Source organism: Panthera tigris, chromosome C1 (genome assembly GCF_018350195.1).
Source record: "Panthera tigris isolate Pti1 chromosome C1, P.tigris_Pti1_mat1.1, whole genome shotgun sequence".
Taxonomy (NCBI): Eukaryota; Metazoa; Chordata; class Mammalia; order Carnivora; family Felidae; genus Panthera; species Panthera tigris.
The window spans coordinates 186,993,306-187,137,484 of NC_056667.1; the positions used below are offsets into that span (position 1 = coordinate 186,993,306).

At 37.1% G+C, this 144,179-nt stretch overlaps 3 protein-coding genes across 30 annotated transcripts in view; 1 reads left to right on the top strand and 2 right to left on the bottom strand.

Moving 5' to 3' along the window:
- Positions 1–12,323: 12,323 nt before the first annotated feature.
- Positions 12,324–101,223, bottom strand: ICA1L (islet cell autoantigen 1 like). 4 transcript variants are annotated; one of them, XM_015541005.2, is made up of 14 exons: positions 100,127–100,542; positions 89,424–89,591; positions 73,982–74,150; positions 70,968–71,040; positions 69,553–69,676; positions 68,805–69,003; positions 66,284–66,409; positions 64,821–64,919; positions 63,472–63,557; positions 61,217–61,260; positions 50,909–50,983; positions 42,064–42,318; positions 34,655–34,744; positions 12,324–15,511 (listed from the first exon to the last, which is right to left on the bottom strand). In XM_015541005.2, the coding sequence occupies exons 2-14, from the start codon at positions 89,447–89,449 to the stop codon at positions 15,396–15,398; spliced, it is 1,482 nt and encodes a 493-aa protein (XP_015396491.2). In that variant the 5' UTR covers positions 89,450–89,591; positions 100,127–100,542; the 3' UTR covers positions 12,324–15,395. The 4 variants fall into 4 exon arrangements, with proteins under 4 accessions (XP_015396491.2, XP_042851024.1, XP_015396490.1 ...); XM_042995090.1 differs by lacking the exons at positions 50,909–50,983; positions 100,127–100,542 and adding an exon at positions 101,151–101,223; XM_015541004.2 differs by lacking the exon at positions 50,909–50,983 and having other exon boundaries at positions 73,982–74,164; positions 100,127–100,540.
- Positions 101,224–110,843: 9,620 nt separating this feature from the next.
- Positions 110,844–135,980, bottom strand: WDR12 (WD repeat domain 12). Of its 4 annotated transcripts, none has more exons than XM_007089975.3 (14): positions 135,763–135,980; positions 135,093–135,209; positions 131,654–131,748; positions 128,264–128,358; positions 127,069–127,175; positions 125,848–125,963; positions 125,255–125,409; positions 123,488–123,533; positions 121,197–121,282; positions 115,304–115,444; positions 115,097–115,202; positions 114,800–114,932; positions 112,408–112,480; positions 110,844–111,430 (listed from the first exon to the last, which is right to left on the bottom strand). In XM_007089975.3, the coding sequence occupies exons 2-14, from the start codon at positions 135,131–135,133 to the stop codon at positions 111,353–111,355; spliced, it is 1,272 nt and encodes a 423-aa protein (XP_007090037.1). In that variant the 5' UTR covers positions 135,134–135,209; positions 135,763–135,980; the 3' UTR covers positions 110,844–111,352. The 4 variants fall into 4 exon arrangements, with proteins under 4 accessions (XP_007090037.1, XP_007090039.1, XP_007090038.1 ...); XM_007089977.3 differs by having other exon boundaries at positions 135,742–135,980; XM_007089976.2 differs by having other exon boundaries at positions 135,700–135,980.
- Positions 135,903–144,179, top strand: part of CARF (calcium responsive transcription factor) — a 101,640-nt gene continuing 93,363 nt past the window's right edge. For 20 of the 22 annotated variants that reach the window (XM_042995093.1, XM_042995100.1, XM_042995114.1 and 17 more), the window contains exons 1-2: positions 135,903–135,968; positions 140,056–140,216. The gene's annotated coding sequence lies outside the window, so the exon portion shown is untranslated. Of the gene's footprint in view, positions 135,969–136,346; positions 136,419–136,581; positions 136,813–140,055; positions 140,217–144,179 lie in introns of those variants that run through there. The other 2 variants (XM_042995095.1, XM_042995094.1) reach the window with 2 other exon arrangements.

The following is a 144,179-nucleotide window of genomic DNA, read 5'->3' on the forward strand; positions in this document are numbered from 1 at the left end:
AAGTTACCACAGCAGTCGGTCATGAAAAGTCATCTAATTACATTGTAAAAAATTTTTTTAATTATTTCTGGGGGATAAAGTTTATGAGAATTTGGAGATAACTAATGAATATACATTTACATTATAATGTAATATAGCATCAAATGCAAAGAGAATCTCAAATTGGTTCCAAATTTTCCTCCCATTCTTTTCTCTTAAAGAGGTTGACAGGAGAAAATTTAGATCTCAAGTTGGGTATACCCCTCTTCCCCTATTTATTTGATTTTTTTTTCCTTTGCTTCGCTAAATATACCACACACAAAAAAAACTTTTTAGGTCTGTAATGCCTTTTCCCCTTTAACTGCTCTTAAGTGTTTGGCTGTGAAATACAGTATCCTCTTATTTATGTATTTATTTAAATGTTTATTTTTAAGAGAGAGAGCACGAGTGGAGGAGGGGCAAAGAGAGAGGGAGACACAGAATCCAAAGCAAGCTCCAGGCCTGAAGCAGCGCTCAAACCCACGAGCCATGAGATCATGACCTGAGCCAAAGTCGGACACTCAACTGACTGAGCCACTCAAGTCACTGAGCCATTCAGTCTTTAAGACATTGTTTCTACTTCCCTTTAATAAAGTATCTCCAAATTGCTGGTTTGGTAAAAATAAAATACTCGTCTTCTCTGCAATTTGCATCTTCCTCAAACTGAGAATTTACCTCATTTGATTTTGTATGCTAGTATGGATTAGTCTTCCTAAATCATTAGGTTTTATAGAAGATTATCATGGAGGCTCTCTTGGTTCAAAGCCAGGAATATAAACATTCATCTCAATTCTGTGCCTTAGCACAGTTATTTTTGAGATCATTGGGATAATTCAGAGGAGATGCAGAAAAAGACCTGGGTTTAAGGCCACAGTTTGGGTACAGTTCTGGCTCAGCAGCTTAATGGTCATGGGACCTTGAGCAAAGAAGTGAGCTCTTTGAGCCTCAGTTTTCTTATTTATGAGATGAAGGAAATGCTGATAGTGCTCTCCATTAAATGGCTACTAGAATGTGAAAATAATTTAACTTATAAAATTGGAAGCAAACATTTGTTCTCATCTCCTTTATATTTTGTTAGGTAAGTTTATTCATTCCCTAAGAAAGCCAAAACTTTTCAGTCATAGAAAATGGTCCCATATAATTCATTTTAGCTTATAAAGTGATAATACAGTTAACCCCTGAAAAACAGGTTTTTTTCCCAATAAATATGTTGGAAAACTTTTTAAAGGTTTTTGACAATTTGAAAAAACTCACAGATGAACTGCATAGCTTAGAATCACCAAAAAATTTTGAGAAAAAACGTATCTCATGAATGCATAAAATATTTGTAGATAGTAGTCTATTTGATCATTTACTACCATAAAATACACACAAATTTCTCCTAAGTTAAAACTTATCAAAACTTAGGTGCACGCACAACTATATATGGTGCCATTTGCTGTGAAGAGAAAGGTAAACAAATAGGAAGATGCAGTAGCAAATCGTAACTGCATAAAATTATAGTACATGCTGTATTACTGTAATAATTTCATTTACACGTATTGCTATTGTGGTGAGTGCAAGTGTTGCAAGTATCCTCTTAACACATTGTGTGACTAACATGAGCAGTTTGTCTCTCCAGTAAATTGCATGTGGCAGTTAAAAGTGATCTTGCAGTTCCCATGTATTTTTCATCATGTTTAGTGCAGTACCATAAACCTTGAATAACACCCTGGGACCCATACAGAGTGCCACTAGAGATGCTGGAAGTTCTCCCAAGAAGCAAAGTGGAATTGATTGATAATGTACCACAGATTGAGGTTTGAAGCTGCAGTGGTAACCTTTTCAAGATAAATTAATCCAGTATAAGGACCATTATAAAAAAAGATGTGAAGCCATTGTAGTTATACCAGCAGACATGAAAACCTTTCAAAACACCTTTTTTGTCTCATATTGAAAATGAAGCTTTTCTGTGGATGCAGGATTGGTATAAGAAGGGCATATCTGTAAACTAATATGATATGTGAAAACCCAAAGTCATTTTATGAAGGTAAATGCAGGCTCTAAAGTTGGAGAATTTAATGCCGGTAAAGGATGGTTCAATAATTTTAGAAAGTGGTTTGGGTTGGGGCACCTGGGTGGCTCGGTTGAGCTTTCGACTTTGGCTCAGGTCATGATCTCAGGTCACGGTATGTGAGTTTGAGCCCCATGTTGGTGACACTGCTATCAGCGTGGAGCCTGCTTCAGATCCTCTGTGCCCCTCTCTCGGCCCCTCCCCTGCTCACGCTCTCTCTCTCTCTTCCAAAAATAAACATTTAGAAAGTGGTTCGACTTAAAAAATGTAAAGATAACAGAACAACTTTTGATGACCTAGAGGCAGCAGATTAATTCCCAGACATCAAGAAAATAATTGAGGAAAAAGGATATCTGCCTGAACAGGTCTCTAATGCAGATGAAAGTGGCTTATTCGGGGACAGGGGGGAATGCCACAAATGACATTTAATGGTAAGGAAGTGAGCACCAGGATTTAAGGCAGAAAGGGATAAGCTAACCCCACTGTTTTGTGCAAATGCAGTTGGATTTATGATCAGGACTGCCCTTATGTATAAAGCTGCTAATCCCCAAGCCTTGAAGGGAAAAGAAAAATACCAGCAGCCAGTCTTTTGGTTGTACAAGAAGGTCTGGACAATGAAAACCCTTTTTCCATTGGTTCCAATGGTTCCATTGATGCTTTGTCCCTGAAGTCAGGAAGTAACTTGCCTTTGAGGGACTGCCTTTTAAAATTCTTCTGATACTGGACAATGCCCCTAGAACCCTATGAGTTCAACACCAAAGACATCAAAGTGGTTTACTTGCCCCTCAACACAGTGTCTCTAATTCAGCCTGTAGATAAGGGTCATAAGGACTTTCAAGGCTCGTTATACACTGTACTTAATAGAAAGCACTGTCAACACTATGGAAGAGAACCCCAATAGAACCTCATGAAAGTCTTGAAGGATTATGCCACTGAAGATGTCTGGCATCACTGTTACAGAAAAAGTGGTGAAAGCCATGAAACCCAATAGGATAAATAACTACTGGAGAAAATTGTGTCCAGATGTTGTGCATGACTTCACAGGATTTATGACGGTCGAGGAAATAATGAGATTTTGGATGTTGTAAAAACGATTGTGTGCGTGTGTGTGTATAAACAGTTTCAATATTTGGATCTTGGAGAAATTCAAGACCTAATGGACACAACACCAGAGGAATTAAAAGATTTGATGGAGATGAGTGCTACCAAACCAGTGCTAGATGATGAGGAAGAAGCAGTGCCAGAAAACATTGACATTAGACCATCTGGCAGAAGGGTTCTGGTTATTCACAACTACTTTTGACTAATTTCATAACCTGGATCCTTCTGTGATACAGGCACTGAAACTAAAGCAAATGGTGGAAGGAGGATTGATACCATATAGAAATATTTTTAGAGAAATGAAAAGGCATGTCAGAAATTACAATATATTTCCATGAAGTTAACACTGAGTGTGCCTAACTTTCTGGCCTTGTTCCACCTCCTCTGCCTCTGCCATCCCAAAGGCCATGAGATCAACCCTCCTCATCTTCCTCCTCAGCCAGTATACTACTCAATGTGAGATGAGACTTTTATGATGCTTTCACTTAATAGTAACTAATCATGCCATTACTGTTAATAAACTTATCTGTTGTGTATGTTGGGTCTTCGTGAAAATCTTGTATGGCAAGAACTGCACGAGATATTTTTGTCATCATTATATTGCCTAAGTATTGTGTAGAACATTGTGTACAAGACTTGAAATGGATAACCTATCCTTACATAGGCATTAAGGTAAGTGATATTTAGTATAAGATTAATGTGTTAGTTTTGTTTTATATCATTGCTTTCAAAGAATTCCATTATAGTATGCCTCTCATAACTGAAGCAACTATATCAGCCTATCATCACAGGTTAAGTGGTTTTTAAAAATGTACTCTTTTCCAATACTGTATTATGAATGACACTACTACTTAATATATGCCATAAAAATATAAGAATCCATTCATTATAGGCTAGGCTACTGTGAAGCAATCATATGGATTATACTAGGCTACTGTAAAGCTATCATACTGATGCTGTGTCATTATCAATGCGTGAACTGTTATGAATATGAATTTTTTTTACACTATCTTCATTTTTGATGTCTAGTGTTAGTATTACATTGCATCTATGGTGTTTTGTGTAAGACTGCTGATGTAGGTACTGACAGATGATTAAACTTGTAAACACATGACTTATGGTATCAATAAGTTATAGTACTCTACTGTACAGTACTGTAAATGTATTGTCTCATGAGTTCTTAATATTTTCTGTAGCTTACGTTAAAGAGTACAACAGATAATATAACCTATATGACGTGTTATTGGCAAGCCTTCTGGTCAATAGTAGGCTATTTGTAGTTCAGTTCTGGGGGACTCAAAAATTACACACGGACTTTTAACTCTATGTAGGGGTGGGGGTAGCTAACCACCCCTCATTGTTCAAGGGATAACTATATAGTCAAGGATATTGAACTTAAATCAATAAATAGGTAACACTATCAGTAGCTTACCAAGTACCAGCCACTTTATATGTTAACTGTTTACCCTAATCTTTACAATAATCCTATAAAGCCAAACAAACACTGCTATTTTTACTATCTTGTGGATGACCAAATTGGAATTAGACAAACTCTTCCATGGTCATCTGGGAAATGTCAAAGTCTGGCATTGAACCGAGTCTGACTATAGAACTCAAACACAAAGCCTCACTGCTACTTCCAGAACAGTAGCATTAATAAAATACAGGCATTCAGTATCATTGCAGATTATGTGCTATTGGGTCATTGCCTCATTTTCCTTTCTCATCCTTTTTGTTACTTTAGCTGCTGTGTAGCTTGGTTCAGAGGGTGAAGAGAAAGTACCCAAGTTAGACACCAATTCCTTACCAAAGAAGTTACTGACATGAATTTGCAAGCTCTGTTAGTTTTAATGTTGCACAGGTGCAGAAATTTCAAGAAGTATTTTAATTTGGAAGCACAACTTTTAGAGAGGCAGAGCTGACTTCAATCAGTTTTGGTGTTTTTTTTACCTGACATTTTGAGGAAAAGACTTACAAAGTATTTAATTTTTTTTATCATTATAAGCATACTCTTTAATCCCCATGCCCTGTTCCGCCCCCCCCCCCAACTCCCTTCTCATAACCATCAGTCTATAGTTAAGGCTGTTTCTTGGTTTGTCTCTCTTCCACCACCCCACCCCCTTTTTTTTCTTAAAGTCCACATGTGAGAGAGAGCATATGGTATTTGTCTTTCTCTGGCTTATTTTACTTAGCATTATATTCTCTGGATCCATCCATGTTGTTGCAAATGGCAAGATTTTATTCTTTTTTATGGCTGAATAATTTTCCATAATAAATATTTTATACACACACACACACCACGTTTTCTTTATCCATTCATCTATCAATGGACACTGGCTGCTTCCATAGTTCAGCTATTGTAAATAATGCTGCAGTGAACAGGGGCGTATATATCCCTTTCAATTAGTGTTTTTATATTTTGGGGGTAAATACACAGTGTGATTATCACATCATAAGATAGTTCTATTTTAAATTTTTTGAGAAACATCTATACTGTTTTTCACAGTGGCTGCACCAGTTTGCATTCCCACCAATGGTGCACAAGGGTTCCTTTTCTCCACATCCTCGCCAAAACTTGTTTCTTGTACTTTTGATTTTAGCCATCCTGACAGGTGTGAGGTGGTATCTAATTGTGGTTTTGACTTGCATTTCTCTGATGATGACTGATGTTGAGCATCTTGTCATGTGTCTGTTGGCCATCTGGATGTCTTTGGAGAAATGTCTATTCATGTCTTCTGCCCATTTTTTAATTGGGTTACTTGTTTTTTGGGTGTTGATTTGTGTAAGTTCTTTGTATGTTTTAGATACCATACATTTATTGTATATGACATTTGCAAATATCTATTCCCATTCAGTAGGCTGCCTTTTAATTTTGTTGACTGTCCTTTGCTGTGTACAAACTTTGTATTTTGATGTAGTCCCAATAGTTTGTTTTTATTTCCCTTGCCTCAGGAGACATATCTAGAAAAATGTTGCTATGGACGAGGTCATTGAGATTACTGCCTGTGTTCTCTTCAAGGACTTTTATGGCTTTGAGTCTCACATTTAGGTCTTTAATCCATTTTGAGTTTATTTTTGTGTATGGTGTAAGAAAGTGGTCCCATTTCTTTCTTTTGCATGTTGCTGTCCAATTTTCCCAATACAATTCGTTAAAGAGAATTTTTCCCATTGGATATTTCATTCCTCCTTTGTTGAAGATTGATCATATAACTATGGGTTTGTTTATAGGTTTTCTGTTCTATTCCACTGGTCTTTTTTTTTTTTTTTTTTTTTTTTTTTTTTTTTTTTACAATTGGGGTTCTGATGTGATGCCTTTCTTTTATTTTTAAGGTCCAAACAATAATATAAAATACATATCTTCATTTTCTAATTTATATTGTTGTATAAGAGCAATTGTATGTATAAAGGTATATATGATATTCAGATATTTAGAGAGAGCTAAGAGTCTTCCATTTTTGGGTGCCCACTATGGCAAGGACTGTGTTCCACCTCTTTTTTTTTTTTTTTTTTTTTTTATTTTATTTTTTTTAATTTTTTATTTATTTATTTTTTTTATTTTTTAATATATGAAATTTACTGTCAAATTGGTTTCCATACAACACCCAGTGCTCATCCCAAAAGGTGCCCTCCTCAATACCCATCACCCACCCTGCCCTCCCTCCCACCCCCCATCAACCCTCAGTTTGTTCTCAGTTTTTAACAGTCTCTAATGCTTTGGCTCTCTCCCACTCTAACCTCTTTTTTTTTTTTTTTCCTTCCCCTCCCCCATGGGTTTCTGTTATGTTTCTCAGGATCCACATAAGAGTGAAACCATATGGTATCTGTCTTTCTCTGTATGGCTTATTTCACTTAGCATCACACTCTCCAGTTCCATCCATGTTGCTACAAAAGGCCATATTTCATTTTTTCTCATTGCCACGTAGTATTCCATTGTGTATATAAACCACAATTTCTTTATCCATTCATCAGTTGATGGACATTTAGGCTCTTTCCACAATTTGGCTATTGTTGAGAGTGCCGCTATAAACATTGGGGTACAGGTGCCCCTATGCATCAGTACTCCTGTATCCCTTGGATAAATTCCTAGCAGTGCTATTGCTGGGTCATAGGGTAGGTCTATTTTTAATTTTCTGAGGAACCTCCATACTGTTTTCCAGAGCGGCTGCACCAATTTGCATTCCCACCAACAGTGCAAGAGGGTTCCTGTTTCTCCACATCCTCTCCAGCATCTATAGTCTCCTGATTTCTTCATTTTGGCCACTCTGACTGGCGTGAGGTGGTATCTGAGTGTGGTTTTGATTTGTATTTCCCTGATAAGGAGCGACGTTGAACATCTTTTCATGTGCCTGTTGGCCATCCGGATGTCTTCTTTAGAGAAGTGTCTATTCATGTTTTCTGCCCATTTCTTCACTGGGTTATTTGTTTTTCTGGTGTGGAGTTTGATGAGCTCTTTATAGATTTTGGATACTAGCCCTTTGTCCGATGTGTCATTTGCAAATATCTTTTCCCATTCCGTTGGTTGCCTTTTAGTTTTGTTGGTTGTTTCCTTTGCTGTGCAGAAGCTTTTTATCTTCATAAGGTCCCAGTAATTCACTTTTGCTTTTAATTCCCTTGCCTTTGGGGATGTGCCGAGTAAGAGATTGCTACGGCTGAGGTCAGAGAGGTCTTTTCCTGCTTTCTCCTCTAAGGTTTTGATGGTTTCCTGTCTCACATTCAGGTCCTTTATCCATTTTGAGTTTATTTTTGTGAATGGTGTGAGAAAGTGGTCTAGTTTCAGCCTTCTGCATGTTGCTGTCCTCCACTGGTCTTTTTTAATGCCAGTACTATACCGTTTTAATTACAACTTTGTAATGTAACTTGAAATTTGGAATTGTGATACCTCTAGTTTTTTCTTTTTCAAGATTGCTTAGGTATTCGGGGTCTTTGGTGATTCCATACAAATTTTAGGATTGTTCGTTCTTTGAAAAATACTGTTGGCATTTTGATAGGGATTGCATTAAATCTGTAGATTGCTTTGGGTAGTTTAGACATTTTAGCAGTATTTTTTTATCAGTGTTTTTATAATTTTCAGAGTCCTTCACCTCTTAAGTTTATTCCTAAATACTTTATTGTTTTTGATATAGTTGTAAATGGGATTGTTTTCTTAATTTCACTTTCTGCTGCTTCATTAGTGTATAGAAATGCAACCGATTTTTGTACACTGATTTTTGTATCCTTTGATTTTACTGAATTCATTGATCAGTTCTGGTAGTTTTTGGTGGAGTCTTTAGAATTTTTTGTATTTAGTATCATGTTATCTGCAAATAGTGAAAGTTTGACCTCTTCCTTACCAATTTGGATGCCTTTTATTTCTATGTTTCTAATTGCTGTGGCTATGGCTTCCAGTACTATTGAATAAAAGTGTTGAATAAAAGTGGTGAGAGTGGACATCTTTGTCTTGTTCCTGACCTTAGGAGGAAAGCTCTCAGTTTTTCACCACTGAGGATGATGTTGGCTGTGGCTTTTTCACGTATGGCCTTTATTATGTTGTGGTATGTTCCCTCTAAACCTACTTTGTTGAGGGCTTTTATCATGAATGGATGTTTTACTTTGTCAAATGTTTTTTCTGCATCTATTGAAATGACCATATGGTTTTTATCTTTTCTCTTGTTGATGTGATAGATCATGTTGATTGTTTTTGCAAATATTGAACCACTCTTATATCCCAGGAATAAATCCCACTTGATCATGTGGGATCATTTTTTAATGTATTGTTGGATTTGGTTTGTTACTATTGAGGATTTTTCCATCCTTTATTCATGAAAGATATTGGCCTGTAGTTCTCTTGTTTTTGTTTTTTTGTTTTTTCTGTGTGTGTGTGTGTGTGTGTGTGTGTGTGTGTATGTGTGTGTGTGATGTCTATCTGGTTTTGGTATTAGGGTGATACTGTCCTTATAGAATGAATTTAAATCGCTTCTTGGCCTTTTGGCTAAGATCAATTGTAGAATGAATTTAGAAGTTTCCTTCCTCTTGTATTTTCTGCAGTATTTTGAGAAAAACAGATGTTATCTTTTTTTTTTTTTTGCAAGTTTATTTTGGGAGAAAGTGTGTACAAGTGGAGGAGGAAAAGAGAGAGAGAGAGAGAATGCCAAGCAGGCTCTTCACTGTCAGAGCAGAGCCTGATGTGGGACTTGAGTTCAAAAACTGTGAGATCATGACCTGAACCGAAGTCAGCCACTTAACCAATTGAGCCACCCAGGCGTCCCTATTAACTCTTCTTTAAATATTTGGTAGAATTTGCCAGTGAAGGCATCTGGTCCTGGACTTTTGTTTTTTGGGGAGATTTTTGATTACTGATTCAATTTCATTGCTGATAATTGCTCTGCTCAAAATTTCTTTCTTTCTGCTTTAGTTTTGCTAAGTATATGTTTCTAGAATTTATCCATGTCTTCTAGGTTGTCCGATTTGTTGGCATATGGGTTTTCATAATACTGTTATAATTGCTTATATTTCTGTGGTGTTAGTTGTTATTTCTCCTCTTTCATTAGTGATTTTGTTTATCTGGGTCCTCCCTCTCTCTTTTTAATGAGTCCTGCTAGAGGTTTATCAATGTTATGATCTTTTCAAAGAAACAGCTTCTGGTTTCAGTGATCTGTTCTATTTTTTTTTTTTTTAAGTTTTCTATTTTGTTTATTTCTGCTCTAATCTTTATTTATTTCCTTCATTTTGCTGGGTTTGGGTTTCATTCTTATTTTTCTAGCTCCTTTAGGTGTAAGGTTAGGTTGTTTTGAGATTTTTCTTCCTTCTTGATGTAGGCCTATATAGCTCTAAACTTCTCTTTTAGAATCAGTTTAGCAGCTATAAATTTCTTTTAGAATCAGTTTAGCTGCATCCCAAAGAATTTGGACCATTGTGTTTATTTTCATTTTTTTCCATGTAATTTTGATGTCTTTGATTTCTTGGTTGACCCGTTCATTATTTAGTAGCATGTGATTTAACTTCCAAGTATTTGTGCTCTTTCCAGATGTTTCTTGTGGTTGATTTCTGGTTTCCTAGCATGTGGTCAGAAAAGATACATGCTATGACTTGGACTTTTAAAAATTTGTTGAGACTTGTTTTGTGGTCTAATATGTGATCTACTCTGGAGAATGTTCCATGTGCATTTTGCTATTTAGGATGGAATGTTCTGAATATGTTAAATCTATCTGGTCCAATGTATCATTTAAAACCATGGTTTCCTTGTTGATTTTCTGTTTGGATGATCTGTCCATCAATGTGAGTGGGGTGTTAAAGTCCCCTACTATTGTATTATTGTCGATTATTTCCTTCATGTCTGTTATTAACAGTTTTATGTATTTGTACACTCCCACGTTGGGTGCATAGGTATTTACAGTTGTTATATCTTCTTGTTGGATTGTTCCAACACTTTATTATATAAAGTACTTCTTTGATTACTATTTTTGTTTTAAAGTTTAGTTTGTCAGGGCAGGGGCTGGCTGGCTCAGTTGGAAGAGAAAGTGACTCTTGATCCTCAGGCTCATGAGTTTGAGACCCATGTTGGGTGTAGAGATTGCTTAAATAAACTTTAGAAAGAATAATATAGTTGGTCTGAGACAAGTACTGCTACTCTGGCTTTCTTTTGACATTCATTTGCATGATAAATGTTTCTCCATTCCCTCACTTTAAAAATGCAGGTCTTTTGGTCTGAAATGAGTCTCTTGTAGGCAAGTATATAGATGAGTCTGGTCAAAATTAATTTTTTTAATGTTTATTTTTGAGAGAGACAGAACATGAATGGAGGGGCGGGGGAGAACACAGAATCTGAAGCAGGCTCCGGGCTCTGGGGTTGAACCCATGAACTGTGAGATCATGACTTGAGCTGAAGTTGGATGCTTAACCAACTGAGCCCCCCAGGCACCCCCAAAATTATTTTTTTAATCTTAATTTGGTATGGCCATTTCAGACAGAGGACAAAATGAAATCACCTGGGTCATAATTTAATGATGCACCTGGGTGGCTCAGTTGGTTGAGAGTCTGACTTCTATCCAGGTCATGATCTCACAGTTTGTGAGTTCAAGCCCTGCACTGAGCTGTATGCTGACAGTGCAGAGGCCTGCTTGGGCTTCTCTCTCTCTCTCTCTCTCTCTCTGCCCCTCCCCCCCCCCCACACACTCTCTCTCAAAATAAATAAACCTAAAAAAATATGTGAGCCCAAATGCACTATAAAATAGTATATAATGTCCATAGTTGTTATTTCTGGATGGTAGGGCTGTAGATGATTTTTCTTGAATGGATATTACTTTGATGTGAGGAAAAAGCAAACTTTTTTTCTTTAATGTAAAAACACTTCAAAATCTTACCTATTACCACCACCAGGATCTCCTTTTGGTATTTACTTTTTGGACTTTGATCATTTATTTACACCATTGAGTGAAGAACCATGTTTTGACTTTAAATGCCAAGAACAGTTTTTGGTTTTCTTTACTTATTTTGAGAGAGAGTAGGGTAGGGACAGAGACAATCCCAAGCAGGCTCCACACTGCCAGCATGGAGCCAGATGTGGGGCTCAAACCCATGAACCATGAGATCATGACCTGAGCTGAAATCAAGAGTCAGACGCTTAACTGACTGAGCCACCCAGATGCCCCACCAAGGATAGTTTTTAATTCAACTTTTTAGTCTTTTTAAATGGCACATAAAAATGAGATATTTTATTAAAGCTTGGCATATTGATGTGACTCATCCTGTTCCATAGGTTTTCATTGCCATATTTAAACAATTTACCATTGTATGTTTTAAGTGCATTACTTTCAGTACTGCTGAATTAATATTTAAAATTTGTTTTTCCTTCATAATTTAATTTCAGTATCCCAAGATTCTTGGGCTGGCTTCATTGCTCAAAGAAAACACAGGGCCCTGCCAATACTGTGGAAGACTGAAATAAACTAGATCAGTACTGCCTTTCTTCTTTTTATTCCTGCCTTCAGCAAGTCAGGTTAAATACTTTGCTTATATTTCATTGGTTGTTTCTAGGCTCAAAATTTTGATATATTTATGGTTTGTATTTTGTTACTGAGTGTATTTACACACAAAAAATACACATTCTGTTATTTCCCATATCTTACAAAGTCCCTTCTGTATGAAGTTAAAAAGAATCAGTCTCACAAAGATATTAATTGCCTTGGTTTTATTTTCATTTTGTGTTATCTATAGCAATTCAAACTACCTTTTTCTACTATGGTCCTGAGGTAAAACCTAAATTTTTGAATAGGTTAACAATAATTGCGTTTGTGTTGAATATTTCAGGAAATAAACTTTTTTGTTTTATGCCATCTTGTAATCTCTATTAAAAGAGGCTCAGTAAAATAGAGCATAAACTTCCTTTTGTTCTTAAGCTGTAAAGATCTCTACATTTCCAGATGGTCTATAAAGATAGTTACGTGAAATAAATATCTATAGGTGAAATGCAAACACTTTTCATTGTGCAAATACTGAAACCTATTTTTTACAATACAGTTTGTTTCTAACCATATCAGAGCTATGTTTTACAATTAATGAAAGATTTCAAAAAAATACAAAGTTACATCAATCTGATCTTAATATGCCCTGGTATTCCTGTCTAATTTGTAAAGTGGTTGTAAGAAAGATTAGACAAGTTTTAGTTCTTCAGGGCTTTTCAAAGGTTAAAGGCATTCTTATTTGGAATTAAAAAGTAGGAGATATTATTTTCCCCCATTTAATATAAAAACGATACATTTACTCTGAGAGAGTTCTCAGCTTACCTTTGGTTAAGGTTAATTTACTTCTTATTGAATGTTTGATCTAGATTTAGGCAAATAGCAACTGATCACCCTTTGTGTTCTATGTCTATCCTGTCCTTCCTTTCACTCCCTACTAAATATGTGGTTTGTTTCCTTTATTAGCAATGTAGGTGTAATATAGCCAGATTTCTGCTTCTGGCCTGTAATGACTGAACTTCAAATAATTAATACTGAAAAAAATATGGTTACCTTCATTTTAATAACAAAGTTTTCAATGTGCTCTTCAAAAATGGAGTTGTTAGATTTGTTGAAATTATAACTGAACTTGCTAAGCCAGTTAATGTTACTTTTGGGTTAAAGGAACAACCACACACTGTGTATTGAGAGAAGAAATTTTAAGAGAATCTCAGAACTGAATAAGATCTATTGTGTGTGAGGGTTTGTTTTGTTTGTTTTTTTTTTTTTGAGGACTTTTGTTCTTTCTTTGAAAATTGAAGTCCTTATCTGTACACATTTATAGTCTGGAATTCAGGGTTCTGGCTTGGCGAAACCAGTGGTTTTCCTCTTTGGTGAGGTGTCTTTGTTTATACAAGATAACGTGCATGTGAAGGAAATACATAAATTATTTCTGAACTAATGCATTAGTGAAAGGAAATTAGTTAAAGAAAAATGGCACAAACTCATGATATAAAGTTAGCAATTTCTGGAAGTTGAGAGCACAGAGTCACCATAGGCATAGAATTTAAATTATGATTATGAATCACGACCCTTGGTGATTGAATTTGGCAGAACACTAACAGTACTAGTGCATTCTGGAGAATTTTACTGAATAAAAAAATCCTTCTGAAAGGGTAACCAAATAAAAAAATGGAAATAAGCATGAAAAGATTACATAATCTTTTCCTGAGTCCATGTTTCTGATCCTCAGGTAAGGTCTTTCCAGCCTCTGCAGTATTGCAACATAGTAGCGATTTTCTGGAGAGCTCCTGGGTGGTTCAGATTGTAGCTAGCTAGGCCAGAATGCTATGCATGGAGGTGGATGGCACTTTACCCACCCTGGTCTGTTTCTTCTATATACAGTGACTCAGACATTACAATCCATTCTTTGGTAAACAATCAATAAGCTTGTTTAAAACTAGGAGCACATGGAAACTGCTGTGAACAACTTAGTTAAAATGTTTCCTTATGGAGATGCAATGAACTGGATGTCAAAAATAAGAATTTCTTATTCTGAAGAAATTGTCTCAAAACAGAGGGTGGGCAAGAAAAAAGAACAGGATATTGACTGACACATTTATACAGTGGCTATGTGTTCATTAGCTTACACTAACTTCCCTCCAGTAAGGATAACAGTTTTTCCATAGTAATCAAGCAGAGCCTCAGATGATGTCACTCACAAAAAGGAAAAAAGTGGAAAAATAAGACCGGTTCTTACTGATCATGTAGAGCCTTCTATGATGGCCAGAAAATCTTGGTTAAATCATGTCAAGAAAAAGGTTGTAAGTGAATGCGTAAGGATAGGTGTACCCTTACATGTATAAGGATAAGTTGTTTAGCATTTTTCCCTCATTCAGAAAGAAGTTTCTGGGTAATTTCAGGAATACTATTGCCACTTGCTTAGGGATTGTCCTCCCCTTGTTTTCTTTTCAGAAAGAATATGAATACTGTATATTACGGTAGCAATGTGTAAAAAAAAAAAAAAAAAAAAAAAAACAAAAAACTAGGCCCGGAGACACCTGTACAATGTCTTGAATGTTACTAGACATTCTTGTGGCTTAGGAGATGGGTTATGTTTCTGCAGAGGATGGATTTAGCAAACAAATCATCCTGCTACTTCCCTATGAAAATTCAATCATGGAATTGAGGGGTGTCCACGATTCTGTATGAAGGAAAAAAACTAATACTACATTTTAGCCTCCAGGTGGAGAAAAGCACCAAGTTCTCTGTGATTTCATGAAAGCAAATTGAGTTCTCAAATCTTAATCTATTTTTCTAGCTAAAAACAAAACTAGTCTGGTTCTAGTGCTATTTTCCACAACAGAAAACTCCCCCTGCTACGGTTTTATTTAAAAACCAACCCCAAATCACAACCCAATTTACATGCTGTCTTTATCCACATATAGAGTCTCACAGCCAGCAAGGCAACTTGAACATAAAAGGCTTTCCAAAGAAAAAAGCCCAACTCCTTATTTACAGAATTATTCCTTCCTGTTATCTTGAAACAAATTTTGATATCCATTTCACACTCAATAGTTTGTAATATTTTCAACATATTATCAAGATAGCTGCAGATCCAAGATACTAAAGAGATACTTAATCTATTCAGATGTGGTCCTTACCATCTGTTTAAAGTTGGCTAAAAAGTGTTATATCCATGAACACGATGCTTTTGTATATGTGTTACAATATAAACTCCTTTCCACAAAGGCAGTATGTTGTAAAACTGGTGTCTCAAGGCCACTGAAGTGACGACATAATTTCAATCAAGCATTAAGAAGTTCATCATCTGAGTGTCCAATAGCATCTGGGTTTGAAAGTGGATCCAAGTCTGCAAATAGACTGAACCAGGCTGACATGTCTTGGTTACCACTGCTGGGAGCTATTAAAGAAGAAAAAACACAATGAAGAGTCTCATATTTTTTAAATCACATCACCATTTACATGATTTTAAAGTAGATGCTTCTTCTGAATACAAAAATTTAAGACGACTGACAAGAATGAACTATCAATTACATCTCCTTGGTAATTCTGAGACGTGAATGCAGGTACCTTGTGCTTTGCTGAGGACCTTATATGTAAGTATTTTCATGTTGCTCTGAGAAATGATTAAAAGTGAAAAGGCAAATGAGGCACCTGGGTGGCTCAGTCGGTTGAGCGTCTGACTTCAGCTCAGGTCATGATCCCATGGTTCATGGGTTCGAGCCCCATGTTCAGGTTCTGTACTGACAACTCAGAGCCTGGAGCTTGCTTTGGAGTCTGTGTCTCCCTCTCTCTGCCCCTCCCCTGCTCATTCTCTCTCTCTCTCCCTCCCTCCCTCTCTCTCTCTCAAAAAATAAAAACATTAAAAAGATTTTTTTTCAATTAAAAAAAAAGTAAAAAAGGCAGGTGGTAGTAAAGGCTTCTTAGAAACACTGAGATGGGCACCTGGGTGACTTAGTTGGTTAGGTGTCCAACTTCAGCTCAGGTCATGATCTCACAGTTCATGAGTTTGAGCTCCATGTCAGGCTCTGTGCTGACAGCTCAGAACCTGGAGCCTGCTTGGGATTCTGTGTCTCCCTCTCTCTCTGCCCCTCCCTCACTCACATTCTGTCTTTCTCAAAAATAAAAAAGAAACACTGAGATAGTTTATAGAAGTCTCTCAGGTAAGGTTCAAAAGTAAAAGTAACGTTTGTTCCTACAAAGTAGGAACATTACATTTGTAAATGTGTTTAAAAATCTACATGATAAAATACTGAAATATTAAACATAAGGGGAAGAAAATCCTTCCGATCCTATTACATTAACATACCCAACAGTTCCTATTTTGGTTTACAGCAGTTTCCTTTGTCTTTTCCATGTGCACTTTACAAATTCTTGATGAACATCTTATAGAGTGGATTGTGTTCAGGTACAACTTTCTGTTAACCAATTCCCTCTTACCTCTCTGTGGAGACTAGAAAACCATATATATCAATAGTCTACAGGTTGTACTGGGGCAAATATTTCAAGGATATACATTTAGACTCAAGGCTGAGACTAGTAAAAGAATGCACAATGGCACACAGGTGAGTCATCTCAGAAGGCTACGCTCTTGAGGGTCAAGGGATCCAGTAGCAGAGCTAAGACCCAGGGGACAATATAAAAACCTAGATATGAAATGAGTGACTCAGTGAGAAGAGAATGGAAAGCAATCATATGCAGAAGAGTCTAGGGCAACCCTCTTTTACAAACATGGTTCCCACTTTCCACAAACCAGTGGACTGTAGTTTGGACTGTGGAGGATCCCATTCCTCAAAGATAAGGACAGAGTGAAAGGCTTCTGTTTATATCCACTTCTATTTCTAGAAAACTCCCAAGTTAGTGTCAGTTCTGGCCTTGAGTCCTCAGCACACTACCTACTAATAAGTAATTATGGCAAGTCATTTACCTCAAGGGCTCTTATTTACCCATCTGTAAAGTAGTAATAATTTGTCATTAAACTAGGATACCTGAGAGTGAACAAGGGGACCATTAATAAGTATCCTGGAAAAGAGCAATACAGACCTACCTCAAGAAGCAAGAAAATTTTCAAACAACCTAATCTTACATGTAAAGGAGCTAGAAAATGAAGAAGAAACAAAACCCAAAACCAATGGAAGGAAATAAAGATTAGAGTGGAAATAAAAGAGAAACTAAAAAATCCCAATAAAACAGATCAATCAAACTGGGAGCTGGTTCTTTGAAAAGATCATAAAATTGACAAACCTTTAGCCAGACTCATTAAAAAAAAAAAAAAAAGGGACTCAAAATTAGAACTGAAAGAGGAGAAATAACACCACAGAAAGGATAAGAGAATATTATGAAAAGTTATATGCCAAAAAATGGATAAATTCACAGAAACATATCTCCCAAAACTGAATCAGAGGAAATAGAAAATTTGAACAGACCAATTAACAGCAATGAAATTGAATCAGTAATAAAAAAAAAATCCCCAGACTGGACACCTTCACTGGCAAATTCTACCAAACATTTAAAAAAGTGTTAATACCTATCCTTCCCAAACTATTCCAAAAAGTACAAGAGGAAGGAAAACTTCTAAATTCATTATGTGCATTTGTAAATTCATGTATATGTGATATACATGATAAAGAAAACACAAAAAAAGAGACCTACAGGCCAATATCTCTCAATATAGACGCAAAAATCCTCAACAAAACACTAGCAAACTGAATCCAACCATACATTAAAAAAAAAAATCATTCACCATGATCAAGTGGGATTTATTCCTGGAATGCAAGGTGGTTCATTATTTGCAAATCAATCAATGAGATACATCAATCACATCAATAAGAAAAAGGATAAACACCAGATGGTCATTTCAACAGATGCAGAAAAAGCATGTGACAAAGTAAGTACAATATCCATTCAGGATAAAAACCCTCAACAAAGCAGGTCTAGAGGAAATATAACTCAACATAATAAAGCCCTTATATAAAAAAACCCATAGCTAACCTCATACTCAATTGTGAAAACTGAGAACTTTTCCTTTAAGGTCAAGAACAAGATAAGGATGCCTACTCTTACCACTTTTATTCAACATAGTACTGGAAGTCCTAGCCACAGCAATTAGTCAACATAAAGAGATAAAAGGCATCCAAACTGGTAAGGAAGAAGTCGAACTTCCACTATTTGTAGATGACATGATTATATATAGAAAAAACCCATAAGACTCCACCAAAAAAGTACTAGAACTGACAAATGTATTAAAGTTGCAGGACACAAAATCAATGTATAGAAATCCATTTCATTCCTATCACTAATAATGAAGCAGCAAAAAGTGAAATTAAGAAAATAATCCCATTTACAATTACACCAAAAATAATAAAATTCTCAGGAATAAACTTAACCAAGGATGTCAAAGAGCTGTACTCTGGAAATTATAACACACTGATGAAAGAAATTGAAGATGACACAAATAAATGGACAGATGCTCATGGACTGGGAGAACAAACACTGTTAAATGTCCATACTACACAAAGAAACCTACAGATTTAATGCAATCTCTATCAAAATACCAACAGCAGTTTTAACTGAACTGAGAACAAATAATCCTAAATTTGCACGGAACCACCAAAGATCCTGAAAAGCCAAAGCAATTTTGAAAAAGAAGAACAAAACTGGAGACATCACAATCTCAGATTTCAAGATATATTACAAAACTGTAGTAATCAAAACAATATGGTACAAAAAAAAAGAAAAAACAGTATGGTAGTGGCACACCAATAAACACATAGATCAATGGAACATAACAGAGAACCCAGAAATAAATCCACAGTTATATGGTTCATTAGTCTATGATAAAGGGGCAAGAATATGCAATGGGAAAAAAGTCTCTTCAACAAATGGGCTGGGAAAACCGTACCACCTTCTTACCATACACAAAAATAAACTCAAATGGATTAAAGACCTAAATGTGAGACTTAAAGCAATAAAAATCCTAGAAGAGAGCATGGGCAGTCATTTCTCTGACATTGGTCATTCTAGCTATGTCTCCTGAGGAAAGGGAAACAAAAGCAAATATAAACAATTAAGACAATATCAAAGTTAAAAAGCTTCTGAACAACAAAGGAAACAATCAACAAAAGAGAAAGACAACCTACTGAATAGGAAAAGATAAATGAAGGGCTAGTATCCAAAATATGAAAAGAACTTATACAAATCAACACCCAAAGAATAAATAATCCAATTAAAACTGGGCAGAAGAGGGGTGCCTGAGTGGCTGGGTCGGTTAAGCGGCTGCCTTCAGCTCAGGTCATGATCTCATGGTTCGTGCATTTGAGCCCCACATTAGGCTCTCTGTTGTCTGTGCAGAGCCCACTTCAGATCCTCTATCCCCATTTCTCTCTACACCTCCCTCCCCCACTGGTCCCCCCCTTCTCTCTCTCAAAAATAAATATATTTTTTTAAATAGGCAGAAGGCATGAACAGATATTGTTCCAAAGACATCCAGATGGTCAACAGACACATGAAGAGATGCTCAACATCAGTCATCATCATGGAAATGCAAATCAAAACCACAATGAGATATCACCTCATAGCTGTCAGGATGGCTAAAATCAAAAACACATGAAACAACAAGGGTTGGTGAAGATGTAGAGAAAAAGGAACTCTTGTACACTGTTGGTGGGAATGCATATTGGTGCAGCCACTGTGGAAAACAGTATGGAGGTTCCTCAAAAAATTAATCAGATGATCCCACTAATGGGTATTTACCCAAATAATGAAAAAACTAAGCCAAAAAGATGTATGTATCTCTATGTTTACTGTAGCATTATTTATAATAGCCAAATTATGGAAGCACTCCATGTGTTCATCAATAGATAAATGGATAAAGAAGATGTGGTATACAGGAAAAGCATGGAAGTTTTTTGTGTGTCTTGTGTCCGTGAAATGCGCCAGACCAATACGAAACCATCCTACACACCTAGAAAACTGATTGGAGGATTAACACAATAATCTGCACAACCTGAACCACAGAATTCAGCAGGTATGTGGCATGTAGAGGTGAACTTGGGAAGAGAGAAGCTGGTGATGGGCAGGGAGCCGCCTTTGCAGGTGTAGAGAGGACAGAGACTGGGGTGGGGGAGAATATGGGAAAAGCACCCCTCCCCAAAAGCAGCTGGAGACAAAGTGGAAAATTGAAACAGCCACAGGGACTAAACTAAAAAGGGAGAAAAGAGAAAGGAGAGGGTTTAAATCCCATTAAGACGGTAAACAAGGGGGAGTGCAAAGGCTGAAATTCTGCAGCTTGATACCTGGCGGTGCTCTGGTGGGAAGGGGGGAATCCCTAGGAACAGAGTGGGGTCCAGGAGGTTCTCGGGCCACATGGAGAAAAGCAGTTCCACTGCTGGAAGGACAATTGGTAGAGACTGTTGAAGCCACCTAGTCCCAACAGACCCCAGAAAACAGCCACATTCGCTGGTGCTGGAACAAGGTCATTAAGTGTGAAGCCTGGTGTCAGATGTGTGTTGTGATTTTCCATAATCCCTGAAAAGCTGCTGCTACACTATCTCACGAACTTTTTCTGGGGCGGGCTGGCACCTGGCCACAGTCTCGGGGCACTGGTAGGAGCAGGGTCCAGCAGGCGTTCCTGGGTGGAGCTGGCATTCAGCCATTGTTCAGTGAGACCCTCCCGCAGAGGGACAGAACGGGTCAAAGCCACAGTCCTTCAGAAATAAGGGACCAGGGAAAAGAGCTGCATCTGAGACAAGACGTGGGAGAGGGGTACTGCTTGGTCATGGACAGTGAAGCAGCAGCGAGTGGACGAAAGCTGAAGACAGAGGACAGTGCACGATTGCTGATCGGAGAGAATGGAGTTCCCATACTAGAGACTAGGTAGCTGGGTGATGCCATTTTCACTGCTCCTGTGCATGCACATATGGCCTACGAGCGCTGCAGCAGTCCGCCCCAGTGTACTAGAGGCGCCATCTAGTGGGGAACGGAGCTGTTACACTGAGCCCTGCCCAACTGGGCCAACCTCACCCTTCAAGAACACAAGTCTCACAGCCTACTTAGTTTATGACTATTAAGTGCTACATAGTCTGACTTCTAGGGGAAAACGAAGTAATTTAAGTCCTATTTCAATATGTTAGGAGGTCCATCTATTCAATTTTCTTTCGTTTTCTTTTTTTTCTCTTTTACACTATTCTTTTCCTTGAATACAGAAAGAAGAAATTCATTTTTATTTTCACTTATTAAAAAAATTTTTTTACTATATTTTTTACTTTTGGGTAAATTTTTTCAAATTCTATCTTACTTCCATCATTCTATTTTAGTCTACTTCAGTGTATTCACCTTTTCAAATTTTCAAACGATTTGCTTGTTTTTTTTTTCTTTTTTTTCTTTTTCTTGAATGCAGAAAGTGAAAAACTTCATTTTTACTTTCAATTTCTATTAAAAATATTTTTCTTTAATTTTTTACTACATTTTTCTCTTTATGTAAATTTTTTTCAAATTCTATTTCCATCACTTTATTTTAGTCTACTACAGTACACTAAAAGTATTCACTTTTTCAAATTTTCAAACGATTTCTTTTTTTTTCTCTTTTTTGTTTTTTTAGTTTCTTTTTCTTGAATATAGAAAGAGAAAAACATTCATTTTTATTTTTACTTTTTATTAAAAATATTTTTTTCCGAGGGGGCTTCTGGGAAGATGGCAAAGTAGGAGGATGCTAGGCTCACCGCATCCTGCAGATCACTTAGATTCCACCCACACCTGCTTAAATAACCCAGAAAATCGCCAGAAGACTAACAGAACGGATTCTCCGGAGCCAAGTGTAGACAAGAGGTCCACAGAAGAGGGTAGGAAGGGCAGAGAGGCGGTGTGCACTACACGGACTGGCGGGAGGGAGCCGGGGCGGAGAGGTGGCCTGCCAGCAAAGCAGAGACCCCGAGTCTGGCTTGCAAAAACGGAGGGGCCGGACGGAGTGTGTTCTGACAGCAAGTGGGACTTAACATCTGGAAGGTTATAACTTAACAGATCTACTTGGAGAGCGGGAGGGATGGAGGACAACGGGAGGGAGAGTTGTTGAGCCCTGGACAACAGAGCGAAGCTTGGCGGGGAACAAAGACGCTCGCCAGCGCCATCTCCCTCACCCATCCCCCAGCCAAAACCACAAAGGGAACTAGTTCCTGTCAGGGAACTTGCTTGCACCGCACAAACACCCAACGCTGTGCTTCTGCAGATCCATCCCTCTGGTACCAGGTCTGACTCCCTCCCGGTGCTGCAGGGCCCCTCCCTAAGTGGATCTCCGAAGGAAAAGTGAGCTGAGCCTGCGCCTCCTGCCCCTGTGCACCTTGCCGATCCACCCCAGCTAATACGCCAGATCCCCAGCACCACAAGCCTGGCAGTGTGCAAGTAGCCCAGACAGGCCATGCAACCCCACCCCACAGTGAATCTCGCCCCTAGGAGAGGGGAAGAGAAGGTACACACGAGTCTGACGGTGGCTCCAGCGGTGGGCTGGGGGCAGACATCAGGTCTGACTACAGCACCGCCCACCAACGCAAGTTATTCAAGACAGCATAGGAGAAGTGCCCTGCAGTTCTGCACCACTCCAGGGACTATCCAAAAAGACGAAACGGAAGAATTCCCCTCAAAAAAACTTCCAGGAAATACCAACAGCTAATGAACTGATCAAAAAGGATTTAAACAATATAACAGAAAGTGAATTTAGAATAATAGTCATAAAATTAATCGCTGGGCTTGAAAACAGTATAGAGGACAGCAGAGAATCTATTGCTACAGAGATCAAAGGACTAAGGAACAGCCAGGAGGAGCTAAAAAATGATATAAATGAGTGGCAAAAGAAAATGGACACAACCACGGCTCGGATTAAAGAGGCAGAGAAGAGAATAGGGGAACTAGAAGATAAAATTATGGAAAAAGAAGCTGAGAAAAAGAGAGATAAAAAAATCCAGGAGTATGAGGGGAAAATCAGAGAACTAAGTGAGGCCTAAAGAGAAATAATCTACGCATAATTGGTATTCCAGAGGAGGAAGAGAGAGGCAAATGTGCTGAAGGTGTACTTGAAGAAATAATAGCTGAGAACTTCCCTGATCTGGGGAAGGAAAAAGGCATTGAAATCCAAGAGGCACAGAGAACCCTTCAGACGTACCTTGAATCGATCTTCTGCACGACATATCATAGTGAAACTGGCAAAATATAAGGATAAAGAGAAAATTCTGAAAGCAGCTAGGGATAAACATGCTCTAACATATAAAGGGAGACCAATAAGACTCGTGACAGATCTCTCTACTGAAACTTGACAGGCCAGAAAGGAATGGCAGGAAATCTTCAATGTGATGAACAGAAAAAATATGCAGCCGAGAATCCTCTATCCAGCAAATCTGTCATTTAGAATAGAAGGAGAGATAAAGGTCTTACCAAACAAACAAAAACTAAGGAATTTATCACCACTAAACCAGCCCTACAAGAAATCCTAAGGGGATCCTGTGAGACAAAGTACCAGAGACATCGCTACAAGCATGAAACCTACAGACATCACAATGACTCTAAACCCGTATCTGTCTATAATAATACTGAATGTAAATGGACTAAATGCGCCAACCAAAAGACACAGGGTATCAGAATGGATAAAAAATAAGACCCATCTATTTGCTGTCTGCAAGAGACTCATTTTAGACCTGAGGACACTTTCACATTGAAAGTGAGGGGATGGAGAACTATCTATCATGCTCCTGGAAGTCAAAAGAAAGCTGGAGTAGCCATACTTATATCAGACAAAGTAGACTTTAAATTAGAGGCTGTAACAAGAGATGAAGAAGGGCATTATATAATAATTACAGGGTCTATCCATCAAGAAGAACTAACAATTATAAATGTCTATGCGCCGAATATGGGAGCCCCCAAATATATAAAACAATTACTCACAGACATAAGCAATCTTATTGACCAGAATGTGGTAATTGCAGGGACTTTAATACCCCACTTACAACAATGGATAGATCTTCTATACACAGGATCAATAAAGAAACAAGGGCCCTGAATGATACATTGGATCAGATAGACTTGACAGATATAATTAGAACTCTGCATCCCAAAGCAACAGAATATACTTTCTTCTCGAGTGCACATGGAACATTCTCCAAGACAGATCACATACTGGGTCACAAAACAGCCCTTCATAAGTACACAAGAATTGAGATCATACCATGCATACTTTCAGACCACAATGCTATGAAGCTTGAAATCAACCACAGGAAAAAATCTGGAAAACCTCCAAAAGCATGGAGGTTAAAGAACACCATACTAAAGAATGAATGGGAAAAAAAAAAAAAAGAATGGGTCAACCAGGCAATTAGAGAAGAAATTTAAAAATATATGGAAACAAACAAAAATGAAAATACAACAATCCAAACGCTTTGGGATGCAGCAAAGGCAGTCCTGAGAGGAAAATACATTGCAATCCAGGCCTATCTCAAGAAACAAGAAAAATCCCAAATACAAAATCTAACAGCACACCTAAAGGAAATAGAAGCAGAGCAGCAAAGACACCCCAAACCCAGCAAGAGAAATAATAAAGATTAGAGCATAAATAAACAATATAGAATCTAAAAACTGTAGAGCAGATCAGTGAAACCAAGAGTTGGTTTTTTGAAAAAATAAACAAAATAGATAAACCTCTAGCCAGGCTTCTCAAAAAGAAAAGAGAGATGACCCAAATAGATAAAGTCATGAATGAAAATGGAATTATTACAACCAATCCCTCAGAAATACAAGCAATTACCAGGGAATACTATGAAAAATTATATGCCAACAAATTGGACAACCTGGAAGAAATGGACAAATTCCTAAGCACCCATGCACTTCCAAAACTCAAACAGGAAGAAATAGAAAGCTTGAACAGACCCATAACCAGCGAAGAAATTCAATCAGTTATCAAAAATCTCCCAACAAATAAGAGTCCAGGACCAGATGGCTTCCCAGGGGAATTCTACCAGACATTTAAAGCAGAGATAATACCTACCCTTCTCAAGCTATTCCAAAAAACAGAAAGGGAAGGAAAACTTCCAGACTCATTCTATGAAACCAGTATTTGATTCCTAAACCAGACAGAGACCCAGCAGAAAAAGAAAACTACAGGCCAATATCCCTGATGAATATGGATGCAAAAATTCTCAATAAGATACTAGCAAATCGAATTCAACAGCTTATAAAAAGAATTATTCACCATGATCAAGTGGGATTCATTCCTGGGATGCAGGGCTGGTTCAACATTCGCAATCAATCAACGTGATACATCACATTAATAAAAGAAAAGATAAGAACCATATGATCCTGTCAACCGATGCAGAAAAAGCATTTGACAAAATTCAGCATCCTTTCTTAATAAAAACCCTCGAGAAAGTCGGGATAGAAGGAACATACTTAAACATCATAAAAGCCATTTATGAAAAGCCCACAGCTAATATCATCCTCAATGGGGAAAAACTGAGAGCTTTTTCCCTGAGATCAGGAACACGACAGGGATGTTCACTCTCACCACTGTTGTTTAACATAGTGTTGGAAGTTCTAGCATCAGCAATCAGACAACAAAAGGAAATCAAAGGCATCAAAATTGGCAATGATGATGTCAAGCTTTCACTTTTTGCAGATGACATATTATACATGGAAAATCCGATAGACTCCACCAAAAGTCTGCTAGAACTGATATATGAATTCAGCAAAGTTGCAAGATAAAAATCAATGTACAGAAATCAGTTGCATTCTTATACACTAAAAATGAAGCAACAGAAAGACAAATAAAGAAACTGATCCCATTCACAATTGCACCAAGAAGCATAAAATACCTAGGAATAAATCTAACCAAAGATGTACAAGATCTGTATGCTGAAAATTATAGAAAGCTTATGAAGGAAGTTGAAGAAAATATAAAGAAATGGAAAAACATTCCGTGCTTATGGGTTCGAAGAATAAATATTGTTAAAATGTCAATACTACCCAAAGCAATCTACACCTTCAATGCAATCCCAATCAACATTGCACCAGCATTCTTCTTGAAGCTAGAACAAACAGTCCTAAAATTTGTACAGAACCACAAAAGACCCCAAATAGCCAAAGTAATTTTGAAGAAGAAGACCAAAGCAGGAGGCATCACAATCCCAGATTTTAGCCTCTACTACAAAGCTGTAATCATCAAGACAGCATGGTATTGGCATAAAAACAGACACATAGACCAATGGAAGAGAATAAATACTTCAGAATTGGACCCACAAATGTATGGCCAACTAATCTTTGACAAGGCAGGAAAGAAGAGCCAATGGAAAAAAGACAGTCTCTTTAACAAATGGTGCTGGGAGAACTGGACAGTAACATGCAGAAGAATGAAACTAGACCACTTTCTTACACCATTCACAAAAATATACTCAAAATGGATAAAGGACCTGAATGTGAGACAGGAAACCATCAAAACCTTAGAGGAGAAAGCAGGAAAAGACCTCTCCAACCTCAGCTGCAGCACTTTCTTACTTGACACATCCCCAAAGGCAAGGGAATTAAAAGCAAAAATGAACTATTGGGGCCTCATCAAGATAAAAAGCTTCTGCACAGCAAAGGAAACAATCAACAAAACTAAAAGGCAACCAATGGAATGGGAAAAGATATTTGCAAATGACATATCGGACAAAGGGCTAGTATCCAAAATCTATAAAGAGCTCACCAAACTCCACATCCGAAAAACAAATAACCCAGTGAAGAAATGGGCAGAAAACATGAATAGACACTCTAAAGAAGACACCCAGATGGCCAACAGGCACATGAAAAGATGCTCAACATCGCTCATCAGGGAAATACAAATCAAAACCACACTCAGATATCACCTCACGCCAGTCAGGGTGGCTAAAAGGAACAAATTGGGAGACTATAGATGCTGGCGAGGATGTGGAGAAACGGGAACCCTCTTGCATTGTTGGTGGGAATGCAAATTGGTGCAGCCGCTCTGGAAAGCAGTGTGGAGGTTCCGCAAAAAATTAAAAATAGACCTACTCTGTGACCCAGCAGTAGCACTGCTAGGAATTTACCCAAGGGATACAGGAGTACTGATGCATAGGGGCACTTGTACCCCAATGTTTATAGCAGCACTCAACAATAGCCAAATTGTGGAAAAAGCCTAAATGTCCATGAACTGATGAATGGATAAAGAAATTGTGGTTTATATACACAATGGAGTACTACGTGACAATGAGAAAGAATGAAATATGGCCCTTTGTAGCAATGTGGATGGAACTGGAAAGTGTGATGCTAAGTGAAATAAGCCATACAGAGAAAGACAGATACCATATGTTTTCAGTCTTATGTGGATCCTGAGAAACTTAACAGAAACCCATGGTGGAGGGGAAGGAAAAAAAAAAGAGGTTAGAGTGGGAGAGAGCCAAAGCATAAGAGACTGTTAAAAACTGAGAACAAACTTAGGGCTGATGGGGGGTGGGAGGTAAGGGAGGGTGGGTGATGGGTAATGAAGAGGGCATCTTTTGGGATGAGCACTGGGTGTTGTATGGAAACTAATTTGACAATAAATTTCATCTATTAAAAAAATAAAAAAATAAAAGTTTTTAAAAGCAAAAAAAATTTTTTTCCTACTATATTCTTTACTTTGTGTAATTTTTTTTCAAATTCTATTTTACTCCCATCATCTTAGCGTACTTCGGTGTATTACTTTTTTCAAATTCTCAATTTCCTTTTTTTCCCTCCCTTTGTTTTTTCTCTAATCAGTCAAACCACTTTCAACACTCAGACCAAAACATGCCTAGGATCTAGCATCATTTATTAGATTTTGTGTGTGTATGTGTGTGTTTAATTTTTTAATTTTAATATATTTTTAATTTTAATTTTTCTACTTTATTAATTCCTTTTCTCCTTTCAAAATGACAAAACGAAAGAATTCACCCCAAAATAAAGAGCACGAGGAAATGACAGCCAGGGATTTAACCAACACAGATACAAGCAACATGTCTGAACCAGAATTTAGAATCACAATAATAAGAATACTAGCTGGAGTCGAAAATAGACTAGAATTCCTTTCTGCAGAGATAAAAGAAGTAAAAACTAGTCAGAACGAAATAAAAAAAGCTATAACTGAGCTGCAATCACGGATGGATGCTGCGGCAGCAAGGATGGATGAGGTAGAACAGAGACAGCAATATAGAGGACAAACTTACAGAGAATAATAAAGCAGAAAAAAAGAGGAAGATTAAGGCAAAAGAGCACGATTTAAAAATTAGAGAAATCAGTGACTCATTAAAAAGGAACAATATCAAAATCATAAGGGTCCCAGAAGAGGAAGAGAGAAAAATGGGGGTAGAAGGGTTATGTGAGCAAATCATAGAAGAAAACTTTCCTAACCTGGGGAAAGACACAGATATCAAAATCCAGGAAGCACAGAGGACTCCTATTAGATTCTACAGAAACCGACCACCAACAAGGCATATCATAGTCAAATTCACAAAATACTCAGGCAAGGAGAAAATCATAAAAGCACTAAGGGAAAAAAAGTCCCTAACCTATAAGGGAAGACAGATCAGGTTTGCAACAGACCTATCCACAGTGACTTGGCAGGCCAGAAACGAGTGGCAGGATATATTCATTCAATGTGCTGAGTCAGAAAAATATGCAGCCAAGAATTCTTTATCCAGCAAGGCTGTTATTCAAAATAGAAGAGATAAAAAGTTGCCTGAACAAAAATTAAAGGAGTTTGTGACCACTAAACCAGCCCTGCAAGAAATTTTAAGGGGGACTCTGAGGGGAGAAAAGATGAAAAGATAAATACATACACACATACATACATACATACATACCAAAAGCAACAAAGATTAGAAAGGACCAGAAAACACCACCAGAAACTCCAACTCTACAAGCATCATAATGGCAATAAATTCATATCTTTCAGTAGTCACTGTAAACATCAATGGACTCAATGCTCCAACCAAAAGACACAGGGTAACAGAACTGATAAGAAAACAAGATCTATTTGCAGTTTACAAGAGACCCACTTTAGACCTAAAGGCACCTTCAGATTAAAAATAAGGGGATGGAGAAGCATCTATCATGCTAATGGTCAACAAAAGAAAGCCGGAGTAGCCATATTTACATCAGACAATCTAGACTTTAAAGACTGTATCAAGATGCAGAAGGGCATTATATCATAATCAAGGGGTCTATCACCAAGAAGACCTAACAATTGTAAACATTTATGCGCCAAATATGGAGCACCCAAACATATAAATCAATTAATCACAAACATAAAGAAACCCATCAATACTAATACCATAAAAGTAGGAGACTTCAACACCCCACTCACAGCAAAGGACAGATCATCTAATTAAAAAATCAACAAGGAAACAATGGCTTTGAATGATACACTGGACCAGATGGACTCAACAGGTATATTCAGAGCATTTCATCCTAAAGCAGCAGAATACACATTCTTCTCCAGTGCACATGGAATATTCTCCATAATAGACCATATACTGGGACACAAATCAGCCCTCAGCAAGTACAAAAAGATCAAGATCATACCATACATATCTTCAGACCACAACACTGTAAAATTGAAATCAACCACAAGAAAAAATTTGGAAAGATAACAAATACTTGGAGACTGAAGAACATCCTACTAAAGAATGAATGGGCTAACCAAGAAGTTAAAGAGGAAATTAAAAAGGTCATGGAAGCCAATGAAAATTATAACACCACAACCCAAAAACTCTGGGATGGTCATAGGCAAAGGTGGTCATAAGAGGAAAGTATATAGCAATCCAGGCCTTCCTAAAGAAGGAAGAAAGATCTCAGATACACAACCTAACCTTAAGCCTTAAGGAGCTGGAAAAAGAACAGCAAACAAAACCCAAAACCAGCAGAAGACAGGAAATAATAAAGATTAGAGCAGAAATTAATGCTATCGAAACAAAAAACAAAAAAAAACCACAGTAGAACAGATCAATGAAACCAGAAGCTGGTTCTTTGAAAGAATCAACAAAATTGATAAACGACTAGCCAGTTTGATCAAAAAGAAAAATGAAAGGACCCAAGTAAATAAACTGAAGAATGAAAGAGGAGAGAGCACAACCAACACAGCAGAAATAAAAACAATAATAAGAGAATATTATGAGCAATTATATGCCAATAAAATGGGCAATCTGGAAAAAATGGACAAATTTCTAGAAACATATACCCTACCAAAACTGAAACAGGAAGAAATCGCAAATTTGAACAGACCCATAACCAGTAAGGAAATCAAATTAGTAATCAAAAATCTGCCAAAACACAAGAGTCCAGGGCCAAATGGCTTTCCAGGGGAATTCTACCAACTATTTAAGGAAGAGTTAACACCTATTCTCTTGAAGGTGTTCCAAAAACAGAAATGGAAGGAAAACTTCCAAACTCTTTCTATGAAGCCGGCATTACCTTGATTCCAAAACCAGACAGAGACCCCACTAAAAAGGAGAACTACAGACCAATTTTCCTGATGAACATGGATGTAAAAATTCTTAACAAGATATTAGCCAACTGGATCCAACAATACATTAAAAAAATTATTCACCACAACCAAGGATTTATACCTGGGATGAAGGGCTGGTTCAATATCCGCCAAACAACATGATTCATCACATCAATAAAAGAAAGGACAAGACCCATATGATCCTCTCAATAGATGCAGAGAAAGCATTTGACAAAATACAGCATCCTTTCTTGATAAAAACCTTCAAGAAAGGAGGGATAGAAGGAGCATACCTCGAGATCATAAAAGTCATATATGAAAGACCCAACACTAATATCATCCTCAAGGGGGAAAAACTGAGAGCTTTCCCCCTAAGGTCAGGAACAAGACAGGGATGTCCACTCTTGCCACTGTTATTAAACATACTATTGGAAGTCTTAGCCTCTATAATCAGACAACACAAAGAAATAAAAGGCATCCACATCGGCCAGGAGGAGGTTCAAACTTTCACTCTTCACAGATGACATGGCACTCTATGAAAAGCCCAAAATATTCCACCAAAAACCTGCTAGAACAGATCCATGAATTCAGCAAAGTGGCAGGATATAAAATCAATGCACAGAAATCGGTTGCATTCCTATACACAAACAATGAAGCAACAGAAAGAGAAATCAAGGAGTCAATCCCATTTACAATTGCACAAAAGCCATAAAATACCTAGGAATAAATCTATCCAAAGAGGTGAAAACTCTATACACTGAAAACTATACAAAGCTTATGAAAGAAATTGAAGAAGACACAAAAAAATGGAAAAAGATTCCATGCTCCTGGATAGGAAGAACAAATATTGTTAAAATGTTGATACTACCCAAAGAAATCTACATATTCAATGCAATCCCTATCAAAATAACACCAGCATTCTTCACAGAGCCAGAACAAATAATCCTAAAATTTGTATGGAACCAGAAAGGACCCTGAATAGCCAAAGCAATCTTGAAAAAGAAAACCAAAGCAGGAGGCATCACAATCCCGGACTTCAAGCTATACTACAAAGCTGTAATCATCAAGACAGTATGGTACGGCACAAGAACAGACACTTGTTCAGATCAATGGAACAGATCAATGGAACAGAATAGAGAACCCAGAAATGGACCCACAAACGTATGGGCAACTAATCTCTGACAAAGCAGGAAAGAATATCCAATGGAATAAAGACAGTCTCTTCAGCAAGTGGTGCTGGGAAAACTGGACAGTGACATGCAGAAGAATGAACCTGGACCACTTTCTTACACCATACACAAAAATAAACTCAAAATGGATGAAAGACCTAAATGTAAGACAGGAAGCCATCAAAATCCTTGAGGAGAAAGCAGGCAAAAACCTCTTTGACCTTGGCCGTAGCAACTTCTTACTCAATACGTCTCCAGAGGCAAGGAAAACCAAAGCAAAAATGAACTGCTGGGACCTCATCAAAATAAAAAGCTTCTACACAGCAAAGGAAACAATCAGCAAAACTAAAAGGCAACCTACAGAATGGGAGAAAATATTTGCACACGACGTATCAGATAAAGGGTGAGTATCAAAAATCTATAAAGAACTTATCAAACTCAACACCCAAAAAACAAATAATCCAGTGAAGAAATGGGCAAAAGACATGAATAGCCACTTCTCCAAAGAAAACATCCAGATGGCCGACTGACATATGAAAACATGGTCAACATCACCATCATCAGGGAAACACAAATTAAAACCTCAATAAGATACCACCTCACACCTGTCAGAATGGCTAACATTAACAACTCAGGCAACAACAGATGTTGGTGAGGATGCAGAGAGAGAGGTTCTCTTTTGCACTCCTGGTGAGAATGCAAGCTGGTGCCGCCACTCTGGAAAACAGTATGGAGGTTCCACAAAAATCTAAAAATAGAATTACCGTATGACCCAGCAATTGCACTCTAGGTATTTATCTAAGCGATACAGGTATTCTGTTTTGAAGGGGCACATGCACCCTAATGTTTATGGCAGCACTGTCAACAATAGCCAAAGTATGGAAAGAGCCAAATGTCCATTGATGGATGAATGGATAAAGAAGATGTGGTGTGTGTATGTATGTATGTATGTGTGTGTGTGTGTATATATACATATATATATATATGTATATATACACACACACATATGCAATGGAGTATTACTAAGCAATCAAAAAGAATGAAATCTTGCCATTTGTAACTACGTGGATGGAACTAGAGGGTATTATGCTAAGCTAAATTAGTCAGAGAAAGACAAATATCATATGCCTTCACTCCTATGAGGATTTTAAGACACATAACAAATGAAGGGAAGCAAGGGAAGGGAAGCAAAAATAATATAAAAACAGGGAGAGGGACAAAACATAAGGGACTCTTAAATATGGAGAACAGAGGGTTACTGGCGGGGTTGTCGGAGGGGGTACGGGCTAAATGGGTAAGCTGCATTAAGTAATCTACTCCTGAAATCATTGTTGCACTATATGCTAGCTTGGATGTAAATTTATAAATAAACAAACAAATAAATAAATAAATGGAGGGTAAATTCTGTTTTGTATTTTCTACTACAACAAAAATGTGGAGGGAGTGCTGTGGTGAGAAAATCTTATCTTTTTTTTTTTATACCACTCATCATTGTAAAGACTGAATCACACAAAAAGCAACAACAATGGATGCTACATCTAAGTAGAAATTCTGATTAAGACCTGGACTTGTGCGCTGTCGCAAAGTGTCTCCTCAGAGACTGCTTAATAACTGCATGAGAGGATAAAATAACATAAAACGGTAATTATTTAAGAGAAAAAGTACACAACACTTTGAATGGGTGGCCAAAATTAACATTATCAATGAAGGAGAAACAGACTGCATAAACCTTACATCTGGAACCCTGAGACAGGAGGGTCACCTGTGTAGTATTCCAGTCAAGAATGAAGAACCTGAATTTAATCACAATAAAATTCAGATAAAACTGAGATAAGAAATATTCTACTAAAGATAAAAAGCAGTGGAGCAGAGGGACTATATTGTATTAAAATTCCCATGTTCAAAAGTCAAAGAAAAACCGTGGAAATGTTTCAGAATAAAAGGGACTAAAGAGACATGGCAACTGAATACATCATGACCCTAGACTCTCTCGGTCCAGAGGGGGAATGTGCTACAGGGGACATTATTGGGTCAACTCACAAAACTGGAATACAAATACATGGTTTGCTTTGTACAAAATACATTAACATTAAATTTCCTGAAGTTTACAAACCATACAGTGGTTATGAAAGAAAATATATCTGTTCTTAGGAAATACAAACTTAAGTATTTTGGGGTAAATGGTCATGATGTATGTAACTCACCCTCAAGTGGTTGAGAATAAAATAACACATGAATCTCACACACACACACACACACACACACACCCTACATAAAGCAAAGTACTAACAGTAGATGAATCCGGATAAAGGGTATACAGGTGTTCTTTGAGCTATTTTCACTTATGTAACACTTGTACATTTGAAATGCTTTCCAATCAAAGTTTTTAAAAATCAACATTAGTGACTAAGATTATCATGTATCTAAAATCCTGACAGAGTATCTGTTTTCTATGCATACCCTACATAGTAACTACAACATGGACCAGTTCTGCAGACAATAATATGGTAAGTACTCAACAAATGTTAGCAATTACTATGTACCAGGTCCTATGCTAAAGGCCTGAATGCACTCTTTGTCAATGGGCATCTTGTAATCAAAGAACACCTTCTATCTTAATGGTATTATCCATTACCAACAAACCTTAGTACAAAATATTTAAAAAATTAAAGTATAGAATTTACTATGACAAGTTCACAATTTCTATTCAATTTTTTCTATTCTGAGGGATAGCCTGGTATAACTTTCATTTTAATTCATTATGAACAAAATATTTTCCTGGACAATATGAGGCAAAGACTATAAAGTAATTCTTTTCTAAATTTATGTGACTGAAACTAATTGTTAATATGATAATAAAGAATAGAAATAAATAACTTACACTTTGTTAATTTCCTTGGACTCTGTGAAGGCACTGGCTGGTTATCAGTGTGTGAAAGAGGAACTTCTAATCCCCCTTCAGAGGCCCAGCCTAGCAGGGAGGGAAGTAAGGAATTATCCACTGTTAGTCAAATAGGAAGTAGCATCAGAAAAGACAAGAAAACGTAAAAATATCTAATGAGTACTTTAATCCTTCTACTAGGGTGTGATTCTACAATATAAGAGGCAGAAAATACTTAAAATGTATCTGCAATTATGTAGTCAAATCATCAAGTTTATTTCCAGGTAGAATTAGATCAGACTTCCTAACAGTTTTCAAAGTGGTTTTGATATAAATATACAAGTGTTCTTTTTAAATAATTGCAGATATATAAGGCATAGAAAGAGAATTTCTAAGGAGTTGGGAGAGAGGAAACACACCTGACAATTAGAATCTTGAAAACTTTAACTATGTTTATACCCTTGGACTCAGTAATCTTACTCCAGAAATTTACTTAAAGGAAGTTATTTAACTGAAGGAAAAAAAGTACATGTATGATGAAGTTTTTTGCAGCATTATCTATATAATGAAAAAGTCAAAAAAGCAAGGAAGGAATTTAGCAGATTATAGAAGATAAATGTGACAAAATGCTATGCAGTTATTAAAAAGTATCATTATGAACAAGCTCAACACCCAAAAAACAAATAATCCAGTGAAGAAATGGGCAAAAGATATGAACAGACACTTTTCTAATAAAGACATTCAGATGGCTAAAAGACACATGAAATGATGCTCAACATCATTCATCATAAGAAAAATACAAATCAAAACCACAATGAGATATCACTTTACACCTATTCAGGAAACAGCAGATATTGGTGAGGATGCGGAGAAAAGGGAATGCTTTTGAAATAGTGGTGGGAATGCAAACTGGTACAGCTGCTCTGCAAAACAGTATGGAAGTTTCTCAAAAAATTAAAAATAGAGCGGTGCCTGGGTGGCTCAGTTGGTTACACCTCCAACTTCAGCTCAGATCATGATGTCACAGCTCGTGGGTTCGAGCCCCATATCAGGCTCTATGCTGACAGCTCAGAACCTGGAGCCTGCTTTGGATTCTGCAACTCTGTCTCTCTCTGCCCCTGCCTGCTCACACTCTGTCTCTCTCTCTCCCTCTCTCAAAAATAAACATTAAAAAAATTAAAAATAGAAACACCCTAAGGCCCAGCAATTGCACTACTATGTATCTACCCAAAGAATACAAAAATGCTGATTTCAAGGGGCACATGTACCCCAATGTTTATAGCAGCACCATCAATAATAGCTAAGTTATGGAAAGGGCCCAAATGTCCATCGACTAATGAATGGCTAAAGATGTGATATATACACATACATACAATGAAATACTACTCGCAATCAAAAAGAATGAAATCTTGCCATTTGCAACAATGTGGATGGAACGAGAGTGTATTATGCTAAGTAAAATAAGTCAGAGAAAGACAAATATACAATTTCACTCATATGTGGAATTAAGAAACAGATGAACATAGGGGAAGGGAAGGGAAAATAAGACAAAAATAGAGAGGGAGCCAAACCATATGAAACTCTTAAATACAGAGAACAAATTGAGGGTTGCTGGAGGGGAGGGAGGTGGGAGGATGGGCTAAATGGGTGATGGGCATTAAGAAGGGCACTTGTTGGGATGAGCACTGGGTGTTATATGTGAGTGACTATTCACTGGGTTCTGCTCCTGAAACCAATACTACACCATATGTTAACTAAATGAAATTTAAATAAATTTTTTTTAAAGTATCATTATGAGGGGCACCTGGCTGGCTCAGTCAGTGGAGCGTGAGACTCTTGGTCTTGGGGTTGTGAGTTTGAGCCTCATGGTGGATGTAGAAATTACTTAAAAATAAAATCTTAAAAGTAAAAAGTATTATGAATATGGTGAAATATTTTCTGTAACATGAAAAATTATTTAGTTTATAATTAAAACACAGCAGTAGAAAGGAATATAAATTATCCTGTCTACTACCTTCCTTGTACAGAAGAGATCATTTGAAGCCCATGTTCTTACTCAGGGTTCCTAGAACACAGATCTTCTAACTCAGGGCAGCTCACTTTCCTGGTTTACATTACAGGAGAGAAAGAAGTAGACATAAAGAAAAGGTGAATCAAGTAGAAAGAGTCCTGTACTAGGAGGCAGAAGACCAGATTTTGGTTCCCTCTTAATTGTTTAAACTGCCTAGTTATCTTGAACAAGACACTCATTAAACACTGAGTATCAACTGCCTCAGTCATTGCATGGGAACGTCTGTCAGCCTGCAGGCAGGGACCAGAACAGATGTTCTAAGTGATAAAGAAATATTGTGGATAATGTATTGCCAGAAAATAAGAAAAGAATTCAGTGCTGCTAGAGATGTGGCAAGTTAAGGAGAAAGAGCAAAAGGTATTCACGTGCAAAATGAATCTGTTTGTAAATCTTTATTAGGTCAGTTAGATATGTATGCAAGAATAATTGTTTTCTAAAATTTTATAGCAAAACATCTGAATTATCCTAGATAGAGTGCCTCTTTATCAAATAATACTGTCCTTTCTTCTAGGTTAAATTCTTACTGAGTGATTTAACTGATTTTTATTTTATCTTAGCTTAGTTTTTTTATTTTTTATTTATTTTTAAATATGAAATTTATTGTTAAATTGGTTTCCATACAACACCCAGTGCTCATTCCAACAGGTGCCCTCCTCAATACCCATCATCCACCCTCCCCTCTCTCCCACCTCCCATCAACCCTCAGTTTGTTCTCAGTTTTTAAGAGTCTCTTATGTTTTGGCTCCCTCCCACTCTAACCTCTTTTTTTTTTCCCCCTTCCCCTCCCCCATGGTCTTCCATTAAGTTTCTCAGGATCCACATAGGAGTGAAAACATATGGTATCTGTCTTTCTCTGACTGACTTATTTCACTTAGCATAACACTCTCCAGTTCCATCCATGTCGCTACACAAGGCCCTATTTCATTCTTTCTCATTGCCACATAGTATTCCATTGTGTATATAAACCACAATTTCTTTATCCATTCATCAGTTCATGGACATTTAGGCTTTTTCCACAATTTGGCTATTGTTGAGTGCTGCTATAAACATTGGGGTACAAGTGCCCCTTATGCATCAGCACTCCTGTACCGCTTGGGTAAATTCCTAGCAGTGCTATTGCTGGCTCATAGGGTAGATCTATCTTTTAATTTTTTGAGGAACCTCCACACTGTTTTCCAGAGTGGCTGCACCAGTTTGCATTCCCACCAACAGTGCAAGAGGGTTCCCGTTTCTCCACATCCTCGCCAGCATCTATGGTCTCCTCATTGTTCATTTTAGCCACTCTGACTGGCATGAGATGGTATCTGAGTGTGGTTATGATTTGTATTTCCCTGATGAGGAGCGACATTGAGCATCTTTTCATGTGCCTGTTGGCCATCTGGATGTCTTCTTTAGAGAAGTGTCTATCCATGTTTTCTGCCCATTTCTTCCCTGGATTATTTGTTTTTCGGATGTGGAGTTTGGTGAGCTCTTTATAGATTTTGGATACTAGCCCTTTGTCTGATATGTCATTTGCAAATATCTTTTCCCATTCCATTGGTTGCCTTTTAGCTTTGTTGATTGTTTCCTTTGCTGTGCAGAAGCTTTTTATCTTGATGAGGCCCCAATAGTTCATTTTTGCTTTTAATTCCCTTGCCTTTGGGGATGTGTCAAGTAAGAAAGTGCTGCAGCTGAGGTTGGAGAGGTCTTTTCCTGCTTTCTCCTCTAGGGTTTTGATGGTTTCCTGTCTCACATTCAGGTCCTTTATCCATTTTGAGTTTATTTTTGTGAATGGTGTGAGAAAGTGGTCTAGTTTCAACCTTCTGCATGTTGCTGTCCAGTTCTCCCAGCACCATTTGTTAAAGAGACTTTTTTCCATTGGATAGTCTTTCCTGCTTTGTCAAAGATTAGTTGCCCATACTTTTGTGGGTCTAATTCTGGAGTTTCTATTCTATTCCATTGGTCTATGTGTCTGTTTTTGTGCCAATACCATGCTGTCTTGATGATTACAGCTTTGTAGTAGAGGCTAAAGTCTGGGATTGTGATGCTTCCCGCTTTGGTCTTCTTCTTCAAAATTACTTTGGCTATTTGGGGTCTTTTGTGGTTCTATACAAATTTTAGGACTGTTTGTTCTAGCTTCAAGAAGAATGCTGGTGCAATGTTGATTGGGATTGCATTGAATGTGTAGATTGTTTTGGGTAGTACTGACATTTTAACAATATTATTCTTCCAATCCATGAGCATGGAATGTTCTTCCATTTCTTTATGTCTTCTTCAATTTTCTTCATAAGCTTTCTATAGTTTATAGAAACTATAAACTAGCCCCTTGATCTCTGTAGCAAGAGATCCTCTATGTCCTCTACACTTTTTTAAATCCCAGCGATTAATTTTATGACTATTATTCTAAATTCATGGTCTGTTATATTACTTAAACCGTTTTTGATCAATTCGTTAGCTGCCGCTACTTCCTGGAGTTTCTTTTGAGGAGTATTCTTCTGTTTCGTCATTTTGGATAGTCCCTCGGGTGGCGCCAAACTGCAGGGCACTTCCCCTGTGCTGTCTGGAGTAACTTGTGTTGGTGGGCGGGGCCACAGTCAGACCCAATGTCTGTCCCCAGCCCACTGCTGGGGCCACAGTCAGACCACTGTGTACCTTATCTTCCCCTCTCCCAGGGGCAGGACTCACTGTGGAGTGGTGTGGCCCCTGTCTGGGCTACTTGCACATTGCCAGGCTTGTGGTGCTGCTTTGATGGGATCTGGCGTATTAGCCAGGGTGGATCCACAAGGTGCACAGGGGCAGGAGGGGCCCTGCAGCACCAGGAGGGAGGCAGACCCTCAGAGGGATGGATGACAGAAGCACGGCACTGAGTGTTCGTGAGGTGCAAGGAACTTTGGTGACGGGAACTGGTTCCTTTGGGATTTCGGCTGGGGGATGGGAGAGGGATATGACGCTGGCCAGTGCCTTTGTTCCCCACCACCGAGCTGATCTCTGTCTTCCAGGGCTCAACACCTCTCCCTCCTGGTGTCCTCTTGCCCTCCCAATCTCCAAGCAGTCCAATGTTGACTTATAACATTCCAGATGTTAAGTCCTGCTGGCTGTCAGAACTCATGCAGTCCAGCCCCTCCACTTTTGGAAGCCAGAGGGGGCTTTGCCTTGCTGGGTAGGCTGCCCCTCCACACACACACCCCCCCACCCCCGGCTCCCTCCCACCAGTCTGTGTAGTGCGCACCGCTTCTCAGCCCTTCCTACCCTCTTCTGTCAGCCTCTTGTCTACACTTGGCTCCGGAGAGTCTGTCCTGCTAGTCTTCTGGCGGTTTTCTGGGTTATTTAGGCAGATGTGGGTGGAGTCTAAGTGATCAGCAGGACATGGTGAGCCCAGCGTCCTCCTACACCGCCATCTTCTCCCCTATTCTCCTTAGTTTAGTTTTTTCATGTTTATTTTTGAGAGAGAGAGAGAGAGAGACAATGTGAGTGTGTATGCATGCACAAGCAGGGGAAGGGCAAAGAAAGAGAGGGACAGAGGATCTAAAGTGGGGTCTGTGCTGACAACCAAGAGATTGTAACCTGAGCCAAAGTCCAACACTTAGCCTACTGAGCCACCCAGGCACCTCTATTTTAAGTAGGCTCTATGCCCAATGTGGGGCTTCAACTTATGACCCTGAGACCAAGAGTCAAATGCTCTAGCAATTGAGGCAGCCAGGCTTCCCTAACTGATATTTATTTTATTTATTGAGCTAACTTTATGCTGTTGTCATAGAAAGGACAAAGATAAATCACCATACAGATTGTGTCCTTGAAATACTTGCAGGCTGGACAAAGTATGATGGTGTTGCAGACACGGTATGAACAAAGTATTTTAATACAAAGTACAATGCATTAAGACACTGTTAGGTGCTGTGAACCATTTTCTCAAGGATAAAATCTACTAGGGGGTGAAAGATAGGGACAGAAGGCAAGATGAACTATGATCACAGCCATGAAAACATATAAAGCACTATGCGAGGCCAGAGGTGGCAGAAACCACTCCACTGGGCAGTACTGAAGAAGTATTCAAGGGTTGGTTGGCCACCATGGAGAAAATGCTGGACTGGGAACCTAAAACACAGGCTCAAGCCTATGTTTTATTACTGAACATCATAAGTCAAAGCAGCAACACATGCAGTGATGTCTCAGAGGGATCTAAAAATAGTCAATACATTTACAGAAAATGGAAAGGATTGTGGGTGCCTGGGTGACTCAGTTAAGTGTCTAACTCTTGGTTTTGGCTCAGGTCATGATCTCACGGTTTCGTGAGTTTGAGCCCCATGTTGGGCTCTGTACTGACAGTGTGGAGCCTGCTTGGGATTCTCTGTTTCCCTCTCTCTCAGCCCCTCCCCAACTCATGTTCTCTCTTAAATGAATGAATGAATCAATGAATGAATGAATGAATGAATGAATAAATAAATAAATAAATAAATAAATTTAGAAAAGAACATATAAGTATTTTGAAGTAAGGTAAGAGATAAGAGTGGAAATGCAGGCACAGGTTTTACCCTAGAGCCCATGGTCCTTCACTGTAATGTAAGCAGGGTGCTGACATCAGAATCTGCTTCTTGGAGAAAGAACTCTTCCATGAAAGCATGGAAGATGACCTGGGGTTTGGGAGGTCTGGTAGGAGGACTCTTACAGCAGCCCAGGAAACCAAACAAGGCTCTAAATGCCTCTGATAATAGAGGAAGAAAGGAGAAGCATGAAATTGGAGACATATTTTAGAAATAGAATTGACAGCACTTAGCAACAAATATGGAAGTGGGGAGCAAAATGACTCCCAAGGTGCTAGGTTGATTACACGTTGCTGGGACAGCAGGTCAGTAGAGGGAGTCCCTGACATAAACACAAAGCAGAGGGCCCTTTCCTCAGGAAAACAACCTTCCCCGGCTTTCTACCACAACCCTCCAGTCCTGCTGCCTTGCCCAGGAGTTGCCAGGATCTACTCCAAACCCACAGGAAGAGAACACACCAAGCTTTGCTAGATGGAAGAAACAATATGACCTGCCATAAGTAGGGATAACTTAGCAGGTCAAGAGTTTAAAATAAGACACTGATTTTCTATGTTGAGAAGACATCTGGGAAAGTCAATGCAGAAAATGTGGGGTTTGGTGGAGGTGGGAGGAAAGCAGCCCTTTTTTCAGTCTTACTGATATACTCCAGTAGTAATATTTGTTATTTTTTTCAGTTGATGCGTGTGACTGCAGATTTTATCTAGTAGTACTAAAGTTAAAATCAATATCCTTGTTGATTTTAGCATCCACATGCACATAGTTTTGCTTCACAAGGATAAAATAAGTCACGGGTGTCCAAATGTTTCATAGACACTTACTGTTGAAAGCTCCAACAGCATGAAGGCCAAGATCAAAGAGCTGTGAAGGAAGGAATCGTGAAGAATGAGCAAGAGGCTCAGACCCCACAGAAGGCTCCTGGAATGTGAGGCTGGTGCCGGGGCTCCCAAAGGCAGTCTGGCATTCTTGGGTAAATTCACTAGTACTTGAAGAACCAGGACTTAGCAGGTTGTTCAGAAATGAGAATTCCTTCTCAAAATCATCTTCCAGTGAATCAACAGGTAAATCTTTTGCAACTGTTGAATGAAAATAAAAACAGAATGGCTCTTTTCTTTTCGAGGAAAGGAGAGTAAAATGTAGGGCAAATCAAATTTGGTTCACTGTTCTTATACATTAACATAATTTTTTAACAAAATTTTAGTGAAAAATTAAACTGACTGGAAGTTTACATGAAATTATTTCTAATTGGGTAGGCTATAGATCAAAATGACCACATTTCACAATGAAGATACAATAGTCATGAATATCTAAGTGTGAAATAATGAAGCAGCCACTATTTAGGGCAGAAACTACAGGGGATGCAAGAAGTAGAAACAAATTAATGATCATAGAATTTAATTATTTAATTAATTACTCTCAGTAAAAAACAGTAGACTTTAATATACCACTCTCAGTAAAAAATATGCCCAAAAGGTAAAAGTAAAGATATAAAAAATCTAAACAGAGTAATCACTAAGATAAGTTTTGTAAATAAACCTAACAGAAAATACACTTGGACTGCCTGGCTGGCTCAGTCAGTAGAGCGTGTGACTCTTGATCTCAGGGTTGTGGGTCTGAGCCCCACAGTGAGTGTGGAGATTACTTAAAATAAAATCTTAAAAAAAAAAAGAAAAAGAAAATATATTTTCCTCTCAAGCACACATTGAAAATTCACCAAAATTATACTAAAGCAAACACATAAAAATCAATGAGTTTCTTAAAGTGGAAATACTACAAACAACATCCAAGAAAGTGAAGTAATTTAAAAAATGAAACTGAAAAACTAAAAGGCTCTTCCACTTGTAAATTTAAATACATTCTATTAAACAACTATTGGTTGAAAGGGCAATGGAATTTCTGAAAAATAATAATAAAAAAGACATTTCATGTTATAATCCATGGATACTTAAATAGCAATTAATAGAGAAAAAATAATCCTGAACACCTTTACTGATAAAAATGAAAAAGGCTTCCAGCATGATAGAGTGGGGAAGTCTATGGACAGGCATACCAGTTTTTAAATAACTGGTGAAAAATGTTTAAAAAACAATCATTAAAGTCTCTAGAAATTGTTCCAAGGACACACATCAAATGAGGAAACACCTACTCAAGAAAATCTATTAAAATTCAGACTATGGTAAGTGAACTAAGAACCATTCCCTTCCCAGTTAAGCAAGATGGAAATTCCACTCTCACCCTGTGTAGCCAAGAACATAGGGCTCCTGCTCACACAAGTCTCAGTCAAGAGTTATGTTCCCAGGAGGGGCAGGGTATCAGCATTTCATATCCTGTCCTCACTTACCTATTGGCTAAGTCTGGACAGTACAATCAAGAGGTGCAAGCTCCCATTTCCCACCCAGATAACAAGACCCCAGTCATAAGATTGAGACTATGATTTGGGTGTGGCATGCTGAGAATACAGGAGCCCTGGGTCATGTGACCCTGCTCATAATGTGGTAGTTTCATTCAGGAAAAGGCAGGCCAAAAAGACTTGAGATTACCATCACCCTCCTCACTTAGCACTCAGCTCCCAGAGCAAGGATCTTATACAGAAACATGTCATTGTTTTCATTCCCAGATAAAGCCCTAATTTAGAGATTTTGCCTGGAGAGAGAAGCAGACTATGAAATAGCTCCAAATCTTGTCCCAAAGAACTGACTTCCTTTGCAACAAAGTACAGAGAAATTCAAGCCTAAGGATACTCCCCAGAACAGTGAAGGCTGTGGTGAAAAGCAATTGGGAAGAGATTGGAAGACTCATTGGACATACAGGCTAAAATGTAGGCCAACTAGTTTGCCTGAAAGAATCGGGGAAAAAGCCAATGGGGACGAGCCTACCTAGGTAGGGTAAGAATAAATCTCAGTGACCTTGGAAAATATCCTCTCACAGGAGTCCAAATTTTACTGGTTTTGTTTGTAGAACAATTTATGATCCAGAGCATTCTTAAAAATAATAAATCAATGATATGGAAATTAGTGGTGTTTAACAGCTGGGTGTGATCAGGGAAAGGGACTGTCAAAGAGAACCCTTACCAAAACAAACTGTCATCCCAGGGTGACTGTGGGTAAACCTAATTCTGTATCCCTTTTCCACTGTTGGGAGCTGAGGGGCTGGGGGAGGGGGGATAGACTTCACCAAAATAATCCAGCCTGTCACTAAACAAATAAAGCAAGCAAATAATAACAACAAGCCCCAAAGGAGAAGACCAGTAGCCAAAGTTGCTAAAATGTATTATCTAAAATGTCCAGTTTCCAACAAAAAACAGTAAGGTAGGCCAAAACAAACAATAAATAGTAAAGTATGACCAAACAATGGCAAGAAGGCAGGAACTCAAACTGCCTGTGAGAGCAAACCAAATGTCATATTAACAGGCAAAACCTTCAAAGCAACCCTTATAAATACATTTAAAGAACTAAAAGACAGTATGATTAAAGTAAAGGAAGTGTGTTCATAGATAGGGTAATTAACTAACTAGATGGAGAGAATCCTCTCACAAGGTAAACATTATATCAGCACACTTCAAACATCTTACAATTTTATTTATCAATTTTACCTCAGTAAAGCTGAAAATTTTGTTAAAGCAATCTTTAAAAAGCAAAGGAAGGTGTTGTGACAATACTGTATCAAATAGAGAGTATCAATAAAGAGTCAGAAATTACAAAAAAGAACCAAATAGAAATTGTGAAGTTGAAAACTACAGTAACTGGGGCATGTGAGTGGCTCAGTCAGTTAAGTGTCCGACTCTTGATTTCAGCTCAGGTGATGATCTCATGGTTCATGGGATTGAGCCCCATGTCAGGCTCTGCACTGGCAGTGTGGAGCTCTCTTGGGATTCTCTCTCATCTCTGCCCCTTCCCTGCTTGCGTGTGCACGCTCTCTTTCTCAAAATAAATAAACTTAAAAAAATTTTGTTTTAAAAGTACAATAACTGAGGGGCACCTGGGTGGCTCAGTCAGTTGGGCATCCAACTTCAGCTCAGGACATGATTTCACGGTCCGTGAGTCTGAGCCCCACATTGGGCTCTGTGCTGACAGCTCAGAGCCTGGAGACTGCTTCTGATTCTATGTCTCTGTCTCTGCCCCTCCCCCACTCACGCTGTGTCTGTCTCTCTCTCTCAAAAATATATAAACATTAAAAAACTTAAAAAAAAAAAAAGTACAATAACCGAAATGAAAAATTCACTGGTGAGGATCACCAGTAGATCTGAACTAGCATAAGAAAGAATTAGCTAACTTTAAGATAGACTGACAGATTATGCAACCCAAAGAACTGAGAAAAGAAAAAAGAATGAAGAAACATGCACAGTATCTAAGTGAAATGGCGGGCCAACATCAGAAGTAAGAGTTTCAATAAATTTCAATTGAATTATTCAATAATTCAATAAGAGTTTCAATTTGAAACAAGTTTCAAAAGGATGGCGGGGCAGAATTTGAAGAAATAATGGACAAAATGTCCCAAATTTGTTGAAAACATCAATGTACTCATCCAACAAGCTTAATAAAACCCAAGTAGAATCAATGTAAAGAGATCCATATCTAGATACTTCATAAGCAAACCACTGAAAGCCAATGATAAGGAAAAAATTTCCACATTCACAGACTGGAAGGAACAATATTGTCCAGATAGCAATCAACTCCAACTGATGTATGAATTCAACATGATGATTGTAAAATTTATATGGAAATGCATACAAGTTAGAATAGCCAAAACAATTTTGAAAAAAAACCAATGCTGTAGGGGCGCCTGGGTGGCTCAGTTGGTTAAGCGTCCGACTGCAGCTAAGGTCATGATCTCGTGGTTTGTGAGTTCGAGCCCCACCATGGGGCTCTGTGCTGACAGCCTGGAGCCTGCTTCCAATTCTGTGTCTCCCTCTCTGCCCCTCTCCCGTTCACGCTCTGTCTCTCTCAAAAATAAATAAATTAAAAAAAAAAGAATGTTGTAGGACTTATACTACCTAATTTCAAAATTTACTATAAAGTCACAGTAATCAAGACAGTAGGGTACTGACCAAGGTCAGGTATATAGATCAGTGGAACAGAAACTAGAATCCAGAAACATACCCTTACATTTTTTTTTGGTCACTTGATTTTAACAAAAATGCCAAGAAAATACAGTGAATAAAGGAATATCTTTTCAATAAACGGTACTAGTACAAGTAGATATACATATGCAATAAACAAAAAAATAAACCTTACCTACCTCACACAATACATGAACTCAAAATGATCATAGTCCCACAGATAAGAGTTAAAATTATGAAACTTCAAGAATACATAAGAGAAAATCTTTGTAATCTTGGGTAGGGAGATCTAGATGTGATACCAAAAGAACAACCCATAGAAGAAAAAAAATGTTAAGTTGAACTTCATAAAATTTAAAAAATTTTGTGTTTCAAGAGGCAAAATTGAGAAAATAAGATGACTAGAATATTTACAAGTCATATGTCTGACAACTTGTATGAAGAATAATTGTGCAATTTAATTATAAGGTAAATAACCCAATTAAAAAATTGGCAACAGATCTTAACAGATTTGTCAACAAAGATATATGAATGGCCAATAAACACAGGAAAAGATACTCAACATCATAGATAGAGAAATGCAAATTAAAGCCACAAATTAAAAGCGCTAGAATGTACATAATTAAGAAGATAATACCAAATGTTGACAAAGATGTGGAGAAACTAGACCCCTCATACTTTGCTAGTGGGAATGAAATAGTAGTAGAGCCATTTTGCAAAACCATTTAGCAGTTCCTCAGAAAGATAAAGTCAAATTTGCCACATAACCTAGCAGTTCCATTTCTAGGGATCTAACCAATAAAAATAAATCTTATGTCTATACTAGGAGAAGTACTTGAATGTTCACAGCAACAGAATTACAACAGCCAAAAACTATAAAGAGTCCAAATGTCCATCAACTGATAAATGGATAAATATAATGTGGTATAACCATACAATGGAATACATTCATAAATAAAAATAAACTATAGTTAGCAAAATGTGGTGTATACATATAATGGAGTATTATTCAGACTTGTAAAGGAAGAAAATTCTGCAATATACCACATGAATGGATCTTGAGGACATTATGCTAAGTGAAATAAGCCAGTCACAAAAGGACAAATACTATATGATTCCACTTACATGAGGTACTTGGAATAGTCAAAATCATAGAGAACAAAGGAGAATGTTGGGTGTTAGGGGCAGAGGTGGGGGAATGGGTAATTATCATTTAATGGATACAGACTTTCAGTTTTATAATGAAAAAAGTTAGAGATGGATGGTGGTGATGGTTGCACAATTTAATACCAGTATACACTTAAAACGGGTAGGATGGTAAATTTTATGTGTATTTTTCAATAAAACAATTAAGGGGGGAAAAAGTAATGAACTACTGCTATTTGCAACAACATGGATGAATCTAGAAAAATATTAGGCTTAATGGCAGACATAAAAAGCCAGACACAAAGGGCGAACTTTTGTACAATTTCAGTCCAGGAAAGGGAAATTTAGAGAGACAGAAATCAGATTAGTAATTTTCTAGGACAGAGTGGGAGCAAGGATTATAAACAAGTACAAGAGGCTTTTGGGAAATATTCTAATATTCACTGAGGTGATAACATGCACAACTCTATAAATTTACGAAAAATCATAGAATCTTACACTCAGAATTGGTAATTTTTAGGTATTTAACTTACACCTCAATAAAGCTGTTAAAAATCAAGATTTTATACAAATCTATACAAATATCTGACAATCTAGACAAAACGAAGAATTTGAGAAAAATATAATTTGCTGAAATTGATTTTAGTACATATAGAAAGGTTAAACAGAACAATTTCCATTGAGAAGAAAACACAAAAAATGCACCAGGCCTAAATGTCTTCACAGGGAAATCAACTGCAATGCAGAATTAGTAAATAAAATATCAACAGATTAATGCACAATGACAAAGCTGGACTTATAACTGGAATGCAAAGATGGTGTAGTATCAGGAAACCTATTAATATAATTTATCATATTAATACATTTAAGAAGAAAAATCAAATAACTGCTGGCATAGATATGGAAAAAGCTGTTGGAAAAATTCAACAACCATTCCTAATAAAACTCTTAAGAAATTAGGAGTGTATGGATACTTTCTTTTTTTCTAGTTTATTAATTTTGAGAGAGAGAGAGACAAGGAGAGAGAGACAGAATCCCAAGCAGGCTCTGTGTTGTTAGCGCAGAGCCCAACATGGGACCCAATCTCATGAACCATAAGATCATGACCTGAGCTGAAATCTAGAGTTGGACGCTTAACAGACTGAGCCATCCAGGCACCCCATGGATACTTCTTTAACGTCACAAAATCCATACCTCATTTCAAAAGCCAACATCTTAATTGATTCAGAAACATTACAGGAACTTCCACTAAAATTAGGAAATGCCCACTAATATTCAACTGGTTCTGGAGGTAGTAACCAATGCAATTAAACAAAAGAAATCAATTACAGTAACAAGAACTGGTAAAGAAAAAACAGGATTATATCTATTTGCATATGACATGATGGTATACCTGGAAAATGCTAGAAAATCAATGCTAAAACTAACTCAAACTATAAAAAAAATTCTAGGTAGCAACATATAATATTAACATACAAAAAGTCAATAGAATTTTGGGGCACCTGGGTGGCTCAGTCTGTTAAGCTCTAACTCTTTGATTTCCGCTCAGATCATGATCTCACAGTTGTAAGAGAGAGGCCCATGTTGGGCTCCATGCTGAGTGTGGAGACTGCGTAAGATTCCCTTTCTCTCTCTCCCTCTGTCCCTCCCCAGCTTGTGCTCTCAGTCTCAAAAAATAAATAGATAAATAAATATCAGAAGTTTAAAAAAATCAACAGCATTTATTTATATACACAAATTAATAACCAGTTAAAAATATAATGGAAAGGGGTACCTGGCTGGCTTAGTTGGTAGAGCATGTGACTCTTGATCTCAAGGTCATGAGTTCAAGCCCAACATTGGGCATAAAGATTATTTACACACACACACACACACACACACGTATATGTAATGGAAAAGAAAACCTCACTTACAGTGACAACAAACAAGATAAAATACTGAGAAAAAACAAAACTGTTCAAAACCTATATTTAAAAAAACCTGTATATAAAAGATACACAAGAAAATTTTAACAAATAGGAAAAATGTCCCTTGTTTCTGGTTAGGATGCCTCAGCACCATCAAGCTGTCAGTTTTTCACATTTAATATAATCACAATAAAAGGAACAATGGGTTTTATGCAGCTGGACAATATGATATAAAATTTATATTGAGGGGCACCTGGGTGGCACCTGGGTGCTCAGTTGAGCATCCAACTTTGGCTCAGGTCATGATCTCACAGCTCATGAGTTCAAGCCCCGCGTTGGGCTCTGTGCTGACAGCTCAGAGGCTGGAGCCTGCTTCGGATTCTGTGTCTCCCTCTCTCTCTACCCCACCCCTGCTCACACTCTGTCTCTCTCTCTCTCAAAAAATAAACATTAAAAAATTTTTTTTAATTTATATTGAAAAACAAACATGCAAGAATAGCTAAGAAAATAATGAAAAGGATATTAGCCCTACCAGATATAATAACACAAAAGAAAACTTCAATAATTAAAACCACATGGCATTGGTACATGCACACATCAATAAAATATAAATAAAGTCCAGAAACAGATCTAAATACAAACAGAAACCTAGTATATGATTGGAAATTATCTCAAATTACTGTGGCAAAGATGGCATTTAAAAAAAATGATATAAAAGGATGGCCACTTATAAAAGAAAACATTTAATCCACTGCTAATACCATATGGCTAAATAAACTCCAAATGAATTGGAGGTCTAAATGTGGGGGCGCCTGGGCGGCTCAGTCGGTTAAGTGTCTGACTCTTGATTTTGGTTCAGGTCATGATCTCAAGGTTCGTGAGATCAAGCCCTGAGTCTGGCTCTGTGCTGACAGTGCAGAATCTGCTTGGGATTCTCCTCTCTCTGTCTGCCCCTCCCCACACTCATGCTCGCTCCCTCTCTCTCTCTCTCCTCTCTCTCTCCAAATAAATAAACATTAATAAAATAAATAAATGTAAAAAAAGTACACGAATACTAAAAGACACCATCAATGAATTTTTCTAACCTGATTCTTCATATGACAAAAATCAAATCCAATAAAAGAAAAGACTGATAAATTTGACTACACTAAATTATTTTTAAAAATTTACAAGGCAAGAAACAACCACATGAAAAGTCAAAAGACAAATGACAAAGCGGGAGAAAATATCTGCAACATAACTGCTTGGGGAAGATATTCAAGGTAGTTTCTACTGAGTGCCCACAACTGCTGGATAGCGGAGGTACACTAGACCGTAAGATAGACATGGTCCTCACAGTTACACAGATACATCTGGACAGGGGCCCAAACATACAAAACAAATAATGACTTCAGTTCCACTTCAGTGTGCTACAAAGTAGAAGCACAGGTATTGGATTCCTGTATAGAGAGACCTATACAGGTTTTAATGTTGAGGAATTAAGTATTAAATTAAAAGTAAAGAATTTTAAATAATACATTATCCATTTATATGATGAAATTATAATTTCTTAACCATTTTCAGAGTTATAAAACTGAGGTGCTCCAAATTCTCTTATTTGATAATGGTTTTCCTTGTGATCTTTGGCTGCTGAAACAAAAGCACATAAAAGGTAAGTTGAACAAGGACAAATTTAGCATGCTTATTTGCTGTTAATATTTTGTAATTATTGGTTTAAGTGTTCAATTGGCCAAATCAGTTTATAATATATATAAAAGGGAGATGTAAAAATTTAAAGAGCCATATATAAAGATTACATTTGTGTGTGTGTATGTGTATATACATGTACATATGTGGGTACATATGTATATATGCACACACACACACACAGATGGTTCCCTACTTACAATGGTTTGACTTACCATTTTCTGACTTTATGATGATGCAAAAGAGATACACATTCAATAGAAACTGTACTTCGAGTGCTGAATTTAATATTTTCCCCAGGCTAGTGATATGCAATACAATATTCTCTTACGATTCTGGGCAGCAGCAACAAGCCACAAATCCCAGTCAGCCATGTGATCACAGGGTAAACAACCGATACACTTACAAACTTCTGTACCCATAAAACCATTCTGTTTTCAGTTTCAGTACAGTATTCAATAAATTACACAAGATATTCAACACTTTATTATAAAACAGGCTTTGCGTTAGATCATTTTGCCCACCTGTAGGCTAAAGTAAGTGTTCTGAGCACATTTAAGGTAGGCCAGGATGAGCTATGATGTTCAGTATGTTCGACGTATTAAATGCATTTTGACTTACATTTTTTTTGGTATAGAAGAGAACATACATTTTTGATTTTTTTATTTTTAAAAATGTTTTCATTTATTTTTTATTTTAATTCCAGTATAGTTAACATACAGTGCTATATTAGTTTCAGTGTTCAGCTTACAGTATTTTCAACTTATGATGGGTTTATCAGGATGTAACTACACCTAAAGTTAAGAAAGATCTGTAACACAATAGATACAACTTATATATATAAATATAAATATATATATATATACTGTATATGTGTATGTATGTAACATGTGTATATACATATTATATGTATATGTATGTATACACCTATACATACGTGGCTCTGTGCTGACAGTGCAGAATCTGCTTGGGATTCTCTTTCCCTCTCTCTCTGCCCCTCCCCACACTCATGCTTGCTCTCTCTTTCTCTCAAAATAAATATTAACAAAATAAATAAATGTAAAAAATAAAAGTACACAAATACTAGAAGACAGCATCAATGATTTTTTCTAACCTGAGTTTTGCATATGACAAAAATCAAGATCCAATAAAAGAAAAGATTGATAAATTTGACCACATTAAATTATTTTTTAATGTAATTGTAATAATTGTAATTATTCAGGTCCTTTGTTATATCTATGTTCCCTTGAAAGTTAAAAGTTTTCACATTCCATGTAAATTGGTATAGCCATTATAAGGAAAACAGTATGAATATCTCCATATTAAAAACAGAACCACCATATGATCCAGCAATGCCACTTCTGGCTATTTATCTGAAAACAAACAAACAAACAACTATCTTGAAGAGATACATGCATCCCATGTTCATCTTGGCATTATTTACAATAACCAAGATATGGAAACGACCTAAGTGTCCATTAATGGATGAATGGGCAAAGAAAATGTGAGATATATCTATATACATACATATATATATAGATATATACACACACATACATGTACATATGTACATATATATGTACATGTATGTATGTATATACATACACACACACTGGAGTATTAATCAGCCATTTAAAAAAAATGAAATCTTGCCATTTGCAACAACATGGATAGACCTTGAGGGAATTATACTAAGTTAAATATGACAGAGAAGACATTTTCTGTATGATCTCACTTATTTGTGGAATTTAAAAAACAAGGAACAGGGGCACCTGGGTGGCTCAGTTGGTTAAGTGTTTGGCTCAGGTCATGATCTCACAGTTCGTGAGTTCAAGCCCCGCATCCGGCTCTGTGCTGACTGCTCAGAGCTTGAGGCCTGCTTTGAATTCTGTGTCTCCCTCTCTCTCTGCCCCTCCCCTGCTCACGTCTCTCTTTCTCTCAAAAATGAACATTTACAAAATTTTATTAAAAAAAAAAAAAAGGCAAACTAAAACCAAGCTCAAAGACCAGATTTGGAGGTTGCCAGAGGCAGGGGATGGGGGCGGGTGGGGGGGGGTAGGCAAAATAGGTGACTAAAGTGGGAGCACCTGGGTGGTTCAGTAGGTTAAACATCTGACTCTTGACTTTGGCTCAGGATATGTCATGGATTATGAGACTGAGCCCTGCTTCAGTCTCTGCACTGACAGCACAGAGCCTGCTTGGGATTCTTTCTCTCCCTCTCTCTCCGCCTTTCCCCCATTCATGCTCGCTCTCTCTCTCTCTCTCTCTCTCTCTCTCTCCCCCTCTCTCTCTCAAAATAAGTAAATATTTAAAAATAAATAAATAAATAATAGGGATGTAATGTCTAGCATGGCAACTAGTAAATAATACTGTATTGCATATTTGAAAGTTGCTGAATGAATAAATCTTAAAATATCACAAGAAAAAATTTTTGTAACTATGTCTGGTGACATAAGTTAACTAGACTTATTGTGGTGATCATTTCACAATATATACAAATATCAAATCATGCTGTGAATCTGAAACTAGTGTATCATTTATATATCAATTAATAAAAAAGTTTTCACATTCAAAAGCTTATCCCCTTCCTGGTGGACCTGTGTCTAATTCTGCATTCTCTGAAAGTCCATTTTATATTTTGTTCTGCCTGATTTCCATGTTTTTGCACAACAGACATTCACTTTATGTGTACAGTTGTAAGCAGCTTCTCCACATTCCTCACCTATAACAAAGTGAGAGTAGTAGTGATTTCATACCAAGAAAAAGATCAAACATATGTGCTAAAAGAGAGCATACTCGGGGCGCCTGGGTGGTGCAGTCGGTTAAGCGTCTGACTTCAGCCAGGTCACGATCTCACGGTCCGTGAGTTTGAGCCCTGCGTCAGGCTCTGGGCTGATGGCTCGGAGCCTGGAGCCTGTTTCCGATTCTGTGTCTCCCTCTCTCTCTGCCCCTCCCCCGTTCATGCTCTGTCTCTCTCTGTCCCAAAAATAAATAAAAAACGTTGAAAAAAAAAAAAAGAGAGCATACTCTTAAGGGTTTTTTTTGAATGTTAAAAACCAGGGGCTCAATAAGTTAAGTGTTCAACTCCTGATTTTGGCTCAGTAATGATCTCATGGTTTCATGAGTTCAAGCCCTGCATTGGGCTCTGTGCCAAAAGCCAGAGCCTGCATGGGATTCTCTGTCTCCCTCTCTCTGCATGCACTCTCTCTTTCTCTCTCAAAAATAAATAAACATTTTTAAAAAATTAAATGGGAATGCAAGTTGGTGCAGTGACTCTGGAACAGTATGGAGGTTCCTCAAAAAACTAAAAATAGAACTACCCTACGACCCAGCAATTGCACTACTAGGCATTTATCCAAGGGATACAGGTGTGCTGTTTTGAAGGGACACATGCACCCCCATATTTATGGGGGTGCACTATCAACAATAGCCAGAGTATGGAAAGAGCCCAAATGTCCATCGATGGATGAATGGATAAAGATGATGTGGCATATATATACAATGGAGTATTACTCAGCAATCAAAAAGAATGAAATCTTGCTATTTGCAACTACATGGATGGAACTAGAGGGTATTATGCTAAGCAAAATTAGTCAGAGAAAGACAATTATCATATGACTTCACTCACATGAGGACTTTAAGAGACAAAACAAATGAACATAAGGGAAGAGAAGCAATAATAATATAAAAACAGGGAGGAGGACAAAACAGAAGAGACTCATAGAGAACAAACTGAGGGTTACTGGAGGGGTTGTGGAAGGGGGGATGGGCTAAATGGGTAAGGGGCACTAAGGAATCTACTCCTGAAATCATTGTTGCACTATATGCTAACTAATTTGGATGTAAATTTAAAAAAATAAAAAATAAAACAAGTTAAAAAAAAAAAAAGACCCTACAAACCAAAGCTCTTCAGGCAGAAAAAAATTGTGTGTTTTTTTTTAAAAACTATCTCCAAGTATGAGGTGTATATTGAGATAAATTATGCCCCATTATTAATTCAGGAGCCAGTTTCTCACATAATACACCTGTACCTCATTTGCAACCTAGTAAAAACAGACACCAGAAACAAAAACAAAACCAATAACCAAACAAAAACAAAAAGCCTAAGATTTTGACATCTTCAACTATTATCAAGGGCATTTTTCAAAAATATAAATGAAATATAAATGTCTCCTATACACAACATGAATAGTGTTGCTGATGTATAGTGAGCTTAGAGGGAGGAATACATCTAAGGACAAGGCAGTAATATCTGTACTACACTCTTATAAAATTTGATGCTCAGTTTGGAAAACTCAAAAGAAAATAGAAAAAATTAAATCAACCAAAGTAATCAAAAGAAAAACAAAATCAAAAGAAAGGTGTAAGGAACTCAGGGTTATTTAGCAAAATATATAGAAGAAAACAAGTACTAACAAAAATATAAACTAGTTAAGCTAAGCTAATGTCTTACAGAGGAAACTTTAAGCCAAGAAGTCTTATTAGGACAGAAAGGGTCATTATATTGATAACAGATTAATTCACTGAACAGATATAAGAATTCGAAATTTATATGCAACCATCACTTCAAAATCCTCAAAATATAAAAAATGAAAAACTACAGAGAGAATGAAAATCCACTTCAATAGCAGGGATTTCAAAACACATTTCCCAATTATTGATACATCAAATAAATTAAAAATTAGTAAAGATATAAAAGACTTAGAGAAGCACAAATAATAAGCTTGATGTAATAGACACACAGGCTTCTGCATTCAACAGTTAGAGAACACATATTCTTCTCAACCACATGGGATAATTAGAACAACTGGCTACTTTTTAGGCTATAGAGAGCGTCCCAATAATTCAAAGAATCAGTATCACAAAGATACATTCTCTGACCATAATGAAATTAAGTTAAAAATCAATGATGGGGTGCCTGGGTGGTACAGTCGGTTAAGGGACCAACTTTGGCTTAGGTCATGATCTCGCGGTTCATGGGTTCAAGCCCCATGTTAGGCTCTGTGTGGATAGCTCACAGCCTGGAGCCTGCTTTGGATTCTGTGTCTCCCTCTTTCTGCCCCTCCCCTGCTTGTGCTCGCTCTCTCTCTCTCTTGAAAATAAACAAAAGTTTTGTTTTAAATCAATGACAAAAAAATAATTTCAATATCTCCTTAATTTGGCAATTTCAGAAACACAGCTTAAAATCACTCATGGCCATAGATCACAGAAGGTATTAGGAAAAGTTTAAAACAATTTAAATCAAGTTATAATGAAAATACCATATATCAAAGTTTATGGACATCCATACGATAGATTAAGCAATAAAAAGGAAATACCAACACAAATTACGTCAGCGATGAACTTCAAGAGTGTTACATGAAGTGAAAAAAGTCAAATACATATTACATGATTCTAGTAATATGAAATGTCCACAAAAGGCAAATTTATACAGAGAGAAAGTAGATTAGTTGTTGACTAGGAATGAAAATGGGTATTACAGCAAATGAATGTGAGGGATCTTATTAATGAGAGGATGAAAAGGTTCTAAAACTGACTTATAGAGATGGTTAAAACACTCAGTAGTAACTAAAAATTACTGAAGTGTACAACTGAATGAGTTTTATGATACATAAAATATACCTCATAAGGTTTTTTTTTAAAAAAAACTTGTGGGATACAGAAAAAGGGAAATTTTAGCCTTAAAACACAAAAAAAATAATAAAAGAAAATAATAAAGAACTAAAATTAATGAAACAGAAACAAAGATTCAATAGACAGGATTAACAAAACCAAAAGTTGATTTGTTGAAAGAATAAATAAACCTTTAGCAAAATTAATTAAGAAAAAAAGAAAAGGAACAAATAAACATTTGGAATTAAAAAGTGGATATAACTACTGATATAGCAGGTTTTAAAAGATTAAATAATGCTACAAATGAATGTTAAAACTACACCAATATCCATTATATTTCATTTGGAACTTTAAAAAAAAATGTTCTCTACCTGGGTACTGGATTATGTATACAGAAGTAGCTAACTTTTGGAACATACATTTGAAGCTATGTTAAATATAGAATTCCATAATTATTATGGCTTCTTAAATTGTTTCTCAGTACGATCTGTATTTACGTGTACACTTAAAAATGCCTCTCACATGGGGCACCTGGGTGGCTCAGTCAGTTAAGTATCAAACTCTTGGTCTCAGCTCAGGTCTTGATCTTGGGGTCATGAGTTCAAGCCCTGCATTGGGTTCTGTGCTGGGCATGTAGCCTACTTTATAAAAAAAAAAATGCCTCTCATATTTACTGTCACCTATCCTGTGCTATGTAGTTTATAAATATTATCTCTAGCCCTAATGTCTCTGTAAGGTAGGAGTATATGACTCCTGTTTCAGATGAGAAAAATGAGGTATAAATGACTTGTTTTAAAAAGCCGGCACTCAAACCCTGATTATTCTGGCTCCAAAGCCACACTGATTGAATATATATGATTGTATATATAACATGTATTTATAAAAAAAAGAAAGTATGAATTTAAATGTGAGGAAGAGCTTGAAACTTAATTATACAACTATGAAATAAATGTCTACATTAGAAGTCCTTATCTTAGAGAAATTAAAAATTCCCTTAAGAAAACAAGTAGACCCTCTGATTAGGTACTCCTAGAAAGCTAACTCACTGCTGAGCATAGCCTCCAGTCCCACATGACCAGGAAGCCTGCAATGAGACCCTGGGAAGTTGCAGGGCATATCCTATCACCCACCCACCCAAAGAAGCAAGTCAGCAGCACCCCCCAAGCTGGAAGCATAACCTGCAGCCTACCTCACTAGCAAGCTCTAATGGTAACCCTGGGGAACATCACGGCCCAGCTTACAGCACTGCTTAGCAGCAAACTCCAGTCTATAGCTCTGCTTGGCACTGGAGCCCAGCTGATGGCTATGCCCAATTGTTGAGTACAGCCTGCAGTCTCACCCAGGCAGGGAGACCAGTCAGTGACCATACCCTTTGTGAAGCAGAGCCTCAAGCCCTGCCCAATGGAGTACAGCATGAGGCCCGCCCAGCTAGGAAGCATGGCTAGCAATCTTGCCCAACAGCAGAGCACAGCCACCATTCTGCCTTATTTAGAACTGAGCCTCGGCAGTTCTGCCTAATCACAAAGCACAGGCTGAGGCCACATCAGACCATGAAGCCCTGCCTGCAACCCTGCCTGAATGAAGAGACTGGGCAGTGGCACCATTTGGCCAAGGAGCATACCCAGTAACCTTGCCTGACCAGAGATGACTGTGAAACCCTGCTTAGTGACCCTGCCTGACCTCAGAGCACAGCCCTACCAGCCAACAGCACCGCTTAAACACACAATAGAGCCAGTGGGCCACCCCCACCTCAGCATGAACAGCAGCTTCACCTAGTCAGAGACAACAAACCATTATAATTATGTTGTCAAAAGTCAAAGATAGAATTTTGAAAGTAAGAGAAAAGTGACTTGTCACATATGAGGGAGCCCCTATAAGACTGTAAGCAGATTTTGAGGGAAAACTATAGGTCAGGAGAGAGCGGTAGGATATATTCAAAATACTGAAAGAAAAAACTCAGCAAAGCACACTATACCCAGCAAAGCTCTCTTTCAGAAATGAAAGAGAGATAAAGCCCTTCCCAAAGAAATGGAAGCTGAGAAAGTTCATCACCACTAGACCTCCCTTACAAGGAAGGCTAAGGATACTCTACAAGCTGAAATGAGAGGATGTTAAATAAACCCCGTAAAACTGCATGAACGTATACAACTTGTTGGAAAGGGTAAATATATAATCAAAGGCACATTCTATAATATTGGAATACTGGTGCATAAATCACTTTCTACTCTAGTTGTTTTGGGTTTTTTTTTAATGTCTATTTATTTTTGAGAGAAGGGAGAGCACGTGTGCACGCACAGGTGTGAGTAGGGGAGGGGCAGAGAGAGGGAGACAGAATCCAAAGCAGGCTCCAGGCTCTGAGCTGCCAGCACAGAGCCGACATGGGGTTCGAACTCACGGACCAAGAGATCATGACCTGAGCGGAAGTCAGACACTTAACCGACCAGCCACCCAGGTGCCCCTTTCAACTCTAGTTTAAAAGTCAAAAATAAACCTTAAAAATAACTATAATAATTTGTTATTAGATACACAATGAAAAAGATGGAAATTATAATATTAGTAACCTAAAAAGTGAGGGAGAGAAATGTATAGAGTTTCTATGTGGTATTGAAGTTCTTATCAGCTTAAAATAGGATATTATTTCACATAAGCATACAGAATGGAATATTTCTCAGCCATAAAAAAGAATGAAATCTTGCCATTCATGACAATACATGGGCCTAGAAGGTATTATTCTAAGTGAAACAAGTCAGACAGAGAAATATAAATACCATATGATTTCCCTTATATGTGCAATCTAAAAAAAAAAAGAAAGCAAAACAAAACAACAATAAAAAGAGACACATAAATACAGAGAACAAGTGGCCACCAGAGCAGAGTGGGGTGGAGGCATAGGCAACATAGATAGCAGGGATTAAGAGGTACACACTTCTAGTGATAAAACAGCTAAGTCACAAGGATGGAAAGTACAGCACAGGGAATACAGTAGATAATATTATAATAACTTTGTATGATGACAGAAGGTGACTACACTTAACATGGTGAACATTTTGTAATGGACATAATTGTCAAATCACTGTGTTGTATACTTGAAACTAATGTATGTCAACTATCTTTCAATTAAAAATATATAAAAAAAAAAACTAGGGAAAAACATTGTGACATTAGTGCTGGCAATGATTTTTTGCAAACGACACCAAAAGCACAAGAAACAAAAGCAAAAATAAAGATGATATCAAACTAAAAATCTTCTGCACAGCAAAAACACAAAAAATAACCATAACAAAACAATCAACATTCAAAAACCCAATCACATTTGCCTACAGAATGAGTAAAATATTTGCAAACCATGTATCTGATAAGGGGCTCCTATCCAAAACATGTAAGGAATTCAAACTCAATAGCAAAAATAAACAAACAGTAACAGTCTGTTTAAAAAATGGGCAAAGAACCTAGATACACATTTTTACAACCAAAGAAGAAGACATATACATGGCCAACCATACATGAAAAGGTGCTCAACAACACTATTCACTCATCAGGCAAATACAAATCAAACCACATTGAAATATCACCTCATACTTTTTAGAATGGCAGTCATCAAAAAGACAAGAGGTAACAAGTGTTGGACAGGATGTGGAAAAAAGGATGTGTACTGTTGGTGGGAATGTAAATTTGTGTAGCCACTATAGAAAGCAGTATGGAAGTTTCTCAGGAAGTTAAAAACAGAAATACTATATGTTCCAGCAACTCCACATCTGGCTATATATACAAAGGAAATGAAATTACTATCTTGAAGAGGTATCTGCACCCCCATGTTCAATGCAGTATTATTTACAACAGCCAAGACATGGAAACAACCTAAGTGGCCATCACAGATAAATGGATAAAGAAAATGTTATACATGTACATATATAATAGAATATAATTGAATGTTATTTAGTCTTAAAATATAAGGAAATCCTACCATTTGCAATAACATGGATGAACCTGGAGGGCATTATGCTAAGTGAAGTAAGCTAGAGAAAGACAAATACTGTATGATCTCACTTAAATGTGAGATCTTAAAAAGTCAAACTCAGAACAGACTGGTGGTTACTAAGGTCTAGGAGGTGGAGAAAATGGGGAAATTTGGTCAAAGGGTACAAACTTCCAGCTATAAAATTAAGTTCTGGGGATCTAAAATACAGCATGGGGACTATAGTTAACAATATACTTGACAGTTGCTAAGAAAATAAATGTTGTATGTTCTTGCCTCCACAAGATATATAGTAATTATGCGAGGTGATGGATGTTTTAATTTTATTGTGATAATCATTTCAAATACATCCATCTATCAAATCACACTATACACCTTAAACTTACACAGTGGTATACATCAATTATAACTCAATAAAGCTGAGGAAAAGAAGCTAACTCAAAAGTGTACAGAAGAGACTTATAAAATGACTTAATATGTTTTCTAATTGAATGGATATTAATACAATCTGTTTTAAAAGGTTGTGACAAGCTGTTTTGACATTTAAAATGTGGTCATTTCATATTTTAATGAATTTACCATCTTACCTGGTTTACTTCCCAAGCTCACTTCCTCATCTGACAAAACTAACCTAAAGTAAAAACCAAAAAATGCAAAGAATTTGGTTAAAACACACTTGGGATTCATATTCTACAGTTTTATATGGTTAAAAAAATGTTTTTAACTGAGATGACATATAAAATAGTTGTCCAGTAGATAGATCTCCTAAAATCTGAGGCAAATGTCACTTCTTCTCTAGATCTACATAGACCATGAAAATAATCCTCCATCCATTATTCTTTTAACAACATATACTGAGTGCTGATGAAGCACCAGGCACCATGTTCAGTATTACAGGCACTGTGCTAAGTTAATACATCATAAAGAACGTCTATCACCGAAGTCACTGAGTATAAGGTTTAGTTTTCAAATACTGAAGGGTTTGCTCAAGAATACTTGAAACCTAAATAGAGGGAATGAAGAACTGCAGAAAAAATGTAGTACTCTATTTTGGAACAGGAAAGTGATGTTTGCAAAAGAAGATACATTTGCCTAAAATGTTCTCGGTAAATACTAATTTTGGATATTTATATCATCCATCTGGGATGATTATGAAAAATCAGACAAAGAAATTGAACATAGATTTAGGCATTATTCCTGGGGTGTAACCTCACAATTCTAGTATTGAAGGTTGTTTTTAATAAATCCTTAAAGATCCTTAAAAATCATTACAGGTATCCCCTGCTTTTTGGAAGTCTGCGTTATGCTTCTTTGGAAGACCTACGTTAGCACCTGTCTTTGCTAACTGAAAGAAGTTCGAAGAGGATTTTTGCTTTTACAAAAAAGGCAAAAAGCAAAAATAGCATTAAGTGTTTATTCTGCAGGGAGCCCTCACAGAGGCAGTGTGCACACTGAGCAGCAACAGTAGCACCACCAAGCTCCTTCCCTGGGAACTACACTCAGCATCTCAGTATTAAGCCACTACGAACTGTGTGTGCATCTGTGCTTCATCTCCATTTATTTTGGGTATACCTTAGCAAGATGTGCCCTAGGGTGTCAGATAAACCTAAGAAAGGTTATTTTTTGGATCTAAGAATACTCAAAACATTTTCCACAAAAATTAATGGTAATTGCTTCCTTGCCTCACACTGTATTGGCTTATGAAAAGTTTCATTGGAACACTCTCAGATAGCAAGGGAAACCTATATGGTATTTATTTGCAAAAAACACACACGCACAAATAGAGCAAATATATACTAATGACTTGGAACAAAATTTCCAATGACCGTATATGTGCATGATTCTTTAAATAACTTGGATGGAAGACAAGGTAAAAAGCTTTGGAATCTGTTAACTCAAAAGGAAGCTTTCAGAATGGTGAATATGCATGAGAGGATTGTGAATAAAACTTTGATGAAATGTGATAATGGAAAAAGTTTACTAAATTAATATATTTAATGTAACATGATTTTAAATATCAGTGTATAATAAGTTTCCTCTATAACTATACATTTGATATTTATTTAATCTACATCCTAAATTGTTTATATATTCAAATTAGGCAAAAAAATTTGTTTGGATTTCCCCATAAAGAAAAGAAGGAAATGCTTATATTCTGGATCACCTTCCACTCAACAATATACGGTTTGTCACTGTTCTGGTCTTATTTCTGGGTTTGTTATTATACTCAGTGCAATCTACTTCAAATGAGAAGTAAACAAAGGTAAGATGTAATAAAAGGGAAATAAGCAAAATGAAGGATGTGCACAGCAAGAGCCCCCCATTTCCAGGTAACCAGACCCAGTCCCATTTGTGTTGCTTTGGAGGCAGATTTTCAATAGCTTCTGTTTCATAGCTGCTGGTACCTGTCCCTTTCTGTTTCAAGTTGCCCCTTCTGGGTTTCACTAGGCAGAGGTTCTTAATAAAAAGCTCAGTCTCCCCAAATACAGAATTTGGAGTTATCACCCTAATCTGTTCTGTACTCCTATCATCAACTTTGCCTACCATGTTAAAAATGGGGAGGGGGTAGATAAGGCTTTAAAACAAATGTTTAATATTAATTGGAAAATGGGGTGCCTGGCAGGCTTAGTGGGTAGAGCACCCAATTCTTGATATCAGGGTCATGAGGTCAAGCCCCACATTGGGTGCAGAGCTTACTTATAAAAAAAAAACTTTAAAAATATTAACTGGAAAAATGACACAGAAATAAATATTCAATAGATTGGAAAAGAAATAACTCTTTCCAAATATATCATATAACAATATCTAGGACTTCCATAACCCCATACTTCTGCCTGCTTACTTATTGAGGTTTTCAGTGAGAGAACTGTTGTCTATTTGTTCTTCTTTGTGGTCTTCAGTAAGCTTGCTTGGAGTGTCTTGTAGTTGCTAAGGATAAGAAATTCAATGTTAAGTGGATGGAATCTGTTTCTCTCTTTGTGCAAATGAGATGAGAATAAAAATTCTAAAGAACAACATAAAATAGGGATAGTTCTGAAGTAGGAGTGAGAGATATGGGAAATGTATGATAATGCAATTTGACCTGGGCCCTGGGTCCCCATTTATCCTGGCTGCCAATGACAACCACACAGACTATAACATGGGCTAGCAACAAGCTTCACAAGTTTGTGATATGCCAAAGAAGACTTACACTGTGTTACTAACTTCTACTGCAATGCTTTAAATACAGCTGAAGATTTTCAACTTCATCTGAACAGAAATTACATGTTAAATTTGCCTAAAAACATAGTATGCTATCCAGTGAAGCATTAATATAGAAAAAGTAAAGAAAAAAAACATACACACAACAAAAACATAACGACTAATTCAAGGGTATCTATTAGACTGGAAGATGCTATGTCAGAACATGACTTAAATATCTACACCAAGCCCCAGGAATATACAGCTGCAAGAGGTCAATCCATCATAGATACTACATCTAGCTTGAGCAATCTCAACAATAACATTTTCAAGCTCTATTGAAAACAATACAGAGTGATAAGGTCAAAGGCACTGAAACCCAACCTACCAGAATTAAATGATTACCATAGTGTGACTCTGCTGGATAAGCCATATGCAAAGGTTGACAGAAAGATATACAAATGTTAAAAGCATTATAATCAAAGCCCAAGAGTACCTTTTACATGTAGGTATTACAGAAAGAGCTGATCTAATATAATACAGTAGTCTCTTCAGCTGCAGTCACCCATTATTTTTGCATCATGAATTACATCTATGACACGAGTGTAAAAGTAAAGCAAGGAAATTTTTCTTTAACTTCTAAAATTGTTGGGTAGGTACTCTGGTTGTTTTTGAAAACCAACAACCATTTTCCATCACTTGTTCCTCTTAAGTTTTTCTTTTCCTTGGCTTTTTCTTACCTCGTTTACACTTTGATTTTCTTTTCTCTTGCTCCCTCTTTCTCTCCCCACCCCAATATCTTGAGCCCACAAGCAATATTCTCATGTATTTGTTTAGTGTTTCTGGTAGCACTTGGAATCAGGGAAGTGCAGAAAAATAACTGGCTGAAGGAGTGTAGAAAAATGTTTCCCATGTTTTGTAAATTCAAAATTAGGCTTAGCACAAAATAGTTTCAGTGTTGTCTAAATGAAGTATAATATACCTAACAAAGGAACATGGAAACAAATGTACCTTGAGAGCTACAAAATCATATAGATGAAAGCCAGTACTGGCCCCATGGATCTGGGACATCAATTGAGCTGTTTTCTCCCAGAATCCAAGCAGCGTCCTCTGCAGAAAAAGAAAGGTTGTCACTACGGTTACGATTTTTTTCACTGCTATTTTTCCTCACTAGTGTAGTAGATGAATGGTTGCTGAATAACAAGCAGTAGGAAGTAAAATCAACTTCCAAGTTTGGGGAACAAGAAAGCAATGTAAATAGTAATTCTGCATAAGAACTGGCAACTGTATCAGCATACACACACATACACACACACACCTATCTGTATACAGCACTGGAAAGTACACTGGAATCAGCTGGAGAGTAATACTAGTGGATTAGAACACCTTTGGAAGAGTCCAAAAGAGAAATGTTAAAAGCACAAAAAAAAGACTGTATCTGTATTAAGGGTATATGTATAAATCTTTGTGTTGGTAAGCACATATAAGCCTTTATTAATTGGAGAAAAATAATATGCACCACTAAACTAGTCTTTCATTGAGGGCTCAAGAGACTCACCGAAAAAAAAAAAAAAGTGTTCTTCAGCTAATTCAAGTAACTGGACATCTTCCTTGCTGCTTCAGAGTTCCTATTCAAAGTGAGAGGGCTGAGCAGAGATAATAAAAGAGAACTGAACTAACAGCTGTTGCTTTTCAGGCATATGCTACATGGATTGCCAGATACTTTTATTTTCAATTGCATCCTTTCTTGACTACTGAATTCCATCCACAGTACTGCACTGAATCAGGAAGATTTCCTACAAGCAGCAGTGAATGTCCATTCCCTTTAGTTTATTATTCTTAAATAAATACAGTTCATTCTATTTTGCCATTTAAAAATACAAGTTAATATCGGTACCTGCTACTAATTAACATCTGACTTATTCACTGTGTGCCATTTATGTGTGATCTGGGATAACAGAAGCACAAGTGAGAGACTGCTGATATGAAAGTGCAGAATGAAAAGAACGCACGGCCTAGCATGAGAACACAGGTTTTCAAGGCCAACATTGCCGTTTACTTTAATTCTCATAGTGTTTCACTTTCCTCAGCTATGACAGGAAAGTTTTACACTTTTGGGCCCCAGCATCTTTGCTTCAAATGAAACTGTATATAGAAGTTCAAAATGGAGTAGCTCTGGGGAACCAGGCAAGCTGTGAACCCTGCCTCAACACTTCCACTCAAACCTAGATGGCCCCTAAATCTCTCCTAGGATCCCAAGGGGAATAATGTGAAGATACAGGAGTAGGCAATCCCTAAGGTCTTTTTCAGTTTAGAATTCTATGATTCTCTGTCATAACCTCAGTAGGTCAATTTTCAAAGTCAAAGGAATTTGATTAATTATGCAATTTTTTATATCCGTTAGACAACTTTTAAAAAGGAACCTCACCACTCATTGTTTACTGCAAGGACATGCTGACCATGGAGGTGGGTACCTGGTAGGTAGTGAGTGAATGAGATAACATATTGCAGCGACTAGCTCCAAGTAAATCCACTTTCTGACAAACATCCATCTTTAACTTGTCGAAAGAAGCTTTGCTATTTCTCACTTGGATCTGTACCTGCAACCACAATAATATTTATTATTATTACTGATAATACAGGTATAAATATACCATAAGGGTTCATGGTACATATTTTCAGACACATGAAATAAAGAAGATTAATTCCCTCTCCTTGTATTATTATTTCACGATTACTGGTAAAGATTTTGGCTATTTTTAGTAACTGAAGGAGATTCCTTCCAGCAGGTATCTTTGTGCTGAGAAAGTATGCAATGATAAATGGAAAGTGCATAGTTAAGAAGAAAGACCCCTACAGACTCCAAATAAAAAGAAACATCCAAAACTACTGATAGGTAATATTTAGCTAATAGAAGAACACATGGAAATGAAACAGTTAAAGTGTTGAGAAGCATTAATAATAACTCTGAATCATGGAGATACATTTATAAATTAAAATAAATGCCTATCATATTTCTTATACATAAGGTAAGTCACATGTCATCAAGTAGCATGAGTATTCAAATGTAAACATACTAATTTATTCATTCAACAAATATTTATAAGGTATCTATTATGTGCCAGGCACTGGGATATTGTGCGCGAAAAAAACAATGTTCTTTCCCATCATCTCTGAGTGAGGAGGCACAGGAAAAAGCAGCAGTAAACAAATATATAAGAGCATCTCATGTTGCAAAGATAACATATAAGTGAAAAGAAATGACTACTTTTGGGTAAGATGATTAGGGAAGCCTTTGGTGAGCTCATGCAAGATGTTTGAAATGGGACAGAAAAATGATAAGCAGGCCATGCTAAGATTCTGAGGAGAGCATTCCAGGCTCAGAGAAAAGCAAGGACAAAAGTCCTGGGTGTGGGAGGTGAAGAGCTTAACAAGCTTGCAGGACAATATGGAATAGGCTAAACCATATTCCTTCCTGGGGCATGGAAAGGGCTAGAGTCTAGAAAGTACAAGATGTGGCTGCACAGGCATCAGGGACCAGACTGTGCAGAACTATTTGGGTTCAGATAAGTTTAGAATGCACTTTTTTTTTTTTTAATTTAGGTGTGGGGCGCCTGGGTGGCTCAGTCGGTTGAGCATCCGACTTCGGCTCAGGTTATGATCTCGTGGTTCACGAGTTCGAGCCCTGTGTCAGGCTGTGTGCTGACAGCTCAGAGCCTGGAGCCTTCTTCAGGTTCTGTGTCTCCTTCTCTCTCTGTCCCTCCCCCACTAGTACTCTGTCTCTTTCTCAAAAATAAATTTAAAAAACAATAATAAATAATAAAATTTAGGTGAAATTCAGGTAACATAAACTTAATCATTTAAAAATATATAGTTCAGTGACATTAGTGCATTCAGAATGTTGTTCAACAACTCTCTTGGATTGTATTCTAAGATTATAAAGGGGAAAGATAACAGGTTGCTGTGGTTTATACAGCTGGTATAAAGTTTCCATCAATATTAAATATGATTTGTATTACATGTACTCTAAATATTTATGAAATGAAGGACTGAATGAATTTTAGTATTCATGTATGGTGAACTTGGGGGATACAATTCAAAACTAGTTTATTTAGGGGCGCCTGGGTGGCTCAGTTGGTTGAGCGTCTGACTTGGGCTCAGGTCATGATCTCACCACTCCTGAGTTCAAGTCCCACTTTGGGCTCTGTGCTGACAGCTCAGAGCCTGGAGCCTGCTTTGGATTCTGGGTCTCCCTCTCTCTCTCTGCCCCTCTCCCACTCATGCTCTGTCTCTCAAAAATAAATAAACATTAAAAAAATGTTTTTAATAAATAAATAGTAGTTTATTTAGCAAAAACATAAGTCCATACAGTTACTTTAAAAGTCTGTGGTCAAGGGGAGCCTGGGTGGCTCAGTCGGTTAAGCATCTGGCTCTTGGTTTCGGCTCAGGTCATGAGTTCGGCTCAGTTCACGAGTTTGAGCCCTGTGTCTGGTTCCACACTGACAATGTAGAACCTGGCTGGAATTGTCTCTCTTTCTGCCCCTCCTCCATGCACTCCCTCTTTCTCTCTCTTTGAAAACAAATAAACTTTAAAAAAAAGTTTGTGGTCAAACTATGTACTGTAGTAGAATAAAAATCTGATAATCACTTTTTCTTATAATAATCAATTTACCTGAATTTTTACTTAAATTATTTATTTTTTCCTCACTAATAAACTCTTTCTCTCCTGCAAACAAATCCCAAAAGTCCAGGGAAGCAACATTTATATTGTGAAAGGGATAAAAAAAAATAATAGAAAAGGTTGATGGGGTCGGGATGTCACTTAAAGATTAAAAAAAAAGTGTGACAACCTTTTGCACTTCAAAGATCTCCAAGCAACCAAGATTTTATAACATTTTTCAAAAACAGCCTGATATTTTAGGATCTTGATTAAATTATTCCGTGTAAATTCAATAGATTTGTGTACCAAGAAAAGGAAAGGATGCATTTTCATACTTTTCGGAACTTTTCCATTTGTTTTAGGGTGTCTGGGTCCAGTTCTTGGGATATGTCTTTCATCCACAGCAGAGCTCCTCTGTATTCTGTGCGTGCTTGCTCCATCCGATTAATTGTCATCAAGGTATCAGATACTGCCCTTTGACTGAATGTTGCTACTTCTTGCTTAAGACGAGAAAGAGGAGTATATAGGGCCAATCTAATGGCAGAGAGGTAAAAATCAGAGGGATGTACATCCCATAAACAAAACAAAACAAAAACAAAGGTTTAAAACAACCATATATTTTGGCTGTATTTAGTAACTGTTGGAGATTCTTTGCAGTAAGTATCTTTATGTTAAAAATCTGTAAAGTGATAAGTTCAAAATAAATAAGTAGAAATAATCCCCTCCACCTATAAAGAAGAAAAGTTCTAATGTACTCCTAAATAACATAATATCCAAAAAAGCAATAAAACAATTAAAATATACATATTTTTATATGCATGTGCCTCTGTTACATTAAACCACATTAAGGAGTTTAAATATAGGCTTAAAGCCTATTTGTAGGAATTAAGCAACCAGAATGTCAATTTTTAAGTAATTATTTTAAAACCAAATAAGTAAGAGGCATCGAAACAATTACATGCTGTATTTCTCTTTGAACCCTCTACTGGAATGATCAGTAACCTTTATAAATATGCAATTTTAGGTACATAGATCAAAACTGTCATAAAGACTACAGATTGAGGATGATGCAAAACTGTAAACCTTTGCTTGGCTGAAGAACAGAGTGCCTTGCCAGTAGCATCCATCATTTTACCAGCTTGTGTTGTATCCCGTTCTGCTTGAAACTTTAAAAAGAGCCCTAGTTCATTTTCTTCCTCTGATATGACTAGGAAAAAATTACAATACAGTTAACTGTTTTCTTTCATCATTTGTTAAAGACACACAGCTAAAATTCTCACAGCAATAATTCTCTATACATAAGAATTACTTGAGGGAAGAAGAGAGACTTATTTTAAAAATGCATATTCCCAAAAAGAAAAAAAAATGCATATTCCCAGGGTCTATTTCCAGAGATTCTGATTTTACAGGTCTGAGGATCTGCTTCCCCTTACCCACAAGTACTCCAGATGGTTTTGATATAGTGAATTCATGGACCTTGCTTTGGGAAGCAAGGAGAGGGAAAGAAAAGATTCCAAAATGACAAAACCACAAATGCATTTTCAAATGTGCAGACATGTATTTTAGGATCATTGTCTCTAACAAAGTCTTTGTTTTCTATTTAAACTTAATCTTGACTCCCACCCTGGTTTCAGTATCTATGCTCAGTATCCCAGGCCCACAGACATCCATGGTTTTATTGCTGAAACCATAAAATTTGTCAGTCATGTAGTACATTACTACTCAGTGTTGTCCACTGACCAATTCCAGTCCACAGTCATTTGTTAACAGCCTGTAACAAGTACCGAAACGAAGAAACTGTTTAGAAGCTTACTAATTTGATGAGTATTTTATATCTGCTGAATCTAATAATAAAGTGTGCTTATATTTTGTGTGTCTTCTTTAATTTCATTTGTGTTGAAATTCACTTTCATTGTATTTTATAGAAGTGTCAGTTTACAACAAATTGAAAGTAAAACACAAAGCAAAAAAGTGGTCTTTGACCACAAAGTTTTGGAAGTGTGACCCTCTAATCACACACAGTAAGACTAATAAATGGGGAACCCATAAAGTATTCAAATTATTAGCTTAAAGTGAAAAATGACAAATGTCATGCCTAACTTCACCCTGGTTTACTGATGGAAAAACTGAAGTTAAAAACTGAAAGGGAAAGGGGTGCGTGGCTGGCTGACTGGGTGGAGCATGCGACTCTTGACTCAGGGTTGTAAGTTCAAGCCCCATGTTGGGCAAAGAGCCTACTTAAGAAAAAAAAAGAAAAAAGAAAAACACCTCACAAAACAAACTGCAAGGGAAGTCTCTCAGCACCTCTGAGGTGGCAGCCCGCTCACTTACTAGCTCCACACTCACACTGCTCCTTACTGTCACTTCTTTGTCACAAGGAACCATTCACATAATAGTTCAGTAAACGATTTTTACATTAAATCTTTCATTCTCAAAAATGCAAGTAAATTATTTATTTTAAAATGGGAATTACTGAATAGATATATAGGATTTCATACCATTAAGTCTTAGTTGATATTTCTCAACTATCTTCAGAAGTTCAGTGCATGTCTCTTGAATAGAGTGAAAAACCTTTGAAATATAAATTTTATTAGGACCAAATTTAAAGAATCATAAACATAAAATATCTGTTATAAGCACTTCAAAAGCAGAACATTTTCTTATAAGTATTATGTTTATTTTCCTTGACTTTGAAGTACTTCCGTATTGGTCTTATACAGATGTAGAAAGCACTTTTAGATTCCCCCTTGAAGGCTGGAAAAAATGGAGATAAATACATGGGAGCTAATGAAGATTTATAACTGTGAAGTGTGTCCTCCCCTCAGCTCCAAACTATCTAAATAGCAAAAATGTAAATCCAATATAAACTGCATCAAATATTGTCAATTTCAGATGAAAAGAGTATAGATAACCTTAGAAAATGTTAACTCTCAATCTGGTTTTTCTACAATGTTATCCTAAGCAAACAGGTCAGTTAATTACCATAAAAACTAAATAATGTATTACAACATCATAAATAAATTACTTTTGGATTGTTTTTATTTGGAATTTTCCCTTCATTACTATTGTTGCTAATACCTAAAAGTAAAATAACCAGTAGACACTCATTTCAAAGTAAGCACATGAAAATTTGATATTAGGACACATTATACACATGAGGTAACTCTTCACACACATCTATAAATTTAGGTTTTCCCAGAGAGATGAAGTGTCATAGGTTTTAGGGTACAGCCGTCTTCCCACAAAGTCCTATGCCGAAGAATTGTTACAAGACTTTAGTTTAAAAAGACCTTTGCACTGTAGCATAGTCTTAGGCCCTAATCCTTTGATTATCAAATAAATTTCCAATATCACCACTGAGCCTAAATATTCACTCTCTGAAACAGTTTTGTTATTATTTAGATATATGATCAGACCTAAGGAAGATTAGTGACAGACGCTAAAATCTAAATGGAGGAGCAACTATCAACTTTCCACATAAGTTTAGGTATGTTTGAAATGAATTTGGTATATGGATTTTGCAACCTAAAAAGCTGTTTTAAATCCATATGGAAGAACAGAAAAGGGTACAAAAATGAGAGCTCTACTATGATGAAGTGATTATGATTGATTTTGTTCCCCCTGGGTCTTCGGAAGATTTATATACAATTGCTTTTTAATTTTACAATGACATTTTTTTAAATGTAAGTGAAGTATAATATAATTAAAGTGTACGACACGATGATTTAAGTAAACATACAATGAAAAATTTTCTCATTCTTAAAAAATAAAGTACAAAAGTCAGAGAAAGTACTTGGGTGATTCCAAATATTTGACTAATGGATAAGAATATAAAATATGTCATACAGACTACCTAACGATGTAAAACAAAACAGAAAAATCTATGTCTATGGGAATATATGTTGAAATAGTGAATCCTTCCTTTAGCCTTAAAACATTTATTGCTTATAATCAAGTCCCTTCATTTTTTCCACATGTCACTGAATCCTAAGAATACTTTTCTACACAAAAAGCTTGTTAATTTGTTATCTATTTCCATATTTGTTATGGCAATGACATAAATTTACTTTTTTTATAATAAAAATACTTAGTAGATTAAGACCTATTTAATTAGGCCTCTACTTTTAAGGATTGCAAGAAATTATTATACTTCAAGCATAACAGAAATCCTACTTGGAAATATTTGTAAAAGGCATCTTCAATTAGTATACATACATGGACTCAGTAAACTTGCATTTAAAAACCTAGACCTATTCATTAATATACATGAGACTTTCCTCTAATTAGCTTAATCACTTAAAAGTATAAAACACTCATAGGTTTAAAGTCATTTCATGGCAATGACTTTATTTAAAATGAAAAACATGGACAAAAAAAAACACATTATAAAATACTTCAATAACTTTATCCCTTAATTATAGAAACAAAAACTCTAACTTATAAAAATCTTCACTCAGGGGGCCCTGGCTGGCTCCGTTGGTGGAGCATGCACCTCAAGTTCCTGAGTTTGAGACCCATGCTGGGTATAAACTTCCTAAATAAATAAATAAATTTTAAAACATAATAAAAAAATAGGGGCGCCTGGGTGGCTCAGTCGGTTAAGCGTCCGACTTCAGCTCAGGTCATGATCTCACAGTTTGTGAGTTCGAGCCCTGCGTTGGGCTCTGTGCTGACAGCTCAGAGACTGGAGCCTACTTCAGATTCTGTGTCTCCCCCTCTCTCTACCCCTCCCCTGTTCATGCTCTGTGTCTCTCTGTCTCTCAATGATAAATAAACGTTAAAAAAAAAAATTTAAAGGGGCGCCTGGGTGGCTCAGTCAGTTGAGCATCTGACTCTGGCTCAGGTCATTATCTTGCGGTCTGTGAGTTCGAGCCCCGCGTCAGGCTCTGTGCTGACAGCTCAGAGCCTGGAGCCTGCTTCGGACTCTGTGTCTCCCTCTTTCTCTGCCCCTCCCCTGCTCATGCTCTGTCTCTGTCAAAAATAAATAAACATTATAAATTTAAATAAAAAAAATTTTTTTTAAACATTAAAAAAATAAAATATAAACCCTCACTATTTGATTTCAATTATTTTCAATTAGGCAAAAGACTTCATGTAAAAGTAGTACAGAATATTTTGACATGATATAACTGCATATAACATGCGATTATAACTTACACAAGTAACAGGCAAAAAGATTCATGATATTTATATTAATTTCAATTAGGAGACAAAGGTGATAAAGCTATTACGATATTTAAATAATGAATGGAAATAAATTTATTTAACTAATCTATTTGTAGATATCTAATCAACATAATTGATTAATATTTAGCTTAAAAACTTATATTTATTACTTACCTAACTTATAAATACTAGTTCTGCCAATTCTCAATTTGTGCAAATTGTGACCTCCTACTCAGATATGATTGACAGATGAATACAATTAAATATTCCATTATCAAATTTGCAAGCTCTTCAAAGTCCCAAATAATAACCAATTATATGCAATACAAAGAATCCTCAAATTTACCTCAAGTTTAGCATCCAGTTCAGCATCAGATGCCACCACGTGCTCATCTTCCTTTTTTCCTGTTGCTTTGATAAAGACCTGTTTGGTTTTCCAGTATTTCTTTTGCATTCTGCTAACTACTGACTGGTTATCTTCTGGTCTGGGTTGCCCAAAGGAATCCATGAAGTGACTACAAGGAACAGACTAAAATTTCTTAAATTTTTTCAATAATAAATATCTAGTCAGTCAGTATTTAATCCAGTTGAAAAAGTGAAAAAGATACTAAGTAGAATATTAATTTTAATAGCTAAACATTCTAATATTTGCTCTATAAGTTCTAAACTTATGTTATAATTATAACTTGCACAAATAACAAGCAAAAGATTCATGATATTTATATTTCAGTTAGGAGACAAAGGTGATAAAACTATTATGATTTTGCAATAATGACTGGAAATAATTTTATTTAACCAATCTATTTATAGACATCTATTAGTTTCTAATTTTGCTTTTGTAATAATACTGCAAAATGAATTTGTACATACCTCTTTGCATATTACTATCATTTCCTTAGAAAAGCCTCCCATAGTTTTAACTGCTGTGCCAGAATACACATTTAATAAATATTCTCAGATACACAAGGATTCAGATACATACTCTTTAAAAATCACTCAAATAAATGCTTTAGTATCAAATAAATAAGCAAAAATAAAGATCTCAATAAACATTAAAAAACATTTTTTTTTAATTATAAAAGGGGTGCCTAGGTGGCTCAGTCAGTTAAGCGTTCAGCTTTGGCTCAGGTTCACAAGTTCATGCTCATGGTTCACAAGTTCAAGCTGCACGTCAGGCTCTGTACTGACAGCTCAGAGCCTGGAGTCTGCTTTGGATTCTCTGTTTCCCCCTCTCTCTGTCCCTCTCTTGCTCATGCTCTCTCTCAAAAATAAACATTTTGTAAAAATTTTTAAAAATTAGGGGCGCCTGGGTATCTCAGTCTGTTAAGCGTCCGACTTCAGCTCAGGTCATGATGTCACAGTCCGTGAGTTTGAGCCCTGCGTCAGGCTCTGTGCTGACAGCTCAGAGCCTGAAGCCTGATTTGGATTCTGTGTCTCCCTCTCTCTCTGCCCCTCCCCTGCTCATGCTCTGTCTCAAAAATAAATAAAAACATCTTAAAAAAATTTTTAAAAATTAGAAAGATCTCAGGTATAGGGGAGTTATGTTAGAAATAAAGATGGAAATTATGACCTGTGAACTTGAAAACCAATGTTTAAGTAATTCTTCTTAATATGGTTAACACGGCTATGTAAGGAAATGCAAATGTGAAAAGTGTTCCTTAAGGAGATGTAAAAAAAAAAAAAAAAGAAAGAAAGAATAATAATGGTTTTTAAAGCCTAAATTATTCCAATAAATGGTGGGAGGCAGGAACACAGGGAGATATTAAAGTATGTGATTGATTCATCATTTTCAGAATCAACAGATAATTAACGTATTATTAATCTTAGTAAAGAAATAGGTTCACCTACTTTTTAAAAAAGTAATTACTAATTAAATAAAAATAGAATGTTTACTTTCCAAATTACTAGGGGCAAAACAAAACAGCAAGGAAAACTAGCAAAAGCAACAGCAGGGTGGGAAAAACAGGATCAAGGCAACATAACAAAAAGTATAAACTAGGATGACAGAATAAGAACAACTACACAATTTAGTATGATAAATGCAAACCTCCTCTCAAATATAAAGAATTTCAAACCATAAAAAGAAAAAACGATATCCAACTACACGCTATTTGGGGTCAACCTCTAACAAAATGACACAGGAAGAATTAGTTAAGATAAGCCAGGTAAATACACACAAAATTAAAGCAGGAATAGCCATACTAATATCAGACCAAGAAGGTTTAAATAAATAGCATTAAAAAGAACACAGTTAAAATGTAAAGTCCACAGGTGACCACTCTTCCAGATATCCTCTGAACATTCTCCTTTGGATATTCTCCTGGATTCCTGGCAGTATAGATTAGCCACCATTTAACTGCAGAACCTCTCCTATGCTATGCTGGATAACTTGGCTAGACATAGTTGAGATGGAAAATAGAATTTAACCTTGGTACAGAGTGAATCATCCTACTGTTCTGACACATAAAGAGTCTTGAGGGAAAACTTGCAATTTATCTTTGAAAAATGCCATATTATATACAGGGCAACAAAAATACAAATTACAGGCAGTTTCTCAACAAAACCAACAAAAGTTAGACTACAATAAAGGAATGTACTTAGGGTAATGAGTTAAAGAAAAACTGTCAATCCATAAATCTGTATCTATCAAAACTGTCCTTTAAAAAATGAAAGCAAAATACATTTTCAGATAAAGAACTGAGAGAATTCATGGCCAGGGAACTTTCAGAAATGCTAACAAATTCTTCAGGCTGAAGGAAAATTAAAACAGTGATTTGGATCTACAAGAAATAATGAAGATAATCAGAATTGGAAAATGTCTGGGTAAATATGAGTTTTTTCTTTCTTGATTTCTTTAAAAGTTATAGTTTAACATATGCGGAGAAAAATAAAAATAAAAGCTTAAGTGTCAATATTGCCATTTTTAGATCATTTATACCTTCACCTACTCCCTTATCACCTCATTCTATCATCATCATTACTATATGGTTCTTTCTGGTAATATTTACATGCATGAAGTATACAGTTTTTAGCTGTATACTTTTCACAAATGAATAGATATTATAGTATAGAACATTTCTAATGCCCCAAAAAGCTTCCTTATATTCTTTTTCAGCCACTGCCCAGCCTATAAGTAATAACTTTCAATTTTTTTCATCTTTGATTAGTTTTTCCTTGTCTAGTGTGTTTTCTTATGTTTATTTTTATTTGAAAGAGAGATACTGAGTGAGCAGGGGAAGGGCAGAGAGAGAGAGGGAGACAGAATCCCAAGCAGGCTCTGGGCTAGCAGCAGGGCTCAAACTCCTGAACCATGAGATCACGACCAGACCCAAAATCAAGTCCGACACTTAACCAACTGAGCCAGCCACCCAGGTGCCCCAGTGTGTTCTTTTTTTATTGCTGAATAGTAATCCACTGCATGACTGTAACACTATGTTTTCATTTTTTACTACTATAGATAAAGCTGCTATGAACATGCCTAAACAAGTCCTCTTGTGGACAAATGTTTTTATTTCTTTTGAATAAAGACCTAGGAAACGATTCTGTCAAAGAATTAATGTATACTTAACTTTATAAGAAATTGCCATTTTACATTCCAATTAACAATGTATGAGAGTTCCAATTGTTCTACATCCTCACTAACATTTAATGTTGGCAGTCTTAGTAGTTTTATTCACTCTAGTCATTGAATAATGGTTTTTCCTTGTGGCTTTAATGTCAATTTTACTGATGATGAGCACTTTTTCATGTGTTAATTTTCCATCTGTATATATTCCATTGTTAAATGTTTGTCTTTTGCCCATTTTTAAATTGAGTTGTCTTTTTTACAATTAAGTTGTAGAGTTCTGAAATTTAGATTGGAGTGGCATTGAATCTACAGATGTATTTATGCAGGACTGGCATCTTAACAATACTTTTTTTTTTTTTTTACTATTTTTTTTAGTGTTTATTTTTGAGGGAGAGACAGAGCACAAATGGGGGAGGGGTAGAGAGAGAGAGAGAGAGAAAGAGAGAGGGAGGGAGAGGGAGAGAGAGAGAGAGACAGACAGACAGAGGGATTCACAGAATCCGAAGCAGGCTCCAGGCTCTGAGCTGTAAGGACAGAGCGTGACACGGGGCTTGAACTCACTCACCGTAGGATCATGACCTGAGCCAAAGTCGGACTCCTAACTGACTGAACCACCCAGGTGCCCTTTAACAATACTGAGTCTTTCAATTCAAGAACGACAGCATGTATCTCCCATTTATTTAGGTCTTCTTTAATTAATTTTGCTCAGCAGTGTTCTGCAGTTTTTAATATAGAAGCATTACACATATTTCATTTAATTTATTCCTAAATATTCTGTGTCTACCGATGTTATTATAAATATCATGCCTCCTAAACTCAACAAAAGCCTTTACATCTGTATATTTTATTACACTTAAATTCTGTACTTTTGTTTCTCAATGTTCTCATTACATGAAATGTTACAGTCTCTGAGGGGACTTATTAAATGGCATCCCTTTTCTCTGCATTTTTCTAAATAAGAAACAAGTAATATAAGGAGTAGTAGCTGAAGGCCCAAATCCCATTTTTTGTTACTAACAATGGCAAAGTTTATGGATATAGCTTAGTGTGAGACCTAAATGGTCCTCCTCACTGAGCATCAGGGCTAAGCAAATTTGCCAACCAAAGGTAACTGGATTAGGGCAAGTTTCCCCATATGGGAAGAGGAAGAAGGATGGCTAACCATTATTTCTTATCTCCCAAATTTTCCTTTTTTTGCTTTTGAAAAGGCCCATTCTTTAACAGTTCTAATGAATCCTGTGGGTAAAAAAAAGCTTGGTCTTGGGATCTATGAAACTCTATTTTGAATTCATTCATATTTATTGTATATAAAAATCTAAATTAACAACTTTTTCCCTTTTTTTAGATACAATTTTTGGTCCATGCAAGACTCATTTTCTTATGTTTGTTCATTTACTTGTACATTCATTAACTCCCTCTTCCTTTCCATCTGTCCTCATAATCATTCTAATGTGCTTCATGTGTACTTTTTTATTTGAATGTATTCTTAATAAAATGTGTTATGTACACGTTCTAATATAGACAAATGATACTGTGTTGTATCATTTATTTCTGACTTTTTGGGTGTTTTGTGCTCAGCCCTGTTTTTAAAGTTCTATATATGTTGCTATCTGTTCTGTCGTTTCTATTACATAGCATTCTTTAGTGTTTCTTGATTCTTTGTGAAGATAGAATCCCCATGTCTTAGGGCATCTATTGTAGTCAATGAGAATTCTGGGGTCAAACTATCTAAGTAAGCTCTTACTGTCTTTTGAATCTTGTAGAGCGTTCTATTTAACCTTGATGACTTCAGGCTCTCTACGATATGTTTTGGTAGAGTATTGTCATTCTGGAGATTCAGGTCTTCCAGAAAATTTTAAGTTATTATCCCTTCAAATATTTCTTTTAACCCATAATGTCTTCTTTTATCTGAATCTTCTACTGGTGTTATTCTTTATAGGTCTTAATGACTCATTTTTAGATCCGTTTCTCTGTGCTATATTTTGGGTAAATTCCTCAGTACAATCTTCCAATTTATTCTCTTTTCAATTCTGTCTAGAGTTGATCCCAGCTATTGAGGTTTACTTTTGTTTTTGTTTAATGTTTATTTTGGGAGAGAAAGAGAAAGAATGAGAAGGGGAGGGGCAAGGAGAGAGAGAATCCCAAGCAGGTCTATGTTCAGTGCAGAACCCAACACAGGGCTTGATCTCACAACTGCAAGATCATGACCTGAGCCAGTATCAAGAGTCGAATGCTTACTGGACTGAGCCACCCAGGTGCCCCAAGGTTTATTTTTTTATATGCAGTGACTGTTTCTTTCTGTCTTTTGTGATTTCCAAGATTTCTAATCAGCTCTTCTGCAGATTTTTCTAGTTTCTTGTCCTTTTTTAATGGTTATTCTATATTTTTTCTCTCTGGCATCTTAAATGTATAGAATTCTTAGAAAAAAATTTTTTTCACCTGGAATGAATTCATGTCCCAAGTGTTGATTTTGTTGAATTATATAGGCTCATTGTGAGTGCAGAATCTTTAATTTTTTCCTTCCTTCCCTCTGTAGTTATTCCTCACTAGTAGTTATATAGTTGCCACCAATTCACCTTCAGGGCTCCCACTTCCACAGCATCTTATATTGATTATTTTAATGATATAGTGATACATAATGATATCTGAAATACTATTGATCTAATCATGTTTGAAGGAATGCTGCATAGGAACACTTTTAATTTCTAACAACCTGCAGAAACTGAACTCCTAGATGCCAGAGCCTACTTCTATACTGAAAGCTCAGCACATCCATCTCAGCCTCACTCACTATTTTATCTTTCTATTGTATTGTTGGTTCATGTTTCTCTCTCTTTTATTTTAGAGTGCATGCACACAAGACGGGAGGGGCAAAGACAGAGAATCCAAAGCAGTCTCTACGTTGTCAGCACAGACCTGACGTGGGGCTCAGTCTCACCAACTGTGAGATCATGACCTGAGCCGAAATCAAGAGTTAGACACCTAACTGACTGAGTCACCCAGGCACCCCTGGTTTATCTTTATTTCATTATCTAGCCAAGACACATCTTTTTGGGTTTGCTTCTTAATTTCTTTTATAAATACTATGAGTAGAGAGCAAATGTTACTATGCTGTCTTAACTAGAGATCTCCTTTATTTGCAATAAGAGTAGTTTCTTTCTTTCTTTTTTTTTTTTTTTACGTGAACAGTAACCACAGAGAACACTTTATTCCTTTTTACACTATACTATTTAAATTTTTTAGCTATCTCCTGGATTTGGAGTATAAATCATAAATTATGACAAATCAGTATTCTCTTTAGAGGTAGTTCTGTACTCACTTTAACATCTCATTACTGTGACATCACTAAAAAGGAAGCGAAACAGACTGATGGTAATATGCAAAATGAAGCAGTGAAATCCCATTGAAAAAAATAATCTGTAAAGACTTTTGACTAAATATAACTGTTTGACGCAATTAAGAAAATACATTAGACAAGTTTGCTGTTTAATATTAATGTAGTACTCCCGATTATCCTGGTTCCTAATCCATAACTTTTCTTACAAACACAATCAGCATTTCCTCAAAGAATCAGTGTGTTAATGATTTCAACTAAGGACATGGAACACTCCAAAATGTCAACAAAGTTTTCTCTTCAGTAGGATAAAGGGTGATAGTTTCCTGTAGTCTCCAAATTTACTACAATTAACTAACTACCTTTTGTATAACTATTATTATTTTCAGAAATGTCTACTTGATTATCTATCCCAGTTATATCTTTTTGGTTTTGTCTTTTTCATATTTTATTTATTATTATTTTGCAGCACTAGCAAGCTCTTATCCAAAGTTAAGAGTTATTCATTCATTCATTGTTAAATACACATTAAGCAGTTATACTTTTATGTAGACTTTTTTCTTATCTGAAATATAACTCTTCTTATAAACACCATATAAAGGCTATAAACAATTACATACAGAAAATATATTCTATATAGAGTTAAGAGTGAAACGTTTACATTAATTCCATCACTTAACAGTGCTATAAAGGGCTTAGAGTATTATTTACCCTCATTTGTTACAAAATAATTCACTAGATACATTAGCAAGTGCATTAAAAAAGTCTGAGAGTTAAAGTTATGGCAAAGACTAGGTATTAAAATCACATATACATTATTTACAAGGGAGCTCCTATTCCCCTCTTGCCAACAATCTCCCACTTGTTAACAGAAGTAAGATTAGAATTCAGGCATACTAGGTACCATAATTGAAATACTGAAGAAAAACAGAGATCTTAACAGCATGAGACAAGGAAATGTCATTCCAAAAATAGGAATGAAGAAGAAAAAGGTAGATTGATGATAATTGTAGAGGTCTCTATATTTTGTTAATAGGTAATGTGGAGCTAATAAAGGTTTTTAAGCAGAAAGACTAAACAGAAAGTTTATAGCAATCTACCCACATTCCAGGTATAATGTAATAAGAATCAGGACCAAGGACCGTTACCATAAGAACAAATTTGAAGGAAGACTCTACAGAATTTGGTTAGTAATGACTTAACAGTTTTGCCCCTGAAAAATAAAAAAAATTAGGAGAAGTGCGAACAAAATGCATCTGACATGTGAAATTCTGAGTCTGAAATGATAAGTGGCATCTGAATTTATAGAAATATCTGAAAGCAATTACAACTGTAGTAATCAAGATTGTTTCAAGCTTGGGTCTCTAGTCAGACTGCCTCGGTATGAACCTAATAACTCTACTACTTAGTAGATGTGGGACCCTGTATGAGCTACATTAATCTCTCTGACCTTTATTTTTCTCATCAGTAAAATAGCAATAATAAAGTAAATATATTGTTTTGAGAATTAAATGAGAAAATACATGTAAAGCACTTAGAACAGAAATTGTGGGTATTTAAGAATGAATATTTTATATTTTTTCATTTAATTTTTATTGCAGCTCAGATTAGAAATGGTGATTTGGGAGTTAGCTATAAAAAGACAGTTAAGGGGCACCTGGATGGCTGAGTCAGTTAAGCGTCTGACTTCAGCTCAGGTCATGATCTCGCGGTTGTGAGTTCGAGCCACACATTAGGCTCTGTGCTGACAGGTCAGAGCCTGGAGTCTGCTTCGGATTCTGTCTCCCTCTATCTGTGCCCCTCCCCCACCTGCACTCTATGTCTCTCTCAAAAATAAATAAACATTAAAAAATTATATTAGAGGGGTGCCTGGGTGGCTCAGTTGGCTGAGTGTCTAACCTCAGCTCAGGTCACGATCTCATGGTTTGTGAGTTCAAGCCCCATGCCAGACTCTGTGCTGACAGCTCAGAGCCTGGAGCCTGCTTCAGATTCTGTGCCTCCTTCTCTCTCTGCCCCTCCCCTGCTGACACTCTGTCTCTCTTTCTCTGTCTCAAAAATAAATAAACATTAAAAAAATATTAAAAAAAGACGTTAAGCAGTGATAACTGATGAGACCTTTAAAAAAGAAAGCAGTCCACAAAACAATCAATGTGATTCATCACATCAATGAAAGAAAGGACAAGAACCACATGATTCTCTCAATAGATAAAGAGAAAGCATTTCACAAAATACAGCATCCTTTCTTGATAAAAACTCTTAAGAAAGTAGGGTTAGAAGGATCATACATCAAGATCATAAAAGCCATATATGAAAGACCCGACGCTAATATCATCCTCAGTGGGGAAAAACTGAGAGCTTTCCCCCTAAGGTCAGGAACAAGACAGGGATGTCCACTCTCGCCACTGTTATTCAACATAGTATTGGAAGTCTTAGCCTCTGCAATCAGACAACACAAAGAAATAAAAGGCATCCACATTGGCCAGGAGGAGGTCAAACTTTCACTCTTCACAGATGACATGACACTCTATATGGAAAACCCAAAATATTCCATCAAAAACCTGCTAAAACTGATCCATGAATTCAGCAAAGTGGCAGGATATAAAATCAATGCACAGAAATCGGTTGCATTCCTATACACAAACAACGAAGCAACAGAAAGAGAAATCAAGGAATCGATCCCATTTACAATTGCACCAAAAGCCATAAAATACCTAGGAATAAATCTAATCAAAGAGGTGAAAAATCTATACACTGAAAACCATAGAAAGCTTATGAAAGAAATTGAAGAAGACACAAAAAAATGGAAAAAGATTCCATGCTCCTGGATAGGAAGAACAAGTATTGTTAAAATGTTGATACTACCCAAAGCAATCTACATATTCAATGCAATCCCTATCAAAATAACACCAGCATTCTTCACAGAGCCAGAACAAATAATCCTAAAATTTGCATGGAACCAGAAAAGACCCCGAATAGCCAAAGCAATCTTGAAAAAGAAAACCAAAGCAGGAGGCATCACAATCCCGGACTTCAAGCTATACTACAAAGCTGTAATCATCAAGACAGTATGGTACGACACAAGAACAGACACTCAGATCACTGGAACAGAATAGAGAACCCAGAAATGGACACACAAACGTATGGGCAACTAATCTCTGACAAAGCAGGAAAGAATATCCAATGGAATAAAGACAGTCTCTTCAGCAAGAGGTGCTGGGAAAACTGGACAGTGACATGCAGAAGAATGAACCTGGACCACTTTCTTACACCATACACAAAAATAAACTCAAAATGGATGAAAGACCTCAAGACATGAAAGACAGGAAGCCAACAAAATCCTCGAGGAGAAAGCAGACAAAAACTTCTTTGACCCTGGCCACAGCAACTTCTTACTCAACACATCTCCAGAGGCAAGGGAAACCAAAGCAAAAATGAACTATTGGGATCTCATCAAAATAAAGGCTTCTGCATGGTGAAGGAAACATTCAGTAAAACTAAAAGGCAACCAACAGAATGGGAGAAGATATTTGCAAACGACGTATCAGATAAAGGGTGAGTATCCAAAATCTATAAAGAACTTATCAAACTCAACACCCAAAAAACAAAAAATCCAGTGAAGTAATAGGCAAAAGACATGAATAGGCACTTCTCCAAAGAAAACATCCAGATGGCCAACTGACATATGAAAACATGGTCAACATCACCATCATCAGGGAAACACAAATTAAAACCTCAATAAGATACCACCTCACACCTGTCAGAATGGCTAACAACAACTCAGGCAACAACAGATGTTGGTGAGGATGCAGAGAGAGAGGATCTCTTTTGCACTGCTGGTGAGAATGCAAACTGGTACAGTCACTCTGGAAAACAATATGGAGGTTCCTCAAAAAGCTAAAAATAGAACTACCCTATGTCCCAGCAATTGCACTACTAGGTATTTATCCAAGCGATACAGGTATGCTGTTTTGAAGGGGCACATGCACCCCAATGTTTATGGCAGCACTATCAACAATAGCCCAAGTATGGAAAGAACCAAATGTCCATCGACGGATGAATGGATAAAGAAGATGTGGCATATATATACACAATGGAGTATTACTTGGCAATCAAAAAGAATGAAATCTTGCCATTTGCAACTACGTGGATGGAACTAGAGGGTATTATGCTAAGCAAAATTAGTCAGAGAAAGACAAATATCACATGCCTTTACTCATATGAGGTTTTTAAGACACACAACAGATGAACACAAGGGAAGGGAAGCAAAAATAATATAAAACCAGGGAGGGGGACAAAACATAAGAGACTCTTAAACATGGAGAACAGAGGGTTGCTGGAGGGGTTGTGGGGAGGGATGGGCTGAATGGGTACGGGGCATTAAGGAATCTACTCCTGAAATCATTGTTGCACTATATGCTAACTAACCTGGATGTAAATTTAAAAAATAAATTAAAAAATAAAATAAAAAAGAAAGGTGAAAGGTGGTAAAATTTGGAGGTTTGAGGAAGGTGAATCAAATTTGGGCCAGGCTCTTGGTACTATGTTATGGATTCACCATGATATGAATAGGTTAATAAGAAATGTGTTCTCTATATAATAGACATTTAAATCACATAATAAAAAGAATTAAAAAGAACTTCAGAGATTATCTAGTTCAACTTTCTATTTTGACTCAAAAGGGATGGAGACTTCCATAAAATGACAGACCAATAAAAGGCTTATAAAAAAAAGCCTTATCATAACTGAGGGTATAAAATAATTACATACAGAAAATATATTCTATATAGAGTTACAGTGAAAAATTCCATCACTCAACAGTGCTGTAAAGAGTATTATTTACCCTCAGTTGTTACAAAATAATTCACTAGATACATTAGCAATCAACTGCATGTACTTATTAGACAGTTTTCATTAATAACATGTGACTGATCATGGGGCACCTGGGCGGCTCAGTCAGTTAAGTGTCTGACTTCGGCTCAAGTCATGATCTCACAGTTCATGAGTTCGAGCGCTGTGTTGGGCTCTATGCTAACAGCTCAGAGCCTGGAGCCCGCCTCAGATTCTGTGTCTCCCTCTTTCTCTGCCCCTCCCCTGCTCATACTCTCTCTCTCAAAAATAAATAAACATTAAAAAAAAATTTTTAATGGGGCGCCTGGGTGGCTCAGTCAGTTAAGCGGCCAACTTCGGTTCAGGTCATGATCTCGCAGTCCGTGAGTTCAAGCCCCACGTCAGGCTCTGTGCTGACAGCTCAGAGCCTGGAGCCTGTTTCAGATTCTGTGTCTCCCTCTCTCTGACCCTCCCCCGTTCATGCTCTGTCTCCCTCTGTCTCAAAAATAAATAAATGTTAAAAAAAAAATTTAAAAAAAAATTTTTAATAACAAAATAATATGTGACTGATCGCTATGAAATTGGTAATGGTAAACCATTTTTGACCAACAAAATCAGCAGTTTCATATGGTTTAACCTAATAAAAGGAACTCAAGTTACCAATGTGATCTAACTCCTCTCTGAAGAAAGTGCTTTGTGGGCAAACGATCTGCCTAACCAAGAACACATCTCAAGTCAGGGATCTAGGCTAACTAGCAAACTGGCCTGGAGAAAAATTAGTTCTGAGCCACTCTTTGCTACAACAGCAGAGCTAAGTAGATCCACCAGACTGAATGCCCCACAAAGCCATAATTACTGAGAATATGACATTTTACACATAAATTTTACAGACTCCTGATCTAGACCATGATTCTCAAAGTATAGTCTGAAAAATAAGTTTCTTAAGCTCTACTGTTTGTAATAAGACAATATCTATTCTTTGCTCATATGTACATACCATATATATATATGTATATATATACACACACACATATATACATATACATTATATATATATCATACATAATTTTTAAAGACACTACCTGACTAATCTTTCATCAACTATCCATTAATTTGGGAATGGTTTTTAGCTCTAGCCAATCAATGAGTAGACTGTCTCCTTTCATGGATGAAGATAAACTGAAGCCCACTAAGATTATTAGGGACTACTGATATCAAAGAGAAACTATCAAGTCACAGATTGAGAATCTACCCCCGAAACTGCCCTAAAGGTATATTTTATAAAGTACCAGCTTTAATATTGACTAGAATTTCATGAAGGTTATAAACATGAATTCTTTCAGACACATAAATTTAACTCTTGTTTAGTCAAACATGGTTTGGTTACTGAGATACTAGAAGCATTACAGAACTACAGTAGTTGAAATTAACAAATACAATGGACACTGGAACTAGTGCAGAATTAAATTAGCTGAAATTTCCAAATAGTCCTAATAAGGAAGTCAGTTTCACACACATATTAAACACAGGCTTTGTTCTAGGTGCTACAACTTGGCACTACACTCATATGAGAAAATTAAATTAAATTAAATTAAATTAAATTAAATTAAATTAAATTAAATTAAATTAAATACAGGGCACCTGGGTGGTTCATTCAGTTAAGCATCTTACTTTAGCTCAGGTCATGATCTCATGGCTCATTAGTCCAAGCCCCACTTCGTAGGTGAGTCCCACTTCTCTCTCTCTTTCTCTCTCTCTCTCTCTCTCTCTCAGTCCTTGCTCACTTGTACCCTCTCTCTCAAATAAATAAATAAATAAATACAGACTTGTGTTTATCTAAAACAGAAGTATTATGGCAATTACTTACCACCATTAAATCACAGACCCAAAAATCCCATACTAAGCAAGTAGGCTGCACACACAGAGGTTACCACCTTGACCAAATATTCTTATAAAAGGACTAGAGCTTAATCATTATTCTACAAGAATTCAAAATTATATAAAAGGCAAAGTCTTAGAGGAGGCTTAAGATACCTAGATGTTTCTGATAATCTTAGTATTACTACATACTAAAGTAATTATACTTGTAGAGCTCTTGACAATTTTTAAAACATTTTCACATTTTATCACCTTTGATCCTTACGATAACCCTGAGAGCTAGAAATGGTAGATTTTATTATTCTAGTTTCAGAGAGGAGATCACGGAGGCTCTGTGAAATGAAGGGAGCTTTCTCAAGGATACACATACATTAAGAATATCTTGAGGGGCGCCTGTGTGGCTCAGTTGGTTAAGCTTCGGCCAGGTCACGATCTCATGGCTCATGAGTTCAAGCCCCATGTCGGGCTCTGTGCTGGCAGCTCAGAGCCTGGAGCCTGCTTCAGATTCTGTGTCTGTCTCTCTCTCTCTCTCTCTTTCTCTCTCTCTCTTTGCCCCTCCCCCACTCATGCTCTGTCTCTCTCTCTCTCTCAAAAAATTTAAAAAAAAATTTTTTTTAAAGAGTATCTTGATACTTAGCACACATCCAGGTCTTTCACTCCACAAGTAGTGTTCTTTTCCATTTTGAAGGAAGAAAAAGTGAGATTAAAGTTGTTTCCTAATCTTATAGTGGATTAACTATTTAGTTCCCAATTTTCAGGTAACCTACTTCCAAAAACCTATAGGTCTCCAAGAATTAGCGAGGCACATAAAAATCGTTGTTTATATGAATTAAAACAAGAGAGACATGTCGTTAACAAAATTGACAAGTTTATATTGCAAACTACATTCAAATTTCTAGTTACAATAAAATTTATTTTTATATAACTAGTCTATAATTTCAGTAGTCAGCATAATTTTAACCTGTAAATAAGTCATTAAAAAAGATAAATCAGAGCTCATTTTTTTTCCAAAAGTGATGCTTTAGGATTATTATCTATTTTTCGACTTTCTATTTAAGAATTTACTATAATCATATAATTTACTTATACCACTTTAGTCATATCATTTCATAAAGAACATATGAATAGCATTTAAAATAGATCATTGGAGGGCCTGGGTGGCTCAGTCCCAACTTCGGCTCAAGTCGTGATCTCACAGTTTGTGAGTTCAAGCCTCACACATCGGGCTCTCTGCTGTCAGTGCAGAGCCCGCTTCAGTTCCTCTGTACCCCCCTCTCTCTCTCTGCCCCCCCTAAAATAAATAAACATTAAAAAAATTAAAATAGGTTATTGGAAAATAAGACTTGAAAAATGTTGATGAAATCAGTAAGAAAGACCATTCAAACTATAAATAACGTATCAAGGAAAAGGAAGTGAACTACAAAAGAAAATATCATATTTTTGAAAGTAGCTAAAAAATTATATTTCAAATGTTTTTAATAAAGTATCAACACTAAATTCTTATGTTAAAATGGTATTAAAGCTAATCTCCTATGAAACTTAAGGATATTTCCAACTTTACTGCAGATTTCAGGCAAATACCTCTTCCAGTCCTCTGCTATGCCCAAAATTTCCAAGTGCTGAGCCTCTCATACTATGAGGATCAAATGGGATAACATATGCAAAACTGCTCTGAAAAATATAAAGTTGTGGGGGGCCTAGCTGGCTCAGTTGGTAGACCATGTAAGACCCACATTGGGCATAGCACTTACTTAAAAAAACAGATGAAGTTGTATGCAAGTATAAGACATTCTTTTAATTAACAAATAGCCTGTAAAAAATATATATGATGTAAATTTTTAAAACACAAAATTTTTTATTTAACTGACATAATTTTAAATCTCAACACTGAGAATAACCTGGAAGAGGTTTATGCAGATATTAAAATACAGGGTGCACTGTTAAAAATGCAGACTGACCACATGCACTTCCCCGCTTTCCCTTCCCTAATCTACTAACAGTAAAAGTATAAAACAAAAGCAACCAATTAACTCACAAGTATAAGGAGCATAAATACAGTGACAAGAGCAGATGAAAAGACTACAATACATTTTTGGAGAGAAAGTAGTAACCTAAGCAACTAAAAGAGGAATGTTAGTGAATAGTGAGTCAATTACCTTGCAGACTATCTGAAAAACTCACCATTTGGAAGTGGAAGGAGGATTCATTGAAGTCTATATACAGTTGGCTAGACCCTGAGGCCGTTTTCTAATCTGTGTCACTCAATGCGAGTTGAAGAAATTGAACCAAGGCGGCGCTGGACTTGGGCTACAGTCCAACACAGCAGTTGGACAACACAGAAGATCTGGCCTGAAAACCAAACAATTCAGTGAAAGTTTACACACAGAACTGTTAAATGTCAAGCTCTTTTCCCATTCTTTGTTCACCAGTAGCAAAGCATTCTCACTCTCTCTCTCTCTTTCTCGCTTTCTCTCTCGCTTTCTCTCTCTCTCTCTCTCTCTCTCTCTCTCTCTCACACACACACACACACACACACACACACCTTTCCATTCTTCAGTAAAGTCTAGAACATTCTTTTCTCTGGAAAGAACTAAAAGCTACAGAGAAAAGCAGGATACCATTGGGACATTCTAAAAGGATGGGTCTTTGCCTAATCACTCTAGAGCAAAATTTACCCGTTGTACATATAAATCTTCTGATTGGCTTTGTTATAGTCTTCCTCTTAAATATAAATGGAAAACCAAATGTCAAGAGATATCTGAGGGAAGTCTCCACCAAGAAAGACCTCTTACTTGGGGCACCTGGGTGGCTCAGTTGGTTAAGTGTCCGACTTCAGCTCAGGTCATAATCTCATGGCTTCTGAATTTGAGCCCTGCGTCAAGCTCTGTGCTGACAGCTCAGAGCCTGAAGCCTGCTTCAGATTCTGTCTCCCTCTCTCTGCTCCTTCTTGGCGCTCTCTCTCTCTCTCTCTCTCTCTTAAAAATAAATAAACATTAAAAAAAAACCCTCTTACCTAAAGCAAAAAATAGAAAAAAGAAAATAGCTGAAGGGAATTAATATAATATAGGGAGGAAACAAAACAAAACAACCCTCCAACTAATATCCTCAAAGAGGAATAATAAAATAAAAAAGGACTCTTGAGGAAAAAAACAGGATAGCTGAATTTTTTTTTTAAATTTAATAGAAGGGTTGAAAAGTAACTGAAGAACCCAAATCTCCATCCAAAAAGAGATTTATTCCAAAATACATCATTGTGAACTTTCAGGAAACAGGGCGGTGGGGGGGCGGAGGGGAGATCCTGGAAGTTTTAAGAGATAGAAAGTAGATTATATACAAATCATTAAGAGTCAGAAAGAGAGCAGATTTCTCAAAAGTAGCAATGAAATATAAAAGACAAAAATCGAACCCAGAAGGGCTATGAAGGGAAGGCTCAAGATGACAGCTGGACAGAACAAGCATCTCAAATTTAAGCAGAATGATGGACTCTGGAAAGGAGACCTCTGGGATATGTAACTGGTATGTTTCAGCATATTACTCATAGTCATATAGCAGGAATGTTAGAGCAATTGGTATTCAGAAAATTAAGTAAATTAAAAAATAAAGCCATTATTGGGGCACCTGGGTGGTTCAGTCAGTTAAGCATAGGACTTTGGCTCAGGTCATGATCTCACGGTTCAGGAGTTCCTGCCCCACATGGGGCTCTGTGCTGACAAATCAGAGCATGGAGCCTGCTTTGGATTCTGTGTCTCCCTCTTTCTGCCCCTCCCCCACTTGCACTGTCTGTCTATCAGTCTCTCTCTCAAAAATGAGATCAGGAACATGACAGGGATGTCTGCTCTCAACGCTGTTGTTTAACATAGTGTTGGAAGTTTAGCATCAGTAATCAGACAACAAAAGGAAATCAAAGGCATCAAAATTGGCAAAGATGAAGTCAAGCTTTCACTTTTTGCAGATGACATGATACTATACATGGAAAACCCAACAGACTCCACCAAAAGTATGCTAGAACTGATACATGAATTCAGCAAAGTTGCAAGATACAAAATCAATGTACAGAAATCAGCTGCATTCTTATACACTAATAATGAAACAACAGAAAGACAAAGAAACTGATCCCATTCACGATTGCACCAAGAAGCATAAAATACCTAGGAATAAACCTAACCAAAGATGTAAAGCTCTGTATGCTGAAAACTATAGAAAGCTTATGAAGGAAACTGAAGAAGACATAAAGAAATGGAAAAACATTCCATGCTCATGGATTGGAACAATAAATACTGTTAAAATGTCAATACTACCCAAAGCAATCTACACATTCAGCGCAATCCCAATCAACATTGCACCAGCATTCTTCTCGAAGCTAGAACAAGCACTCCTAAAATCTGTATGGAACCACAAAAGACCCTGAATAGCCAAAGTAATATTGAAGAAGAAGACCAAAGCGGGAGGCATCACAATCCCAGACTTTAGCCTCTACTACAAAGCTGTAATCATCAAGACAGCATGGTATTGGCACAAAAACAGACACATAGACCAATGGAATAGAATAGAGACTTCAGAATTGGACCCACAAATGTATGGCCAACTAATCTTTGACAAAGCAGGAAAGAAGAGCCAATGGAAACAAGACAGTCTCTTTAACAAATGGTGCTAGGAGAACTGGACAGCAACATGGAGAAGAATGAAACTAGACCACTTTCTTACACCATTCACAAAAATATACTCAAAATGGATAAAGGACCTGAATGTGAGACAGGAAACCATCATAACCCTAGAGGAGAAAGCAGGAAAAAACCTCTCTGACCTCAGCCACAGCAATTTCTTACTTGACACATCCCTAAAGGGAATTAAAAGCAAAAATGAACTATTGGGACCTCATGAAGATAAAAAGCTTCTGCACAGCAAAGGAAACAATCAACAAAACTAAAAGGCAACCAACAGAATGGGAAAAGATATTTGCAAATGACATATCAGAAAAGGGCTAATATCCAAAATCCATAAAGAACTCACCAAACTTCACACCCAAAAAACAAATAATCCAGGGAAGAAATGGGCAGAAGACATGGATAGACACTTCTCTAAAGAAGACATCCAGATGGCCAACAGACACATGAAAAGATGCTCAACGTCACTCCTCATCAGGGAAATACAAATCAAAACCACACTGAGATACCACCTCACACTGGTCAGAGTGGCTAAAACGAACAAATCAGGAGACTATAGATGCTGGCGAGGATGTGGAGAAACGGGAACCCTCTTGCGCTGTTGGTGGGAAGGCAAAGTGGTGCAGCCGCTCTGGAAAACAGTGTGGAGATTCCTCAAAAAATTAAAAATAGATCTACCCTATGACCCAGCAATAGCACTGCTAGGAATTTACCCAAGGGATACAGGAGTGCTGATGCATAGGGGCATTTGTACCCCAATGTTTATAGCAGCACTTTCAACAATAGCCAAATTATGGAAAGAGCCTAAATGTCCATCAACTGACGAATGGATAAAGAAGATGTGGTTTATATATGCAATAGACTACTACTTGGCAATGAGAAAGAATGAAATCCGGCCATTTGTAGCAATGTGGATGGAACTGGAGAGTGTTACGCTAAGTGAAATAAGTCAGTCAGAGAAAGACAGATACCACATGTTTTCACTCTTATGTGGATCCTGAGAAACTTAACAGAAGACCATGGGGGAGGGGAAGGGGGGAAAAAAATGGCCAGATTTGATTCTTTCTCTGACTTCAGCACAGGTCATGATCTCACATCGAGCCCCTTATCGGGTTCTCTGCTGTCAGTGCAGAGCCCACTTCAGATCCTCTGCATCCCTCTCTCTCTGCCCCTCCCCACTCTCTCTTCCTCCCACTCTCAAAAATAAACATTAAAAAAAAAAAGGCAAGAAGTATTACGTATTGGGCTCCCTAAAACCTACAGTTGCCGTGACATTTTTAATTTTTCTTGTCAAGAGTCAAAGCATGGCTGTAGAAAAACAAAACAGTAAGCTAGTGGTCAACCTTGCACAGCAGACTAAAGAAGATCAATCAGAGCTATATCAGCATTGATCTGTCTCTGGAATGAATGATTAACACATGCTGTGGGAACCTGCTTAGAGATAGCATATGACGACTATTGTCAGCCAACAGCCAATTAAAGAAGAAAGATCATAACAATGTTCAGTCTCCTATCTCAGTCTCTAAGGTAGCTATTCCAATGCCTTATACCATTCTTGGGCAAAGAGCAGGCCAAAACACAACTGCCCTTTTCAACAATAGATAACATATAAAAGTAACTCTTCAAGAAAAGGAAGAGGGACCATATGTGGAAAAGAGAAAAAAAAAAACACATTTGAAGAGCTAGTGCATAAAATAGAATCTTAATAGAATTTTAAAGAAAACTGGTTTGCATCAGATAATATATATAATTATATAGACTATATACAGTATAGTTATATAGACTATATAGTTATACGAACTATAACATATATATAGTTATATGGACTATAACTATATAGTTATATAGAATATAACTTGATGAAACAGATTTTTGAAAAGAACTGAAAAAGCAAAAGATACAAGGGGAAAAAAATACCACAGAACTTGAAATCGTATTAGAAACAGCTCTGGGGGCGCCTGGGTGGCTCAGTCGGTTAAGCGTCCGACTTCAGCTCAGGTCACGATCTCACGGTCCGTGAGTTCAAGCCCCGTGTTGGGCTCTGGGCTGATGGCTCAGAGCCTGGAGCCTGCTTCCAATTCCGTGTCTCCCTCTCTCTCTGCCCCTCCCCCGTTCATGCTCTGTCTCTCTCTGTGTCAAAAATAAATAAGGGTTAAAAAAAAATTAAAAAAAGAAAAAAAGAAACAGCTCTGAGTAGAATAGATAATTCAGAAAACCAAGTTAACTTGGATGGCAAGCCATGGAAAATCCTTCAGAATAAATATTACAAAATAAAGGTGGCTAGATTCTAACAAAGTAGTTAGAACAAAGATGATCAATTTGTAAGACAGACTACTGAGATCTAATGTAAGTAATACTCTTTCTTGGACAGAAAGACAATAGGAACATAAAATTTTCAAGGATATAGAGGTGAAAAACTGAAAGGTCTTATGTTTCAGGAAAAATTAACAGGGAATGATCAAAATTTAGATATTGTATAGAATTCTGCCAAGTTTTAAGGATAAAGAAAAGATGCTATTAGCATCCAGAAGAAATAAAATAATTTATGTTGGCCTCATCCATCTCCTCAGCAACATGAGACAACGGATAAAAGTGAGTACTGTGTACAACACAGAGTGAAAAGGAATATGACATGGGATTTTCTACTTAGTGGAATATAATTTTAATGGATATTTAACATTCCATTTAATGGTTGTACTATAATTTACTACTATGGTCTATTATTGATACATATTTAGATTGTTTCTGGAATATCATTTAAACCATGCTGAATAAAAAATAAGAAAAAAAAACATATATTATTTAAAATACATGCAAGTTTACCTATAAGATAAAAATCCTGGAAGTACAATGGCCAAATCAAAGGTTACATGCATTTAAAATTTTCATTCTGCTAAACTGTCCTGTATAAGAGATTGTACCAGTTTTTTTGCCCACCAGCAATGGAGTAAAGTGCTTGCTCACTGCAACTCAGAACATTGTGTTATTAGATTTCTGATCTTTTTCGGAGCACCTGGGTGGCTCAGTCAGTCAGTTGAGCGTCCGACTTTGGCTCAGGTCATGATCTCACAGCTTGTGAGTTCGAGCCCCATGTCACGCTCTGTGCTGACAGCTCGGAGCCTGGAGCCTGCGTCAGATTCTGTGCCTCTCTCTCTCTCTGCCCCAACCCACTCACATTCTGTCTCTGTCTCTCTCAAAAATAAATAAACATTAGATTTCTGATCTTTTTCAACCTTAAAGATAAAGCTTATTTGGGGTGCCTGCGTGGCTCAGTCGGTTAAGCATCCGACTTCAGCTCAGGTCATGAACTCCTGGTTTGTGAGTGTGAGTCCCACGTCGGACTCTGTGCTGATAGCTCAGAGCCTGGAGCCTGCTTCAGATTCTGTGTCTCCCTCTCGCTCTGCCCCTTCCCCACTCATGCTCTGTCTCTGTCTCAGAAATAAATAAACATTAAAAAAAATTTTTTTAAATTATTTTATGGTAACCTAATAATTTGGAATTATCTTACCATATTTCATCAGTTGAAGACACCATTATTTAAAAGGTATGCCATTATTTTACATACCTCTAAACACGAAAAAAATCTACAAAGTAAACTGTGCTTTCTAATCATCCATTTTCAAATACATGAAAAATTCTGATTTCAGGGGTACCTGGGTGGCTCAGTTGGTTAAGTGTCTGTCTTTGGTTCAGGTCATGATCTCAGGTTCTTGAATTCAAGCCCCACATTGGGATCTCTGCTGACAGCATAGAGCATGCTTGGGAGTCTGTCTGTCTACCCTTCCCCAGCTTGTGCTCTCACTCGCTCTCTCAAAAATAAATAAACATTAAAAAAAGTTCAGATTTCAGAAATAATTTCAGAGATGTGAAAATATGAACAGGTGCTTCTTAAAATCAACGAGATACGATATATGAGAAAGGCTGAGTATCTGAAAACGATTTTTTTTAATATGCAACAATCAGGAATACAGCACAAATATATGCTTCCCAGAACAAATAAAACAACAACTAAATTATTTGAAGCCACAATCCATACAACTAAAATGTATTTAGTTTTATTATTTTAATTTTATTTTTTAAGTATATTTATTTTGAGAGCAAGAGAGACAGCACAAGTGGGGGAGGGGCAGAGAGGGAGAGAATCCCAAGCAGGCTCCCCACTGTCAGCGCAGAGCCATAGGGCTTGAACTCATGAATCCTGAGATCAAGACCTGAGCAGAAACTAAGAGTCAGGCACTCAACCGACTGAGCCACCCAGGTGCCCTTACAACTACAATGTATTTAAAAATGTGGGGCTGCTGGGTGGTTCAATCGGTTAAGCATCTGACCGGCTCAGGTCATGGTCTCACAGTTCGTGAGTTTGAGCCCCACATCGGGCTCTGTGCTGACAGCCTGGAGCCTGCTTTGGACTCTGTCGGTCTCTCTCTCTCTCTCTCTCTCTGCCCCTTCCCCACTCATGCTCTGTCTCTCAAAAAATAAATGCTAAAACGAAAATTTCTTTTTAATGTATTTAAAAATGAAGAACTTATTGGAGTACCTGGCCGGCTTAGTTGGTTAAGCATCAGACTTTGATTCAGGTCACTATCTCACTGTTCGTGAGTTTGAGCCCTGTTATGGGTGAGCACAAGCCCCACTTCAAATGAGCCCCACTTCTCTCTCACTCCCTTTTTGCCCCTTGTGGGATTCTCTCTCCCTCTCTCTTTCTGCACCTCGCTCACTTGTGCCCTCTCAGTCTCTCAAGAAAATTAAATAAATAATAAAAAAATTTAACAATGAAGAATTTATAAAATGGAGAAATGGTAAAAAGGGATTTAATTCAGTTAACTCTAAATGTGATTGTAACAAACAAAACAGAATTGTTATAACTATTAAAATAATAGGTACATGTAAAAAATAAGAAAAATTTGATGAAAATTATCTGTGATAAAAATTCCTGAACATGGGGCGCCTGGGTGGCTCAGTTGGTTAAGCGTCCGACTTCAGCTCAGGTCACGATCTCACGGTCCGTGAGTTCAAGCCCCGCGTCGGGCTCTGGGCTGATGGCTCAGAGCCTGGAGCCTGCTTCCGATTCTGTGTCTCCCTCTCTCTCTGCCCCTCCCCCGTTCATGCTCTGTCTCTCTCTGTCTCAAAAATAAATAAAACGTTAAAGAAAAAAAAAAAATTCCTGAACATACCATTAAAATATTAGCAAAAAGTATGTTAAATTATTCATCTCTCATGATAAAAAGGTATTTAATAAAACTTAACATCCATCTTTTTTTTTTCTTTTTTTAATCTTTCAAAGGCGCCTGGCTGGCTGAGTCCATAAAGCATATGACTCTTGATCTCAGGATCATGAGTTGAAGCCCCATGTTGGGCACAGAGCTTATTTAAAAAAATAACCTAGGGGCACCTGGGTGGCTCAGTCAGTTGGGCGACCGACTCATGATTTCAGCTAGGTCATCATTTCATGGTTCGTGAGTTTGAGCCCGGTGTCAGTCTCCACGCTAACAGTGTGAAGCCTCCTTGGGATTCTCTGTCTCCCTCTCTCTCTGCCCCTCCCCTGCTTGCTTGTGCATGCTCTCTCAAAATAAATAAACATTTTAAAAAATAATAAAATCGGGCACCTGGGTGGCTCAGTCGGTTAAGCACTGGACTTTAGCTCAGGTCATGATCTCACGGCTCATGGGTTCGAGCCCTGGGTCAGGCTCTGTGCTGACAGCTCAGAGTCTGGAGCCTCCTTCAGATTCTGTGTCTGTCTGTCTGTCTGTCTCTCTCTCTCTCTCTCTCTGCCCCTCCCCCATTCACACTCTGTCTCTCAAAAATAAACCTTAAAAAAAATTTAATAAATAATAAAATAAAATTCACTAGGAAAACGACTGTAAGAATACCAGAAAAAATCTAATTAAGAGTAACAAAAAGATTTTAAGCAATATCAATTCAATCAGTATTGTACTGGTCTTCCATTTCCACTTCAGAAAGTTGCAAGAGAAAATTAATTCCATCCTAACACTGAGAATAAGTTAGATAATCTACAAAATTTAGTGTTTTCTGAAAGTACATCAGAGGGCTGAGGATGCAGGAAAGCTCATGATCTGAAAATCCAGAAAATGATTAGCCCTACCTAGGACTGAAGAGATTCCTGGCTGCTCTCATCTTGGGAGAAAAGAGGAAGAAGAGGAGGCTACTTCACAAAATAAAGGAGGGCAAAAAACAAGCAAACTGTATCTTTAAGTCCTGGAAAAAAAAAAAAAAAAGCTGGCCAAGAATTCTATATCTAATAAAAATATCCTTCAAAAATGAAAGCAAAGTAAAACTTCAGACAGATACAGTTGAAAGGCCACAGTGACCTGTGTTACAAAAAAAAAATCTAAATATTCTTTAGGGTGAAGAAAAATAACATAGAAACTCAGCTCTACAGGAAGCAAGAGAGAAAAAAGGGTAAATATATTGATAAATACAAAGGAATTTTTAAACATTACATATATACATGCATCTTTAAATTTCACTAAAAGATTGATTCATTACATTTTTAAAAATATAGGACACGTGTAGAAGTAAAGTATGTAAGGGCACATAAGGTGAGATGGTCATTACAAGTATAAATGATAATATTCTTACACTGCTCATAAAATACTAAAATAGATTTGAAAATAAGCTATGATAAATTTAAGATACATATGAAATCTTTAGTACCACCAATAAAAAAATAACATGAAGAGACAAAACTAAAAAGACAGGACAAGAAATATTTTTCTAAAAGCTCAATTCATCCAAAAAGGAGGCAGGGAAGAAGACTAAAGAATAAATGAAAAAGTGGAAAAAGAATACCAATATACTTAACCCAAACACAGAAAAAAGTTATAAAAATAAAAAATGAACTATATACCACTATTAAAACACAGAGGTTGTTGTGAGACTGCATAAACAACTACAAACCAACTGTATGTAGTTTATAACAAACATATTTTAAACATAAATACACAGATGTATTAAAAGGAAAAAGCAAGAGGCAAGCATTAAGCTTGTATTAATGTCATACAGGACAGGCTTCCATGTAAAAAGTATTTTCGGGAATAGAATGGACATTTAATAATGATAAAGTGGTCAATCTATCAAAAGGACACAGCTGTCTTAAATGTGTATGTGACTGATAACACTACCAAATATTTTTAAAAAACTGACAGAACTGAAGGGGAAAATAGATAAATCTACAATCATAGTTAATCATAACTAAAACTTAACACTTCTCCCAGAGTAACTGATGGAATAAAGAGACATTAAAATGTGAAGATAAAAGGCTCAAGCAACACTCAACCAGCTTGACCTAAATGACATTTAGACTATTCCATCCACCACCAGAAGAATACACATTTTCCCCCAAGGGTAACTGAACACTCACCAAGACAGACCATAGGTTAGGCAAGGAAAAAATTCTCAATAAATTTAAAGGTATTGAAATACATGTTTTCTGAGCACGACATTGTTAATTTAGAAATCAATAGCAATGAACTACCTAAAAAAATTCCAAAATATTTGGAAATAAAATAGCACACCTAAATAAATAAGGGATCAAAGAACTTAAACTTTTAAATATTTTTAACTAAATGATAATGAAAATATCCCATATTTGTGGGATGTAGCTAAAGCATGCTTAGAGGAAAACTTATAGCTTTAAATGCTTACATAAAAGGGAAAAAAATATATTATTTATGCTTCCACCTTAATAAATTAGAAAAAGATGAGCAAATTAAACCCAAAGTAAAAGAAAAAAATGAAAATAGGAATGAAATATGTGAAATAGAAAACAGGCAAATCAGTAAAATCAACAAAGTCAAAAATGTAAAATATAGGACATACGACACGATAAAATCATGAAGTCTGACAGTGTAGTATTTGGTACCAGTTCAGTCACTGGTACAAATTTTGTTTTATTAATTGCTTTATAATAAGTATGTCTAAAAAAAATGTGGCTTCCTAGTTTTCCCAACCAGTCTCATGTTTGCAGCTTTCACACTTGATCTCTGAGCACCCATTTAACTCCAAAATTATGATGATTTGTCTAGCAATTATAAATTACTGATAATTAGAACAATGTCTTGCACATTGCTGTTTCAATGGCTAGATGCACAATCATTCTGAGCTATTAAATACAGACATTTCAAAGAATACTGGTAATGATGGGCACAGATAAATATAAAACGATTAAAATTTTTCATTATATAAAAAATGTATACATACCATCAGATGTTTATTTGTTCAATAAATGCGTAATTAACTCCTATTAAAAGATGAGGCACCTGTGGCTACTTCATAAATACTGATGTTAAGATGATGTAAGTAATATCGCCTTACAGTACGTTGTCTAAGTCTAAACTAAATAAATCAATACATAAATGCTTAAAGAAAATCCAAAACCATGGACAAACGTGATCTTCCCAATAAGCTATTTCACAGTGACCCATAGCTTATAACAGCTTTCATGCTCTGCGCATTAACATCATCTATTACATGAAAAATAATCCCACCCCCTCTACCGGCAAACCCACAGCATCGCGGGTTGGTTGCCAGATTGGATTTTTTTCCCCTCTCCCATCTTTCTCAGGCATCAGGTATCTGACCACTGACATCATTTGGGCACCCGACCAGGTGATCCGCGTTTCCAAGAGCCGGATAGGTGCACGGGGCTGGGTTCACGGCCTCAGGCCGCAGTATTTGTGCGCGGAACCCCTCGGGAGCTCTAGCATTCCGCGGTTAGCCTTACGCCGCACACTTATGTTTTGTTTTTACCAAACGCTTGCCACTTCGTTTCTAAAGAAGGCGTTTCCATCACAAAATAATGACATAAAAATAAACACAACAGAAAAAAGAGGTCAGCAGGAAAGCACCTAAATGCTGTGAACACCTGCCTCTAATGGAAGCGATCTCCACCTTCCAGAGAAATCACCCAAATAAGCCTCAGGCTGGTGCGCACGTTCGCTACCGGGGCGGCGTGAAGGAAAGCTCCTTTCGTCCGGAGAGGACCCAGCCTCGCCAGAAACCACTCCTTGCGGGTTCTGCCCGGAGGAGCGCGGACCAGGACTTCGTCCCAGGAGGAGGCCGCAGGGGCCGGCGAGGCCTCGAGAGACTGCGTGCGCGCGTGGCAGGCGCCTCCCGCCGCGCTTCCACCTCAGGGCGTCGCCACGGAAACGAGGGTTTGGCCTCCGGCCAGCCAGGCCCGGAGAGGGCGCGGCCTGACCGGCACTGGGAGGCCGCAGGCTCTCACCGCGACGCTGGAACCGCGACGCGCCGGTCCTCCGCCAGCTCGGGTCGCGCTTAACTGCGCGGAGGTCCGTCACAGCACCCGTTCCCGCCGCCGCCACCCGCGAGCCCCGCGACGCCACCGGGCCACTCCCGCAGCCCGTGCCCCTCCGCACCCGTGCGTGGAGGTGTCGGGCTCCGGCTGCGGAGGCGGGAGATTTAAACCGGGCGGCCTGGCGCGCGCGGAAGCCGCGCTGCCTTCGGCATCTCCGTCCGGCGTCCGCGTTCTCGCCCTCTCCGGCTTTTCCCGAACCCCACCGAAGCCCGGCTCTCGGTCCGTTTTTTGATGAACTCCTAGACCCTTTCTGTTCCTTCGCTACCAAATTCGTTTACTAACAAATACCAAACCGGTCAGAATATCGGAATTAAGGAACTGTTTGTGAGACCTCTGAGGCATTCCCTGTTTCCTTTCCTAAGCCCGGGTCCCTCTCCCTCCCTGCCTCCGGGGCGGCACCGCACCTGCCAGGCCCTCCGAGAGACCATCTCTACCGGGCTATATGCTTCTGAGCCTCAGTCATTCCTGAATCAGGGCGCTTCTCAGTACCAGTGCCCGCACGCGGTAACTGTTCATGTGTTATATTTTAACTCTTAAAGGTTTAAAGATGATTAAGTTAGCAACTGTTAATAACTGACCTCAAATGCACATACACATAACCTAAATTTGTTGTCATAAATGAGTCTTCAAAAGTAAAAGGCAAAATTTAAGCCTAAAAATTGAAGAAAAAAAATGGAAAAAGGCAAAAGTAAATTGTTACTGGTGTAAGATAATATAAATTCAAAGTGCTTTCTTTTTAAAGGTGATTCAAAAAATCCTATCAACTTTTCTAAAGCTCCACAAAGTATGAATTACAACTGTGACAGGCTAGCGAGGAAAAAACCTTACACTCCAGGTGATAACTAAAGTCTGTAAGATCACGAAAGATGGAGTGAGATTCTAGAATATTACAAAATACTTACCTAAAAAACCAGAAAGTGGTTTTAGAATAGGAAAAAGAATAGGCTATTTATACAAGAGTTAATTTGGATCGAAAAAAATTGAGATATCTTTAGACCAGGGATTCTTACTGAGATATATGGGGTTTCAACGAACAGGTGAATACCTGAAATAATAAGCAAACTTTCGGTATCTTTTTTTTTTTTCTAATTGTTAGAAATGTAACCAAAGCCAAGTTCCACTGCCCAAAGCACACAAAGCCAATCACTGAGACGTCATATTTGCAAGGAAAGGGTTTATTCCAGAGGCAGCCAAAGAGATAAAAGGGCAAGCTTCAAATCTGCCTCCTAGAAAGGGTTGTGATTACATATATGCTGATGAAAAAGGTGGAGAAATTTATGGTAATTCATGAGGAAAGATGGGGCATGCACATTGAGCATACTCACTTTGAGGTGGAGACTTAAAATGAGGCACAATTCAGCCTCTACTGTCAGGAGGTCATCTTAGGACACAGGGGCTATGGGCATGTTCCAAGAGAGCCTAGATCAAAATGGATGGGGTCTTGGGCTCATTATCTAGGGTAAGGAAGACAGGGCCTTGCTGTTCATAGGCGGGAACTTATCTGTGACTTTTTAGCCCAGGTCTCCCTAGTGGATTTGTTAGTGGGGTCTGAAAACAAACAATAGCTGATTAGGGAGAAACAGGCCTCTGAAAAACTTTAGATTTCCTGTTAGTTTCAACCTCATTAACCCCATGGGGGGCAGCAACCTCAGAGAGTCCACAGCTTTCCTCAGAATCTCAAAGTCCAGATCCTTAAAAGGGTAAGAATTAGCATTTGGCAATAAGGATAACTGCTGTACTTCCTCAGATCTTTCCTGACTAACTCGTGCTAAGTTTGGCGTCCCACGTAAGGACATACCTCTGCTCTCAATAATTGTAATTATTTCTCTGTCTTCCCCATTGGATCCTTAGCTCCTCCAAGGTACATTTAGGCTGTTTAGTACCTTTATCTCTTTTAACACAGTGCCTAATACATACTGCATTCTGAATGTGCATTCAATCAATAAATGAACAGAAGCAAAGACAGCTAATTGACAACTGAAGGATACTGTATAGAATACCTGAAAAGAATTGAACACCTTTCTTCCCAAAGAATAAATTATTCTAATAGAGTAAGCAAAACGACTTTCATAATGTTATCATGAAACATATGTTAAGTTACTTGGGATATTTTAGAAAATGCTTGTTCCAAACAGGATGAAGTTTAACTTAAGAGGATATGAAATAGTTTTTCAGCCCAATCTGAAGCAGAGAAAGGCCCTCCAAGAAATATACCAGAAAGTCAGAGAAGTGACTGTGGGCAAGGGGTGTTGGCTTTGTTCACTTACTTGGAGAAAATTACTTAGATACACAAGACACCATAAAATGTAGCATTCATACATAATCACTTTTCCTTCACAGGTCACTAAGAAAAGCAGGTAAGTGGCAGCAGAGTATAAGAATGGTTTCAGCAAACAAAGTTAAGCTACTGACACTCTTCGAATCAGGTTTCCTTAATCATATATTTGATAAATGTTTGTAGAGTGAATTAATAATCCTCCTTTAGCTGTTGGTAAGAAAATATTTAAATGCCTTGTACTAGTTAGTACCTTAAATAAATAGGCGCCCACAGTAGTTAAAATGTAGTGTTTCATAAATAAGTTTTTAGAAAACAATTTAACACTATTAAAATATTTTTAAATGGGAGGATTTATTTTTTTTTTAAATTTTTAACGTTTATTTATTTTTGAGACAGAGAGAGACAGAGCATGAATGGGGGAGGGTCAGAGAGAGGGAGACACAGAATCTGAAACAGGCTCCAGGCTCTGAGCTGTCAGCACAGAGCCCGACGCAGGGCTTGAACTCATGGACCGCGAGATCATGACCTGAGCCCAAGTCGGCCTCTTAACCGACTGAGCCACCCAGGCGCCCCTATATGGGAGGATTTAATTTCATCTAGAAATTAAATGTACAAACATTTATAGAAGTGTTATTTAATTTTCTATCAACAGATTTATCATAGTATAAAGTGTTTTCCTCCACGGTAGGCTTCTACAAGTGAACTAGAAAAGACGACCATTAGATATCTTGGAATATGGAGCTTCACAAATCTGCAATCCCAGAGCAATAAACAGCAACGATCTTTTGCACTATCAAGCAAACCTCTGGTTTATCTCTTAAATAAAACTTCAATTGATATTTAAAAACATACTAAGAATTCTATACTTTTGTACTGTTTTACTTATTTGTTTTGAGAGAGAGTTTGTGGGGGGAGGGCAGAGAGAGGGAGAGAGAATCCCACACAGGCTCCATGCTCAACCCTCAGATGTGGGGCTCGATTCCACTACTGTGAGATCATGAGCTGAGCCAAAATCAAGAGTTGGATGCTCAACTGACTAAGCCATCCAGGTGCCCCTGTACTGTTTTACTCTCATTAAGGATTAGGGATTTACTGAACTTGATGCCATGGAAATAGCTCCATTTCTTCAAGGTGTTCTACTTTCTCAGTAATTTGTTTGATCTTATCAAGGAAGTCAGAAGTAACAGGTCAGTTAACAAGTCAGGTAGTTAGTGAGGGTATGGTGAGCTATCTTCCCAGATGCCCACACTAGTATTTACTTACATGTGGCTAGCTAAACATGCTCTCTCCCATATTGTATTTGTGTTGATTCAAGTAAGGCTACAATTAGAGACATTATGATTTTTTTAAATGTGAAGTGTTATAGACAGATTTAAAAAAGTATGGTTTCCTCCCCCTGAAACAACCATTGAACTTAATTTGGTATTAGTAATTCCCAGGCATGTTGTCTATACTTTTACTAACTATCCATAGAATTGACATGTTTCTCAACTTTCTATCAGATTGTACCTAACAAGATCATTCTCTGTAGTCTTTTTTTTTTTTTTTTTAACATTTATTTATTTTTGAGAGACAGAGACGAGCACGAGCAGGGGAAAATCAGAGAGAAAGGGAGACACAGAATCTAAAGCAGGCTCCAGGCTCTGAGCTGTCAGCACAGAGCTTGACATGGGGCTTGAACCCACAAACCATGAGATCATAACTCGAGCTGAAGTTGGACGCTTAACTGACTGAACCACCGAGGCACACCCATTTCTCTGTAGTCTTTATTACTCAGAGGCATGTGTCCTATCTTCATCAATTGGCTGTACACCTTCATACTCGATATTTAAGCTGCTGGGTTGTGGTTTCCTTCAATAACATGAATAATGTGATAATTCAAATGACATGAATGAATAACAGGATAAATTCTAAAGTTTCCTTTTGCTCATACAATTCCTATATGAAAAGAAATGGATCTTTAAAGAACACATATATTATTATCCATATAATTATTATGCATATATTACATTTTGTGGGATACTAATATGGATTTTAATTTTAAAGGCAAGAACATGCAAAGCTGAACCTAAGTTGGTAATTTGGTACCAATAAATGCCACTTAAATTTATATATAACCTTGTATATGAAGACATCTCCAAACTTATTCTTCACATTTATAAATACATCGTTCTTCTGGATGCCAATTGGCAAAATATATACGTACTAGTTAAGAACTTGACCTCTAGACAACGATACATCCAAATTCAAATTGTGACTCTATTTACTGGCTGCATGAAATCTGGTCAAGTAACTTGACCTCTCTGACACATATATTCCTGCTTTAAAAAAATTTTTTTTATACTTACTTTTGAGAGAGTGAAGATGAATGGGCGAGGGGCAGAGAAAGGGGCGGGGGGGGGGGGAAGAGGATCTAAGCAGGCTCTGTGCTGACAGCAGAGAGCCCCATGTGGAGCTTGAACTCACAAACTGCAAGATCATGACCTGAGCTGAAGTCAGACACTCAACCAACTGAGCCACACAGGCACCCCTCCTCCTTTAAAATAAAGATCAGTCATTTTAATGTCAAAGGATTGCTAAGGTGGATTTTTTTTCTTGCCATTTTAATAGACACTGCCAGAAAATAATTTACTTCTTCAAATCTGTGAATATTGGTGGATAATGGAACAAAAATAGTCTAATTCAATTAAGCAATACCACCCCCCCCCCCAATTCTAAGTTACATTAAAGATACACTTAGCTTAAAATCAAAAACACAAGAAAAGGCAAGTGTTGGGGAGGATGTGGAGAAAAAGGAACCCTCTTGCACTGTTGGTGGGAATGCAAACTGGTGCAGCCACTGTGGAAAATGGTATGGAGTTTCCTCAAAAAGCTAAAAATAGAACTACCCTACAATCTAGTAATCACACTACTGGGTATTTACCTCCAAAATACAAAAGCACTAATTCAAAGAGATACATGCAACCCCTATGTTTGTTGCAGCATTATTTATAATAGCCAAACTATGGAAACAGCCCAAGTATCCATTGATAAATGAAGATGTGAAATAGATGTGTATATACACATATACATATACATACACAATGACATGTTATTTAACCATAAAAAGGAATGAAATCTTGCCATTTGCAATGACATGGATGGAACTACAGTATAATGCTGAGTTAAATAAGTCAGAGAAAGACAAATGCCATGATTTTGTTCATATGTAGAATTTAAGAAACAAAACCAACAAGCAAAGGAAAAAGAAGGGCAAACTAAGAAACTGACTCTTAACTACAGAGAAAAAACATGGTTACCATAGGGGAGGAGGTTGGGTGGATGGGTGAAATCGGTGATGATTTAAGGTGTACACTTGTGATGAGCACTGGGTGATGTATGGAATCGTTGAATCACTATATTACACACCTGAAACTAATATAACACTATGATAACTATACTGGAGTTAAAATAAGAAGCTTAATAAAAACAAGGAAAAGAGATAAAATATTAATTACACATTAAGGTTTATTTTTTTTTAACGTTTATTTATTTTTGAGACAGAGAGAGACAGAGCATAACGGGGGAGGGTCAGAGAGAGGGAGACACAGAATCTGAAACAGGCTCCAGGCTCTGAGCTGTCAGCACAGAGCCCAATGCGGGGCTCGAACTCACGGACCGTGAGATCATGACCTGAGCCGAGGTTGGCTACTTAACTGACTGAGCCACCCAGGCGCCCCTTAAGGTTTATTTTTTTACTTGCTTTCTGAAACCTGATTCCATTTAGTGGCTTTTTTTATTTTTATTTTAGAGAGAGCATGCATGAGTGCAAGAGGCGGGGAGAGAATCTTTTTAAGTTTTTAAAATTTATTTTGAGAGAGAGAGCACGAGCAAGTGAAGAGCAGAGAGAAAGAGAATCCCAACCAGGCTCTGTGCAGGTTAGCACAGAGCCTGACATGGGGCTCAACCCCAAAAACCTGGGATTATGATCTAAACTGAAAACAAGAGTCAGATGCTCAACCAACTGAGCCACCCAGGCACAACCACTCAGTGGCTTTTAAAATAAAATAAATACTAATTGAATATTGCTTGTATATGCATAGTCTCCAAATGAAATTTTTTCTTTTATAAGATATAGTAGTATAAAGATTATTTCTCCTTATATTTGCTTTATATAAGCAACTGATTTTTCAAAATTAGAATACATCAAAAGATTTTTTGTGAAAAGATTCAATGTTATTATCAGAAATTCCCAGATAGTATTTCATTTGCAGGGTTATTTGCTCATTTTGCGATTATGTGTATTTTATATAAACTAAGTTTTAATTTGTTTTCCTCAACAGTGTTAGGAAGCATTCTGATATATTATTATGCATTGATGACAGTAGTTCCAAAATGGTCATTCTAAATTCAAAAGAAAAGGATATGACAAAACACTGGTCATCTATTCATAGAAAATCTATTGTTTTTCTGCATTCTATGTAGAATTAAAAATCCTATATAACTCAAGTTTCTACCCTAATAATCTCTGAGTAATCATCATAGCCAGGTTTTGTTTTCATGGTTTTCAAAAAGATCATCATGTCTTACCATGTTTTCACCCATATGTGGATCCTGAGAAACTTAACAGAAGACCATGGGGGAGAAGAAAGGGAGGGAAAAAAAGTTAGGAGGCAAACCATAAGAGACTCTTAAACACTGAGAACAAGCTGAGGGTTGATGGGGGGTGGGGGAGAGGGGAAAGTGGGTAATGGGCATTGAAGAGGGCCCTTGTTGGAATGAGCACTGGGTGTTGTATGGAAACCAATTTGACAATAAATTTAATAATAAAAAAAGATGTCTTAGATGAGACCTGGAGGCAGTTTTACCTAAAAGAGGAAACAAAATTAAACTTCTTAGCATATGAAGAAATATGATTCCTTCTTTCCTCACATTATTTCTAAGCTATCATTTCTGATGGTTTGTGCTCTGGCAGAGGGAGCATTTCCACCCCCAACCAGTATCTGTCCAGATCTGTCTGGCTCAAATATTACTCTTCTATGATGCCTTTCTTGACATCCAACTTGCTCCCCACAAAGCTAATTGCTCCCTTCTCTATGCCACCTCTCTACCTTACATTTTACATCTTTCTCTGCACTTAGGTCACTGTTACAATTCTTTTTTTTTTTAAGTTTATCTCTTTATTGAGAGAGAGAGAGCATGCAGGTATGTGCACACAGCAGAGAGAGGGAGAGAGAGAATCCCAAGCAGGCTCCATGCTGTCAGCACGCAGCCTGACACAGAGCTAGATCTCATGAACCGTGAGATCATGATGTTAGCCCAAATCAAAAGTCAGACGCTTAACCAACTAAGCCACCCAAGTGCCCTTGTAACTAATCCTTAAATGAGTATTTCCATGCAAGAGTGTTATCTTTTTGGAGGTAGTGTCCATGTCTTACACATTTTTCGTTTCCCCTCCCCTTTCCTTCATTCCCAAAGAAACCCTGGTGCATGTTAGAAGTTCAGGCATTTTCCTTGAACTAACAATTAGGTATACTTTGAGTCTAATTTTTAGTTTTAGGAAGTTTATTGTTAAACAGTAAGAAAGGAATTTCTTAAAACTTTGTTTGATGAGGTTTAAGAGCAAGCATCAACCTGTTTATGGACCTCATTACTATGGCAACAAAGCATAAATAATCCTCTACCAGTCGGCATGTACTGAGCACTGCACTATCTCATTCCTAACTTCACCCTGCACTAGGAAAGCAGCAACACTCATTTTCCAAGAGAACCTTAGGTGCATTTAAGTGCATGTAAAGCCCTTGTCTCTGGTAGAACTAAAATAGAGGAAAATGGACCATTGAAAAGGAGTCTCCTACTTTCGAGTTAGGGATAGGAGAGCAATATATTGTAAGCACTCAGTCTTCTAGGCTTCTGTTAGCCTCTCATGTTTTTCCTGTTTGAGGAGTAAGATCTAATCGCCTGAGTTATACAAGGAGAGAAATTTGAGTTTCACTAATGTTATGCCCGTCCTAAAGGAGAGTGCCTGAACCATGAATGCATCCTGCCTTGGAATCAGGGTCGGTTCTAAAAATTTAATTTATAGGCCTCTTTACCTTTATTTCAACCACTTTGTATATGCGGACTACAACTGAAAAGCCCAGATTGGGGAAGTTAAGAAAGACATTTAAATAACCCTGTCCTTGGCTCATTCAGAGACCATCCAAAACAAGAATAAAAATTCTTCTTTATCCTGTAAAAGTTAAGATTTCGAGACAGTACAGATATCATGAAATTTATACCAGTCTGCACTAAATGAGAAAAACAGTCTGCATTTTCTGGCTAACTTTATTCAGTTTTTTAACATTAAAATATACTTCCTTTAAATGATGTAAGAACTATAGCTCTAGCTCTTGTGTGAAATGAGAACCATATCCTAGGGGTAGAGGGAGTCTGGGTCTCTAATGAGTGTAGAACAAAACCACTCTCCCAGCCCTGGAATGCCTCTGGATTTCAACTTATGAGAGAACTAAACTCCTAACTGGTTTAATCCACTGTTAATTTTGTTCTCAACTGCAGCCAAGTATTATTTCCTAGACCCCTGTAATAGGAACATTTTCTGAGATACACTGCGTTACAGTCTTGTGAGGGGACCAAACTTATTTTCCATATATTACTTAGAGGCTGAAGCGCTCTGCTTGAGGAATAACAATCCATTAAAGATGGAAATCATACTTTAAGAAGATATTTACCTTAAACATTTGGTACATAATAAATGCATTAAGATAAATGCTAAGGATATAAAATTTATAGAATGTTTATTATCTAATACTGACTGAAAGGTTTTGTCTACAAATTCTATTCTTATCTGCATACCAGGATAAGTTAGGGAGAAAGATTCCTGGTTACCATGAAATTTGTATGTATGCAATGTCTTAAAAAAATTTTTTTTAATGTCTATTCATTTTTGAGAGACAGAGCACAAGCAGGGGAGGGGCTGAGAGAGAGGGAGACACAGAATCTGAAGCAGCCTCTAGGCTCTGAGCTGTCAGCACAGAGCCCAAAATGGGGCTCAAACTCATGAACCATGAGATTATGACCTGAGCCGAAGTCAGACGCTTAACCGACTGAGCCACCCAGACGCCCCTGTATGTATGTAATTTCTAAAGCATTGTGACGTACCTTTTTTTTTTTAAAATTTAAAGTAGGCTCCATGCCCAACACAGGGCTCGAACTCATGACCCTGAGATCAAGACTCTGGTATCAAGAGTCACACACCCTACTGACCAAGCCAGCCAGGAGCCCCAGGATTCTAACATATCCTTAATACAAAGCACTTCACTTAAAATACTCCAGCAAACTCTTAATTGGCAGCAGGATCTATATGTTTTAATGCTGAATGCCCACAAAATCTTATGATAGGTTAGACATCACTTATTTTACCCAAAGCAAAGTGTTATTTCTAATTTTTTCTAATAGAATTTATTAGTTTTCTTAAGATACTTTTCTTAAACAGCTAACATAGGAATACGTAAGTGTCCCCATCAGAAATGAAAATCTGGACAATTACTTTAAATATATGCTTTTACAGCATTTCAAAAACAAATCTTAATTCAAACCAATACCTCTAAAAGGAAATAAAAAATTCAGTTTAGTTTCAAGAGTTTGCATATGGCTGAGAAGGCAGGTCGCTTTTACATTTTAACAACACACACTACTATATAATAAATACAAAATAAAGAAATAGTGATAGTTATCATCAAGGATGAAACTATAAACTTTAAGAGACTGCTTTCTGAACCGTCACTGATGCAATCTGAGGATTCTCTATTTCATTTACAGACACAATCTCTGTAGTCAAATCTATCATTCACTTTCAAGCCCCAACATGAGAAGTGGTAGGTGAATATCTATAGGAATACAATTTATTGTCTGCTCCTCCACTCAGAAGTAACTGCGTAAAGGGAGAGAGAAAAAAAAAAGCACAAACATATAAGTAAATATAATTATTTCATATGATAGTTAAACACAGTTAAATACCGATGATTCCGATTTACAGAAGGACTTAATGGATAAGCAATTAACTCTCATTGAGAGTTCATACTTAAATGGACCCATTACATCAGTTTTCACTACCATATTATAATACACTATATTAAAACCATAAGAGACTCTAAAAAACTGAGAATAAACTAAGGGTTGATGGGGGTGGGAGGGAGGGAAAAGTGGGTGATGGGCACTGAGGAGGGCACCTGTTGGGATGAGCACTGGGTGATGTATGGAAACCAATTTGACAATAAATTTCATATTAAAAAAAAAAACTTTAAAAATGATCACTTGAATTTGGTTGGGGTGTGATACACTACTACTGTACTTTCCAAGAAACATTTAAGAAATATAATAAAATTTAAAAGTTTGAGGGAAGATATAGTTTACCTATTTAAGAAAATTAAGTTTTATAGCAAAGTATATTAACTATTTGCACGTAAATGGATATTACAAATTATTCAAGTAGCTCTAGGATCTGTATTTGGAAAGAATTCTTAGGCAATAAGAGCTAATATTTATACGTAAAAATAAGTAAATTGTAATCCTTTAAGCAGATTTTATGGTCTAGACTTATTCTATAAGATTTTTTGTAAGTAGAAAATACTTAGATCCAGTAAGTCTGAAGGAGCAAGTTTATGGAGTTAAAGCAGTTCATTACAATACTAGAGAAAGAAACTGCTTAAAACTTTCCAAATTTTACTACTCCTAACAGTAAAGGACAAATATGTTTCTTCTTTGAATGAGATGTGAGATTTTATGAATAATATTAAGGGAAACTTAGAATACAGAATTATAATTATCAGATATATTGAAAGTAGTAACTCTCTAAATATAAGCACCAGATTTATTCTTTTTTCCTTTCACCAAATAACAAATTCTTACCCCTGTGTCTGTCCAGTCTACACTCAGAACTTTGTCTTCATGAGCAGCCAGATCATAGAGAGGAGCCTTACAACTAAAAGATCAAAGTATTACCATGTTATATGCAATTCAAAGTATTAAAAAACATACATGACTAATCACATATAATTTTCTGAAAACTTTACCGACTTTACCATCCTTGCCCCAATAACCAGTTAATCTTAAAAATCCTGAGTATTTACTTGATTGGCTCTGTTGATTTTCCCCTATCGTTAGCAGAATACAGAGATTTATTACAATAAATATTCAAGAAAAATGCTATTTATTTACAAATATTTATTCATAATTAGGCCCATTTTCATATTCCTTGACTATTTTCCTTTTACCCTCAAATCACGACTTTATATATCCTTTGTCCATCCATATGTATGCTGATAACTCTCAAATTTGTATCTTTAGCCCAAACTTCTCCCTGATTTTGATATGTATATCCAATTGCCTGACATGTGGTTATCCCATGGGCACTACGAATTTATTTATTTAAAAAAAATTTTTTTTAATGTTTATTTATTTTTGAGACAGGAGCGTGAGCAGGGGAGGGAGCGAGAGAGAGTGAGGGAGACATAGAATCTGAAAAAGGCTCCAGGCTCTGAGCTTTCAGCACAGAGCCTAATGTGGGGCTCGAACCCATGATCCGTGAGATCATGACCTGAGCCGAAGTCAGACACTTAACCGATTGAGCCACCCAGGAGCCCCCGGCACTACGAATTTAAAATAACCAAAACAGGGGCGCCTGGGTGGCGCAGTCGGTTAAGCATCCGACTTCAGCCAGGTCACGATCTCGCGGCCCGTGAGTTCGAGCCCCGCGTCAGGCTCTGGGCTGATGGCTCAGAGCCTGGAGCCTGCTTCCGATTCTGTGTCTCCCTCTCTCTCTGCCCCCACCCCGTTCATGCTCTGTCTCTCTCTGTCCCAAAAATAAATAAAAAACGTTGAAAAAAATAAAATAAAATAAAATAAAATAAAATAACCAAAACAAAACTCTTGATCTTCCCTCATAAACCTGTTTCTTTTACTCTTTCCATCACAGTAAGTTGTACCACTAATGGCCCGATTGCGCAGGCAGAAAATATGGCCATTATTCCTTGATTCCTATCTCTATATTCCATCCATAAGCCAATCCTGCCAAAGAGCGGTCTTCAAAATATACCTAGAATCCAACCTAGGAACTGCTTCCATTCTTCCTACCCTATTTAGAACCCACAAATCCTTCCCCATAACATTTAGAATGGAACCCAAATTTCTTAGCTTGGCCCCTTAAGTCTTGCTCAGTATAGTACGACCTGTCTCATGTCCTGCCATTCTTCTCCTGGCTTACTCCACTCCATCAACACTGACCCTCTTGGTATTTTATCAACATGCCAAGATTTTCCCTACCTTATCTGCTGTTCTCTCTACCATGATTTGTGCATGGCTGATACCTTCCCATGTTCAATTCACTATTATAAAATCACCTTCAAGAATAGCCCACCCCTAAAGAAGTGTCCCTCTACTCTGCTTTACTTTCTTCATAGCACTGCTATCAGAAACTATATAATTGCTATATCAAGTATCCAACTAAATGTAAATAACCTTCTAGGTATTAACAAATCATGCATCATAAGGTAGTAGTATCAGGATGTTAAAATGCAGATTTCGGTAAACAAAGAACAGGTATTTGATTAATGCCTCTCCATTCTACCTGTAAAAATATGTAAATACACTGTGTATGCATTTCACTGGGGACACTCATATATACTAGTAACAAAAAACTTTAGTATCTAGTTATCTTTTAAAGTATGTATTTCTATGGGGCCTGGGTGGCACAGTCGGTTAGGCACCCGACTTCAGGTCACGATCTCAGTTTGTGAATTGGAGCCTTGCGTTGGGCTCTGTGCTGACAGCTAGGAGCCTGAAGCCTGCTTCCAATTCTGTGTCTCCCTCTCTCTGCCCCTCCTCTGCCCACACTCTCTCTCTCTCTCTCAAAAATAAATATTTTAAAAAAATTTTAATATGTATTTTTATTTAATTTTCTATTAATATATAATTTATTATTTGTGCCATTTATTATAGATTTTATTTATTATATAGATTATAGTGCCATTTATTTAGAGACCATTGCCTTCTACTTTTATAATATCACATTTATATTAAGGTTCAATATAAATTTTTTCAGAATGTAAAAAATAACCTATCAACATGAACGAAATTCCTTTGCTCCTGGCTTTTCTTTTTGACACCAATATTTATATCAGGTCATAATCAAAACTTTTTTTACTCTTCTGCTTTTGGATAATCTTTTCAGCATTCATTTCACTTTCTCTGTATATAATAGTTATTTCAAGTATCTTCTTTGTAGATCATAAATAGGATTTACCTTCTTGTATCCCACAGTTTCACAATGTTATCTAAAGAACCTGAAATCAGCTGCTGCTCATGGGTAGGAGACCACTTTAATGATGTGACCCAGCCTGTATGTGAGGTTAGGGACAGCGACACCAAAGAACCATCTGAACAAAATTTAAAAAATAATAATTATTGAATTTTAGAAGAGAAACAGGAGAACCAAAAACAATATTTGTAGAAAATTATCTTTTTTTATACACATTTCTAGTGATAGGAGAAACTGATGTTATTTACCCATATTTCTCCTCTAGGATTTTACACACCTCACCTTTAGTTCGGGGATCCCACAGCCTGATATGCCTATCTGTACTTCCAGACGCTAAACGTTTACAAAGCGGAGAATAGGAGATACAATTAAACACTCTATTTCCTGTCTGAAAAACAAGGAGGAAAGAACATTTAAATGGTGAGCCAGAAATAACCATCTCTAGAAGCTCAGAGTTAACCACAGAGTCACTGGATTTTGAAGTCTTACCAAAGTTGACTTAAGACTGCCAGACTCAACATCCCACACTCTAATTGTGTGGTCCCAAGATGCACTGCAGATTTCTTCAGCATCTGACCACAGAACCGATGAAATTGCTTCTTTGTGCCCAGAGAGGGTCACTATGGGAGTCTAGAAATGAAAAGATACCCAAAGGAAAGGCATTTTTAGAGTAACTGCAACAGTAATAGTATTTACTTCTGAAGCCCATACAGCAGATGCTTTAGCTTTCATATCTTGCCTTATTTCTTCTTTACAACAATCATCCAAAACATATATCTGATTTGATTCCATAAATGAAGACAGGGAAAGTGAGAAAGATAACTTGCTCAAGGTCATACAGTTTATACATGGCAGACTGAAGTTTGAACCCAAATATTACTTAAAGCTTTGTAGTCTTTCCTCTACATTCTACTGCTTTTCCATCTGTTCTACTTTTTATTTTAAGAAGTATTAATATTAACACTAACTTAACTCTTTCATATGTACATGTTACATGTAGAAGTTAGTTGAAAAAGATCTGGGGTCAAAGAGATCTAGGTTTGAGTCAAGGTGCTGCCATTTTCTTCCTAACTCTTCCAGGTAAAAGTATCTCAATAGATTACTCTCACCATTTCTTCAGCATCTTCTAAGTTATATTGTCCAATCTTTAAATAATGCCCATGGTCCATTTATTAATACTACAAAATCTCTAATGTTTTTTCTCAATTAAAATCCCCAAACTAGGTGTAATATCTATCTTAAAGAACAAGTGAAACAGAGAAAGAGTTCTGAAATGGAAGACAGTTAATCTACATTTGTAACTGCTATATTTAACCTCCTTAAATATCATTACCTCATCTGTAATGTGAGTGACATATCAGATCAGATATCAGCAAAGTTTCTCGGTAAAGGTTCATAAAGTTAAGTATTTTAGCCTTCTAATGTCTGTTATATACTCTTGTTTTTAAAACCACCTAAAATCGTAAAAATCATTCTTAGCTCTCTGTAATACAAAAATAGGTCACAGCCAAATCAGCTGTTAGGCTATACTTTGCCAACTCCTATACCAAATGATCCCTAAGTCCAATCTTCTAGCTCTAGAATTTTCCTGAGAGAAGTAAAGAAGCATAATAGAGGAATGAGGAACAGAACGACCTCGGTTGTGATCCAAAGCAAAATAAAAAGGTAAGAAAGATAATCCAGCAGAGACACTGGGATAGAAAACAGCAAGGTAGCGGTGCCTGGATGGCTTAGTCAGTTAAGCGTCTGACTTCAGGTCATGATCTCACCACTTGTGAGTTCTAGCCCTGCACTGGGCTCTGTGCTGACAGCTCAGAGCCTAGAGCCTGCTTTAAATTGTGTCTGTCTTTCTCTGCGCCTCCCCTGCTCACACTCTGTCTTTCTCTCTCTCAAAAATAAATAAACATTAGGGGTGCCTGGGTGGCTCAATAGGTTAAGTGTCCAACTTTTGCTCAGGTCATGATCTCATGTTTGTGTGTTCGAGCCCCACATCTGGCTCTGTGCTGACAGCTCAGGGCCTGGGGCCTGCTTCCGATTCTGTGTCTCGCTCCCTCTCTTGCACTGTCTCTTTCTCTCTCAAAAATAAACATTAAAAAAAATTAAAAATAAACAAACATTAAAAAAATTAAAGAAAGTAAACAGCAAGGTAAAAACAAATGGGCAACACGAGTTTTAGCGAATGATAAACTGTTCTCTACCTTGATGATGCAGTGGTTACATACTCTATGCATTTATCAAAACTCAAAAGTTATACACCAAGAATACAAAATCAATGTACAGAAATCTGTTACATTTTTATACACCAATAATGAAGCAGTAGAAAAAGAAATCAAGGAATTGATCCCATTTACAATTGCATCAAAACAGTAAGATACATAGGAATAAACCTAACCAAAGAGGTAAAAGATGTGTACTCTGAAAACTATGGAACACTTACAAAAGAAATTAAAGGGGACACAAAGAAATGGGAAAGCATCCCAAGTTCACGGATCAGAAGGACATTGTTAAAATGTGTATACTACCCAAGCAATCTACACATTTAACGCAATCTCTATCAAAACACCACTAGTATTTTTCACAGAGGTAAAACAAATAATCCTAAAATTTGTGCGGAACCACAAAGATCCTGAATAGCCAAAGCAATCCTGAAAAAGAAAAGCAAAGTGGGAGGCATCACAATTCTTGTATTTCAAGCTATATTACAAAGGTGCAGTCCTTAAGACATTATAGTACTGGCACAAAAACAGACACATAGATCAATGGAAGAGATTAGAAAACCCAGAAATGGACCCACAACTATATGTTCAACTAATCTTCGACAAAGCAGGAAAGAACATCTATCCAATTGAAAAAAAAGTCTCTTCAACAAATGGTTTTGGGAAAATTGGACAGCAACATGCAGAAGAATGAAGCTAGACTACTTTCTTATACCATACACACAAATAAACTCAAACTGGATGAAAGACCTAAATGAGAGACAGGAAACCATCAAAATTCTAGAGATCACAGGCAGCAACCTCTTTGACCTTGGCCTCAGCAGCTTCTTACTAGACACATCATCAGAGGCAAGGGAAACAAAAGCAAAAATGAACTACTGGGACTTCATCAAGATAAAAAGCTTCTGCACAGCAAAGGAAACAATCAGCAAAACTAAAAGGCAACCTTTGGAATGGGAAGAGATATCTGCAAATGACATTATCTGATAAAGGATTAGTATCCAAAATCTAGAAAGAACCTATCAAACTCAACACCCAAAAAACAAATAACCCGGTGAAGAAATGGGCAGAAGATATGAATAGACACTCTTCCAAAGAAGACATCCAGATGGCAAACAGACACATGAAAAGATGCTCAATATCACTCATCATCTGGGAAATACAAATTAAAACTACAATGAGATACCACCTCACACCTGTCAGAATGGCTAAAATTAACAACTCAGGAAACAACAGGTGTTGGTGAGGATTCGAAGAAAATGGAACACTTTTGCAATGCTGGTGGGAACACAAACTGGTGCAGCCACTCTGAAGAACAGTATGGAGGTTCCTCAGAAAGTTAAAAATACAACTACCCTATGATCCATTAATTGCACTAATAGGTATTTACCCAAAAGATACAAATATACAGATTCAAAGGGGTACATGCAACCTGATGTTTATAGCAGCATTATCAACAACAGCCAAACTACAGAAAGAACCCAAGTGTCCATCAACAGATGAATGGATAAAGAAGATATGGTGTGTGTGTGTGTGTGTGTGTGTGTGTGTGTGTGTGTGGATGAACATAGGGGAAGGATAAAAATAAGAGAGGGAGACAAACCATAAGAGACTCTTAACTACAGAAACAAACAGGGTTGCTGGAAGGGAGGTGAGCAGGGTGATGGGTTAACAAGGAGGGCACTTGTCTTGAGCACTGGGTGTTGTATGTAAGTGATGAATCACTAAACTCTACTCCTAAAACCAATATTACACTATATATTAACCAACTAGAATTTGAATAAAAAATAAAAATAAAAAATAAAGGGCCAGCACTTAAATTACACTATGTAGCACCAGAAATTGAAAAAATGATACACACTTTTTAATAGTAACTAATGTAAACATAAATTATGTGTTAAATAAAATCAGTTATGGCATTAAAAATTTGGCCATATTGAGTGCTGGTAAGGATGTAGAGTAACTTTGATTCTTTTTATACTTTCAGTGGAAGTATAAACTGATATAACCATTTTGGAAAACTTTTTGCCAGTATCTAACATTTGAAAAACTCAACCTGTGCATACCCTGAGACCCAGCAATTCTAGTTTTCCAATTCTACATATGCAGAAATTACTGTATAAGTACACCAAAAGAAAAGTAAAATGACTAAAAAATTTTTTTTAATGTTTATTAATTTTTTTTGATAGAGACAAAGCACCAGTGGGGGAGGGGCAGAGAGAAAAGGAGACAGAATCCCAACCAGGTTCCAGGCTCCAAGATATCAGCAGAGTCCAACTTGGCACTTGAACCCACAAACTGTGAGATCATGACCTTAGCCTAAGTTGGCACCCCTAAAATAACTTCTTTTAATGTTTATTTTTGAGAAAGAAAGACCATGTGCATGGGGGGGAAGGGCAGAGAGAGAGAGAGAGAGAGAGAGAGAGAGAGAGAACACGCCAAGCAGGCTCCACACTGTCAGTGCAGAGCCCAACGTGGGGCTTGAACTCATGAACCATGAGATCATGACCTGAGCCAAAATCAAGTCACTTAACTGACTGAGCCACCCAGGCACCCCAAGTATAGGAGCTTTTTTAGCAACGTTATTTATGGTAGCCAAAACTGGAATCAACCTAAATGTCCATCAAAAGAAGAATGGATAGGGGCGGCCTATCCATTGGAGTAAGCATCCAACTCAGGTCATGATCTCATGGTTCCTGAGTTCGAGCCTCGCATCAGGTTCTGTGCTGACTGCATGGAGCCTGTTCGGAATTCTCTCTCCTCTCTGCCCCTATCCAACTCATGCTCTCACTTTCTCTCTCTCAAAATAAATAAATAAACTTAACAAAAAAAGAATGGATAAATTCTGATATAGTCAATGCAAGAGGATGCTATACATTAATGAAAAGAACTATTATGTGCAGCAACATAAAGCGAATCTCACAGATTATCACCTGAAGTTTAAAAACTAATGTAAGGTGACACAAGCCAGAACAGTGATCACCTTCATGGGCTACCAACTGCAAAGCAGTCCAGAGGGAGTCTTCTAGGGTGTTGGTAATTCTCTATGCTTTATTTGGGTTGTGATTACTCGAGTGTATGTTTGTTAAACTTCACTGTACACTTAATTGTACATATGTCAAACTTTAATTGAAAGAAAGGAAAAAAAGCTACCTTCTGAGGGATTAACTTCTCTAATTCAAGAAATCTTTTTCTACTCAGATATTCTTTAAAGGTTGACCAGAGATATGCATCAGTAAATTACCACTTATCCAATTGGTGAGGCATTTATAGCTTTAACTTAAGACTAAGTGATAAGGAAATTAAGTAGCTGCCAGATCATTCCTCTTGCAATTCAGCAGTCCATGTTTAAATGTACTAAGAAATCATAAACCACTTCTTTCAGTTGGAACTGGTTAAGTGCTACTTTTTATTACATTTTATGTGACTCTGATTAATCATTTTATGATCATACTTTATTCCTCCTTTTCAACCGTTTTTATAAAATATTTTGTTATTTGTAACTACAAGAAATAATGTGCAAATGTGTTTTACTGTACATTTATTACAGCTGTGAGAAAATGAATGGAAAACATGTCTTCCTAAACCTGATTCAGTATTGTCCTTCTCATTTTGCGTATTAACTTGGGTCAGATCATATTATAACAAATATTTTCCTAACAAAACAGAACAAATAAGAATATGGGTGAACTGACTTTAATCTAACTGGACTAATAGCTAAATGACAGAATCAAAACTCAAATTAATTTTGACTTTCTATTGATTTAGGAGATATAATTAGCATTCCTAGTAAGAATTATATTCTCAGTGTATGAAACAATATCATTAAACAATCGAGGTATTAAAATGTTTCACTTAATTTGGATTCAAGCTTTAACAATTAAAAGATTCTACTAAAAACTGCATCATGGGATCAAATATAATAGCTAAATAATCGACCTACCAATCTGTAAGCCTGGCTAAATACCACTACGTTCAAAGACTCAGATAAATGTAGCATACTACAGTATTTGTAATAAAAATTTACCAATCTGCTATAAGAAAGCCTAATTATGGTTGACAAAGCAAGGCAAGAAAAAGGGAAATTTAAATAGAAAAGATTAAATTGTCATACATTTGTTAGTACAGACCTCAGCCAAATATAGTAAGTTCTCAAAAATTCTTACCCTTGTCAGTCCCAACTGCTCTGTTTTCTGTTTCTTTCTTGGTCGATTTGTGGATTCCTCCATTTCATCTTCTTCATCTGTAGGAACTGTATCACAGAGAATTAGATCTGATGTTTTAAAAATTTAGGGTAAATATTAATTGCAAACAGTCTTAAAAGAATTCTTACATTTCTGGGTATATGTTTTCTTAACTGGTTAGGGAATAAATATTCCTCCTTATTTTGGTTAAAGAAATTTACATATAAAAACAATACCTGGGTTATTAGTCTTCCAAAAGGAGAAAGCAAAAAATAGAGTACATTAAAATCCTAAAGCCTAACCAGTTTGATATCTTGCTATGTCTTTAAGATCATTATGAATATTCATCACTTTACCATATCTATGAAAAATTGCTTACTATTAGTTATAGGAGAGTTCTTTTTTTTTTTAAACACTTTTTTAATGTTTTTATTTATTTTTGAGACAGAGAGAGACAGAGCATGAGCAGGGGAGGGGCAGAGAGAGAAGGAGACACAGAATCCAAAGCAGGCTCCAGGCTCTGAGCAGTCAGCACAGAGCCCAATGCGGGGCTTGAACTCACAGACTGTGAGATCATGACCTGAGCCGAAGTCAGATGCATAACCCACTGAGCCACCCAGGCGCCCCAGGAGAGTTCTGAACACATTGTATTTTTATTATGACGAATGGAATAACAACAGGGTGCCTGGGTGGCTCAGTTAGTTAAACATACAACTCTTGGTTTTGTCTCAGTCATGATCTCATGGTTTGTGAGATCAAGCCCGTGTTGGGCTCTGTACTGACAGCAAGAAGCCTGCTTGGGATTCTCACTCTCTCACTCCCTTTGCCCCTCCCCCGCACACATGCAGGCACACGCACACTCTCTCTCAAAATAAATAAATTAACATTAAAAAAAAGGGAATGACAGGTAAACAAACACATTACATGGAGATACAATCCAGTTATGCTTATTCTTCTTGACTATTTCACTTTTATAACAATGAATTAAAAGTATTTCAGATTACAAAATATTCCACAAAAGGAAAATTATCCAAACAACTTTCTGCCTCAAACCTGTTTGCTTTAAGCATTACTGAGAAATCTACTGAAATGACTTATCTTTATTTCCTACTACTGACACTGTTTAAGCTTTTCTTGATCCCCCAATTCTACTTTGTGAACTGTAGTTAGGGTATTATACTATAATAAAGCAATTCCCTCAGAAGTAATAGGGATTCTGCTCTATTTACCTAGGCAATCTGTGGGTCTTCCCCCTCTTTTCTCCTCACTACTCTCAAAGCACCTTCCTTTAAGAGTCCTCCTTCCTCCAACTCTTCCTCCAAATTATCCCTTCTATGTTTTCAAAGTAAAAAAATTAAGTTTGGCAAAACTACACCGCAAAAAAAATTTAAAGGGGCACCGGGTGGCTCAGTTGGTTAAGCATCCAACTCTTGGTTTCAGCTCAGGTCATGATCTCTGTTTTGTGAGTTCAAGCCCCCTATTGGGCTCTGCACTGGCATCGTGGAGCCTGATTGGGATTCTCTCTCTCCTTCTCTCTGCCCCTTCCCTTCTCTCCCCCCTCTCTCTGCCCCTTCCCTACTCACATTGTGTCTATCTTTCTCAACAGAAATAAACTTATTTTTTTAAGTAAATTAGCTTAACTATGAAATTTCTCTTTTTCATTTTTTTAAAATTTATTATTTTTTTTAAATTTTTTTAAAATTTATTTTTTTGAGAGAGAGAGCATGGACAAGGGACAGGCAGAGAGAGAGAGAGAGAGAGAGAGAGAGAGAGAGAGAGAGAGAGAAAGAGAATCCCAAGCAGGCTCCGCGCTATCAGTACAGAGCACGACATGGAGCTTGATCTCACAAACTATGAGATCATGACCTAAGCTAAAACCAAGAGTCGGATGCTTAACCAGCTGAGCCACCCAAGCGTCTCTTAACTAAAATTTCTCTAACAGTGGAGTGTTATCAAAATGACTCAAGCTATTTTTGCTTATTTCCAGGTTCCTGAATAAGAGAACTCTGAGAACTAAGCAGTTATGCCCCATTGCACCAATCATGTTGTTGAGTTACATGCAGCAATTCAGTCACATGGTTCAATAAATAAGGGGGTAATAGATAGAAACACATTTTGAAACACAAAGCATACTAATTTTTCTCGATATGTTCCTTTATTTGTATCCTAAAAAGCTCTGATTCATTTTTATGGATCAAAATGGGGGTTAAAAATTCTTCTTTCACTGGAATTCTTGGAACATTTTTAGTAAGTCAAAATAAACAAATATTTACCTGTAGACCAGATCTTTAGCATCTTGTCCCAGGAGCCACTGCAAAACTAAAAACATATACATGAAGAGAAAGAGTATATAATATAACCTATCGTATTATTTGCCTTGATTTTTCTATTTATAACTTAAAACCTTTACTTTGCTCTGAAATCCTTTACTACTATTGTACCATCTGCATAGCTTTCTAGTCTCCTGGAAGTTGTATCCACAATCTCATTAACTGAAGGCATTGCCATTCTTACATGGCCCTGTGCCCTGGCTTTGGTTGCATAGATTGAGGTAGGCAACTGATCTACAGAGTACCAATAAGTCTCTCCCTCCTTCAGGACCTTTTTATGAAAGCCTATGTTCCAGAGAGTTGAAGTTCATCTTCTCCAGGAACTGATGGTAAAGGGTGTGAAACCTAGGAATATTGAAAGACAGGTTTTATTGTCATGTGGAAAAAAGCCAGTTTGGGGGCACCTGGGTGGCTCAGTCGGTTAAGCATCTGACTTCGGCTTAGGTCATGAGCTCATGGTTCCTAGGTTGAAGCCCCACATCAGGCTCTGTGCTGAGAGCTCAGGGCCTGGAGCCTCCTGCAGATTCTGTGTCTCCCTCTCTCTGCCCCTCTCCTGCTCACGCTGTCTCTCTCTCTCAAAAATAAACATTAAAAAAAATTTTTTTTAAAGAAAAAGCCATTTTGAAGTGAAAGAGAAGAAGTCAACTTAGGGAGATGAGCGAGGAAGGGAGAGGAATGTGCTGGCCACATTCAAGCTCAACTCCATTGGTTCCTAAGACTCAAATGCATCCTCACCCAGTTAGTGATGTGATTGTTTATTCCTTCCTGGATCTCACAAACTTTTTTTTTTCATTTTTTAAAAAATGTTTATTCATTGTTCAGAGAGAGAGAGAGAGACAGAGTGCAAGCAGGGGAGGGGCAGAGAGAGAAGGAGACACAGAATCCGAAACCGGCTCCAGGCTCTGAGCTGTCAGCACAGAGCCCAACACGGCGCGCGAACCCACGAACTGTGAGATCATGACCTGAGCCGAAGTCCGACGTTCAACCAACTGAGTCACCCAGGCACACCTGGATCTCACAATCTTTTCAGCTGAAAAAAGTTCAAGATGAGTTTCTATCTCTTATAGCGAAAGGTAGAGTACAGTTAATTCATTTAAGTTTGGACTCAACAACAGGTAAACTTTCTTTATGGCTCTATATGAATAATCATAAATCTTTACCTTTGAATGCATCAAGGGTCCTCTAATGCTAATTGGCAAAGAAATGCTGAAGAAACACTCTTAAACCCAACACAACTCAATGTGGTTTAGGAAACTTTCAAACAGCAAGAGAATTTATAACTCCTCATATGTCAATAGTGTTGTACTCAGGTTTTTTTCTTTTTTTACCATTTTGTCATGATAAGAGTAAATCAGCAATAATAGTAAAACAATCTCTATTAACACAAACCTTGAGTATGCTAAGGCTTAGATGATCAACTCGATTTTTTCAATTGATGAAAGCACTGAGTAGCTAGAAGATTGAAAATGTCAATCACTATGATTAAAGTTAAACTGCTAGTTTACCTGATTTCTTAGAATTTCTGCAGTAACCAGAAAAACCCAGACTGAGGAAGTGAATTCTCTCTCATTGAAAGAGTATTTGCTTTGGGTTTGAAATCATATTCTTTAATTACCAACTGTTATGATTGTAGGACAATGAAGAAAAAATTGTTTGCATAAGAAGCTCAAATTCTAATTGAACAGTACTAGTAACACACTAGCTACTTACTTTAGTTCCTGTGCTATCAACAGCTATAGAATCCACACTTCCAGCATGACCTCTGCAGCAGTGCAGGGCTTTCACTTTGTTTCTCTCTACATTCCACTCCCATAAGAGAATAGTCTGATCCATAGAGGCACTCAATAGTAGGCAAGACAAACTGTCTGAAGAAAGGAGAACACAAGAACAAATTAGCACAAAAATTTTAAATACATTAAGTTCTAAAACTGAAGAACTGATTTTTTTGTTGTTGAAAGACATTAAGAAGATAAAAGAGCTATATGCCAGCTTTGAAAAAGAAGTAACTTACAGTATAAAAGGATGATCCTTCAAAAATACTATAAAACATGAGTTTAACACAATATTAACTTGAAAGAGCACATTATCTGCTATGATTTTCAAAATGTATGGATTGAATTCTACCACTTATGGATTTTCTTACATAATCTTTTTCTTCTTCAACACTGTATTTTTGAAAGACCTCACAATAACCAAGGCACATGGCACTTCCTACCCCATCCCCATTGTGCCCCAGCACTGAAAATGGCTTATTTCCGGTTCCCTTTTCAGGATTACTTTCCATTCAGGCAGAGAGTCCTAACCTTTTTTCACCCAGGCCACATCTTTTACAACATCTGTGTGTCCCACAATTGTCATTATTGACTTTCCTTCCAAGGACCAGATCCTCGAAGTCTTATCATAAGAACCAGTCAAGATCCTATGAAAAGAAAAAAACCCTTATGAAATACAAAAAGCAGCTTTTTCAAATCCTGAAATCAATTATATTTCTTTTTTAGTGTTTATTTTTATTTTTGAGAGAGAGAGAGAGAGAGAGAGAGAGAGACAGAGCATGAGGGGAGGAAGGGTAGAGAGAAAAGTAGACACAGAATCTGAAGCAGACTCCAGGCTCTGAGCTGATAACACAAAGCAGGATGCAGGGCTCGAACTCACAAACTGTGAGATCATGCCCTGAGCCGAAGTCAGACACTCAACCGACTGAGTGTCGGGCCACCCAGGTGCCCCAATTATATTTCTAAGGCAATTAAGTAAATCTTGAGATTATACTTTAAAAAGATTTTTAATATGACGACTAAGATTTTAAAAGACATTAGATCAGATCTTACCTGTGACTTTTTCTGACCTCCTAAAAATAAAAACATAAGTAAAAAGCCCTAGACTTCATTTTAATTACTATTGTAAACACTACAACTCAGGGAAATTGCTTGTAAAGCCTAACTGCCCTTTGTACTTAACCACTGAAAATCATTCAACAGAAAAACAGTACAACCATCTAAGATAAAAGTAAAACCAGTAAAAACATCATTTGTGTAACAACTCCAGGAAGATATTCTTTTAAAAATGTAAGCTTGTACTACGATCCAGTCTCAAGATGCTTTTCAACAAGTAAGGCCACTGCGGGTTTGTTCTGAGCCATCCATACCTTCTCAGATCCAGTCTGCCCTTTTTAGCCCTATACCATGATCTGCATCTTCATGGTAGTAAGCCAGGAGATCTGTGGTTATAAGAGGGTTTTTTTCCCCTCTATGGAACAAATTATATCTTTGGTCTTATAAGCAACACACAAAAATAAAATATTCTAAGACACTTGACTTATTCATGTATAGACAAATGTCACTCCAACATCTTGGGAAGGAAAAGATATGCTTCTTCTTGAATAAATTGAATGTAAAGATCTTGGGCATGGACACTGATACATATATCACAAAATTACTTTTACAAATAACACAGAATCAATCAGAGAAAAATATTCACATAGTGCAATTAAAAAGACTGATGGAAGTGGCATAATAAAATGGCAATACCATTCCTCTGCCCCTCTGACTGAACTGATCCAATCATCATGGAACAAGCATTGTTCTGGCTGAGGTGCAGTGTACTTCTCCACATATTCTAGTTCCACAACCTCTTCCTAGTGACAGAGAAAAACCAGAAATCAATCAGGCAGTAGTTCCAAAGTAGTATACTACAAACATAAAGGACCCCTTGTTTATTACGTCTCTTTCATGTCAGTCCCCTTCATAACCCAGAAATTTGGAGCCATGCAAAAGGCGAAAAACTTTATCTGACCTAACAGTGTGCAAACAGTAATATTAATGAATATTAACAACCTTGGAAAATTTATGCTGAAAGGGGGGTAGGGGGATATAAGGAACTTTAAAAAATAAAATTATAAAAGCATTCTACTTAATGAGGATGGTAACAGTCCTGGATATGGATAGTCGTGATAGATGCATAATATTGTGAATATACTTAATGCCACTGAATTACACACTTAAAAATGATTAAAATGATAAATTTTATGCATATTTCATAATTCTAAAACTTGTCAAAAAATTATAAAAGCAAGTATAAATTACATTTTCAATTATAAAAGCAGTATCAAGGAACTTTGAAAATTAGAGGAAGGGGGAACCGCTATAAATCACAATTGTCTAACCCAAAAGTTTTTATACGTGCACAATCATCTTTTTTTTAAGGTTTTTTTTTTTTTTTTTTTTTTTGAGAGCGAGAGAGGAGGGGAGAGAGCGCGCGCATGCATGAGTGGGGGAGGAGCAGAGAGAGGGAGACACAGAATCCGACGCAGGCTCCAGGCCGTCAGCACAGAGCCCGATGTGGGGCTTGAACTCACGGACCCTGAGATCATGACCTGGGCCGAAGTTGGACGCTCAACCGACAGCCACCCAGGCACCCCTCATTTTGTACATCATTATTGGTAATAAACATGTATTTGGTATTCCCTTTCTTAATAATTCTTCCACAAATATGAAGGTTTTTTTTTTATATTCATTCATCTACATTTCTTGAGTAAAACATTCTCAGAAGAGGGGATTTCAAAATTGAATATACAAACACTGAAGTTCAAATTTCTAGAAAAAAAATACTAATCAAAAAAAAAAAAAATCTTGGTTGCTAAAGATTCAGTCTGATTGTAAATGTTTTCCTACATTACCTGAGAACACCTTACATAAAACAGAGCAGGTAAACATTTGAACTTACCGATGAGATGTTTTCCAGTTCCATGTGTTTGAGTAAGGGCATTCGCAGAAACTGGCCCTTGATGAGGAAATCAAACTCCACGTGTTTGTGTAACTCTAAAGAAAATGCATAATAAAATGATCACTCTTAGAACCTGAAGTGACATTGGCAGAGGTATATGAGAAACCCCAAAACGAACAGGTATTTATTATTCAGTGTGGCCTCTGAGTTTCTCCAGAATTTCTTCATGCCATAATCAGGCCATGTATTCTATTCCAGTACACCGTGATTTTTAGGAACAGAGGACTTTGTTCTGTTGGTGTGATTTTTTACTATTGTTGTTTCTATTATTTCTATTTAAAATTTATTTACTGTTATTTATTTCTATTTAAAAAAATGTTATTTCTACTTAAAAAAACTTTTGGGGCACCCAGGTGGCTCAGTCGGTTGAGCGTCCAACTTCGGCTCAGGTCATAATCTCACAGTTTGTGAGTTCGAGCCCCACGTCGGGCTCTGTGCTGACAGCTCAGAGCCTGGAGCCTGCTTCAGATTCTGTGTCTCCCTCTCTCTCTGCCCCATCCCCACTCATGCTCTGTCTCTCTCTGTCTTAAAAATAAAATTTTAAAAAAATTAAAAAAAAACAAACTTTTTATTCTATGGAAAATTCCAAATATATATAAAAGTAGAAATAACATTATGAATTCCCACCCCCATCACATACTTTGATAATTACCAACTCACTGACAATCATCTATACACCTCTCTCCACTCCTCTGCTGGTTTATTTTAAATCAAACCTTAGAAATGCTATCATTTTTATCTGTAAATGCTTTAATATGTATCTCTAAAAGGACCTAAAGTGATATTAAAAAATTTAATCATTATTGCTTTTAATATCAAATAGCCAATGTTCATGTTTCCTTCTCTTTACAGTGAGCTTTTTATTTTTGTTTTAGGTGTATTTATTCAAGTCATTTCTATACCCAATGTGGGGCTCAAACTCATGACCTAGAGAGGAAGAGTTGCATGCTCTTCTGACTGAGCCAGAGAAGTGACCTACGGTGAGCTTTTCAGAATCAGCATCCCAAGTCCACATATTATATCTGATTAATATGTTTTATTTAATCTTTAAGAGTTCCCCCTCCTTTTTTCCCCAGTCATTTATTTGTTAAAGAAACTGGGGGGGGCACCTGGGTGGCTCAGCTGGTTAAGCATCCGACTTCGGCTCAGGTCATGATCTCACAGCTTGTTGAGTTCGAGTCCCATGTCAGGTTCTGTGCTGACCACTCAAAGCCTGGAGCCTGTTTTGGATTCCGTCTCCCTCTCTCTCTACCCCTCCTCTGCTCACTCTCTGTCTCTCAAAAGTATATAAACGTTAAAAAAAATTTTTTTTAACAACAAAAAAAAAGAAATTAGGTCATCAGTCTTCTAGTATTTCTTACATTCTGGTTGATTACATCTCCATGGTGTCCTATAAGATGTTCCTCTACCACCTACACATCCTATACACCAGGCAGACCTAAACAACTGATTAGACTTCAGGTTAGCTTTGTTTTTCTGGCAAGAATATTTATACATAGTATTATGTGTTTCCTATTGCATCACATCAGAAAATGCATTGTGTTGTTGTATGTCTTTCTATGATGTGATAATCTACATCTGGACTCTGATATTGTCAGCCTGGTCCCATCCATCCTAATATTCTCCGTCAGCCTTTCAACACGTAATAAATAGTTTTAGTAGCTACTGATAATCACTACTTAAACCCATTATTTCATTTGGAGTTACAAAATGCTAAAAATTATTCATTCTTTCTACATTTATTAGCTGAAAGAAGAATTCTCTCATTGGATTATTTGGATTGTTGCCTTTTAAAAATCTGAAATCTGAATCATTTGCATCTTCAACTCAAGAGCAATCAATGACTTAATTATTTGATTATTCAAAAAGTAACCCACATTCAATCTACAACTTTAGAAAAATATACAACTCTCTGGGTAACAACAAACATCCATACACTGGTATTTCAAAGATTCTATTACAAGAATAATTCTTATTCTCGTTCAAAGACTTTTTCAACAAGAATATATGGCAGTGTTGTAATTCAGAAGTAAATATTTATCAGAATCTTTATACATCAACTGGATGAAGTAAAGGCAAGGACCTATGGGAAGTGTTATGTGAATATCTCTCAATCAAGAACAATAGCTTCAATAGCTTGCTAGTAATGAAAAGACCGCAGACTCTGCCCCCTCCCACCAAAAACAAAAACAAAAAACAAAAAACTGTTCATAAACATCATCTCAGGGGTGTTTGGCTGGCTCATCTGGAAGATCATGAGATTTCTTCTTGAGGTCATGAGTTCAAGCCACAAGTTGGATACAGAGATTACCAAAAAACAACAACAACAACAACAAAAAAACCTCAAACTTAAAAAAAAAGTTATAGGATTATTAGAAGATAGAGAAGAGGAATATATTAAGCATTAGTTTCTAACTCTCAACTTCTCATTCCTCCAACTGGGGTAGAATCAACAGAAACATCTGGGTAAAAATGTTTGTTTCTAAATGGTGACTTCATTGACAAATTATATTTTTAAAGATCATGCTTCATGTTATTTTCAACCTTTCATGTTTAAATCATCTATTTTATGTATGGTTCCCTTACTTTTCAATATACATTTGATTATAGACAATTTCAAACATATGCAACAGTGGAGAATAACACAGTAAACTTTCATATACCTATCACCCAGTTTTAACAATTATCAACTCCTGGCCAATCTTGTTTCATCAATATTTTTGCATACCTTGTTCATATGAATTTTATGGGCTAATAATTTATTTTCATACAACAGCATGTTTAACATTTATATCTCTTAAATGTTTTACTTGATACCCTTGCATGTTTATAAAATTTTACCATTAATTTTTCAATGAATTCTAAATACTTAAAAAAATACTAGTATTAGTATTGGCATCTATTATTACACAAAATACTCAAATAGTGACAATGTCATTTTGCTTTGTAGGATTGTAGCAACTGGGGCTCAAGCACCTAGATGCTTGTTCTATGCTTACCAATCCCAGACCTCCCTAGGAAAACCACAGTGTCATAACTATTACAACAAATCGTATTCCTAAATGCCAACCACCTTATATCCATATTGCCTTTAAAGCAGATTAAACTGAAATAAATAAGAAAGAATTTTTCCTGAGAACTTGTATTTCAAAACATTTAAAAAAGTATCATGTAGCAGGGAAACTCGTAATTTATAAATGTTACCATTACAAAATGCATACGGTATTTTAAAATAAGGCTTCAAAAAAGGAAACAAAATAAATGTGATATATTTTAGTGTAGTTAGTGGCAATGCACCCTCTCCTAATTTCTCAGAGCATGTATACCTACCATTTTTGGCCTCCAGCAATTTATTGATGATGTTACTAAGGTCAGCAATTTCAGAGGCTGCAGGAATTGAGAAGGGAACATCATCTACCACATATCTATAAAAAGGAAACGATATGTCAAAGTCAAGTCTATGGATTATTTTAACAAATGTGCATTTATTCATTCAGCAAATATTTACTGGGTATCTAATACATGCCAGACATTTCGCTACATGGGGTTACAAATGAAGCGACCCGGGTTCCCCTAGCTCCTCTTTATAATTTCTATGTCTTTATTGATACTTTGCTCATGTATTATTTTCCTGGTTTCCTCTTATTCTTTGTCCACGGTTTTCTTTAGCTCTTTGAGCATATTTAGAAGTATGTTGGGCTAGTTGACCTGCCCTGCAAGAAATGGTAAAAGGAATTCTTCAGGCTGAAATGAACAGACATAGACAGTAACTAAAAGCCATATGAAGCAGTACAAAACTCCAATACAGTTAACTACTGGGGTGTCTGGGTGGCTCATTCGGTTAAGCATCAAACTTCAGCTCATGTCATGATCTCGTGGTTTGTGAGTTCAAACCCTGCATAGGGCTCTGTGCCGACAGCTCAGAGCCTGGAGCCTGCTTTGGATTTGGTGTCTCCCTCTCTCTCCACCTCTCCCCTGCTTGTGCTCTCTGCCTCTCTCTCTACCAAAGTTAAGTAAACATCAAAAAACAAATTTTTTTTAATGCTTATTTTTGGGAGTGCACAAGTGGGGGAGGAGCAGAGAGAGGGGGACAGAGGACCTGAAGCAGACTCTGCGCTGACACGCTGACAGCAGTGAGCCTGATGTGGGGCTTGAACTCACGAACCACAAGATCATGACCTGAGCTGAAGTCCGCTCAATCGACTAAGCCACCCAGGCGCCTCCCCCCCAAAATTTTTTAATTGTCAAAAAGTTAAATATGAAATTACCATTTGACCCAGCAACTCTAAGTATATACCCAAGAGAAATGAAAATATATGTCCACACAAAAACTTACACACAAAAGTTCCCATCACCACTCCTCGTAACAGCCAAAAGGTGGAAACAATCCAAATGTCCATCAACTTAAAAATTGCAAACAAAATTTGGTATGTGGTATATCCATACAATGGAATATTATTTGGCCCTAAAAAGGAATGAAGTACTGGTACACATTACAGTGTGAATGGACCTTATAAACATCATTCTAAGTGAAAGAAGCCACTCACAAAAGACCACATACTATAAAATTCCCTTTATACGAATTGTCCAAAACAGACAAACCCACAGAGATAGAAAGTAGATTAGTGGCTGCCTACGGCTGTAGTTGAAAGGATTAGGGGGTAATACCTAAAAGGTGATAAAAAACGTTCTAAAATTGTACTGATGGTTGTTCAATTTTGCAAATATACTCAAAACCATTGAAATGGAGATTTTAAAGTATGAATTCTGTTCTAAGTGAATTATATCTCAATAAAGTTGTTACCACAAAAAAAAAGTCTAAAGCATGAATTAAGGCTGTAGTTGTGGGGAATGGAAGTTTCAAAAGATGTTAAGGTAGAATCTACGGCTCATCAAGACACGGTATAATAAATCTCTTTTTACTACAATGGGGTAGGGTTAGGGAAGGGGGCTTCAGATCTTGTCAAAACGTACATCGTAAAACAGTAGGTCTGAGGTGGAATCTGAGATTCTGCTTTTTCTAAAACCTCCCAAGTGATGTTGATGCTGCTAATCTTCAAACTATACTTTGAGTAGTAAGACTACAGCTCTATTTATATGTATCATGCTTAAAAAAAATGTAAATAGTAATTTAGGATTTCCAAAAGATAACAAAACCTAGAATTAAAGTTCTCGGTTTTTCCTTTCACCTACTATTTGGTCAGTAAAATGAGAGGGTGGGGGGAGTAGCATAATTCACATACACGCGTATATGTAAATTACATACATATACGTGAAAAAATTATCCCCCTCTCCATTTTACTTACCAGAACATATAATGTATAAGAAGCAAGAACTTAATTTTTAGGTTTTGTTAACTTTTTGAAGAATTTAAACACACACATACATATATGTTTATCTATATCAGGGTTAAAACACAATGGTCTATTATTTCTTAAAACTTCATGTGAATCACCAATTATCGCAATTAAAAACTTCAATTAGAAGAAATACGGCGGTCATGCTATTGCACCACATTCCTTGAGAAATATGCAGACCAAGTATATATACTCATGTGCATTGATAATACAATTTATCTATACTGTAAGAATACAAGAGTGAATATGATTTACTAGGTCAACTCATACAGCTCCAACACATAATTTTAATTGAAGTGGGAGTTATCTAGCTTACAACTGGCGTTAGCTTGTTAATACAACAAATATTCACTATTTATCATCAGTATGAGAAGAACTTGACAAACATTTGTTGATTCCGTCAATCCAAGAAGAGTAATACAGTCCCTACCATCAAGAGACTTACAATATAGCTGAAAAGACACTAAGAAAAGTTAGTAGTGTAATGTACACCACAAGACTGAATACAATTAGATTTCAAACAAATGCTACTGACCTGGGGACCACCGGTAAAAACGTTCACATATACATACATGTATATACATACACACATACAGACACACACACGCATACATGTGTAAGTATGTATATGAATATACAAACCTGTAACTGAAAGAACTTCACACTATTACCAAAAATTAGTTCTATTGGGGTGCCTGGGTGGCTCGCTTGGTTAACCGTAGGACTCTTGATTTCTGCTCAGGTCATGATCTCATGGTTCCTGAGATCTAGCCCCTATTGGGCTTTGCACTGACAACATGGAGCCTGCTTGGGATTTTCTCTCTCTCTCAAAATGAATACATACATACATACATACATACATACAAAAATCTCTCAAAATAAACAAACGGACATTAAAAAAAAAAGTTCTACCAACCCCCATTCAGAGCTCCACTTTCTAGCCTGGTTTAGAAAAGCACTGTCTATTATCTACCTAAAAAAATAATAGTAATAAACTTGTGTTTTGAGAAGTGGTGAAACATCCCTAGCAGGCAGCCTGTAAGGACTCGGTCCATTGTTCATTCTTAAAATCACATGTGCTTCATTCAGGAATCAAAGGTGAAGCCCCTCAAAGCCCTCTACAGTCACAATTCAAATTATATACAGCCTTAGAAGCCAGGCAAAAAGGATCGGTGATATCAGATGTAGATCCCCGAGAAATCCCGGCAAGGTATCGCTTCCGCTTAATCGGAAAACGCGCTCAAGCCAAGAGTAAAGCCAAACAAACAAACAAACAAACAAACAAAATAGGAGTTGGGGGAGGAATTGTGGGCAAAGACAACCGAAGCTCCACAAAGTCATACAGAAGGAGTTCTTGGAAAAGATCCCAGGGAGGCGAGAGGAAGAGAGGAAAGAAAAGGGCGCTCACTTACTTCTTATTGTCAGTGAAGAAGCGAGCCTGGAGCTGAGCCATGACGAGGAGTATACACAAGACTTGTCTACCGAAACGAAAGGGGGTAATAGACAACAGGCGCTCTGGTCTTTTAAGGCTACAAAAAGAGGTAACTCAAAATTAGCTTGCACAGGTACGCAAGAAGCTGCCGTGTTCCGGGCTTCCGCTTTCTTTCCTCCGGCCTCCTCAGCAACCACGAGGTTGCTCACACACGGAGACCCAGCCCACAAACATCAACTACCTATTCCTAGATACAGGAATTATTGATAGTAAAGCATGTCTTAAAGACCGGGTGTCCCTAATTTTTTTTAATTTTTTAAAAAATATTTAGAACTGTTATCGATTAAGAAGACACAGAAAAGGCCCAATTTAAACTGCTGCTCTATCTTTTTAATTGTAAGACGCTGTCTTCAGACCTGATACTTCAAACACAACTCCTAGACACTACCATTCCCAGAAAGCAGCGCTTCTCAGACGCAGTAACCACTGGGAATGGTAGTCTTTTTTTGCCATGCTGTCCTCAAGATAAATTTTATCCGTATTAAACCTTCCCAACCGCAGCCAGATATCTATTGTATTTCCTCTACCTTCAGCTTTAATTTGCTAAAGACTTTTCGGCTTTTTCTTACGTATACTCCCAATCACTCTACCGAGTCTTTCGCAGTACTCGGGCCTCCGGCTTCAGGCTCTAGATCCAGTGAGAGTAGGAATACGCGTGCGGAAAGCGAATCAGAAGACAAACGGCCGACGGTGGCCGACTGTGCTCTTGTCTCATAGTACTACGCTGCGCGTTCTCAGAAGGATGCGCCTGCGCATTGTGCTGGTCTCCATGGCAGGGCCTCGGAGCCAAGACGAGGTTGAGTAGACTCGTTTTGAATTTTCTCCCCTCTGCTCCTGCACTTTGTGGACTTCCCTCCTCGCCCTGTAGGGCTCTCGGAGGCGGCGGGACTAAGGGAGTCGGAGGTTTGGCCGAGCTGTCTGCGCCCACCGACCGGACGCTGCCTCCCAACCCCCATTTCTTTCCTCCTGCCTCTTCCTCCCGTCACCTCCTGACCCTCCTGCTCTCTGAGCAACCGCGGGTCCCCGCCCCCAACCGGGCCCGGGTGGCGCCTTCCGCGCCCCGCCTCGGGGCCTTTTCGGGGTCCCACACAATGAGGCCTACTACCCCTCTCCCAGGACTGCTCACGCGGGCCTCGGGAAAGCAGGCTGGAGAAGGTGGAGGTTAGGTGTCTGGAGGAGGGTTGCTGAGCTTCAGGACGCGCCACCGTCGCGGAGAAGTATCCAGACGCCTGGGCGGGAGCGCCCGGTGTGTGGTCCTTTTAGCAGCCACGAGCCCCAATTTTTAGGTTTTTTGTTTTTGGTTTTTTGGTTCTTTTTGTTTTCCCTTTATGAGCCCCATTTTATCTTCCATTTAGAAAGGGAAAGGCGTCCTCCCGTACATTCTCAGACTACGCTTTTTGACTTTTGGTGTTGAAGTTACCCAAAGGCCTATGTCTTAACTCTCAATGGTCGGGAGAATTACTCTAATTAAATTTAGTTGTTTCGCTGTGGGAGGATGGATGGAGAGATACTATCCAGATTTCAAAGTCACTTTTTAAGTCGTTCGCCAGAAAAGCTGCAAGAGGGGGACTTCAAGAGAGAGCAGTTTAGAATCAGGCAAAACTGGATTGCAGAATTTGTGGGCTGAGCAGTATGTGCAGGTGAAGACAACTAAAGCTTTCCTTTACGTTGCTTAAAGATGTGCTACAATTAAGTAGACACCTGGTATTTAAATCACCCATAGACTATGAGAAAGTATTTACACAATTGTAAGTGAGGAACAATCTTTTATTGGAAAGTAATGATAATGAAAGTAGGACTATTTTCAATTCACTCACCTTTTTAGAATGCGGGCTCTCGAAACTGAATGTTTCAAGTACATATTAAATCTCTGCCACACTTGGGTCACTGTGAGAATTAAATGCCACATAGTAAATGTTAGCTATTATTACCATCACGATCATTTACATGTCCAGTTTGACTGCTGAATAAGAGAATAGTCTCGTGGTTAGAGGAATAAAAAAAAAAAACCTCTATGCTGAAATCCTAGCTTGCAAATAGAAACTGTGGTCATTTAACCATGTGATTCATTGTAATGGTGAGAATGATATGCCTTAAATAAGTTAGATCACGTGAAGCTTGAACACTTTCTTAACTAAAGTGTTGCTCTTCGTATTTTCTGAATCTGGTAGTCGTGGAAAGAAATTTGACAGTTTTAAACATTCTCCTTTAGTTATAAGTGATTTTTGAGTTACAGCAGTAAAATTGCCTGAATTAAAATTCATAGGGCCTGAAATAATCTTCAAATAATTAGGTTCTTTTTCAGATAATTTTTTTACTATTGATAAAGTATTGTTTAAAATGTCTTTTAAAAACATGCAGGGGAGCCTGGCTAGCTCCGTTGATGCAGCATGCAGGTCTTGATCTCCGGGTTATAGGTTGTAAGTTAGAACCTCAGGCTGGGTGTAGAGATTAGCTAAAAATAAAATCTTAAGAAAAACAACAGCAAAAAACATATAGTAAGATTAATAAATTTTGGTGATTGTTATTTTGAAATTTACCGTAATAAGAAAGTACAATACCTGATGGTACAGATTGATCTTAATTTTAATTGAAAAATATGACCAGTAAGATACAGAACCTAAGTATGCTTAATAAGATAAAACTTCAATTTGCCAAGCAGAAATGTTGAATTCACTAAAATACATGTCTTCATTTGAGACCTTCCTTTGGTTAAGGAAAATTATAAGTGTTTCAAAGCAACTCAACATCCACTATGATGGCTTTGGTGTTTTTTCAGTAGTGACTTGTATCATACTCGGTGTTCCCTCCATGCAGTACTTAGGGTAGTTAATGCTTTTACTTTGATTGGTCTTTTTACATTTTTTTTAATGTTTATTTATTCTGGTGGGAGAGAGGGACAGAGCTCAAGAGGGGAAGGGCCAGAGAGAGAGAGGGAGGCACAGAACCTGAAGCAGGCTCCAGGCTCCGAGTTGTCAGCACAGAGCCCAATGCGGGGCTCGAACTCAAGAGCTGGAGATCATGACCTGAGCCGAAGTCTGACGCTTAACCATCTGAGCCACCCAGGTGCCCCTGAGTGTTTTTCTTAGAACGTTAACTTCAAGCTTTTTGTTCTTGATGATTTACTACATGATTCATTTACTGTGGTCCTTGTGAAGACATATTGTTATCTAGAAAATCACAGCTTAGAAGATTTGTGTCTCTTTATTATAGGTTTCTTTTTTCAACATATAATGGCATGGTATGGTATGATCTGAAGACTGTGTATGGGCTTTGCAGTGCAGTTTGTTTTTTGGGTTTTTCCAGCTTAGTTTTGAATCTGAGCTCTAATGCTTTCTGTGATTTTAGGCAAGTTACTTGACAGCTTTGGCTTTCTTCTCTATAGAGATAAAGATCCAACTGTTACTGTGAGGATTAAATGAAATAATCTGTATAGCTCTCAAAAAGCATAGAGGTAAAAAGAGGTATTATTTACAGGGTAAGAAATGGGTAGATACCAAGATTATAGGCAAGTTTATAGAAGAGGGCAAACCTTAAGTAAAAGAGACATTGTGAACACTAGCTTTAAATTTGTTTAAGTGAAAAGTTAAAAATAGGTTATTGTTTATACATATTTGCATACATTTAAATTTTTGACTTAACACATTATAACTTTCCAAATCCACCTTTAAAAAAATAAACTGTTCTATCAAATATTTGTGAACTAGGAGTCTTGATTTAATTTTTGATACCACTGATTCATAGTAATTTTATATACATCATAAAAGGAGCATAAAAAGAGCATTCATTTACTTTAAAAGACAAGAATAATTTTATTTTCTAAAGGACTTTTGAGCAACATTTTTTAATGTTAATAAGTTACAAGATCTGGCACCGATATTGAATATATTTCAAGATCCTTTAAGTCTTAGGATGCTAACAAGGTACCTAGAATTAGGAAAATCTTTTAAGACTAAACTAAAAGTGGTTTCATCCTTCAGTTACCCTGTTTGGGGATTTATTCTCAGGCAATTGGTTTTAACAGATACATGTTAGTATGCAAAAGTCTTTAGAGGAAACTCAACAAAATAATCAGTTGTTAAGACAGAATTACCTCTAAAGTTTCGAATAAAATTCCTGTTGAACAAAATCAAAACGGTATCCCAAATAAGGTCCACAGAGATATGAGTGACTGCAGTCTGAATAGTCTTTTCCTCTCTGCCATGCATTCAATATTTATAAACAATAAAATTCCCCCTTTCCCTATAAAACATCAAACTTCTAATTTAACAATTTTCTTCCTAATCTTTGCTTTTGATATAAGGTAAAATCCACTTTTCTAACATGATGTGAAACATTCTAGAAAGCAATTTGCCAGCAAAATGTGTGTGCTCTGAACTCCAATCATAAACTGTGTACACATGTAATACTTTATTCTTTGTTCTCTTTATATAATCCCAATACTATTTGCTTAAGAACTAACTTTGTCAAATCAATTCCATGATTTTATAGAGGGTGTAGTTTGGGGAGGGGGACCTTTATTCTCAAGCTTTTATGGTTACAAAAAGTGCCCTGTTAGTAAATATTTCATGGGAGAAATGTACTTTACTGGAGGTCTTTGTTTTAGTAGTAGGTATAGAATGTGAGTTGAAACAAAACCTTAGTCCAAATCCCTGATTTGGACTGAGGAAACTGAATCACACGTTAAGTCATCTACCCCTGGACACATGCAGTTATCTGTAAAGTCAGTCCTGATCTTTAGTTTTCTTCAACTGAGTCAATTGATGGTTCTACTGTACTAGGCTGGTTACGGTTGTTTTATAATAAAACCTGCATAACAAAATCTAGTAGTTTTCTTTATGTGTAGAAAAAGAAAATATACATTGAATACCTTCTCATTACAGAAAAAATGCTGCTGTGAAGACATAATTATAGCTCTCACACAAATGAAGCCTATCATGATTTAGTGTCCCCGAAAGGAAGAACTTCAGTGGACAAGAGAGGGCATTTCTGGAAATAGTAGAATGCTTGAGGCCTGAGTTTAAACTTGAGCGACTGCCTGAAGGTAATACTTTTATTTCAACTAATTGAAAGTAACAGCTGTGTAAAAGTTTGTACCTATTACATATTAATGAAAAGTCAAATTGCACTTTGTATATAGGTATTTCATTCTATTTGTATTTACCAGTTGGAAGAAAGCATTTTATACCTAGCTACTTGATATCTTCATCCTTAAAAACTTCACTTTGACATAGTTAATTGAAAGCCATGGATGATAATGTCCAGCATGTACTGACATTGAAGTTAGTTGGGAAAATGTCACCCTGCAGTTGTCAGGGTTGAAAAGTGTAATGCAAAGTGATGGGGCAAGTAAGGGAGGAAGGAGTAATACTTTTGCTTCATTCAGATTTTGTCTTTTGAAAAGGATGTCAGTAACATAGAAATGTACTTTCAACCTCTGGTTCAGTAGTAGGTTAGTCAATAGATATTGACATCCATTTTTCCATGTAGAAACTAAGTAGTATTTTCCCAATGTAACACAAAAAAACTTCCTTAACCTATCGTGTAGATGTACATACTGAAAGGAAAATCTTGAGTTTTGAGTTCCCAAAAGATAGTATAAAAAGAAATTATCTTTGGCAAAATCTCAGTGTGAGCAAAGCCCTGAAGTAGGTGGTTTATGTTTGACAGTGTTCCTCTGTTAACAACATCTCCACCACCATCCTGTCCTCTTTCTTCATTGCAGCGTTTAGCTTAGACCTCTGCAAAATCCCTTTTACATGTTCTGAGCTTCAAGTGTACTTGCTTTCTCATCTCCAAATTAAACTTTGCAGGGTAGCTGTTCTTAACTTTTCTTAAAGGAAGAAAGCTATCCTTATATAAATTTACACAAATTTGTTAATGGCTGATACTCTGTCCAGAGTTTTTTCTTTTTAACAGAAAATGCTTATTAACTCCAGTGAAAATTTCAGCTAGGGTAAGAGAAAGTAAATAAAATGAAAAAAAAAAAAAAATAGGCCAATAGCGTTAATTTGTGATGGGATCAGGGCAGCTATTAGGAAACTGGGAGTAAGTTTTTAGAATTCTTTCCCCTAAACTATTTGCACTTTGCACTTCTTCTTCCCAAGCTCCACTTTTGAATCTATTTGCAGAATGTTTTCTCAGTGACTGCAGTGCCTGCAAGATTAGAACTCTAGCTTTTTCATGGGATCAGAGATGTTTAGATTGTTTACAGGAGGGCTTTGGAGCTTTAGGGACTGACTCTAATTGAATTTCAACCAAGAAAAGTTGAGAACAATAATGAACAAAGAATTTTTTTTTACCATCTAGAATTTGTTAACCTATCAGAAAAAAGGAAAAAGATTTAAAGCCATGACTAATGAAGGAAGGAAGGAGTTTTGTTACCTTGAAAGAGTTCCTATAGTAATAATAAAGAGTAGGCTTTGGGATCAGCACCTGTTGGCTTGAGTCCTTGCTCAGCCACTTAGTGTATTTGTAATCTTGAGAAAGTTACTTCATTGCCTGAGTTCTATTTCCTTTTATGTAAATTGGAGCAAGTAACTGAATCACTTGCTGGGTTGTTGAAAGGATTGTTGAAAGGATTATATAAAATGACAGATAGAAAACACTTAGCATAGTGTTTTACCATAGTGCTCAATAATTGATAACCTTGAGCAGTGAGCCTCAATTTCCTTTTCTGTAAAATGGTGATAATAGGTTCTACATCACAGAATAGTAGAGTGATTATTAATAATCCTAGCTAGTAATTAAGTATAATAAACATTCAATAGACATTAAATTTTATAGCTATGACAAATTCATAATCTTCATCTATTTTGTCATTGATAGTGCTTCATATTTAAACTCAAAAAACTCTCTAAAATTTTTTTTTTAATTTTTTTTAACCTTTATTTATTTTTGAGACAGAGAGAGACAGAGCATGAACAGAGGAGGAGCAAAGAGAGAGGGAGACACAGAATCTGAAACAGGCTCCAGGCTCTGAGCTGTCAGCACAGAACCTGACGCGGGGCTCGAACTCACGGACCGTGAGATCATGACCTGAGCCGAAGTCGGATGCTTAACCGACCAAGCCACCCAGGCGCCCCTCTAAAATATTTCTTAATATTGATGTCATCATATGTAGCCAGTGAATATTTCAATATATTTAATTTGCTTTAAAAAATTAAATTGTATTCTGGACACCAGTTATTACAGTTTTAATACATCTCTCAGTAGGACTTCATTTTCAGTTGAATCTAACATAAGAATTTTCTTTTTGAATAGTATTCTTTTATTTTTCTACTCTATACATTGGAAGTCAGTCAATAAACAATAAATGAATTAAAAAAAATTTTAATGCTTATTTATTTTTGAGAGAGAGACAGAACGCAAGTGGTGGAGGGGGTAGAGAGAGAGAGAGGGAGACACAGAATCTGAAGCAGGCTCCAGGCTCTGAGCTGCCAGCACAGAGCCCGACGCAGGGCTTGAACCCACGAACTGTGAGATCATGACCTGAGCTGAAGTCGGACACTCAACTGACTGAGCCACCCAGGTGCCCCAACAATAAATGAATTTTAAACATTATCAGGATAATCAACTTTTAAAAACAAAATTCTTAGAACTGGATGGGATCTTAGGGATCATCAGGACCAACTCTTCATTTTAAAGAACTAGAAATTCAAGTTCAGAAAAGTTCAGTTTGGATATTTTTCATCAAATCTAGACTGACTCTATGTACTCTACTACATTTATGAAATGTGTAAATTTTTAATACTGAAATGAGAGTCTATTAGGCATCTTGAAGTATACAATTTTAAAATTTTTTCAAAGACTATATAGAAAAGTATATTTAGAAGTTTAATACTGGGGCACCTGGGTGGCTCAGTCGTTTGAGCATCTGATTTTGGTTTAGGTCATGATCTCACAGTTTGTGAGTTCAAGCCCTGCACTGGCTCACTGCTGTCAGTGCAGAGCATGCTTCAAATCCTTTCTTCCCCTTTCTGTCCCTCCCCTGCTCACCCTCTCTCTCAAAAATAAATTAAACCTAAAAAAAAAAAAAAGTTTCATACTAAGCCCAGATAAGTTTTGATTATATCAATTAGATGACTGGTGTTTAACAGATCTTTGCCCTAAAGAATTTGGGGCACCTGGGTTGCTCTGTCCAACTCTTGATTTCAGCTCAGGTCATGATCTTGTGGTTCATGGGTTCAAGCCCCGCATTGGGCTCTGCGCTGATAGCACATAGCCTGCTTGGGATTCTCTGTCTCCCTCTCTGCCCCTCCCCTGCTTGCATGCTTGCATGTGTACGCTCTCTCGCTCTCTCTCTTTCTCTCGGTCTCTCTCTCTTACTCAAAATAAGGCTTAAAAAAATGGGGTGCCTGGGTGGCTCAGTCGGTTTGGGGGTCCGACTTCAGCTCAGGTCATGATCTCACAGCTCATGGGTTTGAGCCCCATATCAGGTTCTATGCTGACAGCTCAGAGCCTGGAGCCTACTTTGGATTCTGTGTCTCCCTCTCTCTCTGTCCCTACCCTGCTCATGCTCTCTTTCTCTCAAAAATAAAATAACCATTAAAAAAAAAAAAAAAAGAACCAACAGGTTTATATTTAGATAGGTGAAATTTTGGCCTTCATTTGCATGATTATAGGTAGGAAAAATTATTTATTTAACACTGAACAGTGTATTGGGAACTGCATGATACCCTTTGCATACATTATTTTATTTAATCTTTATAACAACCCTGTGAGGTAGATGAATATTATTCCTATTTTGCAGATGAGAAAACTAAAGCTCAGGGTGGTTAACTAATTTGACAAATAAGCGTAAAGTTGATTTTCAAATTCCTACCATATAACTACGGAACAGTTCAACTATTTTATACAGTTTTACTAACAAAACTCTGTTTTTATTTGAAAATTTAATGAAAATATATTTTCTTGTATATCCTAATTCCAACATTGTCCAAATTGTGGTAACTTAACCTAAAGTTTCAAGATAATTTTGGAATTCATGTACTGTTATTTGTTATTG

Bases quoted from the DNA above. Each gene is read 5' to 3' on its own strand.
- ICA1L (XM_015541005.2), bottom strand. From the start codon at position 89,449: ATGAATCCTCCTTCCACTTCCAAATG. The intron at 66,410-68,804 runs GTATGAAAATGC...TTGTGGTTGCAG, and splicing joins AAATGGAAAAGTTCCGAAAA to GTACAGATCCAAGTGAGAAA. The intron at 42,319-50,908 runs GTTAAGAAATTA...TTCATTCAACAG, and splicing joins GTTTTATAACTCTGAAAATG to TTGCAAAAGATTTACCTGTT.
- WDR12 (XM_007089975.3), bottom strand. From the start codon at position 135,133: ATGGCTCAGCTCCAGGCTCGCTTCTTCACTGACAATAAGAA. The intron at 127,176-128,263 runs GTAAGTTCAAAT...CTCTGTCACTAG, and splicing joins AACTGGAAAACATCTCATCG to GAAGAGGTTGTGGAACTAGA. The intron at 112,481-114,799 runs GTAAATCCTATT...TTGATCTTTTAG, and splicing joins AAACTGTGGGATACAAGAAG to TTGTAAGGCTCCTCTCTATG.